Source organism: Calypte anna, chromosome 20, assembly GCF_003957555.1.
Source record: "Calypte anna isolate BGI_N300 chromosome 20, bCalAnn1_v1.p, whole genome shotgun sequence".
Taxonomy (NCBI): domain Eukaryota; kingdom Metazoa; phylum Chordata; class Aves; order Apodiformes; family Trochilidae; genus Calypte; species Calypte anna.
This window is the reverse complement of record NC_044265.1, coordinates 14,188,909-14,319,061: the sequence shown is the minus strand read 5'-3', so window position 1 is coordinate 14,319,061 and position 130,153 is coordinate 14,188,909. Positions and strand designations below refer to the sequence as shown.

At 62.0% G+C, this 130,153-nt stretch overlaps 14 protein-coding genes and 1 long non-coding RNA gene across 26 annotated transcripts in view; 5 read left to right on the top strand and 10 right to left on the bottom strand.

Moving 5' to 3' along the window:
- Nucleotides 1-2,898, bottom strand: part of POFUT1 (protein O-fucosyltransferase 1) — a 4,748-nt gene extending 1,850 nt beyond the window's left edge. The window contains exons 1-7 of one of the 2 annotated variants that reach the window (XM_030462860.1): nucleotides 2,846-2,898; nucleotides 2,725-2,800; nucleotides 2,483-2,604; nucleotides 2,208-2,390; nucleotides 1,742-1,854; nucleotides 1,031-1,223; nucleotides 486-728 (exon numbers count right to left, since the gene is read on the bottom strand). In XM_030462860.1, the coding sequence (XP_030318720.1) occupies nucleotides 486-728; nucleotides 1,031-1,223; nucleotides 1,742-1,854; nucleotides 2,208-2,390; nucleotides 2,483-2,604; nucleotides 2,725-2,800; nucleotides 2,846-2,875 (960 nt within the window). In that variant the 5' untranslated portion in view covers nucleotides 2,876-2,898. Of the gene's footprint in view, nucleotides 1-485; nucleotides 729-1,030; nucleotides 1,224-1,741; nucleotides 1,855-2,207; nucleotides 2,391-2,482; nucleotides 2,605-2,724 lie in introns of both variants that reach the window. The other variant, XM_030462859.1, reaches the window with a different exon arrangement.
- Nucleotides 2,899-2,990: 92 nt separating this feature from the next.
- Nucleotides 2,991-10,008, top strand: PLAGL2 (PLAG1 like zinc finger 2). Of its 3 annotated transcripts, XR_003988435.1 has the most exons (5): nucleotides 3,012-3,073; nucleotides 3,889-3,980; nucleotides 4,845-5,218; nucleotides 6,418-8,279; nucleotides 9,529-10,008. XR_003988435.1 is itself a non-coding variant. In XM_030463250.1 (4 exons), exons 3-4 carry the CDS (start codon nucleotides 4,956-4,958, stop codon nucleotides 7,637-7,639), a joined length of 1,485 nt encoding a protein of 494 aa, XP_030319110.1. In that variant the 5' UTR covers nucleotides 3,012-3,073; nucleotides 3,889-3,980; nucleotides 4,845-4,955; the 3' UTR covers nucleotides 7,640-10,008. The 3 variants fall into 3 exon arrangements, 2 of the variants coding, with proteins under 2 accessions (XP_030319111.1, XP_030319110.1); XM_030463250.1 differs by having other exon boundaries at nucleotides 6,418-10,008; XM_030463251.1 differs by lacking the exon at nucleotides 3,889-3,980 and having other exon boundaries at nucleotides 2,991-3,073; nucleotides 6,418-10,008.
- A 3,065-nt stretch (nucleotides 10,009-13,073) lies between these two features.
- TM9SF4 (transmembrane 9 superfamily member 4) lies at nucleotides 13,074-25,552 on the bottom strand. The gene is made up of 18 exons (XM_030463037.1): nucleotides 25,463-25,552; nucleotides 23,367-23,480; nucleotides 21,746-21,845; nucleotides 21,233-21,401; nucleotides 21,020-21,149; nucleotides 20,282-20,405; nucleotides 19,398-19,516; nucleotides 19,171-19,282; nucleotides 18,706-18,776; nucleotides 18,318-18,450; nucleotides 17,783-17,864; nucleotides 17,604-17,679; nucleotides 17,176-17,259; nucleotides 16,800-16,975; nucleotides 16,424-16,487; nucleotides 15,735-15,854; nucleotides 15,328-15,417; nucleotides 13,074-15,018 (listed from the first exon to the last, which is right to left on the bottom strand). The coding sequence occupies exons 1-18, from the start codon at nucleotides 25,550-25,552 to the stop codon at nucleotides 14,869-14,871; spliced, it is 2,004 nt and encodes a 667-aa protein (XP_030318897.1). The 3' UTR covers nucleotides 13,074-14,868.
- A 525-nt stretch (nucleotides 25,553-26,077) lies between these two features.
- CCM2L (CCM2 like scaffold protein) lies at nucleotides 26,078-30,312 on the bottom strand. Its single transcript, XM_030463044.1, is given in 11 exon segments — nucleotides 26,078-26,666; nucleotides 26,818-26,956; nucleotides 27,159-27,306; nucleotides 27,532-27,595; nucleotides 27,722-27,857; nucleotides 28,019-28,533; nucleotides 29,125-29,308; nucleotides 29,426-29,509; nucleotides 29,829-29,891; nucleotides 29,893-29,997; nucleotides 30,211-30,312. Coding segments are annotated over 11 exon segments (1,749 nt in total). The 5' UTR covers nucleotides 30,241-30,312; the 3' UTR covers nucleotides 26,078-26,385.
- Nucleotides 30,313-33,377: 3,065 nt separating this feature from the next.
- On the bottom strand, nucleotides 33,378-39,241 carry XKR7 (XK related 7). The gene is made up of 3 exons (XM_030463106.1): nucleotides 38,775-39,241; nucleotides 34,649-34,848; nucleotides 33,378-34,549 (listed from the first exon to the last, which is right to left on the bottom strand). Exons 1-3 carry the CDS (start codon nucleotides 39,239-39,241, stop codon nucleotides 33,597-33,599), a joined length of 1,620 nt encoding a protein of 539 aa, XP_030318966.1. The 3' UTR covers nucleotides 33,378-33,596.
- Nucleotides 39,242-42,254: 3,013 nt separating this feature from the next.
- Nucleotides 42,255-43,442, top strand: PDRG1 (p53 and DNA damage regulated 1). Its single transcript, XM_030463050.1, has 5 exons — nucleotides 42,255-42,423; nucleotides 42,522-42,597; nucleotides 42,680-42,754; nucleotides 42,857-42,937; nucleotides 43,171-43,442. The coding sequence occupies exons 1-5, from the start codon at nucleotides 42,340-42,342 to the stop codon at nucleotides 43,251-43,253; spliced, it is 399 nt and encodes a 132-aa protein (XP_030318910.1). The 5' UTR covers nucleotides 42,255-42,339; the 3' UTR covers nucleotides 43,254-43,442.
- Nucleotides 43,443-46,540: 3,098 nt separating this feature from the next.
- LOC115599429 lies at nucleotides 46,541-48,601 on the bottom strand. Its single transcript, XR_003988419.1, has 3 exons — nucleotides 48,340-48,601; nucleotides 47,964-48,253; nucleotides 46,541-47,197 (listed from the first exon to the last, which is right to left on the bottom strand). It is a non-coding gene; the product is annotated as an uncharacterized LOC115599429 (long non-coding RNA).
- A 160-nt stretch (nucleotides 48,602-48,761) lies between these two features.
- DUSP15 (dual specificity phosphatase 15) lies at nucleotides 48,762-59,802 on the top strand. The gene is made up of 16 exons (XM_030463367.1): nucleotides 48,762-48,861; nucleotides 49,175-49,585; nucleotides 50,977-51,010; nucleotides 51,658-51,740; nucleotides 51,983-52,032; nucleotides 52,538-52,612; nucleotides 52,977-53,148; nucleotides 53,299-53,507; nucleotides 56,012-56,429; nucleotides 56,968-57,157; nucleotides 57,351-57,394; nucleotides 57,628-57,730; nucleotides 58,059-58,160; nucleotides 58,246-58,641; nucleotides 58,768-58,886; nucleotides 59,406-59,802. Exons 2-16 carry the CDS (start codon nucleotides 49,565-49,567, stop codon nucleotides 59,535-59,537), a joined length of 2,148 nt encoding a protein of 715 aa, XP_030319227.1. The 5' UTR covers nucleotides 48,762-48,861; nucleotides 49,175-49,564; the 3' UTR covers nucleotides 59,538-59,802.
- A 628-nt stretch (nucleotides 59,803-60,430) lies between these two features.
- On the top strand, nucleotides 60,431-61,782 carry FOXS1 (forkhead box S1). Its single transcript, XM_030462901.1, has one exon. It carries the CDS (start codon nucleotides 60,448-60,450, stop codon nucleotides 61,753-61,755), a length of 1,308 nt encoding a protein of 435 aa, XP_030318761.1. The 5' UTR covers nucleotides 60,431-60,447; the 3' UTR covers nucleotides 61,756-61,782.
- A 3,712-nt stretch (nucleotides 61,783-65,494) lies between these two features.
- MYLK2 (myosin light chain kinase 2) lies at nucleotides 65,495-72,004 on the bottom strand. Its single transcript, XM_008497926.2, has 11 exons — nucleotides 70,587-72,004; nucleotides 70,172-70,494; nucleotides 69,319-69,424; nucleotides 69,016-69,109; nucleotides 68,749-68,858; nucleotides 68,157-68,298; nucleotides 67,807-67,877; nucleotides 67,466-67,594; nucleotides 67,005-67,157; nucleotides 66,523-66,655; nucleotides 65,495-66,079 (listed from the first exon to the last, which is right to left on the bottom strand). Exons 1-11 carry the CDS (start codon nucleotides 72,002-72,004, stop codon nucleotides 65,999-66,001), a joined length of 2,760 nt encoding a protein of 919 aa, XP_008496148.2. The 3' UTR covers nucleotides 65,495-65,998.
- A 5,251-nt stretch (nucleotides 72,005-77,255) lies between these two features.
- TPX2 (TPX2 microtubule nucleation factor) lies at nucleotides 77,256-90,424 on the bottom strand. Of its 7 annotated transcripts, none has more exons than XM_030463370.1 (17): nucleotides 90,340-90,424; nucleotides 85,211-85,335; nucleotides 84,843-84,968; nucleotides 84,541-84,661; nucleotides 83,891-84,022; nucleotides 83,141-83,263; nucleotides 82,575-82,708; nucleotides 82,122-82,279; nucleotides 81,618-81,789; nucleotides 81,366-81,504; nucleotides 80,619-80,835; nucleotides 80,305-80,403; nucleotides 79,751-79,927; nucleotides 79,461-79,607; nucleotides 78,872-78,983; nucleotides 78,102-78,289; nucleotides 77,256-77,691 (listed from the first exon to the last, which is right to left on the bottom strand). In XM_030463370.1, exons 2-17 carry the CDS (start codon nucleotides 85,311-85,313, stop codon nucleotides 77,581-77,583), a joined length of 2,259 nt encoding a protein of 752 aa, XP_030319230.1. In that variant the 5' UTR covers nucleotides 85,314-85,335; nucleotides 90,340-90,424; the 3' UTR covers nucleotides 77,256-77,580. The 7 variants fall into 7 exon arrangements, with proteins under 7 accessions (XP_030319230.1, XP_030319233.1, XP_030319232.1 ...); XM_030463373.1 differs by lacking the exon at nucleotides 90,340-90,424 and adding an exon at nucleotides 90,258-90,285; XM_030463372.1 differs by lacking the exon at nucleotides 90,340-90,424 and adding an exon at nucleotides 89,841-89,915.
- Nucleotides 90,425-90,682: 258 nt separating this feature from the next.
- On the top strand, nucleotides 90,683-106,297 carry BCL2L1 (BCL2 like 1). The gene is given in 5 exon segments (XM_030463375.1): nucleotides 90,683-91,086; nucleotides 91,088-91,369; nucleotides 91,371-91,422; nucleotides 91,425-91,543; nucleotides 104,572-106,297. Coding segments are annotated over 5 exon segments (693 nt in total). The 5' UTR covers nucleotides 90,683-90,984; the 3' UTR covers nucleotides 104,710-106,297.
- A 1,045-nt stretch (nucleotides 106,298-107,342) lies between these two features.
- Nucleotides 107,343-111,627, bottom strand: LOC103532194 (bactericidal permeability-increasing protein). 2 transcript variants are annotated; one of them, XM_030463161.1, is made up of 16 exons: nucleotides 111,554-111,627; nucleotides 110,528-110,692; nucleotides 110,252-110,366; nucleotides 110,024-110,152; nucleotides 109,787-109,942; nucleotides 109,611-109,674; nucleotides 109,433-109,493; nucleotides 109,159-109,250; nucleotides 108,859-109,059; nucleotides 108,716-108,775; nucleotides 108,353-108,520; nucleotides 108,092-108,159; nucleotides 107,869-107,911; nucleotides 107,696-107,759; nucleotides 107,543-107,619; nucleotides 107,343-107,463 (listed from the first exon to the last, which is right to left on the bottom strand). In XM_030463161.1, the coding sequence occupies exons 1-16, from the start codon at nucleotides 111,621-111,623 to the stop codon at nucleotides 107,422-107,424; spliced, it is 1,575 nt and encodes a 524-aa protein (XP_030319021.1). In that variant the 5' UTR covers nucleotides 111,624-111,627; the 3' UTR covers nucleotides 107,343-107,421. The 2 variants fall into 2 exon arrangements, with proteins under 2 accessions (XP_030319021.1, XP_030319022.1); XM_030463162.1 differs by lacking the exon at nucleotides 111,554-111,627 and having other exon boundaries at nucleotides 110,528-110,708.
- Nucleotides 111,628-113,646: 2,019 nt separating this feature from the next.
- On the bottom strand, nucleotides 113,647-114,415 carry ID1 (inhibitor of DNA binding 1, HLH protein). Its single transcript, XM_030463067.1, has 2 exons — nucleotides 113,964-114,415; nucleotides 113,647-113,744 (listed from the first exon to the last, which is right to left on the bottom strand). Exons 1-2 carry the CDS (start codon nucleotides 114,297-114,299, stop codon nucleotides 113,703-113,705), a joined length of 378 nt encoding a protein of 125 aa, XP_030318927.1. The 5' UTR covers nucleotides 114,300-114,415; the 3' UTR covers nucleotides 113,647-113,702.
- A 4,116-nt stretch (nucleotides 114,416-118,531) lies between these two features.
- HM13 (histocompatibility minor 13) lies at nucleotides 118,532-128,811 on the bottom strand. Of its 2 annotated transcripts, XM_030463196.1 has the most exons (13): nucleotides 128,586-128,811; nucleotides 127,351-127,449; nucleotides 126,309-126,391; nucleotides 125,538-125,626; nucleotides 124,867-124,952; nucleotides 124,641-124,766; nucleotides 123,354-123,411; nucleotides 122,862-122,945; nucleotides 122,689-122,725; nucleotides 121,753-121,855; nucleotides 120,874-120,959; nucleotides 119,345-119,530; nucleotides 118,532-118,890 (listed from the first exon to the last, which is right to left on the bottom strand). In XM_030463196.1, the coding sequence occupies exons 1-12, from the start codon at nucleotides 128,781-128,783 to the stop codon at nucleotides 119,380-119,382; spliced, it is 1,200 nt and encodes a 399-aa protein (XP_030319056.1). In that variant the 5' UTR covers nucleotides 128,784-128,811; the 3' UTR covers nucleotides 118,532-118,890; nucleotides 119,345-119,379. The 2 variants fall into 2 exon arrangements, with proteins under 2 accessions (XP_030319056.1, XP_030319057.1); XM_030463197.1 differs by lacking the exon at nucleotides 119,345-119,530 and having other exon boundaries at nucleotides 128,586-128,801.
- Between the last annotated feature and the right edge of the window lie 1,342 nt (nucleotides 128,812-130,153).

The window sequence follows — 130,153 nt, the reverse complement described above, 5'->3', positions numbered from 1 at the left end:
CCCCCGTGGTTCCCAGCCCATGGCACTCAGTGCCACATCCAGGCTCTTCCTAAAAACCTCCAGGGATGGAGAATCCACCCCCTCCCTGGGCATTCCAGTGTCTGATCACCCTCTCTGCTAAGAATCCTTTCCTAATATCCAACCTAAACCTCCCCTGGCAGAGCTTCAGCTCTGCCAGGGGAGGTTTAGGTTGGATATTAGGAAAGAATTCTTTAGTCTGTGCCCAGATATCCCACTGATACCTCCCCAACCCCCCCCTGGCTCCAACCTCCTTTCAGGGAGTTGTAGAGAGTGATGAGGTCTCCCCTGAGCCTCCTCTTCTCCAGCCTCAACACCCCCAGCTCCCTCAGCCCTTCCTCACAGCAATTCTGCTGGATCCCTTCACAGCCTCCTTGCTCTTCTCTGGACCTGCTCCAGCACCTCAATCTCCTTCCTGAGCTGAGGGGCCCAGAACTGGACACAGGACTGGCTTCCTCCAGACTCACCTTTCCCTGGAAGAGCTGCTGGATCTCTGCAGTGTAGGGCTCTGAGTCAGTGGCAATGTAAACAGATTTGGCCCCCAGCTTGCCCACCCAGAGCTGCAGTGCCCGGGAGATCTCGGTGAGGCTGGGCAGACACATCTCCATGGTCAGGGGGGCAGCAGCACTGCGCTCGTAGCCCACGCACTGGGGGGAAGCCATGAAGTGGGGCCCAGCAGTGCCCTCCTGCAGCATGTTGCAGGCATTCCTCTGCCAGGGGAGAGCAAACACAGGTTGGTGAGGAGCAGACAGCAGGAATCAGAGAATCACAGAATGGGCTGGGTTGGAAGGGAGCTCAGAGAGCATCAAGTCCAACCCTTGATCCACTCCCCCCGTGGTTCCCAGCCCATGGCACTCAGTGCCACATCCAGGCTCTTTGGAAAGATCTCCAGACACGGAGAATCCACTACTGCCCTGGGCAGCCCAGGGAAGTTTTCCCTGGGAGAAAAGAAACACCCCTTTACCCTCCCCTTCTCCCTCCCCAGAGCCCCCCGTGCACCCCCAGGCCGTACCCAGTCAGAACCAATCCTCAGGTGGATCCCCACGAAGGGCCTGGGCAGCAGGGACTGGATCTGGGAATTCCCCTTCCTCACCATCTGATCCGACCACACCACGTACTGCTGCAGGGCCCTGTGCTCCTCCAGCACTGGGAACTGAGCTGGGGCTCCAGGCAGGGCCAGGACGGGGTGCTGGGAGGGGGGAAACCTGGAGGAAAACAGCCCAGGGACCCCCCAGGGGAGGTGACCTCCCCAGGGAAAGGATCACCCCATGGAAAACCTGGGATCTGCTGCTCCAGAGCCACCCCAGAGGAATCCTGATCCCTTTGCCAGGTGAACAGAACACCAGAGCAAAGCTCCAGGTCCAGCCCAGACCCAGCAGGACAGGAATTGGGGTTTTCTGAGAGGTGAAGGGCAGGGACCCCCCCCCCAGCCTGGAACTCTGTGACCCCCCTGAACTGGCACAGCCCCAGGGGCTCTGGGAACACCAAGGGTTGGGACCAGGAACTGGGAACCAAATTCCTGCTGAGGAATTCACTGCCCCTGCCAGAGCCTGCAGGCAGTGTGCTGCTCAGTGGGTATTCCATGGAAAAATCATGAAGATTTTTAATTAGGCTGCTAATGAACCACTTCAGCCTCTCCCCCTGAGCCCAAGGGCTTCCCACAGCAACCAGCACAGGGATTCCTGTGAGTTCCCCCCCAGTGGCACCACCAGCTCCTCACTACCTCTGCATCCACTGGTCCTTGTAGGCAGGGCTGAAGGACATGCCACTGAAGAGCTCAGATCTATCAAAGTCCACGTGGAACTGATCCCAGAAGGGCCCAAAGGGATTTCCATCCTGCAAAGGAAAGAGAAGTGTTCCCTCAGGACACACACAGAGCCCGGGAGGCAGAGCTGTAAGGGAGAGGGGAGCAGAGGGAAGCCCAGGCCATGGCTCCTCCTCAGGAGGGACAGAACCCGGGGAAGGAATTTAGCTGAGAGCTGACCCAGGGGCTGCCTGGACAGAGAGGAGCAGCCCGTCTGTCAGAGGGGGATCTGGAGGAGGATACCCCAAAAATCTGAGTCCCCAAGCCCAGAGGGATCCCAAGCTCTGCAGCTCTCCGGGGTGGGTTCCTCCTGAGCCTGCAGATCAGCTCTGCCCTTCCCGTGGGCTCCCACCCGCGGGTGTGGGTGCAGGAGGAAGGCACTCACCTTCATGGGGCAGGTGCTGTGGTCAGGACTCCTCTGGGCAGCAGCCTGGAAGCAATAAGCCACCCTGCTGCCCGCCGGCCAGTGCCGGGGTGCCAGCTCCTCCATGAACTGCTCCATGCTGATCACCCGGTGGTACCGCAGCAGCGGCTCCAGCTTGAAGTGCTCCGAGTAGGGGACGTGGAGCTGGGGGCGACAGAGACCACCTCAGCCCGGAGCCTTCCCCCCCCGCTCCACCGGGAGAGGCCCCGGGCCCGCCCGTTCCCCCGGGGGCTCACGTTGGTGTAGGGCGGGCGGTGGTGCCGGTACTCGATCCAGGGCGGCACGGCCAGGGTCCGGTTGAGGGCGCGGGCGAAGGCCAAAGCCCCCAGGAAGTGCTCGGCCTGGTTCCCGAAGCGGCCTGCGGGGAGAGGAGGGGCGGGAGGGGCTCAGACCGGGGCTCAGACCGGGGCTCAGACCGGGGCTCAGACCGGGGCTCAGACCGGGGCTCCCCGGGGGCCGCCGGGCGGGAAGGCCTCACCCATGCAGGGGCAGTAGAGCAGGTAACCGGACGGGTCCCAGGCGGGCCCCGCGCCGCCTCCCCCCGGCAGCACCGAGAGCACCGAGAGCACCGGCAGCACCGAGAGCACCGGCAGCACCGGCAGCGCCAGGAGCAGCAGCGCGGCCGCCATGGCGGTGTCCGGCAGCCCGCCCCCGTCCCGGCATGCCCCGCGGCACCGCCCCGCTCTAGCGGACATCGCCGCCATCGAGAGGCGGAAGCGGCGGTGTGACGTCACTCCCAGCATGCCCCGCACAATGGGGCCGCCGCGGCCTGGGCTGGAGCCGCGTCCGGGGGGGAGCGGGACCGGGACCAGAACCGGGACCAGGGGGTGAGTGCGGGACCGGGACCAGAACCGGGACCAGGGGGTGAGTGCGGGACCGGAACCGGGACCAGGGGGTGAGTGCGGGACCGGGACCAGGGGGGCCCGGGGACACAGGAGGGGGAGGAAACGGGGGTCCGTAGGCCGGGCTCGCCTCTCCATCCCCTCAGGGCTGCCCCAGGGTAACGGGGGCGGCGGCGGCTCCTGCTCCCTTCCCGCTCCCCTCCCGCTCCCCTCCCGTTCCCTTCCCGTTTCCCTTCCCGTTCCCCTCCCGTTCTCCTCCCGGTGTGATCGGGGAGGCTGCCGAGCACCCCCGGGGGCTCTGTGGTGCCGCTGCGGGGCTGTGTCCCGCAGGCTGCCAGCCCGGGCCCCTGTGGGCGTTCGGGGCTTTCCCGGGGGTGTCAGGAAAATCCCGTGCGGTGCCGTGACAGGGACGGAGAGGGGGAAAGGAGGGGAAGGATGCCCTGGGAGCGGGGTGTGGGTACATCCCATGGGCACGGGGCGGATCGCAGGAGCAGGTACAGACTGCCCTGTGAGGAGCCCGGTGCCTCACAGCTGAGCTGTCCCCAGCAGCCCCGGGTCCTGCTCGGGGGCTCGGGGAGCTGTGGCACACGGGGCACCTCCTGCAGGTGACAAAAGGGTCCCGGAGGTGCGGGGAGGAGTGAGGGGGGGGGTTGTACACCCAGCTGTGGCACTGGGAGGACTGGGAGGGTTTGATGGAGTTTTCCAGGCTCAGTGACAGAGGTGACCTCACCTGAGCTCCCTGGTGTCACTCTGCAGCTGGCATTAAAAGGCAGCAGAATCCCAGCTCTGCCTCCTTGCAGGTAGTGTGGAGCTGGCACAGATGGCTGAGGGGAGGAGGCAGCTCCCTGGTGAGAGCAGCAGAGGCCCCCAGGACACAGCTCTGCAGCAGGAGGTACAGAACCCCCTCCTGCCCCCAGGGGCACCTCCACACCCCCCAGCCACCCAGCTCCTTGGGATGGTCCCGTTGCCTGGTGCTTCCCAGGGCAGAGTTCCTGGTGCTGGGAGTGCTGGGGCTGTGACAGTTTTGTCACCTGGGGGGTTGCACATCCTGCCCACAACGGGCACTGCTGAGGTGCAGGAAGTTCCTCCCTCTGAGGCAATCGTGGAGGGAGCAGGAGCTCGAGGGTTTGGTGCTGGTTTAGGGGGAGTTTCTTCAATTCTGGGGGAGAGAGATGGGGTCTGGGGTTGGGTGTCAGATGTTGGGCAGCTGAGGGGGGGGTAGAGCCAGGTGAAAATGCAGAACTTGAACCCACGGGGCACAGAACAAGGTGCTGAGAGGGCTGGGGCAGAGCAGGCAGCAGGAAACAGAAGGAGCTTCCCTCAGCAAGAGGTGAGGCTGGAAAGTGTAAAGGGAATAATGAGACATTGCTGATCCTGAGAGGCAGAGGGTGCCCCAGGGCAGCACTGCTGCCTTCCCACCTCTGCTGGGCCTGGCTGGTGGTTCAGGCTGGGGGAGGGATGGGCTCAGCAGGAGAAAAAGGACCCTGATTTCCTGGGAGAAACTTCAGAAGGGAATTAAAGGTGAGCAAGAATCAAGTGAGGATGGGTGTGAGGAGCAGGGAGAGGGCTGAGAAGCAACCCAGAAACCAGGGGAAGGTGAGGAAGAGGCACCAGTGCCTCTGCAGGGCTGCAAAGGTGTGAGTTCTTGTGAGTTCAGAGAAAGGTGAAGGTGTTGGTGAGGGGCTGAGGGAGAGCAGGAGGGAAGGGGCTGGGGGTGGTGTCTGGGGGTGTCCCTGAACCCCTCCTGTGGTTCCAGGTGGAGATGTGGTGCTGCTGAAGCCCCTTGGAGCTGCCCCAGGAGGACACCAGAGCAGGAGGCCCGAGGCTCCCCTTCTGCTTGACATGGCCACCTCCCACTAGCCCTGCCATGACTGCATTCTTCCCCAGTGTTCCCAACTGGATTCAAGATGCAAAGCAGGAGGAGGAAGAGGCAGGCTGGAAATTAGTCCCCAGAGCAAGAGGTGAAGAGCCCACGAGTCAGGGAAGATGTCAGTGTGACACCTCAGAGCCCTCCTGCCCTGCTGGGGAGAAGCTGAGGACTCAGCCCCTGCCCCACAACGAGCAGAGACCCTACAGCTGCCCCCAGCTGCACTGTGGCAAAGCCTTTGCCTCCAAGTACAAGCTCTACAGGTAGGTACCAGGGGGGCAGGGGGAAGGGAACCCCTTCCCCTCAGGCTGGGCTGCTGCATCCTGTGCTCAGGAGGGGGCTGGGGCAGAAGGGAAGCTCAGAGAGTTAAACACAGAGCAGAGGAGCAGCAGCAGCATCACAGCTGGTGACCCCTGAGCACGGGGGTGTCCCTGGGGCAGCTGGGGACAGGCAGAGCTCCTGAGGAGGGGAGTGGTGAGAGGGTAAAATCCCCAGAAACCTGGAGGTGGCAGCAGTGTGGGACACTGAGGCACAGCCAGGCACAGCCAGCAGGGACTGCCCCATCCTGCTGCCCCCAGGAGAGGGAGACCCCAGACCCAGAGCAGCCTTTCCTGCCAGGAGCCCCCCTGTCCCTGTCCCTGTCCCTGTCCTTCCCCCCCGTGGCTGCTGTGTCCCTGTGCTGAGCTGGGGCAGCTCCTGGTGCTTGGGGTGCTGTGGGGACCCTGTGCCCAGGGGAGGGGGTGGGGATGGGGACACTGCAGCTGGGAATCCCTGGGAGCAGAGAGGGGGAGGAGGGGATCTGGAAAGGGCAGAGAGTGTCTTGGTGTGAGTGTGAGAGTGTGAGTGTGTGTGAGTGTGTGTGAGTGTGAGTGTGTGTGAGAGTGTGTGTGTGTGAGAGTGTGTGTGTGTGAGTGTGAGTGTGAGTGTGTGTGAGAGTGTGTGAGTGTGAGCGTGTGAGTGTGTGTGAGAGTGAGTGTGTGTGTGAGTGTGAGTGTGTGTGTGTGAGAGAGTGTGAGTGTGTGTGAGAGTGTGTGTGTGAGTGTGAGTGTGTGTGTGTGAGTGTGTGAGAGTGTGTGTGTGTGAGAGTGTGTGTGTGTGAGTGTGAGTGTGTGTGAGTGTGTGTGAGTGTGAGTGTGTGTGTGAGAGTGTGTGTGTGTGAGAGTGTGTGTGTGTGAGAGTGTGTGAGTGTGAGTGTGTGAGTGTGTGTGAGTGTGAGTGTGTGTGAGTGAGAGAGTGTGTGTGTGTGTGTGAGTGTGAGTGTGTGTGTGTGTGTGTGTGAGAGTGTGTGTGTGTGAGAGTGTGTGTGTGTGAGAGTGTGTGTGTGTGAGAGTGTGTGTGTGTGAGAGTGTGTGTGTGACTGTGAGAGTGTGTGTGTGTGAGTGTCTGTGTGTGTGAGTGTCCATGTGAGTGTCTGTCTGTCTGTGTCTGTCTCTCTCTCACTGCCGTGCCCCCCCGTGCCCAGGCACATGGCCACGCACTCAGCGCAGAAGCCTCACCAGTGCGTGTACTGTCACAAGATGTTCCACCGCAAGGATCACCTCCGGAACCACCTGCAGACCCACGACCCGCACAAGGAGGCTCTGCACTGCCCCGACTGCGGCAAGAACTACAACACCAAGCTGGGCTTCAGGAGGCACCTGGCCATGCACGCTGCTGCCAGCGGGGACCTGGGCTGCAAGGTGTGCCTGCAGACCTTCGAGAGCACCCAGGTGCTGCTGGAACACCTCAAAACCCACTCCAGGAGGGCGTCGGGGGGCACCAAGGAGAAGAAGCACCCGTGCGACCACTGCGACCGCCGCTTCTACACCCGCAAGGACGTCAGGAGGCACCTGGTGGTGCACACGGGCAGGAAGGACTTCTTGTGCCAGTACTGCGCCCAGAGGTTTGGCAGGAAGGACCATCTGACCAGGCACGTGAAGAAAAGCCACTCCCAGGAGCTGCTGAAGATCAAGACGGAGCCCGTGGACGTGCTGGGCCTGCTGAGCTGCGGCTCCTCCGTGGCGGTGAAGGAGGAGCTGAGCCCCGTGCTGTGCGTGGCCTCCAGAGACGTGATGGGTGGGAAGAGCTTCCCGGGGGTGCTGCCCGTGGGCATGTACAGCACACACCTCCCAACGGTGCCCGGCTCAGGGATGCCCCATTCTTTGGTTCCTAACTCTCTTCCCATGGGAGTCAGCTACCCTCTGGAGTCTTCCTCTCCCATCTCCTCCCCGCCGCAACCTCCTCCAAAGTATCAGCTCGGATCTACCTCATATTTGCCTGAGAAACTGCCCAAAGTAGAGGTGGACAGCTTCCTGTCGGACTTCCCTGGCAGCCTGTCTCTCTCATCTGGTGAGCCTCAGTCCTCCTCGCCTCAGCCACCCCCCCTGGATGAGGCTTTGCTTTCCAAGAGCCCTGCTAACCTCTCGGAGGCTCTCTGTGCTGCTAACATGGACTTCTCTCATCTTCTTGGCTTCCTCCCCCTGAATCTTCCTCCTTGCAACCCTCCCGTGTCCTCGGGGGGGTTGGTCATGGGCTACTCCCAGGGGGAGACACAGCCCCTGCTTACCACTTTGCAACATCAACCTCAAGAACCTCCTGGAGCTGGGGCCTCCCTGAACTTTGGGCCCCTGCACTCACTGCCCCCTGTCTTCACCTCCAGCTTGAGCACAACCACTCTGCCACGGTTCCACCAGGCTTTCCAGTAAGCTGAGGAGCACTGGAGAGCAGAACTTTTCAGCCACCCTCCTGCAGAGAGCCTTAAAAACGCACAACTCTTACCTCCCTGTTGGGGTGGGGAAGCTTTGCCCAAGCTGTGCCAGACAGGAGCCTTCTGGTGTCTGGAGGGAGCACTTGTAGACTGGAGCAGTCCCCGTGCCAGGGAGCAGATTCCATCCAACAGGCTGGATGCATTTCTCTGCTGTTTGATCTGTGAATCAGGAGCCACGCTTAGCACTGACCTTCCCAGGAGCTCCTCTTGGGGAAGGGACTGTCCCTGAGAAGGAGCTGAGGCTCTTTCAACCTTGGGCTGAAACTTTTTGAAGAGTCCAGCTTCCATTTCACATCCCCACCCTGCAGCTCTGGCCCAGCAGCCAACACCTCCACGAGGAGGAGGAGGAGGAGAAGCCAGGACACCCCCTCTGTGTGAAGCCAACGGGGAAGAGGCTGAGGCTGCCCTTCCCCACTACCTCTCACCCAGCACAGCCTTCCCACCCCCTGCAGCTCACTCCACATCAGTGTTAAAGCAACGAGACCGTTTACATGGTGATTCAGAGCCCTCACCTCCTCCTCTTCCTCCTCCTCCTCCTTCTTCTTCTCCGTGGAGCCCTCGGGTCAAAGCTCCTCATGGTGAGCACTGTTTACACAGCACCAGTCTGTTCCCACCATTACAAAAACAGAACATAGGAGGCACCAGAAGCCCCCTGGGGGTATCTCTGGTGTAGCCAGAACACTGTTTACACAAGGAAGTCAGGTTGCACTGATTTCTCTTCACTGATCCTCTTCTTTCCCCCATGGGGAACACTCTGCTGCTCCGACCTCCACAGCGTGCCGGGGCTGGAGCAGCTCCAGCAGCTCCTCTGTGGGGTAGGGACAGAGCCCCTGGAGAGCTCCCCTGCAGGCAAACAGATGGTGCAGCTGTTCTGGAAACCAAAGCAGGTGCAGAAGCTGAGTGAGGAGCTCGGGGATGAGGAGCTCGGGGCCCTGGCACGGATGGGAAGGGGCTCCCTGGGTTCCCCTGAGATGAGGAGCAGAGCAGGAGTTCCCAGGGCTTTTAACCACAGCAGCTCAGCAAGGTCAGGACCCTTTTGGCTTATCCAAGAAGCAGTGTCAAGAGAGACACTCTTACTCCCCCAGTCCTTGGGTGATAACCTCCAGGAATCGGGAGGAAAAACTGGTCCCAGTTTCACAGGGGCTGTGTGGGTGTGTTTGAGGCATTTCCCCCAACACTAACAGCTCCAGCAGACACTGCAGGCTTGGCCCTGCAGTCCCCCTTCCACTTAGGATTTGGTTCCACTGGCCTCTGGGTTCTCTCCTCCTCCAAGTCCTGCTTCCCCTGCCTCTCCTCTTAAATCCTTCCGTGGCCTCTCTGCCCCCGAGGACAGCAGGGTGACACTGGAAGTGGCAGCTGATGCCACTGAGCATCTGTGTCCTCCCTGCTCTGGTTCCCTGGGCCCTTGCACAGTGCCTGCAGAGGTTGCTCCCACTGGACCTTGGTGTGTGGTGCTGGATCTTCAGCCCTCAGCACGGGGGAGCCTCTCTGAGCCAGCACCAGCCAGGAAATCCCTCAATGTTCTTCTCCATAAATCTGGAAAATGCAAAATCTACCTCTGCTCTGTTGCCCCAGCCCCTCCCCAGAGCATCTCAGCCCCCTGCACCTCCCAGCCCTGGTCCTGCAGCCTCCTCTGCTCACAGCCTCATTCCCCTCCCGTTCTACTCCAGAATTTTATTTTTAATTTAGCTTAGGAATTCTCCCCAGAATGACTGTTTAGTGATCCATTGATTCTCCAGACCATAGCTCAGTTGTTTTAGGCTAGCCAGCAATGCTGCAAATAATACTTTTGTATCAAAAATGTAATATAAGATTTATTTACCTCAGCGCTGTCCTGTGGCAGTGCCCTCCCCGGGTGGCACTGCCTCCTCTCCACTCTGACGTTGCCTTTCGAAGCCCAGCGAGTGCCTTCTTGTTCCCCAACACAGAAAAGGTGAGCAGGGCATCCCTGCCCCTCTGTTCACCACCACTGAATACCTCAGGCCTGTCTTCTGTTGCTTTGCTCTTTGCAAACTGAGAGAGTTCCACACTGCTGTCAGTGATGTGCAAGCCTTAGAGCCCTGGCTGCCACTGAGAGGATTTATTTTATTTTTTCAAAGAGATAAATGGTCAGAACTGGTCCCTCCCTGCAGGGGTCTGGGATTTATGCAATGCCAGCACAACCCCCACTGCCTCAGCACGTTCAGCTTTCCTGCTTGTTCCTGCATTGTACTCTGAACAGATGTCAGCACTGGAATTCCTTTAGCAGTGGTAGCTAAACTTAGAGCCAGGCAGCTTTTCCCTACCCGTAGTCTGTCAAAGAATAAATGGAATTCATTTTGCTAATACTTGCACGTGTGGTTTGTGGTTTGCTGTCCTGGAGGGCAGAGTTGTAGGAACAGCGTTTGGGGAGGGAGGTGTGGGTCAGGGCAGGAGGTGTGGGGCAGGGCCAGGAGGTGTGGAGCAGGGCAGGAGGTGTGGGGCAGGGCAGGAGGTGTGGGGCAGGGCAGGAGGTGTGGGGCAGGAGCAGGAGGTGTGGGGCAGGAGCAGGAGGTGTGGGGCAGGAGCAGGAGGTGTGGAGCAGGGCAGGAGGTGTGGGGCAGGAGCAGGAGGTGTGGGGCAGGGCAGGAGCAGGAGGTGTGGGGCAGGGCAGGAGGTGTGGGGCAGGGCAGGAGCAGGAGGCTGGAGAGAGCCCCAGGTGCCTGCACTGAGCACACAGGTCCCGTGGCACAGCAGAACCTGCAGGGACTCAGCCAGGCTGGGATTAATGAACCACTTTGCATGTGGAGTAAAGCACCCAAGGCACAAAACAGAGGAGTTCCCACAGCAGCTTTTACCTGTCCTTAAGAAGAAGCTTTTGAGCACCTCCACTGCTTGGGGTCTGGGTTCATGGGGAGGAGGTACCAGGCTGCTGGGATCAGTGGAGTCTCTCAGCCAAACTCCTGCAGCTGTGGAAAACCCACAAGAACTGAACCTGCCACCCCATGGGTGTCACTGCAGCCCTGCCCTTGGTGCAGCAGCCATCCTGCTTGAGAGGTGAGAGAAAAAACAGTTCCATCCCAGAAGGGTTTGGGGTTTGCTTTAAATCAAGGTTTAGGGATAAACTCATTGAATCCCAGACTGGTTTGGGCTGGAAGGGATCTTAAAGCCCCCCAGTGCCCCCCCTGCCATGGGCAGGGACACCTCCCCCAGCCCAGTGGGCTCCAAGCCCCATCCAACCTTGGGCACTGCCAGGGATGGGGCAGCCACAGCTTCTGGGGGCAGCCTGGGCCAGGGTCATGCAGAGGCCACCGTGTCCTGAGATCAGAGGTACCCTGGGGACAGACAGACAGACAGACAGACCCATGGCCACAGGACCAGGCTCTGTGGGGACACGCAAAGCTCTGAGGCTTTGGGGGCTGCAGGCTCAGGATGGGGCTGCAAAGAAGTCAGGACAAACACAAACACAAACCACCTCGGGAGGCACAAAATGCTTCTCAGAGAAGGAGATTCTAAAGCTATTGCTAAAGGGAAGCAGAGCTGGGCTGGGATTCACACCCAGCCAGGAGCTGTGGGAACTGGGACACAGCACCATGTGCTGCAGGACAGGATGGGACAGGATGGGACAGGACGGGACAGGACGGGGACAGGACGGGACAGGACGGGGCAGGACGGGATGGGGCAGAACAGGGGTCACCTCTCAGCCCTGATGAGCCTCACCCGCTCAAAACCCTAAGCCAGGAGAAAGCTCCCACTCCTACCCCCATCCAGCACCCAAAGCAGCCCCGAAGCTGCAGAGCACTTTGAGTGCTGGAGGGGGGGAAGCTTCATCCTCCCCCATGGCTCAGCCACTCCAGAGCCCCAGGCAAGGAGATTTCTCCCCGAGCAGTGCAGGAGCTGCCCCCAGAGTTTCCCACAGCACTTCCCTGCCACAGGAATGGCACAGACAGGGATGGAGCTGTCAGCAGACCCATCACATTCTGCTCCCCACAGACCTGCCCCCCGAGGTGCTTCCCCAGCAGAGGGACCTTGGGTTTCTTACCTGCAGAGGTGCTGGCTGGGGACTGAGGCTCCTTCCCCTCTGGGTGCCTGGGGTTGGACTCGGGTTCTGCCCTTGTCCTTCCCAGCACACACAGAGCACAGGGGTGACACGGAGGTGGCTTCTCTGCACTGGGAGGTGACAGTGACAAGGAAAGTTAAAGGCACTGCAGGAGATAAAGACCAGGGAATGTGGAATCCTGCTTTTAAGTTACCATTAAATAGGTCAGCTCTGCCTTTTCAGTCTGGGCAGAAATCCTCAGCATTAAACCCAACTGTCCCTCAGGTCCTCCCCTTCACTGTCACCACCCATGTCACACACTCTTTCTTTGGAGCACCCAAGGGGGTCCCCAGCTCTCCCACCCACAGACAGGGACAGGAGAGGGGTCTGAGCACTGCAGGAGCCCCAGGAGCAGGAGGCAAAGCTGCTGCATGGTCCCCAGGAAGCCCTGGCAGGAGCTCAGCCACTGCTGGGGGCTGTAGGATGGGGGGGCAGCACCCACCCAGAGCTGAGAAACCCCCCAGGGTGTCCACTTGGGCTGTCCCTGCTGGCCAGAACCTTCCCATTGCTACAGCTCAGCTCTGACCCTAAAAAGGAACTTTCTAGCACATCTACACACTGACAACCCTCCCAGTGGGGTGTTTGGGTTTTTTAACTGTAAAAACGATGAATTGCCATCAGGGAAGCTCCAAGGTCACTGACATTGGCTGAAGTTCTGCAAGGAGGGGGGGAGGAGGGACCATTCCCAGGATCCCTGTGATTTGATGGAGGTCTTTGCCTGCACTCAGCACCCCCATCCCAGCCCTGGCTGCACAAGCCTTTGCATCACCAGGAAAGGGACTTCCCTGCCCTCCCTCAGGCAGGAGCACTCGGGGACACTCCTGTCACCCACAACCCCAGCAAAGCCCCAGAGCTCTGGGAAGGACACAAAGCTGGAAGCCAACAACGAGGGCTCAGCTCCCAGGGCAGCCTCAGAGCTGAGGAAGGGCACAGCTGCCCCCTCCTTGCTCTCAAGCACTGTGGCTTGTCCCCATCCCTCACTGCCACCCCATGAACCCCAACTTCCAAACCCAGAGGGGAATTGCTGAGCTCTTACCCTGCAGCAGCGCCAGGAACGGAGCCAAACGCCTTGACCAGCAGTGATTTAATGACAACACATGGCAGCATACAGGACACAGCACCCTGGGAGGAACCTACTGCTCAGAGGAGCTTTCCAGGAGAAAAGAAAGAAAAAGGTACAAAGAAAAGGCAGGGGTACTCCAGACTCTGCCTCTGACTGAAGCCACACGTCAAAGACCACGCGGTGCAGAACAGGCCAAGGGCAATGAAAGACAAATCTCAAGAGGTGGCTCAGGAGGACCCAGGAGAGCAGGACAAGAGGACAATGGCAGATTTATTTACAGTAGGACACAAAGAATACATACATTAATTAAAAATTACAAAGAATTACAGAGAAAACACTTGGGGGAAGGAAGAGAAATCAACGCTGGCTGAGCCTCCCCACTGAGGCCGGGGTGAGAGAAAAGAGAAAGAATAAAAAACCAAAAATCAACCATAATCTGAGAGAGGGATCTCCAATCAGAACTGACACAGGACTCCACAGAACAGTTGGGTCACACATCCCCTGCTCCCTGTCTCCATCCTCAGTTCCTGGCTGATCAGATTTGGGCATCTGGAGACTCCTGGCTGAGTCCCAGTGCCTGGGAGGCAAATCCAGCAGGGAGTGGGGATGGCAGTAAGACACAGGCCTGGACCTGGTGGAAACTCTTATGGCAAATGGGGTTAAAACAAGCCCCAAGCCCCTCCAGGGTGCCTGTCAGTGCTGGTGACAGGGAGGGCTTTGGACAGTTCTGGGTTGGAAGTGTCACCTGTGGCAGCTGCTCCTTTGGAGACCTCGCTGCTCACTACAGCAAGAGGCAAAACAAGATTTCCAGAGATCTCACAAAAAAATACCCCAAGCTCTGACTGAACCCAGCAAGTCTGTGGCCAAAGGAAACCTTCACTGTAACATGGAACCTTTTTACAGGTCAATAACATCAGAAGTGACCAAAACAAAAAACTTTTAACCTCTTTTATAAAGAGCTTCCTGGGCTGACTCAGGCATCGAGCCCCAGAAACAGGGGAGCTGGAGAGGAGCTCACCCCACTGCCCTGCAGGGCTCAGACCATTCTGGGGAGAAGAACAAAGCAGAGGGGGGGGTGAAAGCTTTTCCTGTGCCCTGGAGGTAGAGAATCTCAGAGGTGGAGAGGAGGGCAGCTGGAGCAATCCTTGGGGCTGCTGTCCCTGTCCCCAGCCCCTTGCACATGGCTGGCACAGCCCAGCCCTGCACCAGCTCCCTTGGCACTGAACAGCACGTGGCAGCCTCCCCTCCACAGGGCTCCACGGTGCTCCCAGGAAGGACCTGGATTCCAATCCAAACCCTTGGATTCCCTGGTGCATCCTTTCCAGTCCCAGATTCCAGCACCGCCGCAGTCACGTCCCGTGGGAAACTCCCCCTCCTCCTGCAGCCCTTCCAGGGGGGGAAGCCCTGCTGAGGGCTGCAGTTCCCGGGCTCTCCCAGGGTGAAATTGCACTTCCCAGGCTCCACATGGCACCTCCATCCAATTGTAAACGAGCTGAAGCCAGGAGCTGAAGCCAGGACTGCAGTGCTGGGGGAAAGCCTCGGGGATCCTTTCATCTGCCAGAGTCCAGCTCCCTCTCCTGTTGCAGACACGAAGGCAGGACAGAAACCCAGTCTGAGATTTGTCTGAAGAGTCTCCCTGAATCCTAGAGCACCCCAGAGGGCTGGAAGAAAACGTTTTCCTAAGTGTTCCCACTGCTGTCTCAAATCCATCCGTCATCAACGCGAAAAAAAAAAAGATGAATTAGCAAAAAGGGGGTTTACATATACAGAGGGGTATTTCTCTGCTACAAAAACCCTCCCTCAAATATGGAACAGGATAATAAAGTTAAAATATAAGGTATCTACAGACCCCTTTGCCCCCCAGAAGCAGCCCAGAGTCCATGTACACTGTGCCAAAGTTTACATTCCAAAACCGAGGAGTTATTTATTTCTCTTGTTGCTCTCCCACTGGATTTTGTTTCCTTGAAAGAGCTGGGAGCTGATGTCCCCATTGCTCCCAGCAGGAGAGGTGCTCAGAGGTCTCTGCTCTCTCCTGGCTCTCTGCCCTTCAGTCGATCTTCACAGCAGCGTAGATCTTGCGGACGAACATGTAGGCAGCATAGAACCCAATGGTGCCCGTGAGGAGCCAGAAGGACAGGACCATGAGGGCAGTGTAGCCAAAGTACAGCAGGGATGGGATGAACTCCACAATATCCAGCTAGAACAGGAGAAGGGAGGAAAAAAAAACCAAGCAGAAGTCAAGTAAAGAAGCGAGGAGTGCTGGGTGCTGAGAGCTGTCAGTGCCCTCTGTGAGAGGGGGAACCTCCAGCCCCTCAGCTCTGTCCCATTGGGACATTTCTGGCATGTGAAGAGATCCCCTTTCAGGTGGCTCCCCCTGAGGCACTTCCAGCCTCCCCAGGAAGGAATGTTGGCTGGTGAGCAGCACAGGGACAGAGCAGGGGCAGGCAGCCCTCCCACATCCAGCTCCTCCTGCCAGGGGCACTTCATGCAGGAGGAATGGCCATACCTTGTTCACAAAGTAGAAGATGGCGTAGATCAGGACGTAGAAGGCAGATCCCCCAGACACCAGGAAGGTTCTCCACCACCAGCGGTAATCCTGGGAGGGGAAAAGCCCCAGCATTACCCTGGGTCACTCCCAGGGCAGCTGTGACCCTTCTGGGACAGGGAGCACACCCACTTCCCCCCAAAGGAACACCCCAGTTTGGGGCTGGGGAGCTGTGTAGCCATGGAAGTGTTTCCCAAGCAAGAGGATGAGAAGCTGAGGTTGTCAGGAAATCCAGGGGCTTCAGCTCCCCTTGAAGCTGAGAGGTGTCAGGAACAACCACACTGGGTCACAACCAGAGTTCTGCTGAGCAGCAGCAACACCCTGACCTCTGCCCTGAGCTTCCCAAACAACAACCAGAGCAGCCTCACCTCAGCACACAGCTGGAAGTACACCATGACAATGCTGATCTGGGAGCAGGACACCACCAGGATGATGAACACCAGGAAGAGAAAGCCAAAGAGGTAATAGAACTGGTTCTCCCAGATTGCCTGAAACAGACACAGCAGAAACTTGTTTCCCTGCTCCTGTCATCAGTCAGCAAACAGAGACCAAGCCCCACAGCTCACCCAAGGGAGAGCCAGGGGCCCCTGGGGCTCACGGGTCCACAGTGTGTTTCATTGTGCTCCAAGAGGAATCAGGCTGCCTGAAGACAGCTCTGAGGTGGCTCCTTCATCCCCCTCCATCTCCCTCCCTAGCCCAGGGACAGCAAATTGCTCCCTGTCCATGGAAAAGTAAAAAACCACTGGGAGCAGCTGGAATGGCCCAGTGGATGCTGTAAGAACAGGATCATATTTTACAATAAGCTTTTATCTTTACCACCATCCTCCCAATCACCAAGGAGTGTCCCATAGGCATCTCCAGGTGCTTCAGTGACAGTCTGAACAGCCCCAGAGCCCCACTGCTCTCTCTGGAAATGATCCCAAACAGCCTGGGGGGAAGCTGCTAGCCCTGTCAGCAGGCACAGGGACAGGAGACTGCTCCAGGGCCAGCCTCTGCCTTTCAGAAGTGTTGGGACTGTTGGGATCCTGCTCAGGAGTGAGGTGGGTTCAATGCTTACACTGAAGATGAAGAACAGCTCGATGAACATGGCTCCAAAGGGCAGGATGCCAGCCATGAGGATCCTGCAGAGCCAGAAAGAAGAACCATAAGCAGCACAATCTATCTGCCTGCCCACCAAGAGTCCCCTGTGACCACACCAGCAAAAGCTCCACAGCTCCAGATAACTCAAACAGATTTCACACAGCAAGTGGGGCAGCTGCTCCCACCCCCTCCACCAGCACCAGAACCACCACAGCACCACTGTCACCATTGTCTGGTACCACACAACTCCAGGAAACATCTGCCTGTGTCCAGAGACCAGCAGAAGGTGACACTGGGCAGCTCAGGGGACTGAAGGGAAAGGGCTTCCCTCACCACATTGCCCAGACACTCACCCAACAAATTTATTCATGTACCACCTCTGCTCTGGGATCTGCCTGGGGATCTGGTTGGTCCGGACAGGATTGTCATAGGGCTGCTTCCGAAACCCAAAGTAGTAACCCAGGTAGACCAAGGGCAAGGAGATCCCAAACCACATGCAGAGCAAGGCCACCATGGTAGGGAAAGGCACCTGGAACCACAGCAAGAGTCACAAAGGGAGGCTGCCAGCAAGGTCACCTGCCCTGGAGACTGAAGTCACCAGCCAGACCAACCCTTGCATCTCCCACTGCCACAACACCCCCATGTGGAAAGCTCCTGTGAAACAAAGGGTCCTGAGAGCCCCCCCACCCCCTCCCAGGCAGCAGGGTGCAGGGTGCAGGGAGTACCCACCGCTCCAGAGGAGTGTTTGCCCCAGATGAAGCAGTTCAGCACAAAGCAGAGACCGAAGACCACCCCGGGGTACAGGGTTGCTGTCTGCAGGGACAAGCACAGGGGAAGGGAAAACACATCACTTGTCAGTCAGATGTTCCTCTGTAATGAGTCCACTCATCCAGATGTTCCTCTGTAATGAGTCCACCCAGCCAGATGTTCCTCTGTAATGAGTCCACTCATCCAGATGTTTGTGTGAGCAGCCCAGCACACAGCGGGAGGGCTGTGGGGAGATCTCAGACCATCCCCTTGCTCTGGGGTTCACCCTTCCAGGTCCAGCCAGCAGGACTCCATCCCCCAACTCTGTGGCACAGCCACCCACACACACCCGTGGAGCTCATCCACAGCCCCCTGCACACCTGGGTGACCCCCCAGGCCCCAGGACTCACACAGAAGGCTCCCTTCTTCCATCGATGTCCTTTCAGAGTCCGGTACAGGCGGCCAGCAAAGAATCCACCAAAAACCCTGGAGAGGAACAAGCCAGGACAACACCAATGAGCTTTGATTGTTGGGAAGAAGGGTTGGGAGGCAGGAGAGCACTGCTGGGGGCAGACACACAGACACCTACCCCATGAACATGAAGAGGAAGCAGGCAGTGGTCATCAAGGCCCCGCGGCTGGAAGGTGAGAGCATCCCCAGCATCGCAACGACTGCGGGGGCAGAAAGGGACAAAGAGCAGCAGCTCTGCTGCAGGGACAGCCAGCTCCTGGGGACAGCTCCCTGCAGCCCCTGCCTTCTGCACACACCTCACAGAGTAACACCCACAGCCCCCAGCTCTGGCCAGAGGGAGGAAGCCACAGCTTTGATCGAGCTGCAGACCACGCTGCAGCCTCAGATTCCCTGGAGATTTGAGCAGGTGCAGCTCAGAAGAAAAGGGACAAGAGGGCAAAGTCCCTCATCCCACTGTCACCCAGAGCTCATCCCTTGGTGACAAACACCAAAGGATGGCTCAGCTGGGAAATGGTGCCTACAACCACCTCGAGAAACCCTGTGACCTCACTCAACCTAAGAGGAGCACAGGCTGAGGCCAGTGGGAGCTACAAACACCCTGGAGCTCCTTCCTTGTACCCTCAGAGCCACCCCATGCCACGGGTGACACTTACAGATGACAATCAGGATCATACAGAAGAGCTGAATTCCTGATCCCAGGAGAGAGCTGAGGATCATGGGGTACTGTGGAGGCCTGAAGACATCTCCATGCACCAGTTTCCAGCCAGATTCTTCCATAGTATCTTCCTGTGGCAGCAGCAGGAAAAGGAGGCATTTAGGTGATGGTGGGAGGTTCCTGGCACAGGCAGCCTGGGGGCCCTGCACCCACTGCTGCTCCAGGATTTTAACACTCCAGTTAAAATCAGAGCACACAACAAAACTGCCCCTCCTGAGCCCAGGGCTTGAGGCAAAAGAGGAAAAGGCAAGAGCCAAGACATCCAAACCTTCAGCCTGGAGCCCTCCCCTCCCTCTCTGAGCCCATCCCCAGGAGCACACACTCACAATGTCATCTTCCTTGTTGTAGTTGGCAATGTCCTTCCGGAGGGTCCGGATGATGATCATGCTGAGAATCCCTGGGAAGCAGCACAAAAACAAGATCAGCTCAGAGCTCCTGACGTGGCTGTGCTGCTCACACACACTTCTGGCTGGGAGAAGAGGCCCAGAGTCACCAACCATCACCCCCAGCCTTCAGGGAACACAGAAACACAAGCCCAGGGAGCAGGGAAGGCAGGATCCCAGCAACAAGAGGGCACTGGGGCTTTCCTGATGTGCTTTAACCTTATTCTGCTCCCCCAGTCAGAGGGCAGAGGTGGCTAACTGTCTGACCCCAAGGACACTGCCTGAACCAGGAGGTTTTCTGTGCCAATGTTTGTTTCCTGCCTCTTCTGAGGGGGTTTGGACATGGCCCCATCCTCCTCCAGCCACCTGGAGCTGAGGGGCAGAGACAATTCCCCACCCCTGACTCACCTGAAAGGAAAAAGACAACCACAACTGAGTTGATGATGGAAAACCAGTGGATCTGCACGTCACTCATGGTCAGGTAGGTGTCCCAGCGGGAAGCCCACTTAATGTCACTTTCCTGAAAGAACAGGGAAGTTCTTCTCCCACCAGCACAGTCCCAGTGGCTTCCCCAGGAGCTCTGTGCCAGGCCTGGGGAGCAGGGAGCTGCCAGCCAGCTGCCCACTGTCCCTCACCTCCCAGTGGACAGAGTAGGTGAAGAGCAGCTGGTTCTCTTTGGAAGGGTCGATCTCCTGGGGGGCAGAGGCTGTAGCTTCAGGCAGAGTGCACAGACTCTTCTCATCAGTCTTCAGGTCTGTCAGGGAACACAGGGCACAGCTGGGTCAGCTCCCACCTCACCCACAGCTCACCCTGGGCACAAACACCCCCTGGGCTGCCACAGCCCTGCAGGGGACACACTCCTCCCTTTCCATTCTTCCCTCCTTCCTTCCATCCTTCCTTCCCTTCTTCCTCACCTGCTCTGCAGTTTGCAAACCCAGCATGCTGACCAGAAGTGGAGCACTGCTAACAAACGTTAAGGAGAGCCATGCACCCCTTAACTGGAAGGATAAAAGCCAGAGGCTCTGGAACCAAGGACCCCAGACAAACCCTCTGTTCCCAACAGAGCCTGCTGCTGCCAGGGCAGAGCTGCAGGGGGTGGTACAGACAATGAGGAGCTTCCCTTGGAGATTCCTATTTCCTGGTGGGCTGACTGAGGTAGAAGTGTTTCCCCCTAACCATTATTTTTAACATTCAATCCCCCAAGAGCAGTTCCAGCCCCCCTGTGGGTCTCCAGACTATTGTGCAGTCTCAGTCTGGGCCACAAGAGCTGGACACCAGGGGCACACTTCAGGCTAGATGACACAGGGCAAAAAACCCCAACCCCCACACCCCAATCGTGTTTTATGGATTGGTTTTCCCTGGATTACATTTCCAGGGTGTCTTCAGAGAGGTTTGATGATTGACTTGACTCCCCCACTTCTGTGTCCATGACAGAAACAAGAGCTGGGACCCAGGCACATCCGTGGTGTTCAGCTCTTGGCCCTACAAGAGATTCTTCTCCTTTGCCCCCTGCTCTCACCTTCAAGTTTAATACTCTGGGGAATGACTTCAAAGCGCACAACCCTGTAGGTGGGCTCCTGGTTGTCCTCCACATCCTCTCTGTGGTAGTAAAGGATGAAGGAGAGGTGGTTGTGCAGGTAGAACTACAACAGATTGACACCAAACACAACGTTAGCTCTGCAAGGGGGGAACTGGCAAGGCTCAGAAGCAACAACTGCAGAAAGCAGCTTCAGTGCAGAAACTGAAAGACTTTCAACTGTTCCCAGGTGCACTGTGCTACAGAGCAGGGCAACACCTCCCCAGGGCTACAGGGACCAGAGGAGAGAACAGAGATGTCAGACAGGTAACACCTCAGCCCCTCCAGGCATCAGGGAAAATGCTTTGGTCTATTTCTGGTCTGGAAAATATCCTTCTGATATTTCACATCTCAGCCATGCTTTCAGTGGCAGCAGAATCACTGAAATTAGGTCAGAAAGATCTCAGGAGCTACAACCTGAGTTCCCTGCCTGCTTCTTCTACCACTGCACGAGGCTGTCCAAAGCTACACAGCAAGCCCAGGCCAGGACTCCTGCCTATCATACCAACAGCCCAGCACCCATCCCCTCCTTCCAGTGAGAAACTTCTCTTGTATTTCCACCCTTTATAAACCCTCTGGTTGCTTTCCACTCCTGATAAGTCTCTGGCAAGCTTCTAAAGCCCTCTGACAGCCTCCCAGAGCTCCTGCAGACCCCCCTCAGTCAGCAGCTGGATTCTCTACCTTGTTCCCATCCATAAACCCAAGCCTGTATCCATGCTCGAACTGCACATCCTTCTCCTTCTTCTTCTCCTCCTCCTCACGATTGGAATAAAACTCCAGCCGTGTGGCCACAGGGAGGTTATCAGCAATGCTGAAAGCACAGATTTCAGATCAAATTTGTCCCCAGCACAGAGAACCCCCTGACACAAGCCCAGCTGGGGGTGGGTGACTCACAGATGGACATAGTAATCCTCCCTGATGCGCTCAGCTATCAGCTTGCTCTGCTCCATGGTCAGGGTGACTGCCTGGTTGGGCAAGTTGCAGAGAACTTCACATTTCTTCTCCACGTTCATGGAAACCTGGAAAGGTGTGTTTACAATTCTGTCCCCCCGAAGAACCTCACCTGGAAAAGAGGAAAACAAGAGCAGAGTGAAAGAGTGTTGGGCTTCAGGGCACAGATCCTGCCACTGCCCAGCTCGGCCTCTGTCACCACAGGCAGGGACAGTTGTGCTGTTTTACTGGAAGTTCCCACTCTCCTCCTGAGGCAGATTACATGCTCTGCTTCAGGAAAAGTGCTTCCTCTGTCCCACACACAGACACCCCTCTTCACAGACACCCAGCACATCACACATCACACAAACACTTTGTCAGAGGTGATGTTTCCAGTCACTTCTCCTCCTGTGAGTAAAACCCCCCCGTGGCTCAGCAGCAGCCCTGCTCACTGCTCACTGCTCAGCAGATACACACCCAGATTCTCAGCCTTGTAGGTTATCTTGGTGGGCTGGCAGAAAGGCAAGGAGTAGTACTCATAGGGCAGCTGGGTTCTTGAGCTGGTGAGCTTCACAGCCTGCAGGAGGAAGAGCAGGATTAACCCTGGGAAAGGACTCCCACCACTTCCTCCCCTCTCCAACATCAGCCAGGAGCTGAAGCTCACTCTGGGACAGTTCCCATAAAGCTCCTGTTGGATGCTGATTAAAAAAAAAGAGACAGATGTTCCTGGCAGAGCTCCAGCTTTCTCTGCTGCTGCCCAGTTCCTAGCTGTGCACCCCCTGCACTGCATGAGCAGCATTTCATTCACAGAGAGACTCTTGGAGGAAGAAGCAGGGGGGTGGCTTGGTTTTCCAAGTTCATGACTCAGCAAAGTTCTAAGAAATAACAACAAGCTCAGACTAGGTTCAAGAGTCACATTTCATACCAGATTGCAGTTGTTTCCTTAAAAAAAAAATAAAAAAAAATTCATGTCACACAGGACCTGGAGCTCTGGCCTCTGGGGATAGGAAGAGTTGAGCAATTCTGATTTCTGTGAGGGAAGCCAAAGTCATCAGATTGGGAAGAATCTGGATGGTGACAAAACCCAAGCATCTCTGGGATGTTCCCACAAATCACACAGGACCAGGGATGTGCAGAGACAAACCACAGGGCCACAGCTGCTCTGAAAACCAGGAGTGTTTTGTAAGGCAGCCAAGCTCACTTATTGGAAGAGCACTGGCAAACACTGACTTGCCTTATCACTTGAGGAAGCATTTGGCTCCTGAAATCCCTTTGGGAACAGCCATTCCAATACCCCCTTCTTCTGGGAAGCTCATGGTAGCCACAGGCAAGTCTCATTTGCTTAAAAATAGCCCCTGTCTGGCAGCCTGTGGCCAGAGAGCAAACTGTGTTGTGCTTCACGTGGGAGCAGCCAACCTCAGCATCCCCAGGGGTGCCCCACGTTGTGCTGAGACACAGCCCACAGCTTGAGAAAAATAAATGAGAGAGGCTACAGATTGCTGATGTCTGGAAATGAAGCCTGGCTTCCTCCTGGAGGGGTGAGCAGCTCCATCAGTCACTACCAGCAGTGCTCTCCTCCAGCACTCAAGGACAAATGCCTGATCATGGATCTCACTGGCCTGGCAGACACAGTGTGTGCAAAAAATGGGGAAGTTCTGATTCAAACCACTTCTTTATTCTGCTGGTCACCTACCACCACCCTCTGTAAGCACTTGGGAGAGTCAGTACAAAGCTGGAGGAAAATCTCTGGTTAAATTCACCTTGAGGCTACAGAGGGGAAGAGGGCTGATCTCCCAAAGACAGCAGCATGGCCAGGGCTTTGGTGCAGCTGCTGGAGGAATTTGGCAGAGGGCATCAGAAGCAAGGAAGAGAATCATGTGGGGAGCTGCAGGGTAAGATGAGGACACTGACCACCTGGGGACTGCTGCTCCCTAGCACCCTACTCAAACACCTTGAGAAAGGGAAAATACCTGCCCCCAAAACTGTAGTAACAGGATCCCCAGATTTCACTTTCCACTTAGCTGTTATGATATAAAGAAGGGGAAAAAACCCACAAAAATATAAGAAACTCCAGAGCAAAGAGAGCAGCAGCTCCTACCTTTATTTCTACAGGGTCGTTGCGGTGGAAGTTGATAGGAGCCACCCCAGGCACATAGAAGGAGTCTGTGCCATGCAGCAACAGCAGCAGCAGCAGTGAACACCTCAGCCTTTCCTGCCAGGAGGAGAGGAAACATTAAAACACAGCAGAAACATGGGATAAAACATGTCAAAGGTGGGCAACACCACCAGAAGTGTCATCCCAGGCACTGGAAAGGCTGCTCAGCCAGGTGATTAAACACTCAGGAAACTGCCCAGGACATTCTGTGACTCCCAGGGAGTCACTTTCCACTCTGTGTGTCTCTGCCTCCCCATCTGCAATCAGAACATCACCTTTGCTGTCACCTGCTTCCTGTGCCTCTCTGTGTGTTGCTTTCTCTGACCTCTGAGCTCAGTGATTCTCTGGCACAGGAGGGGACTGTCCCCTGGGCAGGTGAAGCCCTGGCAGGCACATCCCTCCTGCCCCACAGCACCACTGACCTGCAGCAATTATCTTGCTTCGTTTGCCACCCAAGTGCCAGGCACCTGCAGCCCAACATGACTTCATAAAAACACAACCCCCCTGGTGCCAGCCTTGCCCTGAAAACACACACAGAGTCTCTCCCCAAAGACTTTGAAAATCCAACGAAGGCCTCAGCTGCAAGAAACCAGCCCCCACCTTCCCTGAGCCACTTCTTGTCCTGGGCTGCTCACACACTCCTGGGAAGGCACCGCAGGACCCGAGACTCCTGCCCAGGGTACCAGGAGGTACCAACCACCTGAGGACACCTTCAGGCAGCAGCAATTTGAAGCATTTTACCAGAGCTGGGGCTGTACCAGGGCTGGCTCGGGTCTTGCAGCTTCCTAAGCCAGACCTGAACTTATAAGGGAGGAAAGGGAGTGACCAGGTTGGGCACCATGGCTGAGGATGGACACTGCCCCACTCCTTTCCCCCAGAGAAGGGCAGGAGGGACATCAAACAGCCATAACCAAGAGCTTCTCATGGAGTTTTGAAGGAAAACAAGGAAAGCCCAGGAGAGCAGAGCCCTGTGCCCTGCTCCAACGTCCCATGCCACAGCTTTTGAATACAGTGACAGGGAGACAGAAGGGCAGAGGCTGCTGGCTTGTGGGGAGAAGCAAAACTCCCCATGGAGCAGAGCAGAGAGGAGTTGTGCCACAGCTCAGGCACATGGGGACAGCACAGCCCCAGCTCCTCACTTCTGTGTCTCTCAGCCCATCCCTGCACTCGGAGGAGCCCCTGGAGAGGAACAAGCTCTGCACTCACCCATCCCAGAGACTCCTCAGGCACCGGGAGGGCCCTTCCCAGCCTGTTCTGCCTCCAACCAAAGAAAAGGCTGCAAGGAATCTCCTGCAGGACCAACTTCGGCTCCAACCCAGTGGAGTACAGGGATGCTTAAAGCCAAACCCCAACCCCCGCTCCCCCAGTGCCTCCCAGTGCCTCCCAGTCCGTGGCTACACGAGTCCCCTCACAGCCCCGGCCAGGCACCGTTCCCTCCCGGTACGGAGGGGACATCCTGGGAAACTCGGGAGGGAAACCGTTCCCCTCCCAGGCAGGCACCGAGCACCTCAGCAGCTCCTTGACCGCTCCGTGCGGCGGCACCGCCCCGCACCGCCCCGCACCGTCCCCAGCTCCCCGGGGCTCGGGGAATAACCCGCTCATTACAACGAAGGGACCCGGGGCTGCTCCCCCGCCCGTAACCGCTGCACAGCGTTTGTGCCAACCCCACACGACACCACCGACCCTTCCACCGGTACCAGTACCGGGCTCGGGGGGAGGCAGGGCTGCTCCTCACACCCGGGACCGCCCGCGGCAGAGCCCCCGGACCCGCACAGCGCCGGGACTCCCGGAGCCGGGGCGGAGGGGACAGGGACGGACTCCGCTCCGCTGACCCGCGGGCCCCTGCCCTCCTCCGGCGGGGACCTCCCCGGGGACGGGCGGTGCGGCTGCCGGGGCCCGTGCGGGACACCGGAGCCTCCCCGGGGCCGGCCCGGCCCGCAGCCCCCCCGCAGCCGCTGTCCCGGGGCCGCAGCGCCCGGCAGAGCCCCGGGAGGAGGCTCCGTGGCCGCGGGGCCGCTGCGGGGCCCCCCCGCACTCACCCGCACCGCCGACGCCGCCATCTTGGATCCACGTGTCGGCGCTGACGTCAGCGGAAGCGGCGCGGGGTTGGCTGCCGGGTTGGTCGCCATGGCGACCGCGGCGGGGCCGGGCCGGGCCGGGCGGTACCGGGTCCAGCCCAACCCCGCTGCCCGGGACGGGACGGGGCACGGCGGCTGCGGTTCTAGGGGATGTCTGAACCCGCCGAGCCGGCCGGGGATGGGAGGGGTGGCCCCGCCGCCATCTTCCCTGCGGGCAGCGGCCTCACGGCCCAGCGCGGGCGCCATGTTCGGTGCGGCCCAGGAGGACCGGAACCACCCGGCCGGGCCCTCCGGACAGAACCCGCGGGCCTCTCTCACTGACTCCCGGCCTCGGCCCAGCCGCGTCCCATGCCCCCTGCCCGGGCTGGGAAAGGCGAGGAGAGAAATCCCGCATTGGGGGTAAAATAAAACAGCTCCGAAAACTGAGACAATCGAGTCTGGGGCTCAGAAGCTGCGATGTGAGACATACAGGACAGTCTTAAAATAAACAAACCAAAATAACTCCCTCCTTTTCCCCAAATAACCCAACGTTAAGCACCAAAAAGCAGCAGCAGCACAGAACGAGTGGGAGGTGTCCCTGCCCACGCAGGGGGTTGGAACTGGGTGGGCTGTAAGGTCCCTTCCAACCCTGACAGTTCCGTGATTTTATGAAACGCTCCAGCGTTTAATTGCAATCTGCAGGAATCACAGCACACGGCATTACCAGCCGGGGTTCCCCCCCTCCCCAGCTGCTCTGCCATGTCCTCAGCCCTGCCGAGAGCTGCCAGAGCCCCTGTCCCCTCCCGTGGTGACAGAGGAGGGGACAACATCCCCAGGCATGGGGCAGTGGCGAGGCTGGGCTGGGGGGTACAGCAATGGGAGGGTGCGGGGTGCCGGCTCTCCTTTCACAGGTAGTTGTCCTCTTCCTCCTCCTCCTCCTCTTCCTCGTCCCTCGCCAGCGCTTCGATGTCGTGGGTGATGTCGGTGATGATGCGGTTGAAGGATTCGTTCTCGGAGCGCAGGGAGCAGCTGTCGTAGCTGCGCACAGCCGAGGCCGAGGTGTTGCTCATGCTGCGCTTGATGCGGCCGAAGCTGTCGGTCAGGATCCCGCCCTCCCGGATCCCGATGCTCTCCAGGAACGTCTCGAAGTATCCGATGTCTTGGTCGGGGATGAAGGGTCTCATCCCTGCCGGGGGTCACTGTCACCTCGGGGTGCGGACATTCCGGCCCCATCCCCAGCAAGCAGACCCCCTCGGGGTGCTCTGGGGGGGTCCTGGGGACCTGGCTGTACCCCAAGGGTTGCCCGCACAGGGTGACTCATGGGATCCCGGACTCACCCAGGAGAAGGAATTTCCTGCGCTCCCCATAGAGGCGCAGCAGCTCCCCGCAGTACTCCCGCACCGGCCCGCCCAAGCGGTACTCGCGGAGCAGGAGAGCGAACTGCTGGATCTCCTGGGGTGACAGCTTGTTGCGCAGCTGCGGGGACACGGGGACAGCTCGGGGTTGACGCATGGCCGGGACACACAGGCAGGGCGCACCCCAAGCTCTACCACCACCCCCTCTCTCTGCTCCCCACCGGCTCCTCCGCGGTGCGGGGAGCTCGCACCCCGCTTCCCCCACCCCCCCACCCTGGCTGCCGTCATCGAGCGGGACCCCTGGCTTGTCCCTGTCCCCTCACTGTCATCATGTAGTCCTGGAGCTGCTCCAGCCCCGCGCCGCTTTGGTCGCTGCTGCTGCAGGCGGTGGCCAGGCTGTGGTGGGACCGGTGGAAGGAGGGTGAGGAACCACCGCTGTAATACGCCTCGAAGGTCTCGTGGGAGCCATTGCTGCGGGAGGACGGGGGTCAGGGGGTCCCAGCACCCCTTGTGCACCCGCCAGACCCCCCACACACACACTGCACAGCACCCACCCTCGGGCAGAGCTGGAGCATCTCTACAGGTGGTACAGGCACCACCCTGGGGCAAAAACACCCACCGTGGGGCAAGAACACCCACCCTGGGGCAGGGACACCCACCCTGGGGCAGGGACACCCTTAGGGGAGCCAGACTCACAAGGAGCTGCAGCAGCTGAAGTCAGCATCGTATCCATACGTCCCGTCCGTGCGGCAGCTCTCACCTGGGAAGGGACAGCCACGGGCTGAGGGTTGGGCCAAGTCCATGCCACGGCAGCAGCCCCCCCTCCCTGTGCCCGTGCACTCCTGCCACCCCACTCGTGTCCCCCTGCCTGTCCTCGGCCACTCACTCCTGCTGGAGAGCCAGGGCCGCGTGGGTGTGGAGGTGTAGTGGTACCCAGCACGGTCCACGCACTCGATGCTCTGGTCCCCGTAGATGATCTGGAAGACCTGGCAGATGAGGGCACAGGACTCCTCCCCGGCATCCTGGAGCAGCAGAGGGACAGGGAGAGAGCCAGGAGGGTGGTGGGTGGGTGGGTGGGTGCTGGTGGGTGGCCGTGTGCCAGCAGGCGACCCGGTGCCACCGTGTGACCACGCGGTGGCAAGTGGCCAGGAGCCAGTGGTAGCCACGTGCTGGGGACACTCACCCTGTTGGGCACGGCGAGGATGACGAGGTTGGAGTAGGCGTCGGGACAGGGCTCCTGGGGGTCCAGGGGGTTGCTGCCCGTGTGTCGCCGCTCCCAGCTGCCGAACCCAGCGCCCCGTTCCCAGCTCCCGCCGGCGGTACCAGCTCGCCGCCGCTCCCAGCTGCCACCCCCGGGTTGTCGCCTCTCCCAGCTGCCACCCCCGGGTTGTCGCCGCTCCCAGCTGCCACCCCCGGGTTGTCGCCGCTCCCAGCTGCCCGAGGGCCGCCCGCGCTGCCTCCTCTCCCAGCTGCCTCCCCGCCGCCTCTCCAGGCTGCCGCCCTGCCTGCCCTCCTGCCCGCCCCGTGCTGCCCTCCAGTCCAGGCTGCAGATCGTGTGCCGCCGCTCCATCGGCCCCCCCAGCCGCCCCCCCGCCGGCCACGAGCCCCCCGGACGCTTCTCGGCGGGGAAGGCCTCGGGGACACCGGCCGGGGCTGCCTCGGGGTGCGCTCCGGCGGGGACCGGGTCCACTCCCATGCCTGGGGCAGCGAGGAGGGAACGGGAATCAGGGAGGGGGGGACTGCGCTGCCCACCCTGCCCGCCCCCCCTGGGTCTCGCCGTGGCTTCCCCGTCCCCCCGGCTGGGTGGGATGTGAGGGATGGGGGTGCCCCGGTGGGATGGGGACAGGGGGGCTGCAGAGGGGCTGGGGCAGGGGGTGTGGGGCACAGGGCAGGAGTCAGGGGACAGCTCCATGTGCAGGCTGAAGCCCGGCACAGGCCCCTCCCCGGGGACCCTGCTTGCAGCTGAGCCCCCACAACCCTTTGGGGCTCCGTGGGGGGGAGGGAATGAGAAGGGGGCCACTAGCACCCCCTCTCCCCCTGCCATTCAAGGGAACCAGGGCTGGGACCTGCCTGCTGGGGCCACGGGGAGCCCAAGAGGGGGGAGCAGCTCACAGCAGAGATAATGGGGGCTAAGTCAGTGCTCCCCTCCAGACCCGGGGCAGCAAACCCCCACTGAGCCCCTCATTGAGAGCCCATGGACCTCTCCCTCACCCACCCACCCCCCCTTCCCAGGCTCCATCCTCCCCATTCCCTGGGATGGCTGTGCCATGGTGGGGGGTGTCCCTGGACCTGTTTTGAGGATGAGGAGGTGCAGGGCGTCATCGCGCAGGTAAGAGGCAGCAGCGATCTCGTGTGTGGGGATGCGCAGGATCAGCTCCTCGTTGTCCCGCCAGGTCAGCAGGAGGCAGCGGGCGGAGAGGCTGAGGATGCTGTCCTGCTCCGGGGTTGTCTGCAGCGGCAGCTCCTGCAGCTGCTGCGGGGGCACCACCATGGTGGGAGGGGGGGACACCCGATGGTGGAGAGCATCTGACTATGGGCAGGCACCCGGAGGTGGGGGGCACACTTAGGGCAGGGTCAGGACTCCTCTTACCCTGGCCGTGTCCAGCAGCTGCAGCACCTCATCCCGGCTGGAGGGGTTCAGGGAGGCTGTCACCCAGGTCAAGTGGCCTAAAAACTGGGGGGGAAAGGGAGCACTAAGCTCAAAGTACCTTAATGGGGCTGAGGGTGCACATCGTCACCACCCCGTGTCCCAGAGCCTCACCCACAGCATACCCAGCCTGGATGTATGTCCCTGGGGTAGAAGAGGCTGTGAAAAGGGGGGGGGTTCCCTGCCCCGCAGTCCCTTCTCCCCATCCCTGGGTGTTGTCCAGGCAGAGAGGGGACCAGGACCCTCCTGGCCACCACAGATGGTGGGTTGGTGGCCTTGTCCTCCCTGCTGTGACCAGGCAGGGGCCCCAGGCACCTCTGGGGAGACCCCCCTGCCAGCCCCTTACCTTCACCTCCTTCTCCACGTAGTCATGCAGCAGGATCTGGGGGTCAATCAGGTAGTCGGGGGGGGTAGAGGGGCACGGAGTGGAGGGGCCGGCGGTACGCGGTGCTGCGGGGTGCGGGCTTGCGAGCGGCCTTGGGGAACACCAACCTCTTGATGGGTGACACAAAGCCCTGGAAGGGACAGGAGCATGGGGACATGTCAGCTCCAATAGGGGCTGGGCCTTCTCTGTTCCCTGACCCCAAATTCACATTGTTTAGGGTGCCGGGGTGACCCCATCTCTCCCCACTGCTGTATCCCCCGTCCCACCCTCATCCCGGTGTCCCCATATGTCCCGCTCGTCCCTACCCTCCCACCTGCCCCCCGGGACCCCCGGCCCCACGCACCTTCTTGCCCTTCTTGGCTTCGCAGTCCATGTTGGGGCCGTGGTGCTGCTCCGGCACAGCCCCCCTGGCACAGCCCCCCCGGCCCCGCTCGGCGCCGCAGCCTTTTCCTGTGTCGGAAACTCCACCAGGACGGCTGGGATGTGAGTTCCTGCCCCTCCTGAGGGGTGCTGGGACTGGGCTGCACTGGGCTGGGCTGGGATCAGGACAGGAATGGGACCGGGACCAGGACAGGGACTGCAAGAGTGACAGGGGCAAGGACAGGACTGGCACGGGGATTGGGACTAGGGTTAGGACTGTGACTGGTTCTGACACAGGTACCAGGAAGGGACTGGATTTGGACTGGGGCTAGGGCCAGGACCGGGACCAGGACCAGGACAAGACAGGACAGGACTGGGGTTAGGACTGGAACTGGGTCTGGGACTTTGGCTGGGACTAGGACCGGGACCCGAGGCCCCTCCAGGATCTGGGGGGCTGCTGGGGCTCAGCAGGGCGGAGGTTGTCCCGGAGGTGGCCGTGTCCTTCCTCCCCGCAGGCTGCATCCTGCCCACACACCCCTTCCCTGCCGGCCACCACCAGCCAGGGACACTGCCACAGGTCCTGCTGTCCCCAGTGTACCCAGGTGCCCCAGAGGGAGGGACTGAGCCCGGGGCAGATGCTGGGGGTGGCAGCAAGGACAGGCTCCCCAGGCCAGGGCTTATTGAAATGAATTTAATATCTCATGTTGCAGCAAAATTAAAAATATACAAAAAGTTTGTGGTATACAAAAAAGTCTCGGTACAGACCCCGGCCTCCCGCTTGCCCCCCGCCCGTGCCGAGGGTCCCAGAGGAGAAGGTGGCACACAGAGTATTTACAGTACATGACAGAGGCCGCCTGGTACCGGCACCGGGGGAGGGGGTGACCGGGGCAATGGCCAAGACCCACCGGGAAGCATTCCCACCGGGAAGCATCCCCCCGACAGCCAACGCCGGGAACTGATGCCCCGACCCAACCTCTGCCCGCTCCTTGAAGCCCTGGTGGCCCTGCTGCCACCCCCGGGAGTGACACCCCTCGGGCACCAGGACCCCCAGCCCCAGAGGAAACTCGAACCCCCCCGGAGCTGCTCGCAGCATGTGGCACGGGGTCCCGGTGGGCAGGAGCTGCCATCCCGGCCCTGCTGCTGGCCACGGGGCCCCGGTTTGGCCTCCCCTGGGGCACAGGGGGGTGGCCGAGTCCCCAGGGACGGGCGTGGAGCCCATGGCTGCCCTGTGACCCCCAAGACCGGACCCCCACCCCGATCCGGGCAGCACCAGCTGCTGCCGAGACCCGGACCCGGAGCAGCCCAGGGCTGAGGGACCCGTGGCTTGAGTGCATAGAAAAGTGGCCCTCTGTCCCGCGTGGGGGTCCCCAGGGGGTGAAGGGCATGGAGGTGAGGGGGGAACGGGTCACCCTGACCAGCAGCTCCCCTCTGGCCCGGGGGTACCGGGAGCGAGGCTGGGGACGGGTTCCCGGTCCCCGAGTGACCCATCCCCGGTGGCTTCCCGGATCCGTGAGGATCCGTCAGCCTCTCGGCTCCTGCCAGGACGACCCCGACCCCATCCCGGACACTCCCAGCCGCTGCCCCGACCTTCCCTGAGGAAAAGAGCCCCCCCCAGCCCAGAGCAGCCCCTTCCCAGAGGAGCCCCCCCCGCTCAGCACCCGCCGCCGGTGTCTGCCCGTTAACGGCGCTGAAGAAGGGGAGGGGGTCGCGGGGGAGCCGGCCCGCTGCTCGGCCCCAGCCGCGCTCTGCACCCTCCTCTCAAAGAGTTTCCGAGGCTTCCAGTTAGCACCAGTTAGCACCAGTGACCCCAGCGGCCCCCCGCCCCAGCCCGCTGTCACCCCGGCTGCAGCTACGGAGAATGAGAAACAAAAGCGACGCGAGGCCACCGGGGCCGGGGGCGGCCACCGACCCTCGGGGACACCAGGGGTGGCGGCCAGAGAGGTGCCCAGGGGCCCCGGTCACCCCAGCCCTCCCCGTGGCCGTGCCTCGGTGCCCGGTGGAGGTCACAGGACAGAGGTGACACCGCGACACGGGGCAGCTGGGACCCTGCCGGGCCGGTGCGGGGGGTGCGGGAAGGCACAGGGGCCGTGGGTGTAGGGAGAGAGGGGGTTCACAGCCCCCCCAGCACTGCAAACCCCCACCAGCCCCCGGGCACACACATAAACACGCACACGCGTGCGCACACGCACGGACACGCACACAGACCCACCTGAGACACGCCTGGCCCCGGGGGGGCACGGGGTACATTCAGCACAGCCCTTCGCGGGGGTGGGACACACGCCAACGGGTCCGGACAGGACCGGGGGACACATTCAAATCCGGAGCCCGGGGCAGCCCCAGTGCTCTGGGCAGGCAGGGACAGAGGGACAGGGACAGAGGGACAGGCAGGGACCACTCACTGCGGACGTGGAGGGAGCTGATGCCGATGGGGGATGGATGGAAACCCCCCCGGGTTGGAAGCAAAGCCAAACCCGGGAGGGGGGACCTGCTGGGGGGTGAATCCCTCTTCGGGGAGCCCCGGGAATGCCGGAAGCCCCGCACCGCCCCCCCGCAGCCGTGCCTGCCGGGGCTTGTACCCTCCCGCCGCCCCCCCCCTCCCCCCCTCAGCCTCAACGGAGGTAGAAAATGTCACAAAAAATGTCACCTTTCAGGTGGAAACAAACCCAATGAGATGAAGCAGTTCCCGTGGGTGTGGGGATGAGGGGGTCGGGGCTCCCTGGGCGAGGGTCTGCAGCCTGCAGGGCAGTGGGTGTCCCGTGGGGTGGGGGCACAGCTGGGACCCGAGCCAGGGGGACCAAGGATGGAGGTGACAGAGTTGCCCCCTGGCTGGCATTGTGGGGCGGGAGACATGGGGGGGCTGTCCAGACCCTGCCTGTCCCCTGCCCCAGCTCCCTGGGGGTGACAGGACCCCCGGAGTCACTGTGCTCCAGCCCCACAGGCACAGGGCAGCCCCAACACCCCGTGCTGCCCACCTGGGCCATGCCCCCCGCCCCCTGCCACCCCCCCGGTCCCCCTCCTGCCCCCGCCAGCCTGGCTGAGCACCGGGGGCCGCAGCACCCACCGCCTGGGGCTCAGGCACCGGTGAGGTATTTTGGCAAGGAGGAGCCACGGAGGGGCTGGGGCAGCTGCTGGGGGATGGGATGGGGGAGATCTTGGCTGTGGGCGGGTGGTGTGGGAGGGGGGATAGCACCAAGAGACCTCCCTGGGCCCCCCCGCGGGGCACTTGGCGTGGCGGCACCGGCAAACCCAACAGAAAGGCAAATGGCTGCGAAGCCGCGGGGTGGCCGGGATGGCACCGGGATGGCGCCGGGATGGCACCGGGATGGCGCCCGGAGGCCCCCGCCACGACCCCCACACCCCCACATCCCCTTACACGGTGGTCTCGTACTCCAGCACCTCGTGGGGGGCGCCGGGGGTGCGGTACTGCAGGCGGGGGGTGGTGGGGGAGGCGTACTCCAGCGCCAGGATGGTTTTCCTCAGGCGCCGGTCGATGAAGTGGGCGTCCCAGGCCGGGTACTTCTTCCTGGGGAGGTCAATCCGGATCACGGGGCCCTCGGTCCGCGGGGTGCGGGCGGCCGGCGCCGGCGGGGCGCAGGGACGCACCTGGAAGACGGGGACGCAGCTGTCCCGCTCCCCCGGACCCCCCTCCCGCTCCCCCCCTGTAGTCCGCGGCAGAGAGCGGGGGGGGCTGGTGACGGCGTCCACGGGGGACCCCGGGGGAGGAGCCGGGGGCTGGCGGAAAATGCAGCCCCCGGTCTGGGAGCCGAACACGGGGCCGTTGGGGTGCAAGAGGCAGTAGTAGATGAACATGAAGAAGATGCCGAGGGCGAAGCTGGAGCTGACCACGCAGACGAGGATTAAGGCGTCAAAGTCGGAGGTGGTCTTGCGGTCGTAGTAGAGGAACCAGAGGACGGTGAGGGCGGCGTTCTCCGAGAGCGTGATGACGTAGTAGATGCCCATGCGGTAGCGGCTCCGTCCCTCCTTGACGTTGAACCAGCAGAAGATGTAGATGATGCCCACCACCATGTTGTAGATGATCTCCTCCCACTTGGACATGCAGAAGTCCGTCTCTCCCTGGATGATCCAGAAGGTCATGATGCACCAGTGGGTGACGATGAAGATGCCGAAGTAGAGCTGGAACACGGAGGCGAAGAGGGCGAAGGCGATGGCGCGGGCGGCGATGGTGAAGAGGTGCCACAGGATCTGCACCACGGCCCCCTTGTAGGACATGGGCATCTTGTCCTCCCGAGAGTCCCGCAGCACCTTCTGGTAGGAGGCGATCATCCACGCCAGGGAGACCAGCGAGGCCGAGGCCGAGAGCCCTGAGGGTGCAGAGCAGGGAGGGGCAGTCAGAGCTTGTGCTGGGACAGGGCCCCCCCCGACTTCCCCCCGAGACCCTGCCAGGGCACCCCGTCCCTTACCCTGCAGCGGCTCGATGCTGTTCTGCTGCACCATGATGCTGAGCTGCAGCACCAGCTGGGGTGCGCTCTTCAGGAAGGTCTCCAGCAGCCTCAGCATGCTGATGTCTGCACTCTCAAACATCATCCGCCAGTAGAAGTGGCGGCGGCGATGCTCGGCCTGCCAGCGGCTCTGCAGCCCCAGGTACAGTGCCCGGAGGTACCTGGGAGGGGGGTGGGAGGGTCAGAGGGGCCCCCCCAGCTCCTCTCCCCCTGCCCCGTCACCACTGCCAGCCCCATCCATCCACTGCTTTCCCTCCTTTGGGGACCACAGAAATCCCCCACAAGCCAGGGGGGGATGGGGGCCACAGGGCAGTGGCGATGCAGAGCACATCCCTGTCCCACCCCACGGCCACGAGACAGCTTGGGCAAAGCCAGCCCAGCTCCCCCCAGCTCCAGGGCCCCCCCCAGCATCACGGTGCCCACCAACACCACAGTGCCCACCCCCATCACAGTGCCCACCCAGCAGTCACCCCACCCTCCCACCCTCAGTGCTGCCCCTGTGCCCCCCTTACAGGGTCTGGGACCCCCCCGCAGCCCCGCTCTGTGGCCACCCATGGCTTTGGGGTGCCCTGGCCCCCACCCAGCTCCATGTCCAGCTCCCTCTCCAAGGGGCTATTTCTGTCCCTGGCATGGAGCCCACCCTCCTCCCCCTGCCCGCACCGAGGCACCAGCTGGTCGTGCCGGGAGCACCCAGGCGCTGGTGCCGGCGCTGCCCCGGCTCTTGGCAGAGCTGCAGGAGCACACAGCGGCCTCAGCCATCTGGTCCTGGGCCGGGGGTCAGCCGAGGTGTGAGTGGCACTGCCACACACACCGGCTGAGTCACCGGCACCGGGGACCCCTCCCTGCGGCACGGGGCCAGATCCGGGCACCGCGGAGGGGACACGGGGCCAGATGGGCCGGGAGTGCCCCGGAGGGATGGAGGAGGATGAAGAGGGAGGGTGGGAGCCACAGAGCTTCCAGCAGTCGAGCCGAACCCTCAGGCAGAGCCATAGCCTCTCCGCCAGCTCTGGGAAGCACTGCCAGGCACCACACCACCACAGTTGGTGTTCCCCGGCCCCTCTCCCCGCCAGCCACTGCTCCTGTCCCTGCCGGACCTCGGGACAGAACCGCTGAGCCAGGAGGGTGCAAACCAGGGGACATCCCGGGGACGAAGGGCACATCACGGGGCAAGGCAACCAGAGAGGCAACGCAGAGCCCAGGACACTTCAGGGCTGGCCCCAGGGCACCCACGTGCAAGCAAGACCCAGGCACTGGTGACCTCAGCCTCTCCCCACAGTCAGCCCCACTAGTGGGCCCCATCAGCACCACGATCCTAGGAGCTGCCGTGTGCTGTCCCCAGCTCCTCAACCACTCCACGAGTGACCCGTGGCCTCCTCCAGCTCTTGGCAGGGCTCAGGTACTCTCCTGTCTCCCCCTCAGCTCCGTAGATCTCATTAAACGAGGTTTCAGCTCCCATCAACTCGCCGGGATGAAACGCTGGTTGGGATTTGTTTTGTGTGTGATCCCCCCGAGGTGTTTCAGCCCAGAGAACCATCCCAGCACTGACACCACACGGCGAGCGCTCCCCGGCCCAGCGCGTGCGGCCAACACCGAATCAATCACTGGAAAATAAATCATTTAATTTTCAAAAGAATCCTGGTGATGAGGCAGAAACCGACAGTGAGAGCTCTGCCAGGTAATTGCTCCCTCCTTTGTATTGCAACGAGAGATGCAAGAAAACCCCCGCAGCGGGAGGGCAGGGGTGGGCTTGGGTGGGTGCTGGGTGGGAGTCCCACCATGACTGGGTCTGCCACCAGTGGCACCGGTTGCCCTCAGCTCCCAGGTACTGATCCTGCCTTTCAGATGTTGGAAAGAAAGAAGCAAGAGGAGAAAAGCTCAGACCTGGTTACGATCAAATCCACCAAGGGCCTCAGGTGGATGAGGACAAGGGACCCCCTGGTTGAAGAGGGAGCGATGTGGAGCACCGTGTGGCCCTAAGGCAGACACAGGGGCACAACAGGCAGGGACAAGCTGTCCCCAGCACAACGGGACCTGCAGGGACACACCAAGCACCCAGGGAGTGGCAGGGGACAGGGGGTGGGAGGCAGGCATGGCCTGCACTGTGTCCCCTTCTCTGGCATTTCTTTGGTAGAAAAGATGGTGAGAAAGCAGCGTGGAAAACAATTCCTGAGTGGCAAACCCCCCAGACAGCAGTGGCTGGAGCTTACACCAGTGCACAGTCCCTGCAACCAACACCATCTCCAGAGAACACCCCTGCCAGAGCAGCTGTGTGACAGCAGCACGCTGGTGACAACTGACTTCAGCAGCTCCTGGCAGCAGCTCCACCTCGGGCTGAACTCAGAGCTGTTGCTCAGAGCTACCTTGGGAAGCAGCTGCAGGGGCTGTGTCCCAGCATGGGGCTGTGCAGCCATGGATGTGCAGGTGGCCCAGGAGGGGAGGAGAGGGGTAAATCGTGGAGGAAGGGGATGTTTTCCTGGCTGGGGAACAGCCCTGCTCTTCCCATGAACATTTATTCCACGTTTCTTTAACTGCCACATCCACCTGCACCGGATCCAACCTCACTAATGGGTTTAGCAAACTGCATTTAACTGGTCACCCAGGCTAATCCCAAATCCTGAGATTAGAAAGAGCCTCAGCTGCAGCTTCAGACCAACATGTCCTGGAGGGTGAGTGCTGAGAGTTCCTGCTTTAATTGGCTTAAGAGCCTCTGTGGCACAGCAGATCAGGAGAGCACGGTGACACCCCGGGAGCAAAGCCCCTGACACAGCCTGGCCCTGGCTCAGGCCACTGCCCGGGGGCACCGGGGCCACGGCTGCCTGCAAGGAGGCTGAGCAGCCACGGAGCTCCCATCCTGTCCCTCACCAGCTCCTCCAGCACAGGAGGGTAAGGTTGGCACCCACTCTGCAGCCTGAGGATGGAGGGGGGTCAGGGAGGGGCCTGCAGGGGCTGTGCTCCGGAGGGGAATCACGGACTGATTTGGGTTGGATGGGACCTTAAAATCATCCAGCTAGGGACACCTCTAGCACGGTGCATGCTTCCCCGTGAAGCAAAGTTAGAGCACCCCAGGAGCATCACAGGAAGAGCAGCAGACGAAGAAACCCATGCAGACAACAACGGGGAGTGGAGGAGCTGCTGTGGGAAACAGCACGGAAACCCGAGCCGGGAGCGCTGCCTGCTCCCAGCCTTGTTCCCGGAATTTGCCATTGTCTCCACTCCCCTCCCAGCACCAACCTCCCCGGGCAGCAGCTCAGTGCCAGAGCCATCCCGAGGATGGAGCTCAGCAGATCCAGGAGGGAGCAGGGCCGGCTCCATGGCACCAGGGGGGACAGTGCCAATAAACTGTCAGCTCCTGCTTTGGAACGTTTGCAGAGACACAGGGGAAGGGCCTGGAGCCTGCCCGAGCCTGCCAGGCTGCCACTCACCCAGCCTGCACTCACCCTGCCTGACCAGGCCAGGGGACACAGCCAGGCCAGGCTGGGGACACAAAGCATCTCTGTGACTCCACATATGATTGTGAGCTCTGAGCTGGGACATGGGGAGCACTTGGGAGGGAGCTCTGTGGCTGAGGTGTTGGGTGCCCAGCAGAAGGACTCCTCACCCCCCAGGACCTCTCTGCAATCACTGGACAGAGTCCCCAGCAGGCCCAGCTCTGCCTGGCCATGGGGACAGCAGGTCTGTGCCACCCAGTCAGACTGTGAGCTCCTCATGCCAGCTCCTGCCCACACCCACAGCTCCTGCCTGCACCCACAGCTCCTGCCCACACCCACCCACAACCTCATCTGGGTTCTGGTGGGAGCTCCCTCCACGGTCCCCACCTGCTTGAGGCTGCAGAGCAGCCCTGTGCCCTCCTCACCATCCACACCCACTCCCCCATATCCAGCCATCATCACCTGTGTCCTATATACTGCACCCCCTTATCCCCATCCACATCCCTGCTGCACCCTGCCCCTCCCTCAGCCCTTGCTCCATGACCCCCATGCACCCCCATTCCCCATCCCCCCGTACCTCCAGACCATCTCCAGCTGCAGGAGGTGGATCAGGCCCTGCAGCAGCCCCATCCCCACCCTCTGCCCCCCTTCCCCCGTACCTCCAGACCTGCCCCAGCTGCAGGAGGTGGATCAGGCCCTGCAGCACCCAGACGCAGAGGCGGCAGCAGCCCCGGGCCCCGCTGTCCCTGGAGCTGCGGGCGGTGTCCGCGGCGGTGCCGGCGCTGTCCTTGGTGCTACCGGCGCTGTCCTTGGTGCTGACGGCGCTGAAGTCGTAGACGAACCACCTGAAGCTGAGCATCTGCACCACCAGCGAGGGCAGCAGCACGAAGAGCAGCGTCAGCCCGAACCACCACCGCTGCCCCCGCACGTAGTAGTGGGCCGCCAGCCACAGGTCCGAGGCACCGTCCGCGAAACAAACCAGGAGGGCGCAGAGCACCCAGCAGCCGTCCCGCAGCCGGTACCGCCGCGCCGGGGGGATCGCGCCTCCCCCCCGCCTCCCGCCGCCGCCCTCCGGGCTCTCCAGCAGCACGGCCGGGCCGCCGCCGCCGTCCGACTTCGCGGCCATGTTGTCGGGGGAGAGGAGGAGAAAGGAGGGAGCGGGAGAGACTTCCGGAGGGAGGACGGCGCCGCCGAGCCCGCCCCGGCAGCGCCCGCCCTCGCCGGCCTCGCCCCGCGCCCGCCGCCCGCCCCGGACCGGACCGGACCGGACCGGCCCCGCCGAGAGACACCCCCCCACGGCCCGGCCCCGGGAGCCCCCGCCCCGCCTCTCCCCTTCCGAGAAGGGCGGTCGCCCCCCAGCCGCCGCCGCGGGGTCCCGGGGGAGCGCCCGGTGCCAGTGGGCTCCTCCCCGCCCCTCGCCGGGACGGGCAGCCGGGCCCCCCCAGAGCCGGTCCCGACCTCCCGGGCTCCCCGCCGGCAAAAGGACACTGAGTCCCCGCCCTGTGCCTCCCGTCCCGGTCCCCGCGCAGCTCAAGGACCGGAGCTCCCTGGGCAGCTGCTGAGCGGCCTTGGGCTCCCCCAGCCCCGAATCTGCCCTGCTCATGGGCCCTGCCCAGAGCTGCTCAGAGGGTGTCAGCCCCTGCCAGGCCTGGAGGATTGAGCTGCTGCTGCTGCACGTCCCTCTGCATCCCCATGGGCAGGGACACAGACTAGGGGGCTCCTGCTGGGACCTGCTGAGCCCTGCTCTGGGGAGAGAGAGCCCCAGCTTTGGGTAAGTGCCCGAGGAGCTGGGTGAGACCCGGGGCTCAGGGGTTTGGGTCCCTGTGAGCCCAGGTGCTGCCCTGCTCCTCGGCTCTGTGCCACCATCTCCCCTCAGAGGAGGGATGCAGCGTGTTGGGCAGAGCTGGGCTGGCAGTGCCAGGGCTGGGACCCCCGTGGGACACGGGCTGGCACGAGGAGCAGCAGCAGCCCCGGCACTGCTGGGAGGGAAAAGGAGTTTTGCTCCTTTGCAGCCTGTCCCTAGGGAAGGTGATGGCAAAGGGGGCAGCTCCAGCTCCAGCTCCAGCCCCAAGGGATGGGCTCAGGCTCAGCCCCCCCTGCCCTGCAGAGCAGCCAAGGGGGATCTGACCAAACCCGGGGAGAGTCTGGGACCCTGGTGCTGAAAACTGAGGGAAGAAAGCAAGGGGTTGGGAAGGTGTTAGTCAGCACAAGGGAGCAGTCAGGCCCTCGGAGAGGCTCTCCCAGTGCTGCATCTATTAGCATGGGTAATGTGACTTAAACACCTAACCTTGAGATGCTCCTGACAGATCCCCTCGACAAAAGCCTGCCTGGGGGAGGGGATGCTCCCAGCATCCCAGAGCCCAGAGAAAGGAGCCTTTCATCCACCACTGGGCCCCTTGGGAGGGTGGGCAACGCTGTCCAGAGCCCCCACCAAGGCTTGGCCAGTCCCAGTCCCGTTTGGGCTCAGTCCCTGGGAAGTCTCTGTCCCGGCTGGACAATGGAGCAGAGCCAGTGCCACCGGGAAGGTAGACACAGCACCAGGAAGAGGGCGCCTGGAGACCCAGGAGAGAGGGATTCACCTTCCTCCCCAGCCCCTGTAACACCCCTTGTGAAAGCAGAGCTGAACATCCACAGCCCGAGATCACGGGGACCAAGGTTTGACATCTGATTTATCTTAATAACAGGGCCCAGCAGCCACAGGGAGAAATGAGAGAATAAAACACCCTATAAACCTCCCTGAGGCCTTCTCATTCTGCTGCCAGCAGGCAGGCAGGAGGGTTTCTAGCTGCACATATAAAAGTGCTGCAAGGAAGAAAAAAGCACAAGCTGAAACCAAACCCTGCTCTTCCCACAACAAAGCACACAGCAGAGCAGAGCAGCCCTTGGCCAGTGCCCAGGGGGGGCATAAAAATGCTCCATGGGAATCTGGGGCTCTTCCCTTCCCATCCCATCAAAGCAACACAGCTCAAATGCTGCCACGGTGCCTGGCAGAGAGCAGAACCCGAGCACTGCACAGCGGAGGCTGCAGGGGAGACAGAGACCCCCAGCCCACACCCTGCACCCCATCTCCCCTCCCTTGTCCCGCATCCTGCTCCACAGCCAACCCGGGTGTCCGTGTCCTGCTGTGGATGGGACATCCTGAGATGGTGGATGGGGAGCAGCTGCCCCCAGCCCAGCCTGTGGATCTCCAGCCAGCTGCCCCCACCATTAAAGGAGCATTTTCCAGTGTTGGCCTCACCCCCACGGTCCCTCTGCCCCTTTTGGTGGATGGCAGCAGCAGTGCCCGTGCCCTGGAACCTGCCTGGTCCCAGCACAGGCTGCTGCAGCTGGGGGGGCTCTCCCCAGTTAACTGGAACAAATGACTTTATGGGATTAGGGCCAGTAATCTGCCCGCCCGGGTAATCTCTCTTAAAGGATTATTTGCCCAGGGAAGTGTGGTGAGCACCAGCCAGCCACTGCCTCACTCCCCCAGCCCTGTCCTGTGGTCCCAGTACAGCCACCTCCCCATTTCCAGTAGCCCGGAGGTGCCGGGGGTCCCCAGGGTGAGTCCCAGGAGCCAAGGGGACAGTTCCCCCTCCCTGACACTGCTGCAGGGACAGTGGTGGCAGCTCTGCCATGGCAGGGGCCCGGCAGCACCAGCCGGAGGTCCCAGCTGTGCCGTGCCCAGGGTCCCACAGCCCCCAGACCCCTCGGTACCACCCAGAACCATGAGCGAGACCGACACCCGCACGGTGCCGGGGCTGAAGGGAAACGGGCCCGGTGGCTCACAGCCGGGACCCGGGCAGCGGAGCAGCACCCCAGGGACACGGGACACGGAAACCCGCAGCCCCCGCTTCCCCCCGGCCCCGGGCACGGCCCCCTCCTCACGGGCGAGGGGCCAGGGCCCCGCTCCGCCCCCCCGATCCCGTCCCCTCCCGCCCCTTCCCGGGGCCCTCCCCTCCCGGGGGCAGCCGGTGGCCGCGGGTCCCCGAACCTCCCGGGGGTCCCGAACCTCCCGGGGGTCCCCGAACCTCCCGGGGGTCCCGAACCTCCCGGGGTCCCCGAACCCCTCGGTGGAGCCTCGGGCAGTGCCCATCACGGCCGCCAGGGGGCGCTGCAATCCGGGCCTTCCCGCCGCGGAACCCGCACGCGCGGCCCCGCCACCCACCCGGAGCGGAACCGAACGGACCCGGAACGGCCCGGGGGGCGGTACCGGAGCGGTACCGGAGCGGTCCCGGCAGCGCCATGGCGCGGGACCCCGCGTTCGTGCTGCGCTACCTGGCCGAGGTGGAGGAGCTGGCTGAGGACGTGCTGGCGGCGCGGCAGCAGGTACGGCCCGACCCGGTCCGGCCCGGTAATCCCGACGGGCATCCCCCGCCCCGCCCCGCCGGTATCCCCCAGCTCCGGCTGCTTTTCTCCCGCCACAGATCGTGGAGTTGGATATGAAACGGAACCGGAACCGCGAGGCCCTGCGGGCGCTGCAGAAGGATCCGGAGCCCGAGGGTGAGGCCCGGTCCGGTCCGGCCCGGCCCGGAGGGACCGGGAGCCCCCGGTAAAACCTTTTCCTCTGGTTCTTCTCCCCCAGGCCAGGCCATGGTCTGCTTCGGGGACATGTTCATCCAGCTGCCCAAGGCCCAGACCCGGGAGATGCTGCGGCAGGGTGAGGCAGAGAGCAGGGAAAGAGTCCGGGGAACGTCCCTGGGGCACCGAGCAGCCCGGGGGGAGCCCTGAGGGTCCCTCTGTCCCCTCACTCCTCTTTCAGACCAGGAACATCTGGATGAGGAGATCAGCAGCCTGCGGAAGGAGCTGCGGGTGAAGGTCAATCGCCTCTACGAGGCTCAAGGTGAACGTTCCCCTTCCAGAACCTTCTGGGAGCAGCTGGGGGGGTCCGGAAGCTCCCGAGCTCTGCAGCCCTGTGCCTGGGGCTCTCCAGAGCTCCCTCCTGGAGCTGTCACCCTGAGCAGACCCCACACCACGGCAGCTCCCAGGGGTGTCCCTGCCCTCCTTGCAGCCCCTCTGGGTGCTCCTCTGGCTTTGTAGCAGATTCCTGATTTTTTTTTCCATGTGTTCTCTCAGGGAAACCCGAGCTGAAGGGGTTTCACCTGAACCCCATGAGCTCTGAGGAAATGAAGCTCATCAGTCGCATCCTGCAGGGCTGAGGTGGCAGAGGTGCAGCCCCCGGGGGCTGCAGGACACCTGGGGCAGCTCCCTGGGAAGTGTTTGGCTCCTCAGCTCCGATGCTGCAGCTTCCTTGGATCACAGACCCAGTGCTGGGGCCCAGGGATGGTGTGGGTGTCCGTGGGCAGGCTGGAAAGGGGGTTATTAAAACCAGAGCAGCTGCATCCCCAGCTCCACGTGTGTGTGTTCCTGGGGGGGTTATGTGAGCTGAGCTTCAGGGACAAATCCTTGTCCTGCTGGGAAGGGGAGTGGGAGGGGTGGGGAATCCAGAGCACAGAGGAGAAGTTGTGTGGGGTTAAACAAAGACAAGTTTAGAGCTGAAGCACGTCAGGAATCTCCTCCTCTCCTCCCAGAGGTGTAGGAGGGGGCAGGGGCAGGCAGTGCCCTTCTGTCTCCTTGGGAAACGTTTCTGCTGTGGAGTTGTGTGGAGGAGAAATGAGAAACACAGAAATGAGGCTTCCAGAGGGAGGTGAGGGGGGAAATGTGCATTTTCAGCAAGCTGCCTGAAGAGGGCTGAGCAGGAGCAGGAGCAGGGGCCAGGCCTGTGATGGAACCAGGGAGGAGTTCTTCAGAGGCTTGAACATTCACCATCTTCTGCACAGCCCTCCCTTGTCTGCACCTGCTCCCCCAGCACAACTGGGTTAAGACCATAAAAAAGTGGTTTGTTTTTTTTTTTAAACTCATCATAATTGCTGCTGAACTGAGACTGCCTCATTTCTGTGGACAGGGAATGTCTGGAGGAGCTGCCAAGAAAGGCATGGAAGCAGAGAACCATTCCAAACATTCCTGTAAAACCCCTCAGAGGGGAATAAACATCTCCCAGTCCTCTGTGCCTTGCAGCAGATGACACAAGTGCCCCAGCTGAGGAGGTACAGCAGTGATTGGGCAGAAACAGGCAGATTTGCCATGGTTTTCCTCTCCACAACACCATCCCCATGCACGCAGGCAGGAGTAAGCATGAGGCAACAGGAGATCCAACCCTAAATCTCTTTCCCATGCACTGAGCCAAAGAACATTCTGAGCTGATTGCAAGGTTTCTATTCCTGCTCCCAATGGCACCAGAGGAAAAAAACAACAAAAAACAACTCCCTCTGGCTTCCAGAAAGCCAGCCAAGGGGAACCCACAGTCCCGCTGCAGCAGAACAGCCTGAGGAGGATTCACAGTGAGATTTAACCCCTGTTCAGTGCTCCCAGGAGCAGTTCCCTGGCACAGGAGGGCTCAGCAGCAGTCAGTGCCATGGTGACATCCAGGGCTTTCCCTCTGCTCCATTCCTCTCCTGTCCACCTGAAGTTACTCTCAGTCCTGATTCTGTGACCCCACTGATGTGCAGGAACAGCAGACTGTGCAGACCAGAGAGACCCAGGAGCTGTTCTGTGCTCATAGAACTAACACTGTCCCCAGCAGCACCTGAGACACTGGAGCTGACAGGACACAGAGCTCTACCAGGTCCATCACCTGCTGAGGGGGAAAAAAAATAAAAAATGGGAGGAAACAGCTGGTAGGAGAGCACTGTCAGCATGAACCATCTCCAAGGGAAATTTCCTTCCCTGTGGTGCTGCTCCTGCTTTCCATGATGAAGGCTGAAGGACAACAGTCCTGTTTGTGTCTCCTTCCTGAAGTCCCACTGGCTGCTCCTGCAATAAGCCAGTTGTGCCCTGGGGTTCCTGTCTGTGCAGCTGGTAAACTTCTGAGGATTTCACCTGAGCTTTAACCTTATGAATTTTTCACTTAACCAGTGAGAAAAGCTGGATTTAAAAAGGAGTAATGATAACCCAGACTCCAAGGGGCTTTATTGTTTTGTTTTAAACACCCTCAGCTCCTCTGCAGTCCCCTCTTCCTCTCAGCTGCCCCCTTGTGAAAGGGGAAGCTTCCCAGTGCCAGCTGTGGGCACTGCTGAGCTGCCAGCTGTGACCAGAACAGTGATGGAGTGATGAGGAGATCAAAGGCAGACACTGAACAAATCAGGACTTCACATACCAAGCTCTCCTCTTCTGCCCTGGAGCCAATAATTATCTGTCCTCCCTGTGCTCACAGGCACCCGAGCTTAATCCAAGCCCCGTGATGAAACCTTACCAAAAACTGCAGCAAAAACTAAATCAAAAGTGATCAGGAGTGGTGGGTGGGAAATGAGTGACTGAGGCAGCACCATCCTGAGGGCTGGCAGGGAGCTCCTGCCATCAGCACAGCTCCAAACCTCAGCACTGCCACCCAGGGCTGTCCCTGGGGGCTCTGGGGAGGCTTCTGACCATTCTGAGCAAGAACAAACTCTGCTGCACTGACACGGAGAGAAGGGATGGATTCATCCCACAGAGGTGGGGTGGGATGGATTCTCCATCCAGCAGAGGTGGGATGCCTTTGGGAAGATGTGTTATTCCCAGGAAAGCTCTCCAGCTCGATCTAGCAGCAAGTGTGGCAGGCAGGAAACCAAACTCCTCTGCCATGGCTCACCCTGTCCTGGCACCCCCTGGAGGTGTGGCAGGAGGAGCCTCCCAGTGTTCCCAGTGTTCACTGGGACACTGACAGTGATCTGGTGACACCAGAAAATACAAGAGAGAGCTGGGGGGTCTGTGGCAGGAGAGCCAAGTCCTGGAGGTGTCTGCAGGAGTCTGAGCCTTGGGATGAGCCATGGGAAGAGCCATGGGAAGAGCCTTGGGATGAGCCTTGGGATGAGCCTTGGGAAGAGCCTTGGGAAGAGCCTTGGGATGAGCCTTGGGATGAGCCTTGGGAAGAGCCATGGGAAGAGCCTTGGGAAGAGCCTTGGGAAGAGCCTTGGGATGAGCCTTGGGAAGAGCCTTGGGAAGAGCCTTGGGAAGAGCCTTGGGAAGAGCCTTGGGAAGAGCCTTGGGAAGAGCCTTGGGAAGAAGCTTTATACCAGAGAGGCAGAGGCCAGAGCAAGTCACCAGCAGAAGGTGAGGGGCAATAAGGGGGAGAAGGCAAAGTTGTTCTCCCCTTCTTGAGGCAACGATCTCCTGCAGGTTTTGGCACAGCAACATTCCTTCACCTCCTGACCTGCCAGCACCCAGCTGGAGGAGCAGGATGTGGGCATTTCCTGCTCTCCCCCACTGACCTGATCCATCACCTCTCAGTCTGCAAGCTCACGGGGTGAAGAGGATCCAGCACCACCTCTAAAGTGCACAAAGTGCTCCCACTCTCGTCCTGGAGGAGAGGGCAGAGCAGGCAGCCAGCAGGGAAGTGCCACAGCACCAAATAAACAAACACTCACACGCTTCCAGACACACAAGGAACACAACATATGTTGTTGGGAATTTGTGCAGTCACATTTCAAGTCTGTGTATGCTGCAGAACTTAATTAACCAGGGAAGTCATAAAAGGTGTCGGAGAACTATGACAAGCAAGAGCAGCACAATCTTGGAGACACCCTAGGCTGGTCCGTGGGGTGGCAGCTCCTCAGGGTCCAAGCTCCTCTGAGCACCTTCCCAACCTCATCACAGCTCGGGGCTGCTCCTGGGCTCAGCCAGGAGGAGCAACACCCACTTTATTTTCACTCCTCTGAATGCTGAGGTCAGCCACAAACTCCTTCGCTGAAGTTGGTTTAATCTCAGTAATCACAGGCTGTTCTTAGAGCCTTTTTTACTGTCCTCTGGTTATTTACCACGTTAATTGAGGCTGTAGGCATCAAATCAGCTTAATACCAGGCTTCTCTGCTGCCAATTAACACGTTCATTCGTGGAGGGAGATAATTAACTGATATCCTCCTGGCTGGAATTCACGTGTTAGTTTGCATAATTACCTCCCAGCCACTCCGCACAAGCCTGTCCTTCCCCGGGGCTCTGCGGGAGGGGGAAATCCTCCCCCCAGCTCCTCCCCGGGCTGCTCAGCCGCAGCTCACAGGTGGGAGCAGCCGGAATTCCCCAGCGCAGGGCTGGGAGCAGGAGGCAGAGGAGGCTCCAGGGGCTGTCACTCCTACAGGAACACAGGGAGATTGGTTTGTGGGTTAGTTTCTTTTTTGTTTGTTTTTTTTTTTTTAGTCCCCAAGACACTGCCAGGAGTGGAAGTTGCTGCATTCAGCCAGAGGTTTGTGGGGACAAACGTGATTCAGAGCCTGAGGCTGACCTCAGGTCTCTACTGCAGGGCACAGAGAAGTTCATGCCAATAAAATGCCCCCTAAACTGCACTGCAGGCTGCTCAGGAGCCTCCTGTAACCTCTCTGCATTCTAAGGTGGAAATCCCCTCAGGAAGTTGGCTGGACTTGCACCACCTGGCAGTGGGATTTCCCTAAAACCACACAGGTTTTTTCCATGGCCCCATCTTTACAGCTTGCCCTGGAATCCTGCTGCACCAGAAGCCCCCTTTAGACCCCTCCCCACACCCCTGGCACCTCAGAGCATGAACTTGGCCATAACCCCCCCGTGAGAACCCCTGGGAGCACATCCTGTTCCACCACACCACAACCCTGCACTTTATACCTTCACCAGTGAGTTAACTTTGGCTCTGCAAACAACCTGAGCTGTTTTCCAGCTGCTGACAAACCCCCTTTGCTCAGTACATAAACCAAAAGTGGTTTGGTAGCCAGTGGTGACCAGGGAAGTGGCCAGGAGCGTGGCTACTCCCAGCCCCCTCGCTCTGCCCCACTCTTCCTGTGGATTTCCCAGATGTTTTCCTTTCCCTCCACAGAATGAAGGAATCTCTTCATCTCTGCCTCACTTTCCTCAGGAGAGCACAGACTTACCAGTCTCAAAATCCAATTTTGAAAGTCCAAGCTGTGCCAGGATTTTTGTAAAACTCTTCCACAAACAAACAGGGCTCTGGAGCCATTCTCAAGGTCTCTGGAATAAAGGCACACTTTGTCACCTCAGACTTTCTGGCTTCTCTTCCTAACTGCTTCCAAAACCTCTTCAGACTCTTCACTGAGCAGCTCTTCTGACTCAGCTGGGTAGAAGGAAATGGCACAGCACAACAAACCTTCCCACTCACTTCACTTGCCCTTGAGAAGTTTCTGGGGGTCAGCTGCACCACACTCTGAGGAGGAAAAATAAATAAATAGGGCTAAGAACGAGAACTGCTTTCTCTTTGAGGAGCAAAAGGCTTGTTTTCAGTTCCTATACCTGTGTACGAAGGGAGCTGTAGCAAAGCAGCTGGGCGGCCATTCCCAGAACGCGGGGCAGGCCAGAGGTCTGGGGCACAGAAACCTTCCCACAGACACACACGTGGCTGCTTCAGGGCCCCCACCGCAACGGCCCCGGCTCGAGGGGGTTCAAGGGAACAAACTCCTTTATAGGGGGCAGCTGGGACAGAAGAACCGGGCCGGGCCTGGGCCTGGGCCTGAGGCTGGGCCTGCGCCCGCCGGGCCGCGACTGTCGCCATGGCAACCGCGGCGCTGGGCGGCAGGGGGCGCCGAGGGACCGGAAGCGCGGGGATGGCTCCGCCCATCGCGTTGTCCCCGCCCATCCCGATGGCCCCGCCCACTGGCCCGTTCCGTGCCCCCCCCCTCCGCTGCTCCCCTGACCCCCCCGCTGTGTCCCCGCCGTGTCACGGTCCCCCCAGACCCTCTCATCCCGCCGTGTGTCTGCCACCCTGTGCCCCCCCTGCACCCTGCACCCCCAGATTCCTCAGGACGTGGGGCAGGGGTAGGCAGAGCGGGCAGGGGGGACATGGCACAGGGAGGGGGGGACATGGCAGAGGGAGAGGGGACATGGCACAGGGAGGGGGAGATATGGCACAGGGAGGGGGGAACATGGCACAGGGAGAGGGGACATGGCAGAGGGAGAGGGGACATGGCACAGGGAGGGGGGGACATGGCACAGGGAGGGGGGGGACATGGCAGAGGGAGAGGGGGACATGGCACAGGGAGGGGGGGACATGGCACCCGGTGCCCGGCCGTGTGGCCGCCCGGCCCTTCCTTGCTGGCGCGGGACAAAGGTTTTGTTCTTCTCCCAACAGCGCAGCCTTGTGCGGCCGCGTGGGCAGCGGGGACAGGCGGCGGGGACAGGCGGCGGGGACAGACAGGCAGCGGCCTCCGCGCTCCCCCGCCACGGCGAAGAGGGGGCAGTTTCTTCTTTGTCTGCTCCCGGTGCCAGCGGCAGCGCCCGCCGGAGCAGCGGGGGGACGGGAGGACGGCGGCCGAGCTGCCTCTGCCCCGGTACCACCGCCACCACCTCGGCCTGGCTGCTCTGAGCACGATCCCACCGCGATCCCGGGAGTAACCGAGCTCTTCATGACGGAACAGTGACCGGGAAGAGTCCGGTAACAGCGGCTGCGTCCGGGGAGGACGGCAGCACTGGGGACAAGGACACCCGCGCCCCGTCCCCCCCGCGGCACCCGCCGCCGGCCATGGGGAACGGCATGAGCCAGGTAACGGGGGGTACGGGGGGGGACTGCTGGGCTGGGAACCCCTCTCCCGGTTCTGCCGTGCCAAGCGGCGTGGCACCGGCCGGCACCGAACCGGCCCCGGCTCTCCGGCACCTTGTTTACCCTGCGGGCAGCAGCAGGCGGGGACGCGGCCCGGAGGTGGGGAGGGCAGGGGTGGCAGCCAGCACCCTGCCCCGAGGGAGGGGGCACCTTTCCCACCGCCTTTGAAACCAAGGCAGCAGCTCCCAGGACACCCCCGGAGCCGTGTGTCCCCCCCGGAGCCGTGTGTCCCCCCCGGAGCCGTGTCACCCCGAGCCACGGGGCTGGCCGTGCCTGGGGCGGAATGAACAAGGGCGATTTCATGGTCGGTTGAGCTTCTCCCAGAGACCCCTTCTTCCTGCAAAACTTCCAGCTCCGGAGCGTTAACCCTCGCTTTCCCCAGCCCCAGCGCCTTTGGGGAAGTGCCCAGTACTGCCCAGTGCTGCCCAGTTCCCCCAGCGGTCAGGAGGGTGCTGGGGACAGGGACGTGCCTCGGTGTCCTGTCCTTGGGAGCTGCCCTTGCTAACCCACCCGCTCCTACCCGCTCGTTTCAGCGCCGCAGCCGCCAGCTAAAGGTGCTCTGGCAATCGAAAATAATCTAAATGTGCCATAATCATAGGGAAAAAAAAACCAAAAAAGTGAGACGTTTCCGAAAATGGGCAGTGAGAGAAGTGGGAGCCCAGCTGGGCTGGTAGAAATCCCATCTGCTTGCCCCAGTCCGGGGTGCCCGACACCGCGGCAGGGAAAAGCCGGGAGGGATCCGGCTGGACACGGGCTGGGAGAAAGGGAAAGCAGAAAATCCCGGCAGGAAGGGATGCCGGGTATCCCGCTCCTGCATCCGCAGTGCGATTAATAGGGGCGCTGGCAAGTGATTATCTCCTCATCATAAAAAACTGGCATTTCACAAGGAAAATGAGGTGAGGACACGGTGCCCGGAGCATCTGTCCCCAGGCTGCTGGAAAGGGGCTCCCTGCAGTGCCTGGGGATGGGGGGACAACACTGCATCCCCCCCGGGCTCCTCCGTGCCTGGCGCTTCCCCGTCCCACGGGCACTGGAACTCTGGCAGAGCCCAGGGCAGCGCCGAGGCGAGTGCTGAGCTCAGGGAAAAGCCCCAACAAAGAATTAATTGATAATAAGCAAGAGGACCAATAAAAGAGCCGTGGCCGAGCCCTAGGAGGGCGGTTGCGGGGGTCGGGGGTGCCAGGGCTGGGTGCCAGAGCAGCCTCAGGAGCACCCACTCTTGGCTGCACCAGCACCCATCCTGCACAACTTTTTGCCTTTGCAGCCGCTGCTTCCCGCGGGGCAGGGTGGGATGAGGTGTCACTCACACTGCCACTTCTCCTTGTGTCCCACAGATCCTCCCGGGCCTCTACCTTGGGAACTTCATCGGTGAGTGGAGCCCGGTGTCCTCCAGCCAGGGAGCTGCAGAGGAGCTCAGGCAGCCCGAGCTGAGCTCTGGGTTGATAGAAGCAGCTGCAGCTCCACTTCCACACTTCAGAAGATGGAGCAGATCCCCGAGGCTGCAGCAAGTCCCATTATCATAGAATCATAGAATGGGCTGGGTTGGAAGGGACCTCAGAGATCATCAAGTCCAACCCTTGATCCACTCCCCCCGTGGTTCCCAGCCCATGGCACTCAGTGCCACATCCAGGCTCTTTGGAAAGATCTCCAGACACGGAGAATCCACTACTTCCCTGGGCAGCCCATTCCAGTGTCTGATCATTGCTGTGTGTGTCTGCACAGGGGGGTGCAGGCAGAGCACATCCCCTCCCCAGCGTGGGGACAAGTACAGGCAGACAGGTTGTGAGCAGGGAGTGTTCCCACGCGGGTTGGGTGCTCACCCCAGCAGGAGCAGTGAGGCCTTGGGTGGGAGGAGGTCTCTGGGTGGGCATCGTGGGCTTTGAATTCCCAACTGCCAGGGTGGGTTTGTGCATTTGCCCAGTGCTGGGCTGTCTGTGGGAGCGTGGCAGATGTGTCTGTGGGAAGAGAAAGGCAAGAAATGAATATAATGTGCTAATTTCTGGTTTAACCTTTAGATGCCAAAGACCTGGAGCAGCTGAGCCGGAACAAGATCACCCACATTGTTTCCATCCATGAATCTCCCCAGCCCTTGCTGCAGGTAAGGTGCCACATCTGATGCCACTGCTTAGCTCCTGCAGCTCCTTCCATTGCATCCCCCCTGTGTACAGGGGGAGCTGCCCCATCCCATCCCATCCCATCCCATCCCATCCCATCCCATCCCATCCCAGCATCCCCCTGTGCTGGGACCCAAGCATTGGGGTGAAGAGTGAGGGTCCTGTCAGCACCCCTCTCACCTTCCCAGAGAGCCTGAGTTTCTCTTCTTCCTCTTGTGTTTTCCAGGACATTACCTACCTCCGCATCCCCCTGCCCGACACCCCTGAGGCCAACATGTGAGTACCCGAGGGGACACGCAGGGCTCTGCAGGGCAGTTCGGGTCTGGCACTCACAGTGAGCCAGTGACCCCACAGGCTGGAAGTGCTCCAGCGCTGGAGACCACCTCCAGACCCCAAGAGCTCAGTGGGCACTGGGGAGGGGGCCCTGGGTCAAGGTGCCCCTCTGGAGCACCCATGGAGGGGAGGGGGAAGCATCCCCCAAGAGGTGCCCGGAGGGTAAAGGGTGGGGAGCCAGCCAAGGGTGCTGGTGTGGCTGGAGGGGTGAGCAGCCAAGCCCCTGCCAGCCCAGCACAACTCACACGAGTCCCAGGGCAGCCTGAGCTGCCATATGCAACTTCTGGCAAGCAACTGCACTGAGCTGCTCAGGTCTCAGCCTGTAAAGCAAGGGGCAGCTCATGGCACTGCTTCATTTTCAAAGCCCCAGGATGGCTCTGCCTGTCACTCCTGCTCCCCTCTTCCTTCCTCCCTGCATCTTTATTCTCTGTTTTATTTCCCCTGCTAGCAAGAGGCACTTCAAGGAATGCATCAGCTTTATCCACCAGTGTCGCCTGCGTGGAGGGAACTGCCTGGTCCACTGGTAACTCTTCTTTCCCCGTGTCCCCAGAGCATAACAGAGATGATAAAACCCAGCCCGTGCCAGAGGGCTCCGTGCCCACCGAGGGCCCATTCCGGGCTGTGCCCCCAGGGCAGCGGGATGCAGGCAGCCCCTCACCAGGGCGTTTGGGCTGCAGCTCAGGGTGGGCAGCAGCCACTGCTCGTGTCCCCGGGGAGGCACAGCCAGGCACCAGTGGAGAGAAACTGGGAAGGGTTCAGGCCTCCTAGAGAGCAAGTTCCAGGAGAGGAGGAACTGAAACAGCTGAAAAGCCGAGGGGGGGAGGAAGGGGTGAGCGTGTGCCCGGGCCGTGCCGCTGCCTGCAGCTCTCCTGCCCTTCCCTCGCCAGCCTGGCCGGCATCTCCCGCAGCACCACCGTGGTTGTCGCCTATGTCATGGCCGTGACGGAGCTGAGCTCTCAGGAGGTGCTGGACGCCATCCGGACCATCCGGCCCGTGGCCAACCCCAACCCGGGCTTCAGACAGCAGTTGGCTGAGTTCAACGGCAGCGCAGCCCGCAAGGTGGGTCCGGCCCCAGCCCCCCCTGTGCTGCCCCCCAGCCCAGCCCAGCCTGCCCAGGGCTCAGCTCCAGGCTGCTTCCCCACTCCTCTTGCTGGCAGGCTTGAACCTGCCCTTGGGAACGGGCACCTCAGCTTCTCGCTCCTTCCCCAGGTCCGCAGGCACCTGAAGCAGAGGTACGGGACGTCCCCGTTCAACGACGAAGAAGAAATCAAAGCCTTGCTGCCCGCGGGGAGAGGAGGAGCGGCCAGGACGGAGGGAGCCCTGCAAGGACTGGTCCCAAGGGGCAGAGACATCAGGAGCACGACCCCCTTTCTCCTGCGGGTGAAGAGGACGTTCTCCTGCATCCCAGCTTGTCTGAAGTGACCCCAGCCCAGGGAGAGCAGCAGGACTCACCCAGCAGCCAGGGAGGGACGAAGGAGCCGCAGGAGGGGGGGCCGGGGAAGCGCTGTGCCGGGCAGCGGCACCAAACCCAGCTCCTTCTTCTTACCTGGGGTGGGAGCGTGCCCTGGCCTGGCCTTCAGCTGGTTTGGGGAGGTGGGGAGGGACAGAGACGACTCCGTGCTCTGCAGCACCTGGGGGACTCAGCCTCTCCACCCCTGGCATGTCGGGGCTCCCTTCTGACAGGCACAGATCTCTGCCCCTGGGTCACTGTGAGCACCAGGCCAGCCCTGGGGGTCTCAGCAGCAGCTTTAGCCCCTGGGTTTCTGCTGCAGGGGCCTGGGGGTGCACGGGGACCTCAGAGCAACTTTCCCACCATCAGCACAAGCTCCCAGAGCCGGGGTGGCTGTGGAGCAGGGACACTCCAGGTACATGATCCTGGTGATGCCACCACACCGCAGCCTGGGCAAGCACAAGCCCTGAGCAAGCGCTGCAGCTTTAGGAGCCCATCGCACCCCTCCCCACCCACCCCCCAGGGCACAATCCTTACCCGGGGGGAACTCAGCCTTTAGCCTGGCCAGACCTCACCACAGCAGAGCCTTAAAGCCATTTTGCTCAGACTTTCTATGTCCTTGCAGTAATAAACACCAGTTCTCAGCACCCTGCCCTCAGCACAGCCTGACTCCCCTGCAGTGGCTGGGACAGGAGGGGGACATTGGGCAGGAGAGTCCTGGCATGGGGCAGGGCTGGAGGCTGCTACTGGTTGCAGCCCAGGGAGGAATTGGGAAGGGACAGGCTGGGGACAGAGGAACACCAGAGGAGCCAGAAACACACTAGAGGGTTCCCCACAGGGACAGAATCTGCCCCAGGAGGTTGGGCAGCAGCAGGCAAGCACTCACCTGGAGCCTGGGTCACTGCAACCTCTCTAGGTCCAGGAGCACTGGCACCAGCAGCCTGCTGGCTCTGGCTGCTGGGAGTACTGGGAGCCTGGCACAGCCCCATCCTATTTACACCTTCCCCAGGGGCAGAGCCCAGGTGGGGAAGATTCTGGGATACCCACCTGGGCCATCAGCACCACCCCTGCTGGGGAACAGAGTGTTTCTGGGGTCCCCTTGTGTCTGCCACCTCTCTCCCCAAGGGACAGCATCCCCCAAGAGTCAAGACAGGGACAGGCACCTGCAGGGACCTTTCCAGCTCTGTGTTTGATGCCATGCCAGGCGTGGGTGTCCCGCAGTGAGGGACCTTTCAAGGACTGCCCCTGTCCTGTCTGCTCCAGGACATATCACACCCAGGGTTTCCCTGTGCACACCATAAACCCACAGCTGTGTGCAGAGGACTGGCACCTCCAGCCCAGCTTCCCTCACAGCACAATGTGTTTATTTTGGCAGATCTGGTTTGCACAATGGGAAGGCGAGGGCAGGGGTAGCTGCTGGTTAATGGTTGACTCCTTCAGAAGGCTGTTTTGGCATGAAAAGTTTAAGGATTAAGCAGCTTTGGCCTTCCCTACAACAGGAGCTGAGGAACTCCTGAGCTTGTGCTTGGGTCATGAGGCCCCGTGGGTCTTGTGTGGCACCCTGTGGCTGTCACATGAGGTGAAAACCGTGGTGGACAAAGACAGCTCCACAGCCCGGGTGGGCAGAGGCAGGGTGGGCAGGAGCAGGCAGGGTGTGCAGGCTTTGCTCTGGGTAAAGAGGCCGAGGGCAGGTTGGTCAAGAGGAGCCCCTGGCAGCGTGAGCAGTTCCTACACCCCCACACAGCTCCGTGTCCCCTCTGTGCCACGTGGCTGTGTCCCTGTCCCCGTGCTCTGTGGGGAAGCCCAGGGTTGGGTGCCGTGCCCTGGTTATTCATCTGGAGGCTCTGCAGCCCCAGCATCCCACCAGCTCTCAGCCCCCTCCCTGCCAGAGGTGACTTTCTCTGAGTCAGAGCTGGAAAGGAAACCAGGGGCTGGGGGGGCAGAGCTGGTGGGCCAGGTCCGGGTTTCCCCACTCGGCAGCAGCGATGGAGGAGCCACCCCCAGAGTCTCAGCAGGGCAGTCCGGAGCACAGAGCCCACCCAGCCCACACCCTGCTGCTGGGGGGACAGGCCACCAGCCCTGCTCCACCGCGGTCCTTTGTGTGGTGCTTGGTGACAGCCAGCTGCATCCTGGGCCTCCGTGGGGTGAGGTCTCTCTTCCCCTTCTGAAATCAGACTCCCCCGCCGGGCCCCAGCAGCCCTTGGCACGGCTCAGCTCGGTCCTTCCCACACAATTCCCGGGCAACTCACGGCCCGGAGCCTCGGAGGCCCCCACAGCCGTGGGCTGCAATGCCAGTCCCGTGGGAGGACGTGGCAAGGAGGTGACCTGGTCCCCGAAGCAGGACTACAGGGGAGCAGAGTCCCTTGTCCCCTACAGGGGGTGTAAGGAAGTCCTGAAAGTCTGGGGGGGAGGCACTTAGGGTGCGGGGGGGGTCCCCTGTGCTCTCTGGTGACCTTGATCCGTGTGTCCCAGGTGTCTGTCCCCTCTCCCGCGGGTGGCCCTGTCCCGTCCCCTCTGGGTGGCCCTGACCTCCTTTCTGTGGGTTGCTCTGTCACCTCTCCCGTGGCTGTCCCGTGTTGCCATCGTTGTCCCCCCCCGCCCGGTGCTGGCAGCACATCCAGAGCCGGCGGCGTGGGGCGGGAAACGGAAAGTGAAAGTCGGGGCCGCACTTTCGCTTTCACTGCCACTACACGTTCCCGCGGGGCCCGGGGCCGCGATGGCGGAGCCGGGGGGTCCCATGAGGCTCAAGGAGTGGCTGATCGCTCAAATCGACAGCGGCCGGTACCCGGGGCTGCGCTGGGAGAACCGGCACCGAACGCTCTTCCGCATCCCCTGGAAACACGCGGCCAAGCAGGATTACCGGCAGCAGCAGGACGCCGCGCTCTTCAAGGTACCGGGACCCCTGGACCCCCGTCCAGCTCCAGGAGCACCCCTGGGATCCCCTCCTGTCTCCAGGAGTATCCCCAGGACTCCCCGCCTCGGGAGCACCCTCGGGACCCCGCACCCAGCACCAGGATCATTCCCTGGACCCCCCCGCCCCGCCCAGAGACCATTCCAGGGACCCCCTCGTCTGGCTCCAGGAGCACCCCCGGGACCCCCGCCCGGCTCCATGCACAGCCCTGCGGCTCCCTGCTGTCCAGCTCCATGTGCACCCTCAGGAATCCCCTTCTGGCTCCATGTGCACCCCAGGGACACCCCACCCAGCTCTGTGCACACCCCCGGGGCTCCCCACTGCCCGGATCCATGTGCTGCCCTGGGATATACCTCCCGCAGCTCCCCGCAGCTCCCCAGGACACAAATTCCAGCCCTCCCCCCCCCCTCCCAGCCCCTGGGGACTCATGGCCCCCATGGACCCTCCCAGAGTGCAGAGCAGGGGTCTGGGGCACGGGAAGCCCCCCCAGCACAGGGCACCCTCTGCCCCCTCCCAGGCTTGGGCCGTCTACAAGGGGAAGTACCAGGAGGGGACGGACAAGGCTGACCCCTCCACCTGGAAGACGCGGCTGCGCTGCGCCCTCAACAAGAGCACCGACTTCCAGGAGGTGCCCGAGCGGAGCCAGCTGGACATCTCCGAGCCCTACAAGGTGTACCAGATCCTCTCCGATGGCACCCGGGACACGGGTACGTCCCGTCCCCTTCCGTCTGCGCCAGACTTGGGGCTGATGCCTGCGCTCTGCCGGAACGAGCCCCGCAGACATCATCTCCCTTCCTCCCCGCTCCTCTTCCTCTGCGGGTGTCCCGGGCATCCAGGCACTTCCCGGGGGCTGCTCTGCTCTTCCCTGGGGGCTCACTGGGTTTTCCTTGCGCTCTGCAGAGAAGGACGGTGACACCGGGTTCCCAGCCAGTGAGGATCAGCAGGTAAGCCAGCCCCCCGCCCCCCGCCCCCGTACCAGCGCTTCCTGCGGGCTGGAGAAGGTGAGAGCCCCGAATGCCCCCTCCTCTCCCTGCATCTGCCCCGGGCAGCAGGTTTGCTGAGGGTCCCCTGTCCCACACAGCTGCAGGCAGGGGCTGTGCCACCACACAGGGCCTTGGGGGAGGCAAGAGGTGGCCCAGGGCCCCCCAGTCCTCACTGCAACCCCTCTCCTCCCCAGGGCAGCACTGCGGGGAGCCCAGCGGAGCAGAGCCCGAAGGGCACGATGGAGATGTGCCACATGTCCCCACATCCCCTGCCCTCTGCCCACCCAGCCCAGCGAGGTGAGGAGGGTCCTGGCAATGGGACGGGGCTGTGGGCAGGCAGCATGTGGTGCTGGGCAGACACAACCCCCCTCTCTGCAGCCTCACACCCCCCTTGTGCCAGGAATGCCCACAGGGACGGAGCCAGGGGCTGGGGCCTCCCACCCTGCCCCAGTAATGCCACTTGATCAGGCACTTAGGGGCTTTAATGAGGCTCAGTAATGAGCAGCAGCTGTGGAAAGGACCCTGCTGCCTTCCTGGCCCGGGGACTGTGGCCAAGACAGCACCCGGGGGTCCCTGGGGACATCTGCCCACAGCTTTTTGCCACCTCATCTCTGCCTTGGCCCAGGGTACCACGTGAAGGGCGTCTTCTATGGCTGGAACCCGACCCACAGCCCCCTCCTCCCCAGACCCACGGCCTTCATCCCCGTGGGGGACGTCAACCACTCAGGTAGGAGCCCCAGTAGCCGGGCAGTGTCCTGGTTGGCCACCCCACCCCAAGAGCTGCCCATGAGCTGCCCCTCTCCTCACCCCAGACTGCTGGCTCCACGTCCGCCTCTACTACTGCGACGTGCTGGTGAAGGAGGTGACGACCCGCACGGCCGAGGGCTGCCGCATCGCCTCCCGCCCCGGGACACCCGACACCCAGAGCCTCTACGGCCCCTCCTGCATGGAGCAGATCGAGTTCCCCCCACCCCGAGCCCTGGGAGGGGGCGGCAGGGTGTCCAGCATGACCGACGTGCTGGAGCGGCTCCTGCCCCACCTGGAGCGCGGTGTGCTGCTGTGGGTGGCACCCGAGGGGGTCTTCATGAAGCGGCAGTGCCAGGGCAGGGTGTACTGGAACGGGCCGCTGGCCCCGCACAGGGACTGGCCCAACAAGCTGGAGAGGGAGAAGACCTACAAGCTGCTGGACACGCAGCAGTTCCTGCAGCGTAAGTGTCTGCCCTGCCAGCCCCGGGACACCCCATCCCCGGGGAGCAGGGCAAGGTCCTGCCCTGGCGTGGCTGCTGTGGGCTCTGGGGCCCCCCTTGTCCCCTGACAGGGCCGGTGTCTTGCAGAGCTGCGGGGGTACCTGAGCCAGGGACAGCCCATGCCACAGTACCAGATCCAGCTCTGCTTCGGGGAGGAGTACCCCACCAGCACCAGGCACCACCTCCAGAAGCTCATCATGGCCCATGTGAGTAGAGTCACAGAATGGTTTGGGTAAGAAAAGACCTTTGAGCCCATCCAGTCCAACCCTTTCCCCAGCACTGCCCAGGCCACCCCATGTCCCTCATCCCCACATCCCCAGGCTCTGAAACCCCTCCAGGGTTGATGGGGACTCCAGCCCTGCCCTGGGCAGCCTGGGCCAGGCCCTGACAACCCTTTCCAGGGAGAAATCGTTCCTAAGCTCCAATCTCTTCTGGGCAACTTGAGGCCACTTCCACTTGTTCTTTTCTTCCTTTCCCTCCAACATCCTCTCAGGGGGTTGCAGGGACCCAGAAGGTTTCCCCTCAGCCTCCTTTGCTCTAGGTTGAACACCCCCAGTTCCCACAGCTGCTCCTCACAAATGCTCCAGACCCTTCTTGTGATCCAGACCCTTCTCTGCACACACTCCAGCCCCTCAATGAGATGTTCCAGGGCTGGCATTGGGGCTGGCACCAAGCCAGGTGTGGTGGTGAGGGTCCAGGGACCCCTCTCCCGTCCTTCCCTGCAGGTGGAGCCGGTGTTTGCACGGGAGCTCTTCCATCACGCCCAGCGCATGGGCCCAACGCTGCTCCACAACTGTCCCCAGCCCTGTGCCCCTGGCACCTCCAGCCACACCGTGCACATCCTCCAACAGCTCTGACAGCCCTGAGCCTGGCCGGGAGGAGAGCCCAGAAGTCCTGGAGCAGGCTGCTCTGCCATGCCACAGCCCTGCCACGGTCCCCAGGCCAGCATGGATGGAGCTGAGCACTGCAGGGCTGGACACAGCGTGTGCTGGGAGGTGACACTGCCCCCAGCATCCGTCTCTGGATTTATTCCTTGGGGGAGGGGGTGCTGTGTGAGGATAGAGTCAGCCAGGATGAGCTGCTCACCAACCTGACCTGAGAAATAAAGGTTGTGTTTGGGTACCACCAGCTCTGGTGGGGGGGCTGGCACCGGGTGGGGGGGCCACGGGCAGAGCCTCACAGTGGGCACACCCCCACAATGGGCAAAGTCACCCCTGTCCCCGAGCTGGCTTGAGTCCCATCCTGCTCTGGTCCCCAGCCCCTCCGCAGGGGTGCAGGCAGCAGCTCTGCTAACCTGGCAGCACAGGAACAATCCCAAAGGCACTCGCTGAGTGTGCCTCAGTTTCCCCCTGTGAGTGGACTCCTGTGAGGTGGGGGCTGTGCTGTGTCCTGGAAGGGTGCTGGAACCATCACAATCTCGGGCTGGGGGCGGGGGCTGAGGCCCTGGGGTGGGCAGGGGGGAGCCAGGGCCCGGCTGTGCGCCGTGGGCAGGATGAGCCCCAGGTCGTGGGAACCTCCTGTGGGAAGAGGGGCCGCGGGTCGTGGGGCCAAGGCCAGCGGGGCTGTGCCAGCTGCTGGCCGCGGGCCTCGGAGGCGCGTCCGTCCGTCCGTTTGTCCGTCCGCAGGGACCAGCGCTGGACGGTGGAGCCCCGCTCCGCCCTGGGAGAGGAGGAGGGGCCGGCCGCCCCCTCGCCGGCCGCCGGCGGGTTTTAACGGGGCCGTGCGGGGCCGCCCGGCAGAGCGGGGAGGCTGCGGCGGGCCGGGAGGATGCAACCGGACCTCCCCGTTGGCGACGCGGCTCTGCGCAGCCCGCCGGCCACCGAGCCGGCCGGTGCCCCCTTCCCCAGCCCCGAGGCCACCAAACCGCCCTACAGCTACATCGCCCTCATCGCCATGGCCATCCAGAGCGCGCCCGAGAAGCGCATCACCCTCAGCGGGATCTACCGGTACATCATGGGCCGCTTCACCTTCTACCGGGAGAACAAGCAGGGCTGGCAGAACAGCATCCGCCACAACCTCTCCCTCAACGAGTGCTTCGTCAAAGTGCCCCGCGACCACCAAAAACCCGGCAAGGGCAACTACTGGACCCTCGACCCCGACTGCTACAACATGTTCGAGAACGGCAGCTTCTTGCGGCGCCGCCGGCGTTTCACAAGGAAGAGGGGGCTGCGGGAGGACGAGGGGGACGAGGGGCGCGGGAAGCCCCCCAGGCAGCGAGCGCGGGGGACAGTGCCCGAGGAGGGGAAGGCGGAGGGGGGCTGCTCCATGGGGCACCCACCGAGCCCCACCGCGCTGCCCGAGGGTGCTGGGGTGCCGGGGTGCGCCCAGCCCTCTGCCCGGCGGCAAGCCCCCAAGGGCGAGCAGCCCTGCCTGTACCTGCCGGACACGCCGCAGCCCAAGGGGTCGTTTTTGGTCCCCCCGGAGAGCCACCCACCCAAGGAGACTGCCTGCGGGGTGCTCCCGGCCGCGCTGCAGCTGCCCCGGCCAGGTCAGTACCCGCTGCCCGGCGAGCGCTCAGCACCGCACCCTGCCCTGCTGCCCACCCTGCTGCCCACCCAGCCCAGGGACACCCCCCAGGACTGTCCAGCCACCCCAGGCACCCCCCCGAGGCAGCTGGAAGGCGAGGAGCCCGTCACTCCTGGGCTGGGACCCGGCCAGCCCTTTGGGCAGGTGCCTCCCGCCTTCCCCGGCAGCCTCCTGGGCACGGGCAAGCCCCCCCCGTCCTGTTTCCTGGAAGGGGAGGGCTACTCGCAGCCCCCCCTGCCCGTTTTCGGCTCCTTCGGCCGGCCGGGGCCCGAGGGGCTGGGCAGCCGGTACCAGTGCCGGGTGCAGGCGCTGAGCTTCTGCGTGCAGGAGCGGCCCTGCGGCCCTTCGCTGGAGCAGCTCCTGGCCGTGACCCCCCCTGCCCCCGCCGCCCCCCGCCAGACCCCCTTCGGGGCCGTGGGGCCACGGGCGGGAGAGCCGAAGGAGCCTTGGGGGCCGGGAGGGCCGATCCCGCTGCAAGGGGGCAACGGCTACGCCTTGGGGGTGCCCCCCTGCCTCTACCGCACCCCCGGCATGTTCTTCTTCGAATGAGGGACTGACCCCCCCCGGACACCCGCGGCACCGAATAAAGCACGTTCCCCAACGCTGCCTCTGTGGTCTCTGCGCCCCGCTTGGGGTGGGCAGGGGCGAGATGGGGACTCGTGTCCCCGGGGCCACCCAGACACCGACCCCGCTGGCCCCTCAATCGGTGACCAGCAGCTGGATACTGAGGCCGCGGGGGGACGGGGCACAGCCGTGGTCAGGGAACCCCCATCCAGATCCTGCATCCCGAGGAGATGCTGGGGACAAGATCCAGCCAGAGCCCCCGCAGCCCCATTCCAGGGTGTCAGGAAGGAGTCCGTGAGGGGCAGGGGGACACTGCAGGGCAGGAGTGTCACTGCCACCTCCCTGCTCTTAGGACTGCTCAAAGTGCCCGGCTTTGCCCCAGGGGCCACACGTGGCACGAACTGCACCAGCCTCAGCACATGGACCCCAGAGGAGCGGGGGGTTGGTGGCACGGTGTGAGGGGCTCTGCAATAGGGGGGATAGGACTCCCCCACCTGCTGGAGGCTGTGCCGGTGCCTGACTGAGATTCCACCAGGTCTACCGAGGCCTGGGCACCCCCAAGAGCAGGAGTGTGTCGGGAGGGATGGGGACAGTGGATTCCTTCGACCTGAATCACGCCGGGCGGCTGCCGGTGAGGAGGCACCGGCTGAGTCACTGCAGCTGGCACCGGGCAGTGGGACCTGCCCCGCCGGTCAGGGTGGGGGGCACTGGGGCGGGCGAGGGTCCCCACACAGCCCTGGGCTGGGACATGGCCGCCAGCCCCTTCCCACGCACCCCCGGGACACCGGGACCAGAGCGATGCTGGGGAGGGGGATGATTCCCCCGGACCCCGCGGCACCGCCAGGCACAGGACGCAGCGTTGGGCAGTGGGTATAGCCCCCCCCCGGGCCCCCGGACCCCAGGGTCAGCGGGACCCCCAGCGTGTTCAATCTCGGGGGGCTCTGCGAAGGCCGGGCTGGCACCGAGGGACTGCGCTGGCGTCACCCCGGGACCGGGAACACCGTGTCCGCTTCACCCCCGTTATCAGCCCCCAGACGACCACCGCCGGGCGGTGACCATGTCCCAGCCCCAGGCAGCTCAGGAGGGGGGCGAGGGGCACCCTTCATCCTCCGCGGAGCGGGGCTCGCCACCCAGCCCCCGGCTTCGCTTTTACTATTTTTCTTTTTCTCCTATTTTATTTATTTTTTTGCCCTCCCCAGTGAAAAACAATATTTGAGCGCCTACATCATGCTGGCGTCTCCGGCGCGGCGGGCGGCGAGCGCGGCTGACCTCAGCCCCCCCTCCGCCGGTCCCCGGGGGCGCGGGAGGAAGCGAACGCCGCAGCCGTGCCCAGGGGCCGTCTGGTTCCCACGCAGCGCGACCGGGACCATCGCCCAGCCCGGCTCCATCGCCCACCCTGGCTCCCTCCGGCGCCTGGGAACTCCGGGGTCCCTGGGCTGGGAACAGCATCACACGGTGCGATGCTAATCCTAACCCAAACACCCCCCAAAACTGCAGCCCTCGGGGAGGACGGGGGGGGAAGAGGCAAGATGGAGGCTCCCATTGGAGCTGATTCCCCCATGGAGACCCCCATCTTGCCTCTTCCCCTCCCCGGAGGTGCAGAGCAGGACGGGCCGTGCTCCCGGTGCCCCCTTCTCTTCTCCCGCATCCCAGCCGTGTCCCCGCTGCTTCCCTCCCCACCGGCTCGCTGCCGGCTCGCAGTGGGTGGTCTGCCCCCTCCCCTCTCACGCCCCCTTCCCGCCCTCCCCCTCCCTTAACATGGGCTGTGCCGTGTCCGGGGACCGTCCCGGGCTGAACCTGCTGCTGCCGGAGGTCTGCCCGCTCCCCGGCCCCGCCGTGCAGGGGGATGGGGTGGGCAGGCAGGGGTGGAGTGACGGGAGGGGGGGCAGAATGGGTGCTGCTGGGAGACGGATGCTGTGTACACCCCCCAGACCGTGCCGGGTGTCCGTGGAGGTGACAAGGACCCCCCACACGAGCTGATGTTGTCCGTGATGAACCAACTCTGTCACCATCGGGATGGGCAGGATGGGTGCCCCCTCCCGAAGGCTCCTGAGCCCTGTTCTGATGTTTGGCCAGCGCGGGATGGGGACATGGCTGCTCCCATGGGTGTCCCCCACGTGGCTCCAGTGGGGTCCAAGGTTGGCAAAGGACGGCTCAGGGGATGCCAAAGCGGGCTGTGAGGTGGGGGGTCCCCACACCCTGGGCTGGGGGTGCCCGTGCCCATGTGTGTCCATGCACAGGAAGGGGAATGAATCCCCCGGAGCTGCTCGGGGTGGGGGGATTGGGTTGGAAGCATCCGGGGGTGACATCCCGGCCAGGAGCACCGGGGCCCATCCTGTTTCAGGGCCATGCAGCCCCCGCCACCAAGGCCGGGGCGACGCGCGGCTCCTGGGGCCAGGCAGGAAGGAGGCGTCACCACCACGGAGCGTAACTCAAACCAGATGGGGCCGCGCTGGCGTCCAGGCCCGCAGGGTGGTCACCGGCAGGAACCGGCCAAAGGCCGCCGGCAGGAAGCGGCTGGGAGGGACGCCCACGGCAGCCTCAGCCCGGGGAACCTTAACTGCTTCAGGGCTGCCACCAGGCAGGGGGGCACCAGCCCCACCACCGGGATTTGTCTGGGTAGCCCACCCCACCGGGCAGATGCTGGAGATGGGAAGACACCTCCAGCCGACTGACCATCCATCCATCCATCCATCGCCCCATGCCCCCTGGGGTGCTCAGAGCTGTTCGTGGGGTGCAGACTGGACCCCTGACTAGCACCACGAGCTTCATGACCCTGCCTGGGACACACTAGGGGGTCCCTGTCCCCAGCCAAAGCCCCTCTCCAACCCCTCTCTCCCTGCTTCTCCCCTCCCTCCCGCAGTGCCCAGGAGCACCCCCGGCTGCGGGCAGACCTGTACATTTATTTACAAGAAGGCAAGAGCCAGGCAGGACCCGGCATCGGGCAGGGTCCTGCAAGCTGTGTCCCTGCCCGGTGGGGACAAATCCGAAGCCCCTTCCCCCGCTGCCTCTCCCCGCCCTTCCCCAGGGTTTTCTCAGCAGGTGCAGGGGGGAGAAAACTCGCGACCTTGGCTTGAGGGGCTTGGCCACAGCAAAAGGCAAAGCTGGAGGGCTAGGGGAGCCTGGGACCCCCTGCCAGCGCCTCTCCTCCCTCCCCCCGAAGCGGGCATGGTTGGAAGCTGCAGAGCCCGGGGGATTCCCATCCTCGGGCAGCACCGGGTGGAGGGGAAGGGGTTCTTAGCGAAGCGGGGGCAGCACCTGCCTTCCCCCAGCCCGGCCGGTCCCGGAGGAGCCCCGTGAGCGGGACGGGGGGGCTGGCAGCCGCCCACCGGCAGTTCCTGTGTGTTGGTGGTCGGACTGGAGCGGTTCTGGGGAGCGCGGCCCAGCTGCTCGCAGTGCGGGCCGGGGGAAGCAGAGGTTGTGTTTTTCCCCTGCTGGCAGAGCCGAAGGGCAGGGAGGGCAGGAGAAACACAAAGCCTCCTTCTTCCCGCGCTGGCTCCCAGCTGGGGATGCTGCTGGAAGCGTGCTCATCGCTTCCTCCCTTCCTGTGCGAGCAGCAGCTCAGGGCCAGCTCCGCTCCCGCACCCGGCCCGCCAGGGAGGAGACGTTTTGTCCCCAGCTCCGGTGCCAAAGCGCCAGGGCGAGGGTCCTCGACTGCCCCCCGGCACCCCGACTCTGAGCCACAGGGCCGGGCAGGGGGGTGGGGGCGGGCTGGGGTCCAGAGGCAGTGAAACCGAGCAGGGGGGAGGCATTTCCAGGCAGAACCAGTCCCGGGTCCAAAGCAACCCGCAGGCCCCGCGGGGTTCCGGAGTGGCTTTTCTCCTTCGAGGTCACGGGAAGGGACAGGATGAGCTGCGGGTCGGGGACGAGATCGGGAACCATCACTCAGGAGTGGACTCACAGTCCGAGGAGATCCGGGAGGGAGCGTTGGCTGGACCGGCACCGGGAGGGCGGGAGCCCCGGGGGTGCTGCCGGTGACCTCAGGGACGGGACGAGTTCGGCAGAACAGCTCTGGGTGAGCCCGGCGGGGTCCCGGACCCCGAGCAGCCCCTGGGTGCCCCCCAGGCAGGTCCCGGAGGACGCGGCAGGACCCGCGGTGCCACGGAGCAGGGGTGCAGCACGAGTGGGGAGGGGGCTGTGCAGCTCCAGTCGTTGGCCCCGGGCGGGTCCCCGGTGCAGGGTGGATGTGGGACCCTCCTGCGTGGCTCCGCCCCCCCAGAGCCCCCACTCAGACTCCCAGCGCAGTCAGCGACCCCGAGCTGGTGATCTTCTTGAAGCGGTTGGCAGCGCACACCCCGATGAAGTTTTTCTGTAGAGGGGGGAGGGGGGAGATGCTCATCCCACTGCCAGGGCGGGACTCCTGGGGCTGGAGAGGAGCCGGGCTGGGGCGGGGGGCAGCCCCCCAGGCCCCCGCTCACCTGGGCTGTGTGGGAGGGAGCCAGGGAAAGCACAGGGAGCATCCCCTGCTCTGACCCTACACTACCCCTGCCCCTTAAAGTTGCTCTTGGGATGGGCTCTGGGAGACCCACCGCGAAGGCACCGATGCCTGGGGGGTGTCTTACCCTGGGGGCACCACGGGAGGACCGTGTTAGTGTCACCCAGGCTCAGGCAGCACCTCAAGACAGAGCCATCCCCCGTGTCCCAGACCCCATCCACCAAGACAAGAAGCTGGCAGCCCCTCCAGGTGGCACCGACCCTCTAGCAGCCCCCCCGGATGCAGCGACCCCTCCTCCTCCCTCTCTGGCTCCGCACCTTCCAGCGTCTCCGCATGACGTATTTCTTGAGCAGCACCTGGGACTTGAGCCGGCGGTTGCTGCGTTTGGCTTTTTCTGCCAGGTTGTTGAGCCAGGGGTGCTGCAGGCACTGCCCGGCGCTCATCCGGGCGCTGGGGGGAGAGGAGCCCCCGGTTACCCCTGTTCCAACCCCTCTGCCCCAACCCCCTGCTCCAGCCCCTCAAGAACCTCAGAAACCTGCAGGGAGGAACCGGGCGGGATGCACCCAGGGACTGGGGGGATCAGCAGGACCCCGAGGGGCTCAGCACCTCCCTGAGGTGCCCTGAGGGGCCCTGGAGGGACGTGGGGGCACAGTGGGGCTCAGTCAGTGGCCAGGGCAGGGCTGAGAGGCTCATTTGGCACAGGGGGACACTGGGGGGTGGTCCCGTGGTAGCCGGGGGCTGGGTACGAAGCTGTGGGGACGCCCACCCCAGGACCCTGGGGCTGCTGCTGGCCCCACACCTCTTCTCCTTGATGATGAGGTTTGAGACAAAGTCCTTGGCCTCCTCTGAGACGCTCTCGAAGGTCTCCTCGTCGAAGTACCACTTGGCAGCCAGGACGTTGTTGAGCGTCTCGGTGTCATCATCACCCAGGAAGGGGGAGAGGCCACTGAGCCTGGGGGTGCAGGGGTAAGGAGGTGGCTGCCCGCGGGCTGTGGCACCTCCAAACCCCCCAGAATGGAGAAAATGTGGCCGAGGATGCCCCGGGGGAGCAAACCAGGGCAGCCCCACCCAGGGAAGTGCTGTGATCCTGTCTGCAGCCCTGAGCTCACTCCCTGGCATTCCCCTGCCCATCTCCCCCCATCCAGAACCCTCCACCCGGCAGCCGGATGTCTGCATGGCTTGGGGACAGCTTGGGGACAGCTCAGTGCCTGGGGAGCTCTGCCCCAGCCCCCCAGCACAGCACTGAGAGCCCCCACGTACAGCATGTAGGTGATGACTCCCATGCTCCACATGTCCGTGGAGTAGGAGACCTGCTCGTAGTTGACCACCTCGGGGGAGAGGAACTCAGGAGTGCCAAAATTCACCTTCAGCTTCTCCTGGGGGTTGAACCTGCAGCCGGGGGGAGAGGGGGAGTCAGCAGGAGGGGGACAGGCTGCTACCCCAAACCACTGTCCCCCTCCTGGCACAAATTGCTCCCCCAGTCCTCCTGTGCCAGCCAGGGAGAACCGGAGCCAGAGCCACGGCCCAGAGCAGGTCCTGGGGTTCCCAGCACCCCGAGGACGGTGGGAGAGGGATGGGGACTGAGAGGAGAGAAATGGCACCTTCGAGCCAGCCCAAAGTCGATGATCTTCACCATGTGCCCGGTGGCAGTGACGCAGAGAATGTTCTCAGGCTGTGGGGACAAGGAGCCCCATCAGAGCCTGGCAGCCTGGCTGGGGGGGTCCCTGCCCAGAGGGGATGTCCCCAGCACGCCAGTCAGTGGCTGAAGGGGCAGGACAGGGAGGGTCTCCAGCTCCTGTGGCTGGTGCTGGGGACACGCCATCCCCAGCACACCAGCTTTGGTGGCTCAAACACCCTCTGTTCCTCTGTATCCTGTCCTGTCCCGACCCCACAGGCAGCTCCTGGGCCCTGCCACCACCCCTGTCCCCTGCTGCCACCCCTGTCCCTGCACCTTGAGGTCGAGGTGGAGGACACGCATGTGGTGCATGAAGCGGATGCCCTCGCAGATCTGCCGGACAAACACCATGCAGTCCACCTCTGTCAGCTGGTAGTCATCATCAATGATCCTCTCGAAGAGCTCACCGCCCTCCACACTGCACAGGGGATGCACCACGGGGTCACCAGGGAGCTGCACAGCCCCCTGTCCCCCCCAGGGGACCCTCAGCCCATCACAGAGGTGCTGGTGTTGAGGTGGAGCTGTGGTGGGACACGTGTGTGTTGGGGTTACCCCCCCCCAGAAACCCCACAGCTTCTCCTGGAGCAGAACAGCCCCAGCCCCCCTGGAGCAAGCGGGCAGGGGCAGCAGGAGCTGCGTGTGTGACTTGGGCCCCCTCCCCTCCAATGCAGCCATGATGGAAGGAGCTGCAGCCCCAGACAGGCAGAGCCCGAGACTGCCAGGGAATTCCCAAGAGGGGACAAGTGAAGTGAGGGATGTCCCCTGGGGCCACCTCCTTGTGCCGGGTGAGAGGCCATCACATCTGCTCCATCTCCACAGCATCCCCCGTGGTGATGCCCCTCACCCAGGCATCAGGCCCAGCACTCACAACTCCATGAAGAGGATGATCTCCCGCGGCGTCTCGATGGCGTCGTAGAGCTGGATGAGGTTGTGGTGGTTCAGCTGGTTCATCACATCGATCTCCAGCAGCACCATCTCCTGCAGAACCAGCCCCGAGGCAGTGCAGGGTGTCAGCCCCAGCATGGGGACAGTCTGGGTCACAGCACCGGGGATGACCCTGACAGCCCCCACCTCGGCCGTGCCACTTGCTGGTGGCACAGTGGCCAGGAGAAACCTGGCCCAGCTCAGCTCTGACCTTGTCCTTGGCACCCTGCTTCCTGATGACTTTGGCTGCCAGTTTGAGCCCTGTCTGCTTCTCTGTGCATGCGTGGACTTCACCAAACTTGCCCCTGGGGAGGAAGAGGCACCAGTGTCACCACCCACCCCTGCAAGGGACCCCACATTGCTCTGGGGAGCTGCCCACCATTCCCTAACCACCCACCAGCCCCTCACAGCCAGTGTGTCCCACTGCCAAGCACTGGGATGGCAGTGGCAGGGGACAGCCCAGCCCCTCTGCCCTCCCAGGACCCCTCCTTGCCCCCCCAGGACCCCTCCTTACCCTCCCAGGATCTCCTTGGAGCTGAGGTTGAACTGGGAGGTGACGCTGCCTGAGCGCAGGGTGACGATGCGGTGTGCGAAGGGTGCTGGTGGTGGAGGGACATCATCTGCCCAGAGAGGGGGGCTGGGGTAAGATGGGGGGGGGCTGCCCAGCCAGGGGACCCCTCTGCTGGGCTGCAATCAGGGTGACCTGGCTGCCTGTGGCCCCAGGGGACACAACACCCCCTGACAGGTCCCTCACCACTGCCCACAGCACTGTCCTGCTGCTTGTCACCCACCCCCCTGCAGGACACCCATCTCATGCTCATCCTCTCCATGCCATGCTGCTGCCTGTCCCCATCTCCAGGCCACCACCCCTCTGTGTCACCACGTCCTGCTCACCCTCCCCAGGGTCCTCCCCAGGACAGACCCCCCCTCACTGCACCCCACAGATGCAGCCCTGGGCCACCCCCCCTGGAGTCAGCCACACAGGGAGCTCCCCCGAGCACCCACTGCCCCCAGCCCTGTCACCCCCCCCAGGACAGTGATGCAGGACACAGGGACACGCTGTCCCCTGCCACTCGATGTCACACCCTGGGTTCCTCTTCCTCCTGGGAGGTCCCGGCTGTGGGGACAGTGCCAGGCTGTGGCAGAGGAGTCCAGGGAGGTGACAGGCTGGATTTAGCCCTGTTTACAGTGAAAGAGGAACCCGAAGGCCCCCGGGCAGGTGACAAGCCAAGAGCGTGAGCTGGCAGCGTGGGCAGGGCCACGGGGGACCCCAGTTGGGCAGCGGGCAGGACAAGGGGGTCCCCTGGCTGTGGCCCTGCAGAGACTCCCGGGGTACAGGGGATCAGGAGAGCCCCAGGCAGCCTCACCCAGGATCTCGAAGGCGTCTTCCCTCCCAAAATCAGGGGTGAGGTAGGGGCTGGGGGGGGGCTCTGCCACTCCAGGGAAGGGTTGTCCCCCAGGGCCAGGCTGCTCCACAGCCCCAGGGAGAGGTGGAGGCTGCCCCCCAGCATGGGCCAGTGTCCTCTGTGGTGGGGTGCCAATGGTCCCTGAGGAGTCGGGGGGCTTCTGGGGGCCCCCTGGGGGTGGTGGGGCAGCGCCAGGCTCTGCTGGACCCTCCTTGGGCTCCTCTGCCGGGGCCTCCTCCAGGATCATTTCCATCTCTGCCGCCTCCACACCGGGCTGATCCTCCCTGGAAGCAGGAGCAGGGGGTGAGCAGAGCCTGGGCTGGAGCCCCCGGGGGTCCGGGGGAGCAGCCAGGGCAGGGACCCCCACCCCAGGTACCTCTGGCAGGCAGCTGGGCAGCTCAGGCTCTGCAGCAGAGCCGGGCGGGGGGGCTCTGGGACCCTCGGTGTCTCCATCTTTGCTGCTTTCTTCCCCTCACCCTGAGCTGTGGCAGCAGCTGGGGGCTCCTTGCCTCCATCCCCAGCCTTGGCAGCTTTCTTCCCTCCATCCTGAGCCTTCTCCTTCACAGCAGCTGTGGTTTTATCCTTTGCAGGCTCCTCTTTGCCTCCATCCTGAGCCTTTGATGCACCTGTGGGTTTTTCTACCTTTGCAGCTTTCTTCTCTCCATCCTGCACCACTGCAGCACCCAGGGCTTTCTCCTTTGAAGGCTCTTTTTTGCTTCCACCTTGAGCTAAGCTTTTCTCTGCCTTTGCCACTGCCTTCCCTCCATCCACAGCCTTTGCAGGCACCAGGGCCTTCTTTGCAGGTGCTTCAGGTTTCTCCTTTCCAGGCTCCTCTTTACCTTCACCTTGAGCCTTTTTTGCAGCTGGGGCTTCTGCCTTTGCCACTTTATTCTCTCCATTCTGAGCCTTTACCATAGCTGGAGCCTTCTCCTTTGCAGGCTTTTTATCTGATGGGCTTTTCTCTGCCTTTGCAGTTTTCTTCCCTGCATCCTGAGCCTTTGCAGCTGCTTGGCCCTTCTCAGCAGCTGCTGTGGTTTTCTCATTTGTTTGCTTGGTGGGTTTTGCCTTCTGCCCTCCAGACCCTGCTGCATCTGGAGCCTTCTCTGTGGGCTCTGCTTTCCCACCACCCTCGGGCTGGGACCCACCAGAGCTTTGCTCCTTTGTGAGCTCCTCCTTCCCTCGGTCCTGAGCCTCGGCAGCAGCCGGGCCCTTCTCCTCCCCGAGGGGCTTTGCTTTCCCTCCTTCAGGCTCTCCCACAGCTGGAATCTTCTCCTCCCTGGGCTCCCTCTTCCCTCCTTTGGGCTCTCCTGCAGCCGGAGCCTTTTCTTTCCCAGGCTCAGCCTCCTCATCCTTCCCTGTCCCCTGGGGCTCTGGAGCGCTCAGGGCTGTGGTGTCCCCCGGCTCTTCCCGTGCCCCCTCCTGAGCCAGGGCAGCACCCGAAGCGTTCTCCTGCCCCGGCTCGTCCTTCCCTCCATCCCGCACCGTCCCCGCCGCGGGTGCTGCCTGCGGGGCTGCGTTGCCCTCAGCTTCGGGGGTCTCGGTGCCACCCCCAGCGCCGGGATCGCTGCCCACGCCCCCGCCCCGCTCCATGGGGACTCTGCGGGCAGGAGGCGGCTGCCCCGCGGTGCTCCCGGTTCGGCGAGGCTCCTGCGGGAGAGAAGAGAGGAGCTGAGGGGTCCCCCGGGCCCGACGCCCCGCAGAGGGGCACGGGGACACAGGGCAGCGGCTCTGCCCCTGCGGGAGAGGGGCTGGGCTGCTGTCACCCAGCTGGTGGCACCCGGCCGGGGGTCCCATGTGGCCGCCGGTTCTTTGCACCGTCCCATTGTGTCCCGGTACCGCCGGGGTGAGTGATGGGCAGTCCAACCCCGGCACCTGTCGCTGCCGCGGAGCCTCCGGCGAGCAAACAGCGCGGCCGGGGGGACAATTCAAGGCCCCCCGTGGCGGGGCAGGACACGACAGCTCCGGCCCCAGGCTGGCGGGTGGGGATCAAGCGAGGTGAGCATCCCCGCACAGCCCCGCAGCTGCAGCCTGCTCGGGACCCACGCGGACCCCCAGCCCCACCAGTGCTCGGGGGGCACCCTGGCTCCTGCCCGGGCAGTCCCCAACAAGGGGACTCCTCGGTGGCCCTGTGCCTCTGTGAGCTCTCAGCACAAACTGCCACCCCGTCCCCAAACCTCTGACCTGGCCCGGGCTCTGCTGCTCGTCCCCGTCCCAAAACACCCCCCTGCACACTCTGTGCCCCCATCCCGGGGCCAGGACAGTGTGGAACAAACCCACCGGCGACCATCCCAGTGACAGAGGAGTCACTCGCTGATCTTACTGGGCCAGGACTGTCCCTTTCCCAGCAGCACCAGTCCTGCAGCTCGGCACAAAGAGCCCTCTGGGACGGAGCCACTCCTGCCGGGACTGGGGGCTCTGCTCTCCCCAGTGCCCCCCAGTGCCCCCCACTGCCAGGCCCTGAGTGGGTGGCCACGGGGACCCCCCCAGCCCCTTTACCTGTGTCCGGAGCAGAGGGCGCTCAGGGGGGCAGCATCCGCACTGGGGCAGCGCCCGGAGGGAGCAGCCTCTTCTATCCCGGGTGTAACGGAGCCGGATTAGTGCGGGCAGAGGAGGATCCCTTACAACAGCGGGAGCCGTCCCGCTTCGCCTTTCCCAGCACCTGTCGCTGCTGGAGCCCGTTCAAAGGACACGCCACTCTTCCCTGTCCCCTGCGGGCCGGGGACGCGCAGACGCTGCGCAGGGGACTGTGGTGACACGGCGGGGAGGGCTGGCACCAGGCACTGCAGCACCCCAAAAACATCCCGCGGGGACAGCCCGGCTGAGCTGGACGCCGTCCAAAGGGCCAAACACTTCCGAGGTGCCCGCGGGTGACACGAGGTGGCCACTGGATGGAGATGGTGGCTAAGAGCATCTGGTGACGCTGCCAGCCTCCCGTGGGGCTGAGCTGCAGCTGGCTCTGCCCGGTGACACTGCTCCGTGGGGACAGCAGCTCTGAAAGGCACTGTGGTTCGGGAGGATGGTGTGGCCAACACTGGCAGTGTCCCCCCGTGCCACCTCTTCCTGGGGGAAAAGCAGTGGCCAGCGGCTGCAGCCTCTCCCAGGAACCGGTTAAAAGACTTCAGGATCTTGGGGATCAGGGAGAGACCCGAAGGGGATGGGGGCTCCCGGGGGGATCAGGCCAGCCCCTGCCAGGGTGCAGCACCCCTGGGCACAGCCTCAGGAAGCATGGAGGGCAGGATGGGCACAGAAAGACCCCCAGGGGGCCGGGTGAGGACAGGGGCTGGGGCTACACCAGTTTTCTGCTTCATTCCTCCCCCCTCAGCAGAGCCCCCTTTCCTCTGAAGTCCAAGGGCAGGCAGCCTCCTGGGAGCTGCTGCAGGAGGAACCCCCAGCAAGCAGAGCTATTCCTCCCCTGCCAGCACTGCCGGGTGAAAGCTCTCCAGTAATACCAACTATTAAAACCCAGAACACCCATTTACCATGAGAGAGCCCCAGGAATGCAGGTCCTGTCCTCTGCTGGGGCCAGGTTTGGTGACAGGAGATACAGGAGCAAGAGCAGCTTGAACAGAGAAACAAAGAGGGGGCAGAGGCTCCCACGGGGCTGAGCTGAGGCCACCAGAGCCAGCAGCAGCAGCGAGGTGACCTCACCTGTGGCACCTCCTGGCAGGATGAACCCTGGCTCAGGAGGGGCAGGGATGGTGCTGCCCCTGGTGCCAGCTCCCGGCCCGGGGGCTGTGGTGAGGCCGTGGCCCAGGAGCTGTGGTTCCTGCGTGGCACTGAGAGCAAAACAAAGCAGGAGGAGAGGTGTCCCCGAGGTGCTGCTGCCAGAGCCCTCCCTGCCCAGGGCCATCGGGTGAGCAAACCTGCAGGGACCAGCCAGGACACTGAGGGGAGGAAAAAAAAGTGTCCCCCAAGCCCTCCCCCTGCCACAGGAGCTCTCCCAGCTCAGAGTCACGGTTTCAGTGAGCCCAGCTCCGTGCTGGAGAGTATCCCCCTTCCTGGGATCAGGGGCAGGACCTGCAGTGTGCTGGGAACCAAGAGGGAGCAGGCAGGAGCAGCCAGACAACTCCCTAGGGCAGCTCTGCTGCAGTCACCTCCAGGCAGATGCTGAAGCACCAGCAGCATCCTCATCTCTTGGGGACAGTGTCACTTGTGCCACCTGCTCCCAGCACGGCCACTAGTCCCGTGGCAAGCAGGACTCCCCTGGCTCATGCTCCCCAGGGCACCCTGTCAGGAATAACTTCAGACATCGTGCCTCGGGCAGTGGGGACTCTGCCCACCCCCTGTCATCACCAAGGTACAGTTTGGTATTGCCTCTCCCCTCCTCTGGCCCAGGGCTGCCAGGCACCTGCAGGCCACCAATGTCACTTGGGGCACGCTCTGCCACTGCCCTGCCAGCCTCAGAGCCCTGGGGGGAAGGAGAAGGAGCATATCCAGCACAGGGCAGGGGAGCAGGAGCCCACCCCCCATGTCCGTGCCCCTCGGGGGGGCTGGGACAGGGGGGGTGGGATAAAATCCTCCAGGAGAGCAGGAGCTGGTGCCTGGGTGGCTGCCAGGGGTCCCGGGCAGGGTCGGTGTCCAGGTCGGTGTCAAAGCCCTGGGACAAGGTGAGGAAGCAAAGCTCGGGGAGCAGGGAGTGAGGAGCTGGGGAGCCACAGGAATGGTTTCCAAAGGAAGGGTGCGGGAACGGGAGGGCGTCCGTGGCTTGGTGCCAGGACAAGACAAAATTCCTGCATGGGTAAAGAACCCGAGAACAGCCCCCTGGGGAGAGGGATCCGAAATACTGAAGGGCAATGGTGCTGCACGTCAGGAGCTGAAGCCTGGGTCCAAAATGCCCCCAAGGAGCAGCCTGGTGAGCACCAAAGCAAAGCAGACCCCAGCGAGGGTGCTCGGGCTGGGGAGGGGTGGGTTTTTTCCTTTCTTCCCGACCCATTCAGGAACTTAAACCAGAACCTACGTTGGCTGCAGCTGGGAAACAGGCTGTCCCGGGGCTCTCTGGCAGAGCCTCAGGCACGCGGTTCCTTAGCGACACCGTTGTGACAACTCGGGAGGGAGCACACTTTAACTTTAACCTTTCTGCCTTCCCCGGGCGAGGGAGGCTCCGAGCAGCCGAGCGGTGCCCGTGCTGCAGGAAACCCAACACCCGGCTAAATCGAGCTGCGGGGCAGGCGAGAACATCCCCGGTGCTGGAGCCCGGCCACAGCACTGCCCCGGCAGCCAGCACCCTGCCCGGCAGCTTCCATCAGCACCCGGGACTTCCACCCAGGAGCTGCCCTCGTGTCGTGACAGAGCCATCGGGGTGATGGGGAAAGGCAGGGAAAAAAATCCCAACATCCCCACCAGAGCTTCCAGAGCCAGGCAGCAGCTCCGGGACAGCACCGAGTGTGGATCCCTGAGTGCCAGCTCCAACCAGGCCGGCCCAGCAGAGAGGGGGTGAGACCCAAAGCTGTGGTTCTGAGAGCACCTCCCAGCCTTTTCGTAGGAATCTCATTTGTTAGCTAACAAGATCTTGCAATTCTCAGCTACCCTTCAACAGGAAAGTGCTGAAAACCATTGGTGGCCTTTTAGTTCCAGCTCTGAGTTCAGCAAATTATTTGGTGACAACTCAACCAGAAATGCTTCAGATTTTCCACCCAGGTCCCACCTGATCACAGCTCCCTCTTCTCACTGCACACTCACAAAGGTGACAGGCTCTGAGTTCCTGAATACAAGAATATTTCTGCAACCTCCACACAGCAAGAACATGGATTTTACATCTGTTTTTAACCTGGGTTAATCCCAGCCTCCTGCTCCAGGTTTGTAAATTTATTCTCCCACTTCTCTGCCAGGAATTGGCACCTTCAGCATTCCCACCTTTTAAGCCTTTTCTAGACTAGAGCTGTTTTTCCAGTATATTCCACTTTCACCCTAATAGAGGACAAGCTACACCCCTCACACACAACCCAACACCCAGAGAGTCCCCTGGGTGTCTCTGAGCAAGGTTGCAGTGCCTGGGGAGGATCAGAGGCCATGCTTGCAGGAAGAAGTAAATCTCCTTTAATTAGACCCAACGATCCCAGAACTGAAGCTGTCAGGCACACGCAGACCCTTCCTTAGGCCCAAAGCAGGGGCCATGGAGGGGCTGTCACAGAAACACAGCTGCTTCTCACAAACAAAATTAATTCTCCACCCAAATTAAAACCTGACTGGCAGACCCCATGCTCTATGAACACTTCTCCAATGGCACCCAAACTCAGAGGAAGTGAAAGCAAATGTTTGCTCTAAGTCCCAGACAAGAAGTTTTGTCCTACCTGGCCTCATTACTTCTGTTTCCTACATTTTCCAGCTCAAGGCAGCAGTGAGCAGCCCAGCTGGCTGGTGACAAGAGGTAAGAGACATCAGCAGGGGAGAGGCAAAGCCCCAGAGTCACCAGAGCCAACACCTGGAGCCTTGGGTTTTCAGGTCTGAACCAGAACACTGCCAACAGCTTCTCAAAACAGCTCCAGTCACCTCTGCACCAGCTCTGGTTTGCAAATCCCTTCCCAGCTCAGGAAACAGCACCATTAAGAGAAGTTCCAGGGAAGGCCTCAAACACACTCTAATGCCAAGGTAAGAAATCACACCAAAATGCCAGGGTAGGGAATAATTCTTAGTCAATTTTAATCAAAACCTGATCAGCTCTTCCCAGTGCTGAAGTTGTGTCCCCCAGCACACCAGAGCACTTGGTCTATGTTTAGTTCTGCCACCCACACTGCACCAGTCAGGAGCTGATGAGTCTGCAGCAGCACACTGTGCAGCAGCACGTCACAGCCCAGGTCACCAGGTCCCCAAATCAAGTGACTTCAGCTCCAGCACAGCAGAAGGTTTCATGCTCTGTTATAAGCAGAGAGCTGAAGAGGGGGTTAGGCTCATATTGGTGCTCAGCAAGAAAAGGTCAGACCTGCCTAAGAAATAAACACTTCAGCCCAATAAATACTTAGATGTACAAAGACCAGGCAGCTCTTCTAGATGTACACATCCCTGACATACCTTCCTCAAGCACCAGAAACTCTTCTGCAGGAGAGGAACTCAGCCTACCAGCAAGAGACAGCAATCAGATTAGGAATTTTTATTTAGTTCAGGTACACAATGTTTGTATACAATATCAAAACCTGGTTTAGCCTTCTGAGAACCAGAGGCTGAGCTGAAGTGAGGCCATGGAGAAGGGGTGGCACCACCCCTGTGCCCTGCCTCAGCCACCTGCCTCAGGTGGGGGTAACTACTCAAGAGAACAATAATGGAGCTAAGTGTAGGAACTGAGACTGAGCAGTCACATAAAAACAACTGTTCCCTCTCTACCAAAGGAGTGGAGAGGGACAGGATCTCCCTTCCTGCCACCATGGGGATGGCTATCAGCACCGGAATCTATCTGAGAAGTTGGGAGATCTTGGCATGGTCAGGGGCTGGTCACTGGGCTTCACCTCTACACTGCGGTATTTGCGTATTGGGTTCGCCTTGTGAACCTGTAAGGAAAGAAACCAAGGACAAAGTGAAGCAAAATGGTTGCAGTTATGGTGAAGCTGAAACCTGCAGCTAAGCCATGGGTGGGATGAAGGCAGGAGTCTGTCCACCAGACTGCCACGCTGCCTGGGCACTGCTGTCAGCCAGCAGGGACACACAGGGGTTGTGGGTGTTACCCCAGGATCATCCCACTCCAAGAGCTACAGGTGTAGAGCTCAGAGAGGTTGGGTACCTCAGCAGAACTGCCTTTTCTTAAAGATTTAAGGCCAGTGGTAAAGTTTGTAAAGTTATTGAGAAATAAGTTTGCAAGAGGGAAACCTGAAGCCTTAACACAGCTCAGCATTGCTCATTTAATACCTCCACACATCCCCTGGGTTACTGTTCAGCCTCTGCCCACAAACAGCTCACTCACCAGTTCTTGCCTTAGCTTGGCAAGTTCTTCCTTTTCACGCTCTTCTTCCTCCTGTCTGACCACCTCCTGGAGCTTCTCCCTCCTGGCTTCTAAATCTGCCAAGTGTTTCTCAAACTCTTGCCGCTCTTTAGCTCTTTTTTCTGTTGCCAGCTCAAAGCTTTCAGGAACTATGGAACCAGAAAGGCTCTCTAAGTTTAGAAATAAAGGAGATAACATTGGTGCAAAGACAGTCAGGTAAAGCAGAGCAGTCCTAGTGTGGAGGAGAAGGCTCCCTGTGGAGCACTGCACCTTGCAGGGGGGGCAGTGGGTACCTCCAGGCTTCAGGGACTGGGAAAGCTCAGGCCCAGAGGTGAGGCAGCCAGGGGTGTTCTCACAGCAGGGAGCAAGCACACAGTTGTTAGTACAGGCAAGGTTTTAGCTGGTTCTACACCAGGTTTAGCCAACCCCATGCTGCAGATGCCTCCCATCTCATTAGAAGAGTGACAGGTGGCAGTGGCTGCTGCCTGCAGGGAGCTCTGGGCACACTGAGGAGCACACATCAATCACCAGCAATTGCAGAGCTGGGAATGCAGCTGCCATGGCAGAGCAGAGCAGGGGCAGCCCAGGGGAACCCCCTGCTCCCTGGGGACACGAGCTGTTAGGGAATTAGTTCATTAAGTGCAGGGCACTATTGGCTGTGCTGAGAGAGAAGAGGCAACAGCCAGTCTAAACACCATTTAATTGCATCAGTTCTGAGCCATCAGCCATGCCCTGGTATCAAGTAACTCCACCTGATAGCAGCTTATTTTCCTTTTTAGGCACAAAAGGCTCCTGGTACACCACGGTGTTGGGACGAGCTTTAAAACATGCTGCCTCTTTCTGCCTCTTCAAGTCTTCTTTAAGCTGCAAGATAAGAGCACCAGGTGTAAGGAAGAGACCATCTCCCTTCCCCCAGACATTCCCAACACTGGAAAAGCCAGTTTGACCCAAATCAACACATTTGCATCGAAAATTATATTAAAGCCAAGAAGTTGTGTCACTTGTCACCTGCCAGTTACTTTTGCCAAAACAGCCTGAAGAAAATGTCAGGTGTTCCCTGCAGATTTCCCATGAGAAAAGCAGCATTTTATTTATATGGCAATAAAACCCCAGAGATGGGCAAAGGGACCCAGCTGAGGCTTTACATGCATGTGTAAACCTCATCACTTCCTATAAAAGGGGAAAAAACCCCAAACCAAAATATTGGACCAGTCCCTACCCCATAGAACAAGTTTTACACCAAGAACAGAATAATCCTTTGCTCAGACTCAGACCCTGAGCAGGACACTCTCTGAAGTCACAGCTCCACTCTGCTCACACCTGGTAACTTTTCCACCCTACCTGCTGTTTCCAGCTCTGCATCTTGGCAGCTCCCCGCTCATCAACCTGCAGGATGAAGGGTTCAGGCTGGGTTGGGGTTTTCACCTTTTTTTCTGGCAGGTTGATGTGGTCAAAGTAAGGCAGAGGCAACGCTTTGAACTTGGGCACCTGAAAGAAACAACCTGGGATATTTCTTGCCCTTTCCTCAAAGGCACAAATCTTCATCAGTTCAACAGCCAAGAGCAAGTGGCAAATCCTGCCTCTCCTTTTTAACTTCAGGAGTGGAATTTCAAGGGGCTTTTTGTCCTTACCTCTTCCTTCTGCAATTCTTCTATTTTCTTCTCTTTCTGTATTTGTCTCTCTCTGTCACGGGCATCGAAAGAGAAGGGGCAAACCTCCACGTGCCTCTGCTCTGGCATTTTGGGTTTGAAGGGCACTCCATAATGTGGCATGGGGTTAGCTTTGATCACAGGGACCACCTCCTTTTCCTGAAGGGATATTACTGTTAGGATCTGACACAGCACCAGATTTTTGTAGAAAGACAAAACTCCTGCCACCCAAAGCCCTGAGTTCCTTTAACAAGGATCACAACAGCCTCAAGCAAACACTCTGCAAGAAAAAATAGTCCCAAAAGTACCAATTTACAAGCATCCTGAACCACAGGAGTGTTCTTCCTCTTTCCAAACCACTATCAGCTCTAGCACTCAGCCAAAATAGAGTGTAATTCTTTAACATCCTCCTCACAAGAGGGAAAGGAGGAAGGACAGGATGCATTCTGAATCCTGCTCCTGCCTCCTGGGATCCAGGGACTGCAGGAGAGGGCAGGTCACATGCAGTGTCTGCTCAGCCCTTTCACAACTCTCACCTTTTCTTCACCTCTGCCAGGCATTCGGGTTCTGCTTTTCAGGGTGAAGGCTGGGGACTTGGGGACTGTAACAGGAAGAGCTTTCTTCTCTGGAACACCCTGTTCAGAACAGCCAGAGTTACCCCAGCACCAGTGTCAAAAAACCACCACAGACAAACAGCCCAGCACAGCACAGACTGTTACAGGTCTCACCTAATCACAGGCAGCACTTACTGAAGATTTTAAACTATTAATGCAACACTGCTACAGATTTTTGTGAATTATTTACACCCTCAGTCCTAATTCCCAGCACTGGATATCACTGAGCTCCTTACCACAACTTCTTCCAGGATTTTTGTTGGACATGGCCTGGAATGGAATTCAAAGTGCTCTTCCTCCTGCTGCTTCTTACTCTCTCTCTCCTGAATCCTTTTTTCTATTTCCAACTCGAAGCCAATAGGTTGAGTGAGTTCCTTCACAAGGGGTTTTTTGGGCAGGAGTGGTCCTCCCTCAAAGATTTTGTGATTGAGTTCTCGTGCTTTGAACTTGTACCTACAGAGGAAAGACAGAGAGAGTCAGCACATCCTGGCAAGATGCAGCTTCTAGCAAATGGCTTCTCTCACAGTGTAAGAGATCCACAGTCAGGCAATGAGAGCACCTGTGCCACACAGACATCCACAGTCTGCAGCTCCAGTTGGCAACTCCTCCTTTGCTTTGGAAACAACAAAGTCTTAAGGCAAAATGTATGGATTGCCTCCTTGGAAGTCCAAACCTTTGTCCACAGGAGGGTCTGGAAGTGCAGACAGGCTGTACAGCTGAACTGGGTTTGCTTTACCTGTCAGAAGCTGCACTCAGCCCTAGCTCAGCTGTCCTGAGACACTTTATACAAAAGGAATTTGCTTCACATCCCTACAACCAGACCCATGGGGTTATGCACAGGCTAAAAGAACATCCAGGGGTTTTATGCTATTTGTAATCCAACACAAGAAAGCTATTCCTGAGAAGTGAAGTTTTGGCATCTGAAAGATACTTCCAGGGTGCTACAATTCCTTCTTGGAGAACCAGAGTAAACCTTGACTTACTGCTGAAGTCTCTCTATTTCCTCTGCTTCCAGCTCTGCTGCAGTTTTGCAGGTGACAGGTCTGAAACGCTGCTTTGTCAGCAGCAGGGGGGTCTTGGGGTGTGTCAGCCGAGCCTTCACCACCTTCCCTGCACCTGAGCCTAAAATCCAAGTCACAGAGAGCAGCAGTGAATGGCAAGGCTAGCAGGGGACACAGTGTGCTTGCTCAGAGCCCAGTGGCAGCACGGGCCCTGCAGGGGACAGGCCTGCTCACCTTCCTCAGACTTCCTGCTCCTCAGATGGTAACGAGAAGGTGTCCTTTTCTGAAAGGCTTCCACCTGCTCAGCAAGGGACACGTATTCTGAGGGGGTCTCCTCCAGTTTTCTTTTGTTTCCTTGGGACAGATTGAAAGGTTTGGGGACAGTGGGTCCCTTTGGCATTCGTCCCTGGAGACAGAGAAGACAAGACATCATGGCTGGGTGACACAGGATGCTTCAGTGACTTGTCCTTCCTTCTGGAGAAGGGAGTAACAACACGAGCCAGAGGTGTGACCTGTCTGAGAGATGGAAAGGTAAAGCATGGAGTGGAGAGGCCCTGACACTAAAAGTGCCTTTTCCAAAGGACCCTTTAAGAGCCCTGTGGCAATGCAGAGAGGCAGTGAGCTGCCAGCTGTGTTTGCACAACCCCTGTGGGTTCCCAGCAGCACGTGTTGCACAAGGAGAAAGAAGGTGATGTCAAGAATTCACCAGCTGACCCTGGGCAGCCCTCTGGTTCTCACCGGGGAGGGAGGATGTTTCCTCAGAGCTGCTGCAAAATCCAGCTCCTTGTACTCATTCCCAGGCTGGCTTTCCACGTGTTGTTTAATTCTATTCTCTGTGCAGAAGTGGAAGTCAACTGGCTTTGTGACTTGACCAGCAGCTCTCTTCACAAGTTGTCCTAAAGAAAAGAACATGTAAGGTCTGGAAAACTTTTGGAGTAAGATGAGGAGAGGATTAGGAGTGAAAAAACCATTTTGTTTCTAATAATGCAAATAGTTTTTAGAGAAAACTCATCTATAACCTTTCAAAACTTAAAACCCAACCAAACCTGTTCCCAAGCAGCTTAGGGGCTGAGCTACATGAAAAGCAACCTCCTACTTAATGTTTGGTTTTTAAAGGCCTTTGAACAGCTCTGTGCAGCACTCTCCAGCTGAGCCCAGTCCAGCTTCAATTCCAGTGCCTCCCAAGCCCACCTGCTCCTGCAATTGCTGCTTTCAGGGACTCTTCATTCTTCTTCCTCATCTCCATAACCTCCCGCTGCAGCTGCTGCATCTTTTCCAGCTCCTGCTCCTCTGTGCTCTTCAGCTTGCCAGAAGGATTGGTCCTCCTGCAGAAGCACAGGGAAGACTCAGAGATGTCCTCCTGCTCCACTGGGGTTTAACATGATGTCAGTGCAAGGAACTTGCTCATCTCTGACACCTTTGCAGAACCCCTCATTATAAAAGCAATCTCTTCAGAAAAGATCTGTTCTCATCTTGTTTGCTCAGAAGAGCTTGCAGCTGACTGCTAATCCTGCACCCCACTTGCTGTATGGATACTCCAGCCACCAGCAAGGACAACTTTTTCCTCAAAAGCCAAAGCTTCCCCTCACACAGGCTCAGTTGATGAAGCACATTCCATGCCCGTATTGTTGCCCTGACCTGCTGTTTACTAAACCTGATACCATCACATGCTAAGGCAAAGCTGCAAACACTGCAGCCAGGGCTGTCCCCTAAATCATCTGTGATTAGCAGAGACAAGTCACAAGGAAGAGACATACTTCAACATCGTTGGTGTGGAGGGCATGGTCAGCTTGCTCTTCCCTCTCCCTGGGGAGCAGTTGGCATTCTGCAGGGGCTCTCTCTTGGTGGTTACCTCTGTCACCTTCTCCCTGCTGCCAGAACTAAGGTAACGACTTGTTAGGGCAAAGCACTGCAGTTAACCAAGCTCTGAAGGACAGGTCACCCTCAGTTGTCACCACTGTGCACGAGGCCCCATCACCTGGTGAGCTGTGAGGTGCTGCAGGGTGGCCTTACCTCAGCCCTGGCCTGTGCAGAGACCTCCTGCTTTTCCCTGGCACTGAACGGCTGCAGGGGGGGAGAGGAGTTACTGACATTTGTCTGGAGGTAGGGGTGCTGTGGTTCAGCTAGGTACAGCAGCATCTCTGAGATCACACTTCCATTTCCTGACCTCAAGCTTATCACCAGATGATATTTTAGTGGTTAAGCAAACTGGAGGCTCTTGTCTGGCTTACACTGCCTGCTGACCCCCCCGTGGCCAAGTTAAGCCAAATCCAAAACCAGATTAAGGAACTCAGATTATTTCATTCACATCTCCACCTCCAATAGAGCATTTCCTTCAGGCCTTGTGGCCATTTCTTCTTGTTTATGAAACCAGATTCAGGAATCAGGTTTCAGTAACCTCTCCTGACCTTCCTGGGACAACCCTCCCAGCCAAGTGGAAATCCTTCCCAAAGTAACAAACCCTTTGCCCCTCCCCAGCCCCAAACAGGAAGGCTTTGATGACATACATTCTCATTTTTTTCAGGGGTGGAGCCTCTTCTTTATTAACCAAGGCATCAGCATTTCTCTCCACTTTGACTCTAGCTGGCTGCTTGTTCTGCTGTGGTTTTCTCTGCTTTGCAGCCTGCCTTCTGCCAGCTCTAGAGCAGAACAACAAATGGACATTAGTCTTCTGAGAAGAGATCCAACCTACCTCACACTTTTTATGTTAGTGCATCATGTAACTTCTCTGCTATGCAAACTGCCTGTAACACAACTATCCAAAGGCAGCATGAATTATTTCAGTTTCACAATCCATTAAATTAACATTCTTTGGTATATAGGAGCATGCAGAGTCTCTTGTATTCATATCACCAATGTGTTCTGCCCAACTCTGGCAGATATAAACAAAGAAACTTTATCTGCCACTTCAGTTTCAGATATCCTCCCATTCCAGAAGCTCCTAGTGCTACCAAGTCTCATTTAAGAAGTATGTGAGACACTGCATTACATTTCCATCCCTAGAGATTGTCCCTCCAGCTCAGCAAGCTGCTCAGCTGTGCCAGCCACCATCTCTGTGCTGGAGAACTTCAGACCCCAGAGCAGGACTGCAGACCCTGAGAGCAGACTGGGTTAGGCTGTCACCACTCGTTGTGCAACCTGAGCACAAGGATTTCACCTTTGAGAGGCATCTCCAGGAGCAGCAGCTCTCCAGCTCATCAGGGATCCAACAATGTTGGGAGGAACCACAGTGGTCTGCACACACTCTGCTTCACCCTCCTCTTCCCCATGGCTTGCAGCTGAGGACAGACAGATGTCAGCTCATGAAACACAGGTACACACAGAGGAATGTTCTGTCAGCCCACGTTAGACACCAGGTACAAAGCTGGCCCCTCAAAAGCCAGGCAGAGGCCTTTTTCATTTTCACCAGTGAAGAGGAGGTAGAATTTATGTCTCTCCCCCCACACCATCCCAGCTTACTCATGGTTACTTCTTGTGATGTGACAGAAGACAGGATAATGTCAGGCTTGGAAAAAGCAGGGCTGTTCTGTGAGACCTTCCCCAGGTTTTCTGCAGGAGACACATTCTCCAGATTGGCTTTCTGGTCTGTGAGGAGAGAGAGACTTTTACTACCCATGGTATGTCAGGAACTTCTGACAATACCTCAGAATCTCACTGTGATATCAAGACAGGAATCTGTCAGGTTACAGAGAACCAAAGGGTAAACACAAAACCTAAACAAAGCCCACGAGTGATGCAGGTACCAACACGACTGAAGCACTGACACAAACATCCCACTGAGCCCTCACCCAGAGAGAAAACAAATCCAGGAGCTGGAAGCTACTCACCAAACCAGGAATCTGCATTGTGCACATCATCATCACTCAGAGTGGCAAAGTTGATGCAAGGGTTTGGGACGTCAAAGGAATAGCGAGATTCGGGGTGGGACATCTTGCCCTGCACAGCTCCTCTCCTGTGTTCAACAACCACAGGTCACCTGCTGCACCAAACCCCCCTCCAGCCACCCAAACCCTGCCCCAGCCCTCTCCCCCTGCAGGCAGGGGACAACCTCTGGGTCATTCACCTGCTGACAGCTCCCAGCCCTTGGACAGAACCCCCAGGAGCAATGGGGGTTTCACTCCACTCTCAATTGGCAAAGCTAAAGAGGTTTTCCCACCATTGGCATTTGCACATTGAAAAGTAAAAAGATGAAGTGTTGAAGGTTTTCCTTGTACCTGTAGGTGCTAGAATGTTATTTTATTAAAGGAAGCACAAGGGTTTTCCAGAGAGGGGCTGATGTGCCCTTCCCTCCCTCTCTCCACACCACCAGATGAAGCTGACACGAGTGCAGCCTCTCTCCTGAAGGGCTCCCAGCAGAACCCCTGGCACACACGTGTGCTTGTGCAGAGCACACTGATTCCCCAAGCCTGGAGAGAGCTCTGCAGGGTATCATGACTGGGCAAAGAGCAGCCTGAAGGGCAGTGTAGGGTCCTTGCCACGTTCCACAGCACTAGCCCCGTGCTGGCCAGGCTGTAAACAACCCGAGCCCTGTGACCTGTCGGAACAGTCCGGGCAGTTAATTAGTGGAGCACTGACAGCAGAAGGAGTCCCCCATGTCAGCAGGTGATATTAAACTCAACACAACAGGACCAAAGCCAGCAACAAAGTTTTAAACCCCTGAATTGTAACAAAACCTTTTGGCAGAGGTGTTCTCTGGTGGGGTGATGCAGCACACAGCTGCAGGTTACAGAACACCCCTGGGAAATCACCTGAACTTGGCTTTTGAGGCCAACCAGCTCTAAAGCAGCGTGTTCTTAATTCACAAAGCCTCAGACCTGAACCATCTGTCTAGGCAGACCACACATGGTCCGACCCATCCAGTCTGCTGGGTAAATAAGAACATTTTCAAGAGAAAAATCAAAGCAGCATTTTGGAGGGGGGGATGAGGGGGGGTGGCCAGGTCACGGCTGGAATCGAATGCTTTCCTACTGCCCTTCATCAAGATAGAGTTTCTGTCAACACCATCCACTTTTTTAAAAATCAAATGCGTCATCTGCATTCTCCTCATCCCCCCGCTGCAGCTCTGGGCATCGTGTTTCACAGCTACTCCTGGGCACTGCACTTGCCAGCATTGCCCTGGGCAAGGTCCCCCCAGTGCCAGCACCCCCACTGCTCACCCCCTGTCTCCCCCTCCCCATCCCAGACACAACCAAATCACCCAAAGACAGGGAGGGTGTCAGATCCACAGTGGGGAGGTCCCTGACCTCCAGTGGGTCCATTTCAGCTGAGAGGCATCTGAGGGTTGGGGATGTTGGGGTGATGGATCCCTGATACCCCACTGCCTCCAGCCCCCACTCTGAGCTTCGGGGCAGAACCACCACTTCCCTCCTTAGAGCCAGGAGCCACGGTTCTCTCTCTCTGCACTGCAGGATCCTCGCACCAGGAGGGAGGAGCAGGAGTTTCTCCTCATTAACGGGGACGTTTCCCAATTAGCAGGCCCTGCAGGCACCGTCCCCGCATACCTCCAGCAGGGATCTGAGGTGTCACCCTGCCCTCCCCACATCCATCACCTCCCGTGTCGACACCGGGGGCTGCAGCGAGCCAGCCGGGGAAGCCTCATCCCGGGGGATGATCCCGGCTGGATCGGCTTTCACCGCGGCGAGGCGGGAGGAGGAGCCTCTCCTCTGCCTCCCAAGCCCCGGATTCCTCCCCTAAGGAAAGCCAAAAGCCACCGGTTTGTTCCCAGGTCTGCTCCCCCAACCACAGCCCCAGCCAGGAGAGGAGCAGGAGTTTCTCTGGACAGCAGGTTGGGCCTGGTTTGCATTCGTTAGCTTAGAAAAAGGATTAAGCTGAATTGGAACAAGCATTCCTATCCCAGAATAAGGCTGATCCCACAGCGAGGATTCTGGAATAACTTCACACCTCACTCTAATCCAAATTAGCCTTAAAACACTGCCAGGATTCCAGCACTGATGTGCTCGGGGGCTTCTCCTCAGGGTGGCTGCTGATCTGTTGCCAGAAACATTAAAAACTGGAGAGGAGAAACTCGGCCCTGGCTGCAGCATGTGAGATGGCATCAGGTACAGCCTGAGAGCTCTTCATCAGTAATAAAGAACCCAAAATCCTTTCATCCTTAGAGAGCAGCCCAGCAACCATCAGTAACAGCACCCAGCACCTGGGCCAAGCACCCTTGGGGGGAGGAAAGGAGGTCCCAGGGTGAGAAATCAGAGAGAGAATGGAGGAGATTGGGTCTGGGGGAGCAGCAAGGGATGGACAGAAGGTGGGTGCAGAGATCTGCTCATCCCACCCACCCTGCAGTGTCACCAGAGCAGCCCCAGCTCATCCTGGACCCCACCTTGTCCTGCAGCTCCAGCTCTTACCCCAAACCCTGCCAGGGCTGGGAAGGGGGAAACAGCTCCAGGTGTACAAGGAGGAGCCTGAGCTCTGTCAGCAGCTGAAGGTGAAGCCCCCCGGAGGGAATGAGCCAGAGGACACTGCCCAGTCCGTGGAGCAGGGATTCCAGTGCCTTCTGCTGGGCACCCAGCACAGGCCCCTCAGCTGACAGGCAGCTCTCTCCATCCAGCCTGGCACCTGCTTGCTGCCCAGCGACCCCAAGCTGTCCATCCCTTTTTTAGGGACACTTCATTCAGATAAAGTTCCCAGAGGCTTTTCATGGGCTAATGTGTGAACTGGACCATCACGAGGGGTGACACCTGCCTCTCCAGGGACACCAGGGATCTACAGCTTCTCCTTCCTCTCTGGGGCTCCTCACTCAACCCTCAGGTGTGCTTTTCCCAAGCACAGAATCCACGTGGGGGATTAATGAATCCTCCCAGGTGCAGCACAGAGATAACCCTGCTGTTCCAGCCTGCCACAGCCCAGCTTGGGAGCAGAGCCTGGGCAGGAGGTGAGGAAGCTGAGAGCTGCCCAGAGCCCCCCAGAGCTGCCCGGAGCCCCCCCAGAGCTGCCCGGAGCCCCCCCAGAGCTGCCCGGAGCCCCCCCAGAGCCCCTCAGAGCCACCAGGAGCCCCCGGGATGAGGAGCGAGGGCTGGAGCTGCAGCTCTGCCCCCGGGCAGCCTTTTGCCTCTCTTTCCCCCAGCCCAAACTAACCCTCCCTGGCAGCCCCTGCTCCCCACACGAGATCCCACAACTCGCAGGGGACGGGAGGCTCTCAAGGAGCAGCTCAAGGAGCAGCTCGTTACTTTTAGCCAGGATAACCTCAGCTCCTTGTCAGCCCCCGAGGCTGCTCCAGCCTGGGAACGAACCTTCCCCTGGCCCCTTGTGCCCAACGGGACCCAGAGGTTTCCTTCCCTGCTTCTCCCCGGGATGAGGAATGAGAAGCACTCCCGGTTCTCCGTAGCTCCCAAACCCAGACGCACACCGGGGCTTTGGAGCGGCCGTTAACGGCGCAGATGGGGCCCGTTCTGCTCCCGGTGTGTGCCGCGGCGAGCGGCGGAGAGCTGGGCAGGGTTTGAAGGGCCCGTGCTCAGCACAGCGCTCACCCCCCCACGCAGCTCCCGGGGACCGCGGCCGGCGGAGCGCTCCCGGTTACCGCCGGAGCCAGAACCGGGGGAGGTCCCGCTGCCGCTTCCCAGCCGTGCCCTGCGGTGCCGAGAGCGCGATCCCCATACCTGGGCTCCGAGCAGGCCCCCGTACCCCCGGTATCCCCCACGGCCGGAGCGACCCGACGGGATCACGGGCCCGGTCACCGCTACCGGAAAGCGACTGCCTGGGAAGCGGCGGAGGGGCCGCCCGGTGCCCCCGCCCAGTGCCCGGTCCCAGTGCCGGTCCCGGTGCCCCCGTCCGGTCCCGGTCCCAGTCCCGGTGCCGCTCACCTCAGCGCCGCCGCCTCGCGCGGCCCCTCCGCCCGCCGCCGTTAACGGATTTCAAACGCAGCTCCTCGGTCCGAACCGACCAATCAAATCCGAGGCCACGCCCACAACGCGCGCCGATTGGGCGAGTCGCCAAAAGACCCGGATGAGAAAACCCCGCCCTGGCAGCCGCAAGGCTTGACGGGAAGCGTAGTGGCCGAGCGCAGAGCCCCGCCCCGGGGAGAGGAGCGAACTACAACTCCCACAAAGCACCGCGCGGCGGCGCCAGGCCAATCAGGTGAGGCGTTGTCAGGAGGCAGCCAATCAGCTGCGGGTAGGCGGGTCCCTCGCGCAGAGCCGGTACCCGGTACCCGCAGCCCGCCAGGCCCCGGTGCAGCGGGTGAGGCCGTGCCGCTGGGGCAGGGAGCCCACACGTTAAACCCCGACTGCCGCCAGGGCACAGAGTGCCGCGGCACCAGTCACTACCGTCCCCGGGGGGCTCACCCGCCCCCGGGCCTAGCCCCGCCGCCCGGCCTTACCGCCAGGGGGCACCGGAGCCTCGCCCCTGCGCACTGCCACAGCGCGCCCCGCGCAAGCGCCCGCCCCGCCCCCCGTAACGGCCGCTGCGCCCCGCGCATGCGCACCGCCCCCTCCCACACTACCGCACCCCCCCGGCGCGGCCCGGCAGCGCGGCGGCCTCTCGGCGGGAGATGCGGAAGGAGCCTGGGCACTGCTGAGCGGGCCCGAGGCCCGGCGGGGCTCCCGGCGACCCCCGGCGTCGCTGCCGGCCGGGCCCGCGGGACAGGGGCGGGAAGGACGCGGAGCCCCCGCCGGCCGCGGAGGTGAGGGGCGGACCGGGCCGTGATGGACGTGCGGCTCAGCCAATGGGAGAGCCCCTCCCCGGGCTCCGCCCCGCGGGGCTCTCCCCGCCGGTGATTGGCTGGCGGCGCGGGCGCCGTGTCGGCCTCGTGCGCGGGCCCCGTGCTCGCCGCCCCGCCCCGGTACGGTGGCCGCGAGGGGCGGAACGGTGGCCGGGGGGCAGGTGACCCCCTCCGGACCCCCCCCCCCCAGCCGCCTTCATCACCGGAGCGAGCGGCCGGAATCGCCCCCGTAAGGAGGCAGGGACGGGCAGACCGGGCCCTGCGAGCCCGTCCGTCAGGGCTCACCGGCTTTATCCCCTCGGTTCCCCTCCGCCTGCGGGGACCGCGGGGCGGGGGGCTCGGCGGGGGCAGCGCCGCGGTCACCGTCATCGCGGTTCCCGCACGGAGCCGCCTCCCCCCTTTTCCTCCCCCCCGCTTCCGCGGCCGCCGTTGGGCAACGCCGGTGGAGAGGGGCGGGGGGGGGGCCGGGCCGGACCGGGCCCTTTAACGGGCGGGGCCGGGGGCGGGGCTGCCTCCGCCTCCGCGGCGCTCCGGGACTGGCGGAGAGCGGCCGGGCTGAACCAAGAGCCGCCTCCGCCCCGGCCCGGCCCGCAGCCGGTGAGAGCCCGGGGCTGGCGGCCGCTCGGAGGGAGGCTGGGGGAGGGGAGGGGAGGGGGGGTCCCCGGGTCGGTTTCCCGGGAGGGGGAGGGCGTCGCGGCGGCTTCGATCCGGTGGCCCCGAGCCTCGGCATCAAGCCTCATCGGCGTAAAGCCCTCGGCGTTCGTCTCCCGGTAACCGTTTCTCCGCCTCTCTTCTCCCCCGGTGCCCCTCCGTGCGAAGGTCAGATGTTCCCCCGCCTCGTCGGGAAGACAAGCGGCTCCGGGACCCGCTGAGCACCGATCCGCTTCTGCTCCGGACCATGGACTCATTGAGGCCGCCCCGGGTGTGAAAATGTCCAACAGCAACCGGGAGCTGGTGATCGACTTCGTGTCCTACAAACTCTCGCAGAAGGGATACAGCTGGAGCCAGCTGGAGGAGGAGGAGGGAGGAGGATGAGCACAGGACTGACCTCCCCCCCGAGGAGCCCGAGACGGGCGGCGTGCTCAACGGGAGCCCCTCCTGGCACCCACACGTAGTGAACGGAGCCCCCGCGCACCGGAGCGGCCCGGAGCCGGCCCGGGGGGGGGTCCCGGGGTCCCGGGTGCGTCAGGCGCTGCGGGAGGCGGGGGACGAGTTCGAGCTGAGGTACAGGAGAGCCTTCAGCGACCTCACCTCCCAGCTCCACATCACCCTGGGCACTGCCTACCAGAGCTTCGAGCAGGTCGTCAACGAACTCTTTCCGCGACGGGGTGAACTGGGGCCGCATCGTGGCCTTCTTCTCCTTCGGGGGGCCCTCTGTGTGGAGAGCGTGGACAAGGAGATGCGGGTGCTGGTGGGACGCATTGTGTCCTGGATGACCACCTACCTGACCGACCACCTGGACCCCTGGATCCAGGAGAACGGCGGATGGGTAAGAGATCCTTCTGATGATGGAGAAAGGGGGGGATGGCTGCCCCCCTACCCCACCCCCTGCCTCGCTCTGCTCATGTCCTGGGGCTCGCTGGGGTAGTGACCCCTGGTATTCCCCCCCCTCTGTGCTTTCTGCCCCCCAGAGGGTCCATCCCCCCCCCACGGTTTGTGCTCGGTGTCCTTCCCCATCCCTGTTTTGTCTCCTCCTCCCCGGGTGTTATGTAAAAGACCTGCTTTCCCAGAGCCCTTGGAAATGTAATGTCACCCAAGCTGGTTCTTCCAGCCCTGTTCCTGGTGTCATTTCACAGCAGGGAGTGGATGGAGCTTCCTCCCCTCCTCCCCGCAGTGCCCGGGTTCTGCCTCCGGGAGTCGGGGCTGTGCCTCCCGCGGGGCCCCGGGCAGATCCCGGGGGGTGTGTGTGAGCTGGGGAGGTGAGAGCACAACCCCTGCTCCGGGAAAGCTGCTGAACCTCCAGCTGCTTCTCTCTTGGCAGGAGCGATGCTCCCAGCTGCCCCAGCAGCACACCCCAGCAGCTCCCACTGGTGAGGCATTAACATGAATAAGCATTTCTCCAGGAAGCATTCCTGAAATGCCGGGTCCGGCTGCGCTGCCTGGGACCGGGGGTGACCTACAGATGTCTCCAGTTTGCTCTTTTGCTTCTGCATCTGGGTGATTCCCTTCTCCTGGTGCTGGCTGGGAAGTGTTGGTGCTGCCTGGCCTCAACATCCGAGCCCTGGGAACTGCCAGGGCTGGGGGGCTGGGGGAGGGAATTGCTTCCTTGGCAGCTTGGGGAGCCCGAGCCTTCCAGCCCTGCTCATCCCCCGGTGCAGCAGCAGCTCTGGAGGAGGGGGCAGCACCCCCGAGCCCCCCCTTGTGCTCTGCACCCCCCTGCAGAGCTCCCTGGGCCCGGGTCCTCCGTGCCAGGGCCGTGGGAGCAGAGGGGAAGCCAGTGCACCCAGGGAGAGGGAACAGGTTCACCCAGGGTGCAGGAATTCCAGGAATGTGGGTGCCCTGGGGCAGTGCCTGGGTGGGGCAGCTCAGGAGGAGCTGGGTTTGGGTGAATAACCCGGGATCTGGTGACCATTTCATCAGCCTGCAGCTGGCCCAGCAGCTCTCATCCTGCAGAGAGCCCTGGCCAAAGCAGAGTTGCTTCCCCCCCCTCCTCCTCCTCCTCTTCCCTCCCCTCTGGCTTTGGCTTTTAAAGCCACAGATTAGTCTTGGAATTGAGTGATCAAATTGAGGTTTCCAGGCCTGGTGTGGCTGTTGCTGTTAGTGACGGGTCGGGCTGTATCCTGGAGACCTGGGCGATAATGCAATCTGATTTTTTGTAAATGAACTCTCTGGGGGATTTAGATTAAATCACTGGTGGAAAATCACTGGTCCCTGCTTGCAGGGAATGAAATACCTCCTCCCTCTCTTCCCCACCCCCAACCAGCACGATTCAGACTCTACAATTTTTTTTATTTTGTGTGTGTGTGTCTTTTAAATTAATTGTTTGGAACAAATATTTGTTCAACAGATTGCAGAAGGGTCAGGACTCCTCTCTATCTGACCCACCCACCAGCTCTTGCTTTGGAGATCACCGTGAGCTGTGTTTCCCACCCCAGGGAGCAGCTTTGCTCTCTTCTACCCTTGAGCAGGGTTTCCAACTTCCCAGCCCAGGCAGGACTGGGATGTAGTGGAGGGGGATCCACCCCCACCAGCCACCAAAAAAAAGAAAAAAAGCAGCTTTGAGCAGCATGTAGAGCCCAGCTCAGGGTGTGTTTGGTGTCTCAGCTGTGGTTTTCCTCCTCTCTCAGCTTTCCCCAGGTCCCTTCTGCCCCTCCACAGGCAGCAGGGGGGCCACGAGAGCCCCTCAGAGCCTGCCTGGGGATGCTCTGCTTCTCTCTCCCACGACTTCAGCTGCAGGGAGCAAGCTGGTGGCCTGCTGCCAGCCCTCCCTGCCAGGGGACAGTGCCATCCCCTGCTGGCTGTCACACTGAGGGTCCCTCTCTGCCCCTCCCGTGTGCCCAGGGAGCCCTTTGGAGCTGTGGGACTCTGTCCCCCTGCCAGCAAAGCTCTCCAGAGGGAGGTGCAGCAGGCAGGTCTGGCCCAGAGGGATGCAGGTTGTGGCAGGTCTGCTTGGCAGGGCCCTCAGGTGTTTTTTTTTTGGGGGGTTTTGCAGCATTTTTCTTCCCGGAAAGCCCCTCTGAAAGGGGGAAGCAGAGCACAGCTCCCTCCCAGCTCCATTCCCCAGCAGTGGAACTAAGGAGATGGGATGGCTGTGGGGTGCTGGTTGCCTTTGGAGGTGTCTGCTGAGGCTGCTGGGGTGCTGTCTCCTTCAGCAATCCTTCTTGGAGGGCAGGGGGGACGGGGTGAAACCTCAGTGCCTGGTGGCAGCAGGGCTGCTGCTGCCCTCTCTGCAGTCAGAAAACAAACCCGGGTGACCCAAGGGGGATGTTCCACATCCAGCCCTGCTGAGCCCTGGGAATCAGAGGGCAGGATTCTCCCTGGGAGAGCTGGTGTGAGGTGCAGGCAGGGATCCCAGCAGGGATCTGGAGTCCTGGGGGGAGAAATCTGGAGGAAGGGGAAGCAGAGGGTGAGCCTGGCAGGCAGAGAGGTTCTGGGTGGGTGGGATCTGTTGTGAGCTGTGGGTCCTGGCTGGCTCTGCCCCTCCAGGGATTGCCAGATCTACTGCAAGGCTCCAGCTACCTCCAGGGTGGGATTTGGAGTCAGATCTGTGGGCACAGGCAGGAGGTTTCCTGTGTGCAGGGCGTGTGGTGCAGAGCAGCACGAAGGGGCTGTGCCAGGCAAACAGTGTCACCAATCTGTGACATCTGAATCCTGACAAACTGGACTGGGCTGAAGGAGGAGGGATTGCCTCTGCCCTTGGCTCTGGGCTGGCCCTGGCCAGGCAGGGTGCTGGGATGGAGGGGTTGTGTGGCTCTGCAGGGCATGGCAGCTGCTGGTTCTGGTTGGGGAAAACCCTCTAGAAGATGTCCATGCAGCAGACTCATTTTCTGTCCTTTTAATTTTTTTTTTTCTTGAATGGTAGGAAATGACTCAGCCTGTGTCATATGACAGAGTGCAGCTGGGATTTCATCCTGTGCTCTTGATCCAACCTTCTCAATGGGGTCGGGTTGGGAGCCAGACTTGGATCCTCAGCTCTTCAGAAATCCTTTTGGCCCCGAGCTGTTGTCCTGGTGTCCCACACAGGCTTCCCTCAGCCCCTCTGTTATCCAGCCCATCCCTGCAGCCCCAGGATCCTCATGCCTTGTTGGTTCCAGCTTTTTGGGCAGTGTGACATTGAACCCTGTGCCCCGAGACCCAGACAGGAGCTGGGGGTGCATGAAGGGGCACACCAGAGCCTCTCAGCTCCCCTGGGACAAATCCTGATTGCCAGAGCTCTGCGTGTCACCCCTTGGGCTTTGGGGATGCCCCTGCTCAGCTGCACCAGTGCTTTCCTCTCTGTCCTCTGGAATTATTTTACTCTCTGAAGCGATGCCCACACTGTCACCCCCTGCTTGGGATGAAAGAACACCCATCCCCTGCCAGCTGAGCCCCTCGTGTCCCCCCACAGGACAGGGGCTTCCTCCCCCTGCTGGGAGCTGCTGCTGGCAGGGCTGGGGCTTGGGATGGACCAGGGAGCTGCATCCTGGCTGGAAATCCCTGGCAGCTCCCTGGCAGCTCCCTGGCAGCTCCCTGGCAGCTCCTTGCCCTGCCTGCGACCTGGGAGGTTTTTCTGCAGCTCTCTCCAGGAAATGCCATTGCAATGACTTCCACTGGAGCTTCCTGCCCGGCCCGCAGCAGCATTCCAGAGCCATGCAGAGGCCAATGTGCAGTTTTCAGGGCTTTGCTTTTCTCCCCATTTCTCCTTCTTTGGGGCCCTGCCTGTCCCCCCACACACACTGCAGTGTGCCCAGCAGTTTGCTTACGTTCCTTAACACTGAGGCTGGAGCAGGGGAAGCTCCTGCCCAGCACTGGCTGCAGCTCAGAGCAGCCCACTTAACCCTGGGGTCTTCCAGCAGAAGGGATAACGTTTCCTTCCCTCCCAGGGGAGCCACTGGGAACTTGGATTCTTGAGGCATGCAGGTTCTTTAATCCGAGGCATGAAGTGTCATTTCAAAAAAAAAAAAAACCCAAGGCCCTGTGAACTAATTATCAGCCTGTTCCTTGCTGCTCTGTGTTCACAGCTGCTCTCGGTAAGGTCAGCCCTGAGCATCCTGCTCTGAAACTGGAGCTGGGTCCCCCCGAGCACTGCCTGAGGTCTGTCCCATCCCAGCAGCCACGGGATGTCCCCATCCCTGCCCCAGCCAACGTGCTGGGATGGAGCCCCCACAGCTCTCTGTGTGTGTCTGGGTGCTGCCCTGACTGCCCTGGGGCTCTCTGCAGCCCTGGGCCACCCTGGGTATGGGCTGAGCAGTGCCACGAGGCTTCAAGGCCTTTGCTTCAGCTTCCCTGCTTTGATTTATTATTTTTTTTTACCCAGGCTGCTGACGGCTGCAGGCACAGCCCCATCCTGACGTCTGCACGGAGTGTTTCTCTTGCAGCTCTTTCCCCACTCGCTGTAAACCCCGAGTATTCCCAGGAGGAGCTGGGGGAAGGGATGGAGATCTCTTGTAGGAGTGTTGCAGACCTGCTGAACCCAGAGCAGAGGGACTGGTGGTGGCTGCTGCCCCGGGGGGAGCAGAACGGGGCTGGGGGCAGCTGCTCCCTCCCCTCTGGGCACCTCGATAGCAGTGGAGACTTTGCCCTCCCCGGTGGCTGATTCAGAGCCCAGGTATGCTCTGCCCCAGCCACTGCTCCTCCTGCCTCCCCGAGGATGTTACCCTGCAGCACCATTGTTCTGAGCAACTAAAGATTAACAAGGGCAGGGGAGGCATGAAAGGGAAGCAGTGTCCCTGCCTGCCAGGGCACTCCTTGCTTGGCCTTGGACAGGGAAACCAACCAGGGAAGGGTGTGCAGGGGGGGCAGGATGGCTCTGAATTCCCACTCCTGAGTGTCCTTGGGATTCCAGGGGCTCCCATCAGGGGCTGGTACAGAACCACAGCCTCCCCCGCAGCGTGCCCGGGGGACACACACATGGGGGGGGGGCTTTGCCTCTGCTGGGGGCTGGCCCTGCCCTCCCTGGGGTGGGGAGGGGGCTCCTCTGGGCCACAGGAGGGCCCAGGGGCTGCCGGGGGGGCAGGGGCTGTGGGGGCAGAGCCGTTGGCAGATGGTCCCAGCTGGGCTCCCTGGGGTGCAGGTGCAGGTTTCAGGCCCATCCTTTGCTGGGAGGTTGGAGGGGGCTGAGCTGTGCCCGCTGCCTGCTGGGGAGCTGTGACCTACTTGTGCTGCTCTGGAAAGGCTCCTTCTATTTATTTATATAGAGAGATTTTATTTTTTTTTTTCCTAATTATTATTTTTAAGTATGTTGCTTTTCCTCATGGTTAATTTAGTACAGAGAAAATGACCAAGCAGCCTGTGGGGAGCTGCTGGGGTGGGAAGGGGGTGCTGGGGTGGGAGGGGGTGCTGGGTGCTGCCTCCATCCTCTCCCCAGCCCCGTGCCTTCCCTCGGACACGTGCTCACGTGTACCAGCCCGGTGCTGTCTCCCAGGATCTCTTTAATGGGAAACCCAATGCACTCAGCAATGCTGCTGCTGCTGCTGCTGCTGCTGCTGCCTCCGGGGCAGGCAGGGATGGATCTGGAGCATTAGGCAGAGAGGGACTGGCTGGATGCTGGGCTGGATGCTGGGAGGCTCTCAGGAGGCTTTGGGCTGCTCACTCAGCCACCCCCTGCCCCTCTGTCACTCAGCATGCCCAGGAAGGGTGAGGGGCTCCATCTGCCAAGAGGGAAGTTCCTTGGGGAAAGCTGCTTGGATTTATTGCATTATCCTCCTCCTTGCTCCAGCCTGTGTTTCAGCTGTGTCTGCAGACCCAGCTTCTCCTCTGAGTGGATCCAATTAGGAGCTGGGTTCTGGCAGGAGCCTCCTGCCCAGGGAGGTGCTCTGGAGGTGAGGAGCTCAGGGGCTCAGCCTCTGCCCCTTCTCCTGATCTCTGGAGCTCCAGCCCCAAGCTCTGAGGGAAACTGAGGCAGGTGTCCTCTGTTCCACCAAGAGCAGGAAGGTTCTCCCTGCACACTGAAACCAAACACCCCAAACCCTGAGGGCTCAGAGCAGGAGCTGCTCCCTGGGGCTGGGAGGCAGAGGGGTCCTGGAGCTGTGTGCTGGGGAGAGCTGTGCACCCCAGGAGAGGGGAGTGCTGGAGCTGCTGCTTCCCTGAGGAGAGGGAAGGGGGTTATTCCCTAATGGAGGGTGATGGGGGAAGCTCAGAGAAGAGGCCAGGGCTGGCATGGAGCTTGTTGAGCTTGAACACAGCTCCCACACACTCACCACAGAGCTGTGGAATTGTTGGATCAGTTTGGTTGGAAAAGACCTTTGAGCCCATCCAGTCCAACCCTTCCCCCAGCACTGCCCAGGCCACCCCATGTCCCTCATCCCCATATCCCCAGGGCTCTGAAACCCCTCCAGGGATGATGGGGACTCCAGCCCTGCCCTGGGCAGCCTGGGCCAGGCCCTGACAACCCTTTCCAGGCAGAAATTGTTCCCCAGCTCCAACCTAAACCTCCCCTGGCACAACTTGAGGCCTTTTCCTCTTGTCCCATCCCTTGCTCCTGGGGAGCAGGGCCCAACCCCTCAGCTCCATCCTCCTTTCAGGAGGCAGAGGGTGAGCAGCTCTCCCTGTGCATCACTTCAGGAGTGAGGCTGGGGACACCAGGAGCCTTGTGCAGGGAGCATGGCTGGTGGCAGTAGGTGACATTGCTCAGTGCTGGGGCTGTGTGTGTGTGTGTGTCCCTGGGTGATGTCCCCATGACACCAGGGGTTGGTACCTGTGAATCAGCCCTCAGAGCTGTGTGGCATCAGAGCCACCCTGCTGGTGTGGCTCACAGGGTATTTAGCTTGCTGGAGAGCTAATATCTTTTATTAGAGCAACTGACCTCATTTAGAAGCTTCCAGTGCACCAGCCAATGATTATTTCATGCAACAACACGGATGGAGGAGCCCAGGGCAGAGCACAAGGTCTCCTTCTCGTGCTGCTCCACGTTTGCTGCATCAGCTGCCTCCTCTGCTTCCTGCCCTCAAGTCAGCAAGAGTTTTGCTAAAAGGGACTCAGTGGCCTGAATCGTTGGAGATTTCATGTGGACTAACAGGAAGTGAAAACAGAATGAGCACATCTTCCTGCCCCTCCACCCTTTCCCCTTTTTTTTTATTTTTTCATTCAAGTGCCATGTCAGAGTTGTCCCAAGCACCAGCAGCTCCAGGCAGGAGAACCAAGTGGCCCTTCCCCAAGACCCAATCCCCCTGGGAACCATCCCTGCACCCATCCTGCTCCTTCAGGCTCTGGCACTGCAGCTCTTCCCAGCAGGATACAAATCCCAGGAATCACGGAATCCCAGACTGGTTTGGGTTGGAAGGGACCTTGGGAGCTCATCCAGGTCCATTCCCAACCATGGGCAGGGACCCTTCCCCCAGCCCAGGGTGCTCCAAGCCCCATCCAGCCTGGAATGAGACCCTGCCAGGGATGGGGCAGCCACAGCTTCTGGGGACAGCCTGGGACAGGGGCTCAGCACCCTCACCCCAAAGAATTGCTTCCCTGTCTCTAACCCAAACCTCTCCAAGTTTTAACCCATTTCCCTCATCCCCTCCCTACCCCCCATGCCCAAAGCCCTCCCCCAGCTTTCCTGTAGCCCCTGCAGATATTGGGAGGTTGCTCTGAGCTCACAGCCACCCCAACTTCCCCATCCTGTCCTCTCAGGGGGTGCTCAGCCCTCTGAGCATTGGGGTGGTTCTGCTGCCAGCATCCAGGGCTCACTCCCAGGCAGGAGGGGCCCTGCAGGTACCCCAGGGCAGGGTCTGAGGTCTGAGGAGAGAGGTGACAAGGTGCAGATTGAGGTGGGGAACAGGGAAATCAAAGGCAGAGCCTTCCCCAACACCCCCCCCTGAGTGTGCCCCTGACACAGGGCAGGACAGGGGCTCAGACACCATCTGTGCTGTGGGGGGAAGCACCAGAGAGCATCTTCCCTCTGCCTGTTCCACTTAATGCCCTTTGGAAAACAATCCCATTCCCAGCAGGTGCTAATCTCTCCCGTGGATCCTGCTCAGCCCCATGTGCTCTGTGCCTTTGTGTCCCAGCTCTGTCCCCTCCAGGAGCCCTCAGCACCCTCATCCTCCTCAGCCCGCTCGGTTCTGGCACAAACACCCCTGGAAAAGGGGTGCAGAGGAGCTTGTCACTGGCACCACCTCCTGCTCCAGCACCCCTGGGTGTCTCAGCAGATCCCTGGAAGGAGCAGCAGAGTTCCCAGCTCCCCAGCAGCCTCCCAGGGCAGGGACAGGGGCAGGGACAGGGGTCACAGCTGTCACCTTGGCCCCTTTCATCTCTTTGGAAAAGGCTGAAATGGTGCTGAGTGCTGTGGGGGGGTTGCAGCTTCCCTGGAGCTGGTGATGGAGCAGTTTGACAGGAGGGCTGGGGGGTGCTGCCCAGGGGGTGCTTCTGGGCAGAGGAGAGGTGGCTTGGGCCCCCCAGGGATGAAGCCCCCCAGCTTTGTTGAATCCCCTCAGGTTTGTTGAATCTCCCCAGGTCTGTTGCAGCCCCCCAGCTTTGTTGCAGCCCCCCCCCCAGCTTTGTTGGAGTCCCCAGATCTTTGTTGCAGCCCCCCAGGTTTGTTGGAGCCCCCCAGGGCAGCCCCAGCATGTGGCTGGGGGGGCAGAGGCCATGTTTTGGGGTACTGAACCCTTTCCAGGTGCTGGATGTGTCCCATGGGTTTCTGGCAGTGCAGAGTCCTGGAGCTGGGGCAGGACCAGCACCCAGCACCCCATCATCCCCAGTGGGGGCAGAGGCTGCAGGCTCTGGTGGTCTCTGCCATTGTCCTGCAGGTCAGCAGGAGGTGATCCCAGGAGGTCACCAGTTGTGTAACCTCGGGCTGGCTCTCCAGAGCCCTGGCACATGTCCCTCTGCTGTCCCCAGAGCCCCAGTCCCTGGTGACACTGGGGACCCCTGGCTGGCTCCGTGCCTTTTCCTGGGGTCCTGCCTGGGTGCTACAGGCAGAGTGCTCTGACTGTCCCTGCTCTGACTGTCCCTGTTCAGTGTGACTGTCCCTGCTTGGTGTGACTGTCCCTGCTCTGACAGTCCCTGCTCTGTCCCTGTCCTCTGTCCCCTCCTGTTGCTCAGGGGCTCCGTGGATGTGGCTGCTCCCAGGGCCACCACACTCTGCTGTGTCTGGGGGAGCAGAGGGGCCTCGGGTGTCCCTTCCCCAGGGCACAGGGTCCATCAGGGCTGTGTCCACAGCATTCCCGTGGCAGCTTTGGGAATACTCATGGATTTTTTTTTCTTTTCTGTGAGATCCCAGCTGCCTTTCCCCCCCTCCAGCCTCCCATATGCTGCTCCCTGGGGTGAGCTGGGGGGGGCCAGGGAGGACAGGGGGATTAGGGGGGTGCAGAGGGGTCAGGGGAGCAGGGGGTCAGGGAGGAGGTTGCTGGGGTGCAGGGGGTCAGGGAGCAGGTTGCTGGGGTGCAGGGGGTCAGGGAGCAGGTTGCTGGGGTGCAGGGCTTTGCTGTGTTCTGTGCCAAGCTGCTGCCCTCCATTTTCCACACTTGTCCCAGCACAGAGCTGTTCCCAGCAGCTCCTCCACACACATCTGCCCCTCCAGGTGACTCTGCTCCCTGCCAGCCCTCAGCCCCACACCTCTCAGCAGTGACACAGCTGGAGTTACAGCCCAGGTGTAGCAGAAACAACCTTGTTTGCAGGTGAAACACTGCCTGGTGAGGGCTGCTCTGGCTCTGTGGGTGCCATCCAGGAACACCACTGAGCTGTCCCACAGCAGAACCAACCCCTCTTGGATGGAACATGTTAAGATCTTGGGTGGGGAAGGCAGAGTGGGTGTCTGGCAGGGGTGTAGCTCCTGCTGCAGTCAGAGTCTCCATGGTGAAGTCACACCAAGAGCCTCACCATGAGGAGCCCTGGCAGAGCCTGGCTCTTCCCTGCTCTGTGATGGTGTCTTGGGGACCTCCAAACCCCTCCCTGTGCAGGGGACACTTTGAGGACCCAAACACTGCCCTGGGGGGCTCAGTACCCACATCTGCCTCCTTCACCTCCCCTCCTCAATCCTCATCCCCCCATTCCTGGGGTTTATCAGGAAAGAGGAACCTGCTCTGCTCTGCTGGCCCTGAATGGGATCCAGCCTGGCCCGGGGAGGTGCTGGGGCAGTGCTGATGAATGAAACCTGATGAAATTTCAGCTAGGGGATGAAACTTCGGGTCTTCCCCTTCCCGTTTCCTCTGCCAAACCTCAGCCTCAGCAGTGCCTGTGAAGCTGCTCTCCCACCCCAGGCACTGGGGCTCAGCTCTGCTGCTCCCTCCCCTCTGCCACAGCCCCGGCTGTGTCACTGGGCAGGGTTTAAACCTCTGCTGGGCTGTGTTCTGGGGCACTGCAGGTGTCCTGGGAGCTTTTGGACCTGCAGAACCTCCCTGACCCAGCTCTGTGGGCTCTGACACTGCTGCAGCCTGGACCTCCGGGTGCTCTGTCCCCTGAGAGCTGGAGGGAAAGTCCCCTCCCTGCAAGGAAAACATCCCTGAGCTGGGGCTGGGTTTGTTGAGGGACAGAACCTCCCCAGAGCATCCTCCTCCCCCCGAGGTGTCCATCCCCGGGTGTGTGGTGCTGGAACATCCTGTCCTCAGGGTGCTCCGGGACACCCAGTGCTGTTGCTACCACAGTCCTTGTGATCGACTCAGGAATTCCAAATATTTCCTCCCAGATAAAGGTGACTGAGGGAGGCCAGAAATATCTGGACGTGTCTGGGCAAGCCTTGAGATCCCAAACACCAGACTGGGGAGGTCAGGATGGCGACTGGGAGCACTGGGGCTTCAGGTGCAGAGCAGCCCAGGCTGGGGGTGGTGTGGGAGCTGCCTGTGCCCAACCTCCAGCTCCCTGCTCTGGGGTCTCCTTTCCCAGGGAACATCTTCCCAGCAGAGATCCAAGGCGTGGGGCTGTGTCCCCAGCCTCTGCTGCTCCATTCCAGGGGGGGAATGTCCCCTCCTCCTGTCCCCTCCCTGCCCACCCGGGGCTCTTGTCGTGCTCTCCTCCGCCTGGAGCACCCGATAGCTCTGCCCTCACCCTCTGCCATTTATCTCTTGTGCACCAAACACTTCCTTTTCTTAGAAGCTGTGGGCTTCAAAACATGATTCTTGGAACTGCCTTTCCCCCAGCTCGGCAGCACAGGGGCTGGGCTGGGCCTGCCTGTTCCCTGTTCCCTGCCTGTTCCCTGCTCCCTGTTCCCTGCCTGCTCCCTGTTCCCTGCTCCCTGCCCAGCTCCAGGGCCTCTCCTGGTGTTGGCTCTGTGCCTCTGTGGTCCCTTCCTGGGCTCTGTGGGGCTCTGGGTGGGACAGAGCTCATTCCCCCCTGCAGCAAAGTGTCTTTTCCTGGGGGACACCTCCCAGGGTGCAGCCTCCTCCCTCCCTTGGCATCCCTGGGACGTGTGTCCCATGGAAGGACCTTCCCAGGGCTCAGAGCCCTGGAGCAGAGGGGTGTGGAATCCCAGACTGGTTTTGGGTTGGAAGGGACCTCGGAGATCATCCATTTGCAGCAGCCCTGCTCGGGCAGGGGCACAGCATGGCCCAGTGGGACATGAGCTGCCTTCTGCTGCCCTGGGTGGGTGCTGGGAGCCACAGGGGTGGCAGCAGCAGTGACACAGCCTGGGGTGAGTTAGCAAAGTCCCTGTTGTCCCAGCACCCTGCTCCTGGGGCTGCTGATACCTCCTTGTGGTAAGGGGATGGCAAAAGGCAACTAGGGGAGCCCCGAGGTGCTGGAGATGGTGTCTGGTGGGGTGAGGTGCCCGCTCACCTGGCAGGCTCTTCAGATACCTGATTTCTCCTCGGGGGAGGCCAAGGAGGGGCCACAGCCCCTGGGAATGGGCATGTCTGGCTGCTGCCTCTGTGTCTGGCAGGGTGAGGGGGTTCCCCCTCTGCCTGGGGAAGCCAGGGGACTGTCACCACCTTCCCACGGGTGGGAAGCACCCAGGCAGAGCTGGCAGCCCCTGGGGGGGCAGGGATGCTGCCCCTGGCTGGTGACAGAAGCACAGCTCAGCCAGGGCTTATCTCTGCTTTCCCAGAGCTGCCGGGTTACTGGAACTGCATCCACTTATCAGGGAGAGGCTGCTGGGAAGATGGGCTGGAGGGTGACAGCCCTGGGCCCTGCTGCCCCCCAGCTCAGGGCTCCAGCTCCTGCTGGCCCTGGGGCTGCTGCTGGGTCCTGATAAGCCCAGGAGCTGCTGGGGTCTCAGGTTGATGCCTCCTGTCCCTGTGTGTGGCCCGGGGGTCTCATCAGCTGTCCCAGGGGAGCAGGAGGGGTGGGTGGGTGCTGTGGGGATGCCGTGGGGCAGGGGGAGAGCCTGGGTCCTTCAGCTCTGTCTCTGACCTCCATGCCCCCCAGGCCATGGCCATGGCCATGTCCCCAGCCCTGTCACCCCCATCCAGGTGGCTCTCACTGCAGCCTGGAGGTGTCCAGGGGGGACAGGCTGGGCTGGAGTCACCACATTCCTTGGCCTGCCTGGAGCCTGGGAAAGGCAGGGCTTTGCCAACCCAGGGTCTGCCTTCAGCACAGGGATCCACAGAATCAACATCAGGATAACTGGGGAGCAGTGGAGCACCCACTGGGGATGGTGCACAGGGAGGGAGTGCACAGGGTGGGCTCCTGCTGCACCCACCCCACTGCTGCTCCCCCCGTGGGATGCTGCCCAGCCTTTTCCTGCTGCCATGATTTCTCTCACACTTCACTGCTAATTTTAGAGGGCAGGTGGTGCAGCTCCTGCCCTGCCTGCTCTTCTCCTTCCAAACCCTCCCTGGCATCCCCTGCTCCTCCCGGGGTGATTCCCAGCAGGGGGTGCCCATCACCCACCCCCTCCCCACCCCGCCTTTCCTGCCCTCTCCCCTCCAGGAGCCCTGGGAAGCATCAGGGAGGGTCTTGGTGCCCCCTTCCACCCCTCTCCTCACCTCTCTCCTCCTCCTCCTTGCCCCCCAGGAGCGCTTTGTGGACCTGTACGGGAACGATGCTGCTGCCGAGGTGAGGAAGGGGCAGGAGAACTTCAACAAGTGGCTCCTGACCGGGGCCACGGTGGCCGGGGTGCTCCTGCTGGGATCCCTGCTGAGCCGCAAGTGACCCGGGACCACCGCCAGGACCACCACCACCACCAGGACCACCACCACCACCACCACCGTGTCCCTCTCCCTGGCACCGGGACGGCCGCGCCTTCACCGCCACATCCACCGCACTCCGCTCCCCAGCACGGGGGGGACACACACACAGCCCCCCCCGGGCCAGCACCCTGATCCACGGAGCTCTCCCCCTCCCCACCCCCCCAACACTCCCTCCATGCTGCAGCCCCTCTCCTGGCAGCCCCCCACCCCCTTCTCCCTTCCCCTTGTGTTTTAAAGGTGCCCCCCGGCCAGCGGCCCTGGGGGTGCAGGTGGTGGGGGCAGTGCTGGTCAGAGGGTGTCCCAGCCCCAGATCACTTTGAAAAGAATAAACAGACTTATTTTTGCATGTGTGAGTGCGTGTGTGTGTGGATGTGTCACTAATATAAGGTGTGTGTGTGTGTGTGTGTCCCAGACAGAGCAAGGGTCCCAAGGGTCCAGGCTCCGTGTCCCCGTCCCCACCACCCCCTGGCACCAGGCAGGCTGCTGGAGGGGACCAAGTGTCCCTGCAGTGTCTCCGTCCTGTCCCTGCTCCCTCCAAGCAGAGAAAGTCCCTGGGGAGGAAGAGGCAGAGGCCGGGGTGTCCTGGTGTCACCCCCTCAGCCCCTTTGTCCCCAGAGAGCAGCTGGGGGGCTGGTCCTGGGGGGTGACAGTGTGTGCTGGGCCCGGTTTGAAGGGATCCTCCTCCCTCTGAATGTAGATTGTGGGGCCCTGCTCATCCCCCCAGCCATGCCCCCTCCTCCAGGCAGCAAAGGAGGGAGCCAGGCAGGGTGGGGAGCACTTTCCCCAGCCCCCACCCTGCTAAAAGGGGCTCTGTGGAGAGCTGGAGGGGGGAGGTTGTCCAAAAAGTGCAGGAATAGTGATCCAGGAGAGGTGGAAGGGACTGGGTGGGCACCAGTGCCCCTGCCTGTTACAGGGTGGGTGACAGGACAGCCCCACCAGTGCCCCGGGGAGGTGGGAGCGAGGGCTGGCACCATCCCCCCCACCAGACCCCCTCCCTGGGGGTCTCTGTAGTGCAGGCAGACCCTGCCCATGGCCTGGCTGTGAGGGGTGTGTGCAGTGCAGAGGTGTTGGCTTCCCCCTTCCCCGGGGGCTTTTGAGTTGAAATTAGCTGAAATTACCTCCCAAAACATCCCCCCTCCCCCAAAACCCCTCGGAGCCCCCCCTCTCCCCTTACCCCTGGGGGTCCAGCTGTGTGTGCTCTGCTGTACATATCCGAGTAGGTTTTAATTCTCTTTTTTTTTTTGTGAATACTCCTTAATGCTATTTTTGTTATCTTGTCTGTCTGTATTTATGTGTGGGACCGTGCTCCCTGCAGAGGCCAAGGTGGGATGGTGGCAGAGGGGGGGTTCTGGGAGGGGGGAAACAGAGGCTCCAGGGGGGTCTCACCAAGCACGGGCTCACGTCCCCCCGCGTTGGATCCGATCCCGGCACCCGCCGATCCTCTGGGGTGGGATCCAACGGGGGGGATGGGAGTTTTAGCATTAGCCCTGTGGAAAAGCTTCGGTTTGCAGGTGGAGGTGAGTCCACTAATAAACTCTTTGTCATTGAAAGTGCCCAGAGTGCTGTGGTTTTTGAGGAGGGATTGGGTTTTTGGAGGAGGAACAGGGTCCTCCAAGGCTTTCGAGTTGAAATTTGCTGGAATGAGCTTCCAAAATACCCCAGATTCCCTTGGAAGTTCCCCCCCCCGTGTGTGTGTGCTCTGGGGGAGGGTTGGGGGGTCTGGGTGTGGGGGTGTTATCCCAAGGCTCGGGGGTGTTATCCCAAGGGTTGGGGGGTGTTATCCCAAGGGTTGGGGGGTGAGGTGCTGCCTGCTGGGGATTAAACGTTGGGAGTGGGTCGTGGTGCTGGGGTGGGGAGTTGAGGGGTCAAGTCAGGCTTGGATGGGCTGGGAGGGGATGGTTTGGGGTTCCAGGGGCAGGCGGAGAATCCAGGGGGGGCGGGGGGGGGGGGTGGGGAGAGCATCCAGGGATTCAGGGAGAGCATCCAGAAGGGACCCAGGGCCTCGCTGAGTCCCACACCCCCCAGGGCTGCCCCTCACTCCCCCTGGCTCTGCCCCACTGAGCTGGGATGAGGGGACACCCCCAGGCACCACCTTCCTTTTTTTTTGGGGGGGGGAACGGACATAATTTGAACCCTACCCAGGTGGGCTTTGCCACCGGGATGCCCCAGTCCGGGGGGCACCAGCAGGACAGGCCCCGCTTGCGGCTCAGCTTTCCCTACGAACCCCCCCATCCAGAGTCCCCTCCGGGGTGCAGAGCCGGGGGGGGGCAGCAGCCGGGCCCGGGCAGGGTCTGTCCGGAGCCCCGGCCCGGCGGACACCAGCACCATCCCGTGGGCGATCGGGGAATCTGCCGGGGAGCTGCAGCCGCTGCTGCGGGCGGGGACACCGGGGGACAGACACCCCCTCTCTGGTCCCCAAGGGCCACCAGCACCCCCGATCACCCCAGCCCTCTGCTGCGGGACCCCCGGCCCAGGGGACAAGACCCACACGGGAGGGAGGGGAGGGGGGAGCTGGGACAGGCAGCACATCCCGGCTGAGCCCCCCTCCCAGCTCTGAGCCCTGTACAGGGGTCTGGGGTCCCACTGCCCGTGGCTGCGGTGGCATCGGGTCCCCTGGGACGGTGAGAAGGACACGGCCGGGGGGGACGGGCTGGTTCCCAGGCTGTGACTCGTGTCATGGCTCGTACTGCAGGTCCGTGGCAATGAGCACGAAGCCCTGGGGGGAACTGGGGTGAGAAGGGGGACACAGGGGACACAGGGGTCACGGGGGACTCAGGGATAAGGGTGGCACCCACCTCCTGCAGAGAGAGCCGGGGGTTGAGCAGGCTGAAGCCACGGGGGATGGGCAGGGGGACACCGGCCTGGAGTTGCTCTGTGGGGAGAGCAGGGCATGGGGGAGGGGTCCCCGGGGGGTAGGGGGACAAGGACAGTCTGGGGACAACACTCACTGTTTGCCCAGGGCACCCCGAAAAGCCACAGCCCGAACTTCAGCAGGGTCTCCAACCTCTTCACCTTTGGGGGGGACAGGAAACTCCCTGAGCCCAGCACGGGGTCCCCACAGCCCCCCCGGGGACACACAGAGCCCAAGGGTCCCCTCGGCTGCCCCAGCACTGCCACTCACCTCCACCGGGCCCACCCGTGATGTCACCTGTGTCACCCTGAGCCTGGGGGGTGAGAGCAGGGTGAGAGGTGGGGGTGGGACTGTCCCCTCCAGGGGCAGGGACAGGCTGAGCCCCGCGGGTCCAGCTGAGCACCCAGCTAGGGGCAGGATGAGGGCACAAATGGCCAGAGGTGGGGAATTGGGGTGGGGGGCTCCTGGGTGCATCCCAGAGCTGCGGACTCACCCTGTCAGCTTCACTGTGCCCCCCAGCCTGTTCCCTCTGATGCTTGGCTTCCCCGTCACGTTGACATCCTGGGGTGAGGAGAGGTGTGGGGATGAGCAGGGAGATGTCTGTCACCCAGCATCACTCAGGGTCACCCCAGCATCACTCAGGGTCACCCCAGCGTCACCCCAGGTCACCCCAGCATTATCCAGGGTCACCTCAGCACTGCCCCAGCCTGGGGTGCAGGCAGAGGACCCTGTGCCATCAGCACCAGAGACTCACGATGTCCAGCAGGAACGCAGGGACACGAGTGGCATCGGGCAGCACCACGAAGGCTTCAGCAGAGCCGAAGAGGGCCCCGTGCAGGGCCTGGGGGTGGCAGGAGAGCAGAGGCTGCCGGCGGGCAGAGAGCTGCAGCTCCATGGGCAGCTCCGGGTAGCGCTCCTGCAGCTGGGGGGAAGGGGACTGGGCTGGCACCGAGCTGTGCCGGTACCATCAGCACCGGTTCGGGAACCCGGCACCTCCCCCTTGTGGCCCATCACCACCCTGCCCTGGGGAACACATCCTGTGCTGCCCAGTCACCTGCATACATCCCATCCCACCTGCATCCCGTTCCACCGTGTCCCACACCGTGTCCCATCCCACCTGTGGGGCAAAGACCCCCATGCTCTTGGTCCTCAGCTGGAGCGGGAACCTCCTCGGGAGCTGGAAGGCAGCAGAGGGGTCGGGGTGCTGGGGACACCAGGGGGACAGTTCTGCCCCACGGCTGCCACCAGAGCTGTCCCTACCGTGTCACCGGAGATGTTCCTGCGCAGAGCCCCGGCTGTGAAGTAGGTGAAGGCGGCCGAGTTGGTGAGAAAGTCGGTGACAGCCAGCAGCAGCATGTCCCTGTGTGTCCCCGGCAGCAGCCTGGGCAGCAGCAGGGGCAGCGCCATGGGCAGAGGTGAGGAGGGACCCTGCTGAGCCTTGTCCACCCTGAAGAACTCCCCCTGTGAGAGGGATGGATGGATGGATGGATGGATGGACACCAGGCTCAGCCTGGCTCCCCCACACCCCATTCCCAGGGCTGTCCCAGGGGATGGTGTCACCTTGAGGGCGATGTCCCCGTGCTCCCCCGTGATGGCCGGTGGCCCCAGCAGGGAGTAGTCGATGGCAGCGAAGGCATCCACCTGGGTGGTCACTGCAGGGACACAGGGGGGGTTGAGGGGACTTGGATCACATCCCCACACCCCCCTGGCTCTATCCACATGGAGGGCAACAAGATCCGACCCCACAGAGGGGTCTTGCATTCCCTGATGGTCACCAGCCCCCTGCATGGCCCACTCCTGCCCCAACCTTGGTCCCCAGGGTCCCCTCACCCACCTTTCATCTCCTTCAGGGCAGCCCCCAGCCTGTCGATGCCCCTGCGGAGCTCAAGGCAGAGCTGGAAGCAGAGCAGAGGGTCAGCCAGCCCAGGGACAGGGGTCCCCAGGCCGCTCTCTGACCCCTCCAGGGAAGGGGGGACACGGGGACACCACAGGGTCAGGGGCTGAGCACTCACCTGCTTGTTCAGCTGCTGCTGCAGGGTCCTCCGGAGCAGGGGGGTCAGCAGGTTGTAGAGCCAGCTGTGGGCAGAGCAGGATCCTCAGGTCACCCCCTGCCTCCCCGGACCCCCCGAGACCACCAGAGCATCCCCCAGAGCCCGGGATGGGAAGGAAACAGGGGTCCTGGTGTCACCTGTGCCCGTGGTGAAACTCCAAGTGCAGGTCAGTGCCACGGGTGTCACAGCCAGCACTCCACACCACGGGACGGCCGCTGTCATCCGTGCCCACCCCCAGCACGGCCACCAGGGACAGGTCCTGCACGTGGAGCTCAACAGAGCCACTGTCCTGGCTGGGGACAGAGCGGGTGAGCAGGGGGACACCCGAGCCACCCACACCCCCACCCCTGCTCCCCAGGGGGGTGAGGACTCACAAGGCACCCAGCTGGGCTCCCCAGTCAGCACGGAGGAGGACACGGGCACGCTGCAGCTCCAGCCTCACCCCCACCTCCTCAGCAAAGGCCACGGTGGAGTCGTTCATCTGAAGCTCCTGGATGTGGATCCTGCAGGACACAGGGAGCTGCTGCACCCGGGATGGGGATGGGGATGGGGATGGGGATGGGGATGGGGATGGGGACAGTGACGCCATGGGTGGCTCTTACCGGGGCACGGTGTAGGTGAGTGTCCCCAGGAGGGGGGTTTTGTAGGAACCCCTCAGGTTCAGCTCGTGCTCCTTCTGCAGCTCTGACCTGAGCAGCTCCAGCCCAAAGCGCCGGCCTGGGGCAGAGCAGGGGTCAGGGTGACACCCCGGACAGGGCTGGGGGTCCCAGGGTGCTGGAGGGGGGCAGCAGCCCGGTCCAGGACACCCCACAACCCCCTGTCCTTGGGCATCACCCCCGGTTCCCCCCAGCCCTGCCCAGCCAGGGGCACAGACCCACCAAACTCCAGAGCCTTCTGGGTCAGCCGGGCCTCGATGCCGGGCCTGGTACCGGTGCTGGTGCTGGTGGCAGCAGCAGGCACACAGGCAGTCAGCAGAAGCAGGAGGCAGAGCCTCCAGTGTGCCAGACCCAGTGTGCCATGGGGACAGTGCTGGGACCTGGAGGCTGGAGCAGAGGACATGGCTGAGGAGGTCCTCGTGGAGCCCCCGTGCACCAACCCACCCAGGATTTATATTGGGGACAGGGAGCCCCGGGTGACATCAGCCTCCTGCGCACATGCAAGGGACACCGCAGCCCTGTGGCCACCAAAAGCCCGAGCTTGCCCAACGTGTGACTCAAAGGGGAAGATGGTTCCCCCCTTGTTCCTCACTCACTCCCATCGTGGGAGCAGAGGAAGGTGGGGTCTCCCTGGGGGTGCTCAGAGGACAGGGGACACCTTCCAGGGCTCCCATGGCTGGCTCGTGGGGACCCGGCTGGGAGAGGGTCCCAGGGGGCTTTGGCTGTGCCCAGCCCAGGGTGATGGAGGATCAGGGGGACACAGTAGACTGGTCCCCAGGGAACAGGGATTGCACCCGGGAGCAGCAGCTGCTCCTACTTTGGGAAGGGCTGTCAGGATCCTGTGTGGGGTCACCCAAACCTTGGTGGGGGTCTGGGTGGCTGGGGTGCAGCAACAGCCCCCAGGCTGTAGTGTGAAGGGAAGGTTGGGACCATCAGAGTGAGAGCAGAACTGTGCAATCCCCTCTGAAAAGTCCTTCAGACAGTGCCTCAGGTCCAGCTGGGGACAACACCAGGGACCCAGGGGTCACCCCTTGGGGGCCAGACCCCCATCCCAGCACCATGGGGGGGGACACAGTGCCCACAGCCAACCCCACTGGAGAGACCACAGCTCCACACACCTCTCAAGAGCCCCTCCCGTGTGCTTGGGACCCCCCAGCCATGGCCACAGCCCCCAGCAGCATCCCAGCTGCCCCCAGCCCCCTGCCCCCCCTCCAGCCCCAGCTGCCCCCACCCCACACCAACCCTCACCATGGCAGGCGGTCGCAGTGCCCGGTGCTGGGGGGGCTGTGGGTCCCTCTGTGGGTCCCAGCTCCATCATGTCCCCAGGGCTGTACGTGGCAGTGAGTGGCAGGGACCGGCTCTGACGCCGATGTCCATCCTAGGGCAGCCGGGCTGGTCGGACCAGAACGTCACCCGGTTCCCCGGTCCCTAATCCCTTCCGGGATGATGAATCAGGTCCCATGAAAACACAGAGGGACCGGTCGGGGTGCAGGTGCCCGCAGGGCTGGGCTCTCCCTGGGGTTCTCCCGTGTATCCGGCACGTGGCGTGGGGCTCAGCCCGGCCCGATGGCGGTGATGGCGAACGTGGGGCTTGGGTAGGGGGTCTGGGCAGAGCAAAGGGGACACGGGGCTGGCACGGAGCCCCTCACCTCCGGCTGGAGCTTCCACCTCTGCCAGCAGCGAGCGGGAAGAGATGGCACCGGGAGCGCAGCAGGGACGCGGCTGTTGTGCCGTGGGGACGAGTCCCTGCATCGCCTCCCCTCCGGGCAGAGCCCCCCAGACCCAGCCCACCCGGTCCCGGCTGTCTCCTGGGGAGCGGGCCGAGCCGAGCCGGGCCGGGCCGTGCAGTGCGAGCGGGCACCGGGAGAGGGACCCACTGACCCGGCAGCCAGAAAGGCCAAGATGGAGGGAACTCGGGGGTGACGGAGGGGACATGGGGGTGATGGCGAGAAAACCAGTGGGGATGAGATCGGTGCCCCGGAGGGTGATAGAGGGGACACGGAGGGGGTGATGGAGGGGACCCAGCCATGACAGAGGGGACACCGGGGCTGATGGAGAGGTTCATCCACAAGGACCCAGCCCCCACAGATCCCCCGCATTCCCCGCTGCTGTCACAGCCAGGACAAGGCTGGCAGGGCCAGGCAGTGTCCGGGGGTCTGCCAGGCTGGGTGAGCACGAGTGGCACACAGAGGAACAGACACACGTGACCCCGCAAACACACGTGAACCCACACACCCGTGCACACCCCCACAGCCAGGGCTGTTGGGCCACTCACAGTCCCCCCCGTTACAGGACCCTGGGGGTCAGGCAGTGTCCCCCACGGCAGCCCCAAGTTGGCTCCTGCCCCGAGGGCCGCCCAAGGCACCCCGATGTGACACACACCCCCACAGCCAGGCCCGTGCAGATCTGGAGCAGGATGCAGCGTGTCCCCCAGCAGCTTCTGAGTCACGGGACAGCTCAGGTCAGCACCGCTGCCCAGGGACACCCCCAGCCCTGGGGGGTTGCACAACTCCTGATGCAATTTCCTTCTCCCAGAAGGTTTTGGCCGCTCCCGAGGGTTCGCAGCAGGAGCCGGAACCACAGGGGCAGCAGCACCCCGGGGCTCAATCTGGCTTCGTCGCGGGACTGTCCCCTGCGGCGTCACCCTCACAGCCCAGCTCTGACCGCAGGAGCCACCAGAACGCCGGGGGGGAAGCCGGGTGGTACCGCTGGGACCCGGGGCAGAGCTCCCAGCACTGTCCCCCCCCATTCTTTGTCCTATCCTTTGCCCCCTCCCCGGGGACACATCCCAGCGCGGCTCATTTCCCTCGCTGAAACCGGGGTGCTCCTGTCCCCAGCCCCCTGTGTGTGAGCCCGGGAAGGGGACCCCGAGAGCAGCTCTGAAGGGACACAGTGCTGGGACAGGACACCCGCAGACCACCCCAGCAGCACTGGGCAAAACTGGGACGAAGCCATGGTAAACCCCCAGCCCAGCACCCCCACCCAGCCCATTACTGGTCCTAATGGGTTCCTCCCAGTTTCATGCTCCCTGGGGGAACATCCTCGGGGTCCTATACCCCCTGCCTCTCTCCCCCCAAAGGCCCCTCGGGAAGGGGTAGAGGGGGTGGGAAGCAGAGACACTGCGGGTCATGAGGACTTGTTTAATAACAAAACTCCAGCTATTGTAGAACAATATTTTCCAGCATCATTGTAATATACAATACGGGGAATGCTCTCAGCAATCTGAGAAGGATACGACCGGAGGGGCAGCACCCCCGGCCCAGCCTGCGGGAGGAACCCTCGGGGCAGCCCCACCACGTGTGGGGGCCGGAGGCGGAGGTCCCCTCCGTGCCCCGGGGTGCGGGCGAAACGCTGTGTCCGGGGTCCCGGGAACGTCCGCGGTGGGTCCGGAGAGGTCTCAGAGGCAGAGGATCCGGTCGGCAGTGGGCATGCACGGAGCCTGCGGGAAAAAGGGAGGCAAAGGGCGGGTCAGCGGTGGTCGAGGGAACCGGAGAGAGAGGAAACGGCGGGAGATCGAGACGGGGATCCGCAGGCACCTCGGGGGGACCTCCGGGTGGTGTCAGGGGAAAGGGAAACCCCTGGGAAGAACGCGGGGAGGACCGAGCAACCCAGATGGGCCGGCAGGAGAGCGGGACGGTATCGGGAGATCTCCACTCACCTCGGGGGGTTCCCCGGCGGCACCGGGGGGTCCACGCTGCAGGGCCAGCTGCAGGTCCCAGATGTAGTCGATAACGTGCTGCAGGAGCTCCACCTTGGAGACCCGGCGGTGTCGCGGCAGAGTCGGCACCAGAGCCCGCAGCCGGGAGTAGCAGCCCTTCATGTCGTACAGCAACGCGGCGGCCGCTTGCTCCGCCGCCCCCGGGGACACCCCCCCAGCAGGGGACATCCCTCCCGGACCCGGCCCGCACCGGGCGGCCTCCCCGGGCCTCATCGCTTTTAACGCTCCGCCGGCACCGGCAGGCAGCGGCGAAGGGGAGACGGTGGCGACTTTCATGGCGAAGAGGGGAGTGTGATGGGGGGGAATCTGTGTCGGTGAGCAGCGGGACAGCACCGGGCACCGGGACAGCACCGGGACCCTGCGGGGGGACAACCCCAGCGCGCCTACCGCCGATCAATTTATAGGGGAGGGGGGCGGGGCCTCGGGGAGAGCTGCAGCCAATGGCAGCGTCGCATGGGACGGGATGGCCCCGCCCACCCCATTCACCTCCCCCCCCGCCAGGGCAGCGCCTTAAAGGGGCAGCGGGAGGCGGGGCGGGGGGGTCACCGGGGCGCGGGGGGACCGGGGTGCGGAGCGGCGGTGGGAACCGGCACCTTCCCCGCCGTTACCGCGCGTTATGGCTCCCCCGGCCCCCGTGCCCTCCGGGGGTCCTCGTATCCCCCCCCGACAAGGCCTCCCGGTGCCCCTCCCGCAGCCCGGCCCCCCCCACACTCCCGGGCCCCCCGCATCCCGCGCTCAGACCGTTAGACGCCAGGCCCGTGACGTCACCCATTCATAAACCCCGCGCGCTGTCAGCGCGGCGCCTCGCGGGCGGTGCCCATGGCGACGGGGGCGGGGAGGGGCGGGGGGGGCACCTGCGGCCCGGCCCGGGGGCACCGGGACCCCCACGGGGACACGGGGGGACCGGGGAACCGGCAGACCCACCGGGAGCAGCCGGGGCTCCCCCGCCACCCCGCTCGGCCTCACCCCCCCGGGATGGCTCCGCTTGCCCCCGGTGCCGGGGATGAGACCCCCGCGGAGGCGGCAGCTACAGGGGAGAGGTCGGTGGGCACCGGGGGGGCGGGCAGGGCAGGAGGGGTGACCCGGCTGAGCTGCGGCCTTCACAGTCCCTGCCCGGGCTGCCGGGTGTGTGTGCGGGCACATGGGTGCGGGGACTCACACAAGCACACGCAGGGGAAGATTCACGCACATACACAGCCTGTGGGTGCACAACAGTGTCCGGAAGTACACACAGACACACGCACACCCCCACGGATGACTGAACACACACAGACCCCCACGCAAACACCCGTGCAGACCCTGACAGCATGGCTCCAGTGCACCCCCACCCCGCACGGTGCTCGGCTGCCCCCTGCTCGCTGGGGGACAGGGCTGTGATGGCACTTGGTGGTGGCATGGGCACGGGGACAGCCTGGCCACCTTCCTTGCCAGAGAGCGTGTCACACAGGGCCAGCTCCAGTGCGGGTGCTGAGGGCCCTTTGTGGGGGTGGGCTGGGGGCCAGATCCCCCCTATGCCCAGAGCGGCTGCAGGGAGCTGAAGGCCTCCCCTCCTCTTCCTCACCAGGGGTACAGCCCCGGGTGGCAGGAGCTGTGTCCCCCTGTCCCCCCGTCCCTCCTCCCCGCTTCCCCCGCCCCGGTGTGGCGGTTCCCAGGGTGGGCACGGCGCAGGGGTCACCCCCTCCATTCAGGGCTCTGCGGAGGGCCCGGCACTGCCCGGTTCCCACCGCGGCTCTCAAAGCTGCTAATGAGCCCCCATCTGGCGCTGCCGGCCGGGCCGCGGCGGGGACATTGTGTGCAGGAATGCCTTTCAGTGCCGCCGGCCACCGGCCACCGCCAGCTGTGCCGGTGACAATGCGCGGTGGCCAGGACCCTCGCTGCGGTGGCCATCCTGCCCGCCGACCCGGCCACCGGCCACCCTGGGTGGCACGGGGACCAGGACGGGCTTCGCTGCCATGGCGGGTGTCGGGCACACGTGGCACGCGTGGCACTGCCAGCCCGGTGGCTGTGGTGTGTCCCAGCCGTGGGACACCCTAGGGACAGCTCTCTGTGTGCCAGGACAGGGCGGTGGGGAGGGGGCGGTGGGGATGGGGGTGCCAGCACAGCCCCCTGACCCTGTCCTGGGCACAGCTGGGCTCGGGATGGCAGCACGGTGTGCAGGGGTTGTCCGGCAAGACGGATCGCTTCATTTCCATCTCAATTCTGGGAACGGGGCGTGCGGCGCGGGAACAGCGGCCTCGGCCATATGGTGCTGGGGGGGCTCGGCCGGGGAGGGGGGGGACGGCTGCTTTGTGCCGAGCTGGGGTTGCCCGGCAGCCGGGGACATCAAAGCCCTCACCCCGCCGGGACCACACAGGGCAACGGCCACACCAGGCCGGCGAGGGGCCACGGGGGGCTGCCTGGGCCACAGGGGAAAGGGGGACAGGGGACAATGGCACCCCAGAGCCAGCAGCACCCAGCCCTGTGCTGGGGTGTGGGCAGGAGGGAAGGCATCACGGCCACCATGGGCCAGTTTGGGGGTCCCCTTACTGAACAGAACCCCCAAACCCGGGCTGCTCCTGCCCTGGCCGAAGTTGGGCTGCATTCCCGTCCCCGTTCCCTTGCCCTGGGGACACGAGCCAGAGCTGGTGGCACAGCTGGAGCAGGGCCGAGGATGGAGAAAGCCCCTGAGCTTCCCTCCCGCTTCTCCCTTCCCGTCCCTGGCTCCATCCGCTGCAGCCCAGACCAGCTGGAGCCAGGCGGCCCTTCCTGGGATTTATTCCAGCTTCCTGCCCCTCCTCACGGGCCAGGGCTGGGGCTGCTCTCGGCTTCTTCCTCTCCAAGGCTGGCACCCGGCACCCCGTGGGACCCCGCTGCACACTGGGGCATGAGGTGCCCACCAGTACCAGTCCAGCACCCTCCTGGCCATGGTGGGGAGGCTCTGCAGGACTCAGGGTACAAGCAGCCCCAGTGTCCCCACCACCACCCCAGGCAGCAGCACTCCCCACACACACCAAACCACCAAACCACTGCCATTTGCACCCAGGGGTGTCCCCCAGTGCACCCCCAGCTCAGCCCATCCCATCCCACCTCCTTGGCATCAGACGAGGGCACCCAGGGGCTCCTCTGCCCCTCCCAGAAGCAATGGAACAGGGGTGGATCCCTCCCCAAACCCCACAGCTGCCCCACTGCTGTTGGATGGAGGTTTCCTGGTGGAGCATTCGCATTTCCACCGCCCCCCCTTGGCCGGGGGGACCCCGCAGCGAGGGGAAGGTGGCCCAGCAGTGGCCCAGCAGTGGCCCAGCCAGCGTGGAGCCCCAGGGCTGTGGTGAGGTCCAGGTGCAGCGGGTGAGCAAGCCCGGGGCCACCGAGGCGCCGGCTCCGGTGCTGGCTCAGGGCAGGGCCCGGCCCCGCTTCCTTCCTCCCGGCTGATGGGACCCCTGACCCCGCTGTCCCCCCCTCCCCCCCTCTGCCTTCCTCTCCCCGCAGCCCTGGGAAAGCTCCGGGTGCTCCCACCACGGGCAGAGGTGACACCCAGGGTGGGGACACGACGCATGACCCCCATCCAGCTCCGGGGGCTGCGTGGGGACGGGTGTGAAGCCCCCCTCGGGCACCCAGCACCCACAGCCGGAGGTGTGGAGCCCGGCTGGACCCAGAGCTGGGTCCGAGGCTCCCTCCTGGTGGGGGGATGAGGGGGTCCCGGCTGGGAGTGGGGTGCAGGGCAGAGCCAGCCCCGCTTTCGGGGGACGCTGGGGAAGCCACATCTGGAGTCTAGACTGAGAGACTCGGTGGGCCGGGCCTGGCCCTGCCGCACACTGTTTGCTTAGCTGGAGGTATTTAATTGGAATTAAAGTGGCCCCTCTTGTTTTTGCGGACAGGGCTGTTGGAAGAGGAGCTGTAAGTCATAGAAAACATCTGTAGGAGACGGGCAGGGTCATTAGATGGCAGGACGCGAGGCGCCACTTTCGGTGCTGGCAGCCGAGAGGGAGGGTTTGGGAGGGGGGGGGGGCTCAATGCGGCTTTTGTGGAGGGGCTGAGCCCGGCAGCAGGCGGGGCCGGAGCGATGCGGGATCCTCTGCAGCCCCGGGAGACACCCGCAGTGCTGCGGGACACACGGCAGCCCCTGCTGGAGCTGTCCCTGCCTGCACTGGCACTCGGCTCCCTCCAAGGACTGGGGACAGCTGCCTGCACCCCACTCCAGGGCTGGGTTTGGGGTTCCCCAGCTCTCTCTCTCCCCATCCCGCTCCAGCAGGCTGTGGGGGCTCAGCTCAGCCCCACGCACAGCCCAGGCAGGGTATGTCCCCACCCCACCTCTGTCCCCACTCACCCACCCCTCGCTCAGACCCAGGCAGGGCTCAGGGCTCAGGGCTGGCCCAGCACTGCCCCAGGAGCAGGAAGGGGACAGTCACTTGGGAACAGGCAGACAACAGCCACGGGCCCCACACTGAGACCAGGACACCCATCCTGGTGCTGGCCAGGGGCTACGAGGGGCTGAGGGAAGGGCTGGTGGTGCAGCCTGAGCAGCACTCCTGTCCTTCAATATGATTTAATATGAGAGAAAGCAAACGCACAAATACAAAATTTTAAAAACCTGCCTGTGGTTTGCCCCCCCCCTGCCCCCACCCGTGGGAGAGGAGGGGTCAGGGGGGCAGCGGGGGGGGCTGTGAGGCGTACATCGATCCCCCCCCCGGTGGCTGCTCCCACACACACAACACGATGCTCTTGCACAACTGTTTTCCTCGTCTGTCACTTGCAGAGGGTCTGGAAGGGCCCCAGCCCAGAGGCACCGGGCACGGCCCACGGGCAAGGTCACTTCTCCTTCTTGGTGGCTTCTGTCACCTCTTCTTTGGAGGCCCCTGGCACCTCCTTGGGGTTAGAGCTCTCCTCATAGCTGGGGACAAGAGGGAGAAGTGAGTGGGGACAGAGCTGTGCCAGGCAGGGACTGGGAGCCTGAAGTCTGTGGGGGGCTGTGACACCCCAAAAACCAGGGGCTGGGGCTGCCCCTGGCCAAGCTGTGGGGCCAGCTCTGTGCTGGGGTCTGTCCTTGCTCCCCAGAGCATCCTGGATAGCCCCAAACCTCCGAGCAAAGGGGCAGTTAGTGGGGGAGCCACAAAAATCCCCAGCAGCAGTGACCCCCCCCCAAAACAAGAACTCACTCCTCTGTCCCCAACCCTCCCCAGCACCAACCCCACATCCTGGGAAAAGGCAAGGGGGGGCACTGCCCCCCAGCAGGAAGCACCAGGGGAGGCAGAGTATCCAATCCCTTCAGTCTGCCCTCAAAACTGGGGAGAAGTCAGGGCACAGCAGCTCTGCCTGGGGAGGGGGGAGCCAGGAGCAGCCCCTACCTGGCCAGAGGGACAGAGCCAGGCCCCCCTGGGTGCTACATGGCACTGGGGCTCTGCTGCCGGCGGCGCCGGGGACAGGGGAGTTTCTGCTGCATGGAGTCAGCCAGGCTGGCGGGGGAGCCCGAGACGGTGGGGAAGTGGGTGAGTCTTGGTGTGTGTGGCAAGATTTCAGCAGAGGATTCATAGCTGCAGGAGAGAGAGGAAGCAGGAAGGGAAGAGGAGGATGGAAAGGACAGGGGGAGAGAGAGAGAAAAAGCAGAAGAGTTTTAGAGTGAGACTGCAGCACAGGCAGCCTGCTGTCCCCCCATGGCCATGCTGGCAGGCTCCTGCCTGCAGACCCCAGGGTAGGGAGAGGGCAGCTCCTGCTGGAACCCACGGGAATGCAGGCCTGGGTGCTGGGGAGGCAGAGGCAGAGCAGCCCAGGAGCTGTGCAAGCAGCAGATGGATGCAGCAGAACCTTTCCTCAGAGCTCTGCCTGCTCAGGGAGGCTCAGCAAGGCTGGGAGCCACAAAACCCATCTCAACGTCACCCACCTCTGCTCTATCAGCACCCCATCCCACCCTGGCAGCACTTTGCTGCTGGAACAGCTTGTCCTAACGCTCTGGGGGGGCTGTGCCTGGCTCCCTGGGGTGCCCTGCAGCTGGGCAGCCCAGCCTGGCAGCTCTGCCTCTCTCCAGTTTCCTGGAGCTGGTGAGTCAGGGCTGCAGGAGCAGGGCTGCAGCACCCAGGTGTGCAGGAAGCAGCTCCCGGGACAGGCAGCAGCTGACATCAAAGGAGAGAGGGGCAGGGCTGGGAACACCCAGACCCACGTCTCCCAGGGGAGGGGAAGGAGGGGGAGGAAGGAGGAGGAAGGAGGGAGGGCTCTCTGCTGCACCCCAGTCACCTGCTGGTTTCCCTCTGAGGGTGCTGGGGGCTCAGGCAGGGGCACCCCAGGGGATGGGGAGGCTGGGGGAGTGCACAGCCTGGCTTGGGGATGGATGTTCCCTCCCCTCTGTTTCAAACGAGCCCTGGAGCAGCTCCCAGCTGGGTTGGGCCATGTTCTGTGTGCTCAGAAGCTGCCTCCTGAGAGCAGGGAGAGGGGATACAGCACAGCCCCCCCACCCCTCCCTCCACACCAACAGCCCCAGGGCAGGGAGAGGGCTGCAAACCAGGAGCCTTTCCTGAGGGAGGAGGCTGGGATGTGCTGGAACCAGCCCTGGCCTCTCTCACAGCTGGATCCAGCTCTGTTCTGTCCCACTCCCCCAGGGGCCCTGGGACACAAGGACCCAGGTATGGGATCCCCCCCCTGCCCGCCAGCACAGGGGAAGTTCTGTCACCGGGGTGTAAAGCCAGGCCAGACGCTGCCTGTGTGTCCCACCCTGCTCTGGGGGAGGTGGCTGGAGCCAGGGCTGGCGTGCAGGGACACAGCCCCACTCCCTCCACCCCCCCAGGGACCCGGGGGAAGCTGTCCCTCCAGCTGGGAACAGCCCCAGCTCCAGCTGCTCCAGCGCCGCCGGCACAACCGCTGCGTGTCCCCAGCTGAGCCTCACCTGAACAGTTCTGTCACCTCTCCCTTTGCCAAGGCCACGAGGAGGGGGAATCCGATGCAGGCAGGGACCAGGTAGAGCAGGGCAGGCTGCAGGCAGGAACAGCAGCAGTTAGAGACAAACCTCCCCCAGCACCCCAGGGAGGGTTGGGTGCTCCAGAGAGCAGCTCCGAGCCAGGGTGCAGCTGCAGGAGCAGCCTTGGGAAGAAAAGGCTTAAAGGGAGACCTCATTACCATGTTCCAGTCCTTAAAAGGTGGCTACAAAGAAGATGCAGACTCCCAGTCGACAAGGAGTCCCATGGACAAGGGGCAATGGGCACAAAGTGCTCCTGGGGACATTCCCATTGGACACAAGAGGGCAATTTCTCACTCTGAGGACAGTCAGACACTGGAATGGTCTCCCAGAGGAAGGGAGACTTTGGAAAACTTCTCCCCCACGTTGGAAAAGCTCAATGGGGTGCTGGGACACCTCACATACACAGTAAAATTGGAAGGGTTGGAGCAGGTGATCTTTGAGGTCCCTTCCAACCTGACTTTGTGATCCTATGAACCCCCCCAGGGAGGTCCCAGCAGAACACCCCTGTGCAGTCCAGCACCAGGACCCCTCTGCAGCACACAGGGGGGGTCTGCAGGGGCAGCTCGGCCCCAGGGAGACACAAATACCCAGGGCAGTTCTTGGAATGCAGCTCTGAGCCAGCCTGGCTCCTAACAAGACTCAGCCCTGGGCAGGCACTCGAGTGTTGGGCTGGGAAAGGCAGAGGCAGGTACTGGAAAAGCAAACCCAAAAAAAAAGAACATCTCCAGCTTTTTCCTGGCGTTCTGCAGGAATCTGGTGGCCCTGCTGGGGATGTGCAGCCACGGGAGGCAGCAGGGCTGAGCTCACCTGGGCATGTTTGAAGATGTGCATGATGAATATGGTCAGGCCCAGCCCGAAGATGTAAGCCACAAAACTGGTGTAGAAATACGTGTGAGTGTTCTTCTTCAGGCTGTGGGGAGAGGCAGCAAGAGCCCAGTGAGCCCGGGGCTGAGGGGACAAGTGGGAGCTGGCACCCTGTCCCCAGCATGGGAGCTGTGCAGGGTGGGACTGGGAGGGGTGACACCCATGGGAGGGTGACACCCATGTGAAGGTGACAGCCATGTGAAGGTGACAGCCATGGGAGGGGCTGGCGGATGCAGGGTCCTGCTGCTGGGGGTGGGAAATTGGTGCTGGGACCCACGGGGAGGGCTCCAGGGAGGGTTCTTTCGATTTTCCCAGGGGAGGTGTGGCTGGCTCCTGGCACCCTGCTCTCAGGGCTGTTTGATCTCAGAGCTGGGATCCCTGGCAGGTGCAGGCAGGACGTGGGTGGAAACACCTGGAGGAGCTGGCAGGGCCCCCAGGCTGTGTGCAACAGCAGCAGCCACACCAAGTGGCCTGTTCCTGGCAGCTGGAGACCTCCAGTGTGGGACAAGCCCTGCAGGCTACACCCCAGAGTCAGGCACAGCTCCCCTGGGTAGGAAGGAGCTGCTTCCCCCAGTGTCAGCACTGCCAGGACCCATCTGCAGCCATGCCAGCACCTTCCTGGTGCCAGCACCCCCACACTGTCACCGTGTCCCCTCGCTGGCCTCTGGGGAGCTCCAGGAGCTGCTCCCTGCCCTGCCCATCAGCTCAAACAGCTTGGGATGGCCCCCCAAGAGCTTCCCTCCCCTCACACCCTCTACCAGCTCCAGCTGCTCTCCCGGCTCCTCACCCCCAGTCCCAGAGGAGCACACAGCTGCACCCCTGCCTTCCCCTTCCCCTTTTTCCCTTACACCAGGACCCGAGCTGCCAGCTGCCCCTCACCTGATGTCAAACCGCAGCAGCAAAGCGATGAAGATCCCTGCGGGGAGAGGGGGAGGGTGAGTGGAGGCTGTGCCCGGGCTGGCAGTGCCCTCTGGTGGCACAAGGGACACCCCCAGAGCTGCCGAGCCACCCGAGCCCATCCCGGTCCCCTCCCTGCTCTGCTCTGTCCTCACCTGGGATGACAATGTCCCCCAGCCCCAGCATGGCGAAGTTGTCAGCTTCCAGCCCCTTCTCCAGCAGATCCTGAGGGAAAACCACTACAGGAACAGGGAGAGGGGAGTGAGGGGTGAGTGGCCGTGCTGAGCACCCCCAGACCCCCTGTGCCTGACGGCCTGAGCAGGGCCAGACCCCTGTCCCCTCCTGTCCCCTCCTGCCCTGCACCTCTCCCACCTGGGACAACTACGGGGTGGGAAACCAAGGGGTTTGGGGCCAGCCCCATGCACAGGTTCCAACCCCAGCTCCCAGTCCCAACCACCACCGTGTGCTTGACAACAGCCCCAACCCATCCCCCCTGCTGGTTTTGTTTGGGAGGTTTGGATTTCTGGGGTTTGGGGAGGCCCAGCCAGCTCCAGGCTCTGCAGCCCCTTCCTGCTCACATCCCACCCTCCCAGGGCCCTCCAGAGGGTGAAGGGGCAGGAGCAGGGACACAGGGAACATCCACTCACGTTTGATTGGGGCCTCAAAGGATTTGGCAACTGTCACCATCACGTTGGTGCCAAAGACCTGGGGACAAGCAGAGGGTGTGGGGTGAGCAGAGCTGCAGAGCCTGAGAGCTTCCAACAGGGAGCAGGGGAACTGCCAGGTCACATTTATCTGTACCCCAGTACCAGCTTTAAACCCTGGGGGTGCTTGGGGTGGGGCTGCAGGCACACAGTCCCCCCCATCCTGCTCCCTCCCACCCACAGACCTCTGGTTGGGGCTGCACCAAGCAGCAGGGACACAAACCAGGTGAATGAGATCCCAGAGAGAGGACAAGAGAAGCCTGAAAGCAAACTCTGGGCATCAGCTGGAGCCCCACAAAAGGTGCAGTGAGCTCAGGGCATGGCCATGGAGTGACAAGGATCTGCAGTGGGACCAGGGAAAAGCATCACCTGCACACTGACCCCCAGGGAAACATCACTGATCCATGGAGCAGTTCCCCTCCCTCCCTGAACCCTCCCCAGATCTCACTGTCATTAAATAATCCCTGTCAAGAGCCAAGGAACTGGGCCCTGCAGAGGGTTCCCACTTCAGGATGTCCATGAGGCTCCCAGCAAGCCATGGACCCTCCAGGGAAGCTGAGGTGGGATCAGCAGGGAAGGGTCTCCCTCTCTCTGATGCACAGGGAAGAAATTCACAGCCAGAGGGTTTGAATCCTCTGCTGAGTGGGGAGGAAGTGGCACCCAGGCTGAGGAAGGCCAGAGCTGAGGCTGTTGGTGTGGCTGTGACCCAGGGGCAGTGCTGGCCAAGTACAAACCAGCAGACAGGAGCTTAAACAGGGAAAGGATTCCTCAGGCAGCTGCAGAGCTGCTGGACAGACCTCAAGGTATGCAAGGCTGTCAGACATTTGGAAACACAGCCATTCCACAGGTGGAGGCAGCAGGAGGGCTGGGGAACAGGGATGTTACAAGGATAAAGGTGCATCCAGGGCCCTGGCAGAGAAGCAAACCCCAAAATGCAGATGTTGGGGGAGAGACTGCAGGAGCTGCAGCTCTGTGGGGAACACTGGTGACCAGAACTGGACCTGCCAAGACCCCCAGGTACCCCAGGGCAGTCCTGATGAGATCCCTGCTCCCCAAGAGTGACAGAAAAGGCCTTTGCTGAGCCACATTCTGCCACCGTTTGACTCCATCCCCACCCCAACCCTGTGGGCTGAGAAGGTGACAAGGCAGGGCTGAAAATGCCTCTCCTGGCTGTGTGCTGCCCCCAGGGAAACCCAGCACCCCAGGAGGGCTGCACCACACCCCCCTTACCCAGAACACGTCGTAGATGAAGAGGCCCCCGAGCAGGATGCAGCCAGTGCTGACATTGTTGAGGTGCAGCAGCTCCACCCCGTTGAGGGAGAAGGCCAGGCCAAAGAGGTTGTTGGCAATCCAGTGCTGGGAGAGACAGGGAAAGGGGTTGCTGGGTGCTTCAGAGCCCACGGAGACCTCCTGGGGCTGATCCTGGTCCCTGATCCCCCCCTGCAGCCCCTCTTACCTTCCTCAGCAGGTACCAGACCCCCACCACGCTGCTCAGGGCCAGGCACACCAGATCCTTGGTGTCAAACTCGTAATTCACTATTTCTGCAACCAAACAGAGAGGTTGGGATGCCAGGCAGGGCCCTGTCCCACACACCAGTGACTGTGCAGCTGGGGGGGGGCACCCAAACTGCAGCACTGCCCCCCCAAACCAGGGGATGCACCCACAGAACCCAGAGCTGCACACCAGCCAGGGGCAAAGCAGCCCCTGCCACACAGCCCCTCTGTGCCTGGGGAAATGGGGGGCAGGCAGGGAGAGGCAAATCTCCCCCCTCCCCCTGCACTGAGCACCCCCTGGGAGTGCCAGGACCCCCCCTACCAGTAAAGCTCCTGGGTAGGAAACTTAGCAAAGGATCCCTGAGCAGTGCCAAGGTTTGGGTCAGGTCATTGGGGCAGTGCCCTCACAGCACCCCCAGGTCCTGCCGTGCTCTCAGGGGGGGATTTGGAGGTTTTGCTGCCAGTGAGAAGCAGGAAGAAGATGCCCAGGGCAGCCCCAGTGCTGCAGGGACACAGAGGGACACAGAGGGCTGGTGCTGGCAGCAAAGGGGGAGGCTCTGAGCAGAGCCCAAACACCAAGTGAGAGAAAAGCAGAGCAGTAAAGGCAGGAAAACATCCCAGCCCCCAACATACCCTCCTTGCTCTCCCCGGAGCCCTGGGTGAAGAGGAGCTGGTACTGCTTGTTGGGGAAATTGGCAGGGAAGAATCTGTTCATCACGGGGCTGAAACGAGAGGGGGAGGGGAGGGCAGTGGGGCAGGAAGCCCCCCCGGGATGGGGGAACACCAGGGGCACCCCAGCAGGAGCCCTGGGGTCGGTCACCAGCCCCTCATCCTCCCCAGGGGTCTGACCTCCCCATGGCACAGTCCCCAAAATGCTCAAGGGCAACAAGAGCATTGCCTGCAAGAGAGGAGGAGCCCCCCCAGACCCCAGACCTGGCTGGGCCACCCCCCAGAGGCTTCTCAGCAGACACAAAGAGAGACAAAGCCCTTGCCCAGCTGGTCTGAGGACAGCACCTGCTCCCCAGGGCTCAGGAAACAGGAAACCAGCTTCACTTTGTCAGTTATGAGCAGCCTGAGCTGCCCACACCACACTGCTGCCCATCCCAACCACCCCAGGGGGGGGCAGAGTGGTGCTGAGGAGCTCTGGCCTTGTCCCCATGGGGGCCACCTCCTCCCCCAGCTCTCCCAGTGATGCTGTAGGGGGGTGCTCAGGACCCCCTGAGACTTTGGGTACCCCACAAGGAAGGGTTCACAGCTCTGGGCCCCTCACAGCACCAAGGGATGAACCCTCCAAGCTGGGACTTGTGCTCCAGAACCCCCCCAGGAATCTCAGGGCTCTGCTGCCCCTCAGGGTGGGCATCCTGGGACCCTCCTTCCTTGTGTCACACCCTTCCCTCCCTGTACCTGATGGTGTGGGACAGGGCAAGGATCCCCAGCACGAAGAAATACATGGAGAGCAGCAGATTGATGTACTCTTGAGAGAATATCTGCAGGGCAAAGGCAGGGAGGGGACAGTTACTGCAGTGTCCTCCCCACCTACAGCACCTCCTGCTGTGCCCGTGCTCCGAGGGGAGAAGAGCAGCTGGGACAACCCAGATCCTGGCACTGCTGGTGTGGAACAGGCTGGGAACAGCTCCCTGCTTGCAGGATGAACACTGGGGGGTCTCTGAGCTGCTTGGGTCAAAAAAAAAAAAACAAAACAAACCCTGGTGTGGTGTGGGAAGGAGGAGAGAGCTTCCCCCAGAGCCACGGGAAGGGGGGAGGCACCAGGGGAGCAGCAGCCCCCCCACCTCCCTCCTTGCACCAGCCCTGCCCTAATTAAAGGGTTATTAATAGAGCTGCTGCTCCCTGAGAGCACAGTGTGGGGCTCCCCCTGCCCCTGGGGGGGCTGCTGGGACACCAGAGCTCAGGCTGGGGGTGTCCAAAGGAAAAGTCCCAGAGCACCCAGCACCTCCAGGGGTCCCTGCTGCACGCTCAGTGCTGCTTCCCTTGGTGTCTCCATCCCAGCCAAGGGATGCCCCAAGGCCCCCCCTGCTCCTGGGGTCTCCTCTCTGTGACCCAGGAATGCTCACACTGCTCTGCACCCCCCAAAGACACCCCCAGAGCACACAGGGCCTGCCCAGCAGCCACCAACCCCCCCCTGCAGCCAGGCTGGAGCACAAAGCACTGGGAACTCAGCACCCCCCCCCCTCAGCACCCTCTGGTCCCAGGCCCAGGGGGGTTCATGGAGTGAGAGGCAGAGCTGAGGGGTGACCAAACAGGCTCTGGACTGCCCCAGGCTGTGACAGTGCAGGTGACAACTGACACCTTCCTGCCCACACACCTTCTGTCCGTGGACACCCCCCCCCCCACCAAGGGGGAAGCCCAAAAATGGAGTCAGTCCCCTCCAGGGAGCCCCTGGGGGGTGAGGAATGGGCTGGCAACAGCTCTGGGGCTGCTGACTTACTTTAAAGAAGAGGTAGAGCCCCAGGAGGGTGCAGCTGGCAACAATGGGGAACCGAGCAGCATCCCTGCTGGTGATGGTCTCTGGCATCTCCGAGGAGTTCTGGGAAGGGAAGGGAGGGAAGAGGGGGGGGGGATCAGCCCCTGTGCTGCTCCAGGGTGGGAGGGTGGGCAGGGCTCTGCTGGGAGCCCCCCCTGGTGCTCCTGGGGCTGAGGCTGCCTCCCAGGCAGGGCTGGGGAAAGGAAACCTGCCAGGAGTCATTGTTTCCTCTCCTCTTGGAGCAGGGAAAGCCCCCCCTGGGCTGGCACTGCTCCCTGCCCCCCCTGCCCCCCCTGCCCAGGGCTGCTGGGCTCACACCCTCCCCATCTGTGTCACCATATGGCACTCACCCCCCCACCTCCTCTCTCTCCAATCACCTTTCCTGTCCCTCTCACTTCACCCTTGGGACCCTCCTTGTGCTCAAAAGCCCCAGATTTATAAATATAAATCTCTCCTGAGCCATTTCTGCTGAACCAAGCCCTGATTTCCCACAAGAGGCTTGCAGCAGAGGGCTGCCTGCTCCCTCCCTGCCTGCTCCCTCTCCCCAGACCCCCCCTCCCCCAGGCAAACTCCTGCAGCCAGAGGGCCCCCCCTGATGCAAAGTCACCCTGCAAAGGAGCAGCAGCTTCTCCCGGGCAGAGCAGAAGCAGCGAGGGGACAGAACCCCAACCCCCCCTTCCCCTCCCCAGAACCCCAACCCCACTAAACCCAACCGGGATCACACAGAAGGGGACAAAGGGGCTTCAAAGACTCCTCCGGGCTGGGGCAGCAAAGCCCCACACGAGCATCCCCCCCACCCCCAGCACCTCCTGGGGCTGCCGGGAGCGGAGCTGAGGGAAGGGGGGGATGGAGGAGACCCCGGGGGGAGGCAGAGCGACCCCCGGGAGAGATCTGGCTGTCCCGGGACACGGGGACCCTCGGGGGTGTTCCCGGGGGTATTCCCGAGGGTGTTCCCGCTGTTCCCGGGGTGTTCCCGGGGGTGTTCCCGGTGTTCCCGGGGGTATTCCCGGTGTTGTTCCCGGTGTATTCCCAGGAGTGTTCCCGGGGCTATTCCCGGGGCTATTCCCGGTGTTGCCGGGGGTGTTCCCGGGGCTGTTCCCGGTGTATTCCCGGGGCTGTTCCCGGGGGTATTCCCGGTGTTCCCGGGGCTGTTCCCGGGGGTATTCCCGGGGCTGTTCCCGGTGTATTCCCGGGGGTACCTTGCTCTTGGCGCAGCTGACGGAGCGCAGCGCCCCGAAGAAGATGGGCAGCAGCGCCATAAGGACGAGGCTGCCGTAAGCCAAGGCCATGCCCTCGGGGGTGGCCGGAGGGCGGGCGGAGGCCGCGGGGGAGCCGGTTCCGGTGTCGGTGCCGGTGCCGGTCCCGGCGCTGCCGTTGTGCGCCCCGGGCTGCTCCATGGCGGCTGCGGCCCCGCTTCCGGCCCCCGCGCGCCAGGGACACGTCCTCGCACCGGCCGGAAGGACGTCACGAGACACGGCCACGCCCACAGCGGCCCCCGCGCGCTGTTGCTAGGAGACGGGCAGCGGATGGGCCCGATCCCGGCACCGGCACCGGGCCGGATCCCCATCCCGGCCACGGATCCCCATCCCGATCCGAATCCCCATCCCGATCCGAATCCCCGTCCCGATCCGAATCCCCGTCCGGATCACGGAGACGGCCCCAGATCCCATCCCAATCCCGACCCGGATCCCACTCCCGGACCCAATCCTGATCCCCATCCCGACCCCTGTCTCGGTTTCTTTCCGGTTCTGATCCCGATCCCGATCCCAGCCCGGTCCTGGCCCCGATCCCTATCTCGATTTCTATTCCGAACCCGATCTGGATCCCTGGTTCAGCGCTGAGCTACGGGCAGGGGGAGGGAGCGCGCAGGGACTGAACAGCACGGGGTTCATTGATTTGGGGGTTTTTTGTATTTTTTTTTTTTCAGTTCTCTTCAAGCCCATCTCAGGACCAGACGTGGTTCGCAGTTCCGTGTTTCAGGCGCCGGGCAGATGGGACAGAACCCCCCGGGAGCCCGCTGCCCCTGATGTCCCCCCACGGGCACCCGGAGCAGCACGAGTGGGCAGGGTGCCCACCCCCCCCGCTGCCTCCCACCCCCCCGCTGCCTCCCGTGGCCCGGCCCAGCCCGGCACTGACCCCCTTTGGGACCCCCCTGGGCCCCAGCCAGGCTGCTCCCCACACTGTCCCCTCGGGGTGGATGGGGGGGTGTGGGGGGCTCCAGGAGAATGGGTCGGGGGGGGTCGGGTCACCATCCATCCCCATGCCCCGAGTCCGGGGGGGTCCAAGCTCTGGCTCGGCACCACTCTCCGGGTTCTGCTCCTTCCTTCTCCCCCCGTTTCCCAGCCCCTCGCCGTGCCCCCCCTTGGCCTCTCCTCCAACGCGGCCGCATTTTTCTGGGTTTGAGCTCATTCTTTCCACTCCCCTCTCTGCCGCCTGCCAACTTTCCATCCCCTGTGTGTGTCCCCCCCCCTCCGCCCGCAGGGAAACGCCGGAGGGACAAGCAGCAGCACGGAGCCCCCGTCCCGGTGAGCAGCAGCAAGAACTGGGGTGCGGCGAGCATCGGAACCGCACCACGGTCACCAAGGGCTCAGGAAGGCACCGAGCAGAGTGGAGAAAAACCTGAGCCCCATGCCCGGTGTCCCCTGTGTCCCGGTGACCCCCCTGTCCGGCTCCAGCGTCCCGGCCACAGACAGCGGAAACTCCCGACCCGACCCGGGGTGGCACCGCTGATCCTCCCTGGCGCCGGGCCCGGGCCCGCTGAGCCGGT

Coding starts and splice junctions, on each gene's coding strand:
- PLAGL2 (XM_030463251.1), top strand. CDS start 4,956: ATGACTGCATTCTTCCCCAGTGTTCCCAACTGGATTCAAGATGCAAAG. Junction 5,219..6,417: donor TCCAAGTACAAGCTCTACAG/GTAGGTACCAGG, acceptor CCCCGTGCCCAG/GCACATGGCCACGCACTCAG.
- TM9SF4 (XM_030463037.1), bottom strand. CDS start 25,552: ATGGCGACCAACCCGGCAGCCAACCCCGCGCCGCTTCCGCTGACGTCA. Junction 17,680..17,782: donor TTCCTCTTCATGTTCATGGG/GTAGGTGTCTGT, acceptor GTTCCTCTCCAG/GGTTTTTGGTGGATTCTTTG. Junction 16,488..16,799: donor TACATGAATAAATTTGTTGG/GTGAGTGTCTGG, acceptor CTGGCTCTGCAG/GATCCTCATGGCTGGCATCC.
- XKR7 (XM_030463106.1), bottom strand. CDS start 39,241: ATGGCCGCGAAGTCGGACGGCGGCGGCGGCCCGGCCGTGCTGCTGGAG. Junction 34,849..38,774: donor CAGCTGGGGCAGGTCTGGAG/GTACGGGGGAAG, acceptor CCCCCCTCCCAG/GTACCTCCGGGCACTGTACC. Junction 34,550..34,648: donor CAGCATCGAGCCGCTGCAGG/GTAAGGGACGGG, acceptor CTGCACCCTCAG/GGCTCTCGGCCTCGGCCTCG.
- PDRG1 (XM_030463050.1), top strand. CDS start 42,340: ATGGCGCGGGACCCCGCGTTCGTGCTGCGCTACCTGGCCGAGGTGGAG. Junction 42,598..42,679: donor GAAGGATCCGGAGCCCGAGG/GTGAGGCCCGGT, acceptor CTTCTCCCCCAG/GCCAGGCCATGGTCTGCTTC. Junction 42,755..42,856: donor CCGGGAGATGCTGCGGCAGG/GTGAGGCAGAGA, acceptor CTCCTCTTTCAG/ACCAGGAACATCTGGATGAG.
- DUSP15 (XM_030463367.1), top strand. CDS start 49,565: ATGGGGAACGGCATGAGCCAG. Junction 49,586..50,976: donor TGGGGAACGGCATGAGCCAG/GTAACGGGGGGT, acceptor TGTGTCCCACAG/ATCCTCCCGGGCCTCTACCT. Junction 53,149..53,298: donor ACGGCAGCGCAGCCCGCAAG/GTGGGTCCGGCC, acceptor CTCCTTCCCCAG/GTCCGCAGGCACCTGAAGCA.
- FOXS1 (XM_030462901.1), top strand. CDS start 60,448: ATGCAACCGGACCTCCCCGTTGGCGACGCGGCTCTGCGCAGCCCGCCG.
- MYLK2 (XM_008497926.2), bottom strand. CDS start 72,004: ATGGGACCCCCGGCCGGGTGCCACCAGCTGGGTGACAGCAGCCCAGCC. Junction 66,656..67,004: donor CTCATCATCAAGGAGAAGAG/GTGTGGGGCCAG, acceptor CTCTCCCCCCAG/CGCCCGGATGAGCGCCGGGC. Junction 66,080..66,522: donor TCATGCGGAGACGCTGGAAG/GTGCGGAGCCAG, acceptor CCCCCTCTACAG/AAAAACTTCATCGGGGTGTG.
- TPX2 (XM_030463368.1), bottom strand. CDS start 86,925: ATGTGGGGAGGGCAGGGTGACACCTCAGATCCCTGCTGGAG. Junction 84,969..85,210: donor CAATGCAGATTCCTGGTTTG/GTGAGTAGCTTC, acceptor CTCTCCTCACAG/ACCAGAAAGCCAATCTGGAG. Junction 84,662..84,842: donor ATCACAAGAAGTAACCATGA/GTAAGCTGGGAT, acceptor GTCTGTCCTCAG/CTGCAAGCCATGGGGAAGAG.
- LOC103532194 (XM_030463161.1), bottom strand. CDS start 111,623: ATGATGGAGCTGGGACCCACAGAGGGACCCACAGCCCCCCCAGCACCG. Junction 109,060..109,158: donor ACGGGGACATCGCCCTCAAG/GTGACACCATCC, acceptor TCCCTCTCACAG/GGGGAGTTCTTCAGGGTGGA. Junction 107,760..107,868: donor CACGGGTGGGCCCGGTGGAG/GTGAGTGGCAGT, acceptor TCCCCCCCAAAG/GTGAAGAGGTTGGAGACCCT.
- ID1 (XM_030463067.1), bottom strand. CDS start 114,299: ATGAAAGTCGCCACCGTCTCCCCTTCGCCGCTGCCTGCCGGTGCCGGC. Junction 113,745..113,963: donor CCGCCGGGGAACCCCCCGAG/GTGAGTGGAGAT, acceptor TTTTTCCCGCAG/GCTCCGTGCATGCCCACTGC.
- HM13 (XM_030463196.1), bottom strand. CDS start 128,783: ATGGAGCAGCCCGGGGCGCACAACGGCAGCGCCGGGACCGGCACCGGC. Junction 124,767..124,866: donor TCTGGTACCTGCTGAGGAAG/GTAAGAGGGGCT, acceptor TGTCTCTCCCAG/CACTGGATTGCCAACAACCT. Junction 122,726..122,861: donor GGGGGACATTGTCATCCCAG/GTGAGGACAGAG, acceptor CTCTCCCCGCAG/GGATCTTCATCGCTTTGCTG.